This window comes from Polyodon spathula, chromosome 2 (assembly GCF_017654505.1).
Source record: "Polyodon spathula isolate WHYD16114869_AA chromosome 2, ASM1765450v1, whole genome shotgun sequence".
NCBI classification, from domain to species: Eukaryota; Metazoa; Chordata; class Actinopteri; order Acipenseriformes; family Polyodontidae; genus Polyodon; species Polyodon spathula.
In genome coordinates, this window is record NC_054535.1 from 33578145 (window position 1) to 33711918 (window position 133774).

At 39.0% G+C, this 133774-nt stretch overlaps 1 protein-coding gene across 3 annotated transcripts; it reads left to right on the top strand.

Moving 5' to 3' along the window:
* Positions 1-31949: 31949 nt before the first annotated feature.
* On the top strand, positions 31950-116500 carry LOC121295487 (cGMP-specific 3',5'-cyclic phosphodiesterase-like). 3 transcript variants are annotated; one of them, XM_041220173.1, is made up of 16 exons: positions 31950-32230; positions 85966-86554; positions 88043-88132; positions 88651-88722; positions 91389-91478; positions 92188-92325; positions 93920-93987; positions 95527-95635; positions 95748-95832; positions 97219-97394; positions 107768-107827; positions 110670-110816; positions 111641-111766; positions 112354-112448; positions 114480-114567; positions 116034-116500. In XM_041220173.1, exons 1-16 carry the CDS (start codon positions 32226-32228, stop codon positions 116136-116138), a joined length of 2043 nt encoding a protein of 680 aa, XP_041076107.1. In that variant the 5' UTR covers positions 31950-32225; the 3' UTR covers positions 116139-116500. The 3 variants fall into 3 exon arrangements, with proteins under 3 accessions (XP_041076107.1, XP_041076086.1, XP_041076096.1); XM_041220152.1 differs by lacking the exon at positions 31950-32230 and adding an exon at positions 72865-73120; XM_041220162.1 differs by lacking the exon at positions 31950-32230 and adding an exon at positions 72865-73120 and having other exon boundaries at positions 107768-107818.
* The last annotated feature ends 17274 nt before the right edge of the window (positions 116501-133774 follow it).

Genomic DNA, 133774 nt, shown 5'->3' on the forward strand with positions numbered 1-133774 from the left:
CTAAATGAAAGGAATGGAAGCAGCAGCGCTGGTGTTCTTGTTCTAAATGAAAGGAATGGAAGCAGCAGTGCTGGTGTAACTTGTTCTAAATGAAAGGAATGGAAGCAGCAGCGCTGGTGTTCTTGTTCTAAATGAAAGGAATGGAAGCAGCAGCGCTGGTGTTCTTGTTCTAAATGAAAGGAATGGAAGCAGCAGCGCTGGTGTAACTTGTTCTAAATGAAAGGAATGGAAGCAGCAGTGCTGGTGTTCTTGTTCTAAATGAAAGGAATGGAAGCAGCAGTGCTGGTGTAACTTGTTCTAAGTGAAAGGAATGGAAGCAGCAGCGCTGGTGTTCTTGTTCTAAATGAAAGGAATGGAAGCAGCAGCACTGGTGTTCTTGTTCTAAATGAAAGGAATGGAAGCAGCAGCGCTGGTGTTCTTGTTCTAAATGAAAGGAATGGAAGCAGCAGTGCTGGTGTAACTTGTTCTAAATGAAAGGAATGGAAGCAGCAGCGCTGGTGCTCTTGTTCTAAATGAAAGGAATGGAAGCAGCAGCGCTGGTGTTCTTGTTCTAAATGAAAGGAATGGAAGCAGCAGCGCTGGTGTTCTTGTTCTAAATGAAAGGAATGGAAGCAGCAGCGCTGGTGTTCTTGTTCTAAATGAAAGGAATGGAAGCAGCAGCGCTGGTGTTCTTGTTCTAAATGAAAGGAATGGAAGCAGCAGCGCTGGTGTTCTTGTTCTAAATGAAAGGAAAGGAAGCAGCAGCGCTGGTGCTCTTGTTCTAAATGAAAGGAATGGAAGCAGCAGCGCTGGTGCTCTTGTTCTAAATGAAAGGAATGGAAGCAGCAGCACTGGTGTTCTTGTTCTAAATGAAAGGAAAGGAAGCAGCAGCGCTGGTGCTCTTGTTCTAAATGAAAGGAATGGAAGCAGCAGCGCTGGTGTTCTTGTTCTAAATGAAAGGAAAGGAAGCAGCAGCGCTGCTGTTCTTGTTCTAACCTCTTGAGCTCATCAGGGTTAATGCTGCAGGTGCTTTTTGGAAAATCGTTCTGATAAGGTGGGTTGTAGCATGTTATTGGCAGCACATAGTGAGGCAGAGCTGAGAGATGAGGAATTTTATACAAGCACAAATGTAAGATGGAATGAAACACATTTTTACCAAGCCAATAATCCAAATCATCTATAGGAGGCTAGGAGAGTATTATAAAAGTTTGGTGAAGAGAGATGCTAAATCAAGGAAGTTTTTGGATTTACCAAGTAGAGTGTGACCGACGAATGGATGGACACTGTGACGAACGGCTTATAATGTTACCAATTTTTGGAATGAGAATCATAAAAACTATTTAGGGTCATATGTTTTAAGGTGTGACAATCAGAAAAAATAGATCTTCCCAATGTATTGTCATAGTTTAATAGAAGTTTTTGACATAATACGTGCCTTTAGACAAGTTGGTTCACCTTTTGTCCTTTTCCCTCCAAAACTGGAGCATACCTCACTGTAAACAAGCTGTGGTTTTATAGTCAGCCTGTACTATGCAAATAACATTTTTGGATGCTGTGTTATATGCACTTGCCAATTAAATGATTATCAATTTAAAGTCACAGCAAAATGTTGTGTAGAAAATTTTGAAAGCATTTGGGGAATAAAGAGCTACGATACATGCAATGGGACTGCATTCTGGTACAGCAGTCCGTAAGGGCACCAATAGCCCAATAGTAAATACAAATGTATTCAGGAGGGTCTAGGATTATTATATGGTGAACTGGTTTAATAGATCTTAATGATGGAAGTACGAGAGGCAGAAAATGGCTTCAGTGTATGTAACACCCAAATATTGGTCTGGTTAGTTATATAATTTACAATATAAAACAGAGGCACGTGATGAAAATCAAGTAGTTTTATTACAATCTCAAATTTAACAGAAAAAAGAGCTCTCCTGATAATGCACTCTGTATACTTGCTTTTGAGCCTTTCTATGTTATGACATCCAAGTAAGGTTCATAAATGTTACAGTGAATAACTACTAAACTGAAAGCAGAATTATCATAATACATAAAGGAACCTTTACCTTTATAAATAAGTAATGGTCGCTAAAAATAAAATGAATGCATTATATACAGAAAGGCATCCAGTATTTTATTTTATGTTATACACAATGCTGCATTATGAACGTAATTCACTTGAAATAATTAATAACACACATCGGCACTGGAGGACTGAGTGCTAATGGATTTACAAAGCAGATATTTACCAAGACAGGTTTAAAAGTTCTTGTGAACGGGCTGGCTCGAGTGGTGATGTCAGGCCAGGAAGTAGACAGACAACAGTGATTGGATATGAATGTGCTTGTGTGAGGATTTAATAACAAATAAAAGGTTTAAACAAAACAGAACACTTATACAAAACAGAAGGCATGATGGCCAAAATAAACAGACAACATAGAACATGGAAGTAAAAAAGTATCGTGCAGGTCCAAACTGGCAAGAGCAGAAACTGTTATTTCTAGCTACACTTTGCTTTACCTCCCGAATCTCGTTCCATCTTTGAACACACCAACTCCACTCAGGTTTTTATACATGTGACCGTCTCCAAATTAGCAATAAATTAATGAAACTGGAGACGGTCACATTCTACACAAGTTTAGCATGGATGGGGAATTAATAAAAATAAGGTAATGTGAATAATAGATTATATATTAGTGGTAGGTCATAGTTACAGGATGTTAAACCTCTCTTTGTTGTATGGTAGGCATAAGTCTTTGTTGTGAGTACAAGTATATACAATTTCTGCAAGGGGCTAGGTAGAAGAGTTTAATTTGACCTACCTATGTTGTATTGGTCTGTGAATTGACAATGATGCAGAGTAACCTTGTAGGAACAATTCAATAATTGATAGTTTAATGTTTAACTGGGCCGATTAGTTCTCTTACTAACAATATCTAATTGACATGTAACAAAAATTGAGGATTTACTATGAACACTCATTCACGTGCAGACACAAGGAATGTTTAATCAATAGTAGCATTTTATTAAGTACACAAATAATAAACAGAAATCAGAAAAGTCAAAAAGTAAATCTTAGTCTTTAAGCACAAACACAATTCAGAAACTCTATCTGCCTTAACCTGACTAGCAGGCAATTGAAATATGACACCGCCTGTCTCCTCACACACCAGCAGCAGCTTCAACAGCAAGCAGGCTGTGACGTAGCTAGTCACTCGCTCACACATACATGCCCACGTGCAATCACAGCCTCAAACTGAAATGATACAGACAATCTTAGAATAAATCACATTAAACTTATTAATGGTATCTAGATTAAGTATATGGCAAGTTTATTTTAAAATAAACTATTCATACAACAATATGAGGTAGATTACTTACAGTTACTTCATCAAGTTTCACTAAACGTTATTTCACACGCAAAAATGTGCACACTAAATAATTAACAGTTCAGTTCTGTTCTGTGTGATTGTGTTACAATTAATTAATTTAGTTCCATGAAAGGAAAATGCAACTGGAATTATACTCAATGGTTCCTTGAAGCTTAGACTTTTGGTCTGCTGGCTTGGAAACTCAATCTGTTGAAGTGACCAGTACAAAACCCTCCTCTATGCAACAAAGTCTTCAACCCTATATTGGATCAAACTCGGCAACAAAGCTTTCAACTGTCAATAGAATAAAAAAAACTGCAACAAAGTCTCCAGTCCTCAGTATAGGATCCACAACAGCGCCTGTCCGCTCTGTCTTAAGAAACATAAGAACATAAGAACATAAGAAAGTTTACAAACGAGAGGAGGCCATTCGGCCCATCTTGCTCGTTTGGTTGTTAGTAACTTATTGATCCCAAAATCTCATCAAGCAGCTTCTTGAAGGATCCCAGGGTGTCAGCTTCAACAACATTACTGGGGAGTTGATTCCAGACCCTCACAATTCTCTGTGTAAAAAAGTGTCTCCTATTTTCTGTTCTGAATGCCCCTTTTTCTAAACTCCATTTGTGACCCCTGGTCCTTGTTTCTTTTTTCAGGCTGAAAAAGTCCCTTGCGTCGACACTGTCAATACCTTTAAGAATTTTGAATGCTTGAATTAGGTCGCCACGTAGTCTTCTTTGTTCAAGACTGAACAGATTCAATTCTTTTAGCCTGTCTGCATATGACATGCCTTTTAAGCCCGGAATAATTCTGGTCGCTCTTCTTTGCACTCTTTCTAGAGCAGCGATATCTTTTTTATAGCGAGGTGACCAGAACTGCACACAATATTCAAGATGAGGTCTTACTAGTGCATTGTACAGTTTTAACATTACTTCCCTTGATTTAAATTCAACACTTTTCACAATGTATCCGAGTATCTTGTTAGCCTTTTTTATAGCTTCCCCACATTGCCTAGATGAAGACATTTCTGAGTCAACAAAAACTCCTAGGTCTTTTTCATAGATTCCTTCTCCAATTTCAGTATCTCCCATATGATATTTATAATGTACATTTTTATTTCCTGCGTGCAGTACCTTACACTTTTCTCTATTAAATGTCATTTGCCATGTGTCTGCCCAGTTCTGAATCTTGTCTAGATCATTTTGAATGACCTTTGCTGCTGCAACAGTGTTTGCCACTCCTCCTACTTTTGTGTCGTCTGCAAATTTAACAAGTTTGCTTACTATACCAGAATCTAAATCATTAATGTAGATTAGGAATAGCAGAGGACCTAATACTGATCCCTGTGGTACACCGCTGGTTACCACACTCCATTCTGAGGTTTTTCCTCTAATCAGTACTTTCTGTTTTCTACATGTTAACCACTCCCTAATCCATGTACATGTGTTTCCTTGAATCCCAACTGCGTTCAGTTTGAGAATTAATCTTTTGTGCGGGACTTTGTCAAAAGCTTTCTGGAAATCTAAATAAACCATGTCATATGCTTTGCAATTATCCATTATCGATGTTGCATCCTCAAAAAAATCAAGCAAGTTAGTTAGGCACAATCTCCCTTTCCTAAAACCATGTTGACTGTCTCCCAGTACCCTGTTACCATATAGGTAATTTTCCATTTTGGCTCTTATTATAGTTTCCATAAGTTTGCATATAATAGAAGTCAGGCTTACTGGTCTGTAGTTACCTGGTTCAGTTTTGTTTCCCTTTTTGTGGATCGGTATTACGTTTGCAATTTTCCAGTCTGTCGGTACCACCCCTGTGTCAAGAGACTGCTGCATGATCTTGGTTAGCGGTTTGTAAATTACTTCTTTCATTTCTTTGAGTACTACTGGGAGGATCTCATCCGGCCCAGGGGATTTGTTTATTTTAAGAGCTCCTAGTCCCTTTAACACTTCTGCCTCAGTTATGCTAAAGTTATTTAAAACTGGATAGGAACTGGATGACATGTGGGGCATGTTGTCAGTATCTTCCTTTGTAAAAACTTGTGAAAAGTAATCATTTAACATATTTGCTATTTTTTTTTCTTCCTCTACGATTTTGCCATTTGTATCTCTTAAACATTTAATCTCCTCTTTGAATGTTCTCTTGCTGTTGTAATATTGGAAAAACATTTTGGAATTGGTTTTAGCTCCCTTAGCAATGTTCATTTCTATTTCTCTCTTGGCCTTTCTAACTTCCTTTTTGACTTGCATTTGCAGTTCTGTGTACTCTTTCTGTGTACTTTCTTTTTGGTCCTTTTTTAATGCTCTGTAAAGTGCCTTTTTTCGCTGAATATTTTTTTTAATTGATCTATTAAACCATTTTGGCAATTTAGTTTTACATTTAGATTTGTCTACTTTAGGGATATAATTGTTTTGCGCCTCTAGTACTACGTTTTTGAAGAACAACCATCCTTCTTCTGTGGGTGTTTTCTCTATTTTACTCCAGTCTACTTCTGTTAGTCTCTGTTTCATGCCTTCATAGTTTGCTTTTCTAAAATTGTAAACCTTAGCTTTAGTCTTTACTTTTGGGGATTTAAAAAACACTTCAAATGAGACCATGTTGTGGTCTGAGTTTGCCAGTGGTTCTCTGACCTCTGTTTTAGTTATTCTATCTTCGTTATTTGAAAAGACTAAATCAAGGCATGCCTCCCCTCTAGTGGGTGCCTTGACAAATTGTGTTAGGAAGCAGTCATTTGTCATTTCCACCATTTCTATTTCATCCTTCGCGCTACCCACCGGGTTTTCCCATTTTATTTGGGGGAAGTTGAAATCCCCCATTAGTATGGCTTCTCCTTTGCTACACACATTTCTAATGTCATTGTATAACAGATTATTGTGCTCACCGTCTGAATCTGGCGGTCTATAGCATGCTCCTATTATTATGCCTTTTGAATTTTTGTCTGTTATTCTGACCCATATTGATTCGGTTTTATTTTCTTTGTCCAGGTTTAACACCTGGGCTTCAAGACTGTTTCTTATGTATAGCGCTACCCCTCCTCCTCTTCTGTCCTGCCTGTCTTTCCTATACAGTGTATACCCACAAATATTATATTCGTCCCCATCACTCTCAGATAACCACGTTTCTGTAACACCTATCACATCATAGTTACCTGTTAGTGCAGTAGCTTCAAGTTCTAGAATTTTGTTTCTGATACTTCTAGCATTTAGATAAATACATTTAATGGTTGTCTTACCTGAGTTGTTGTTCTTGTTTTGATGCGGTCTCCCTTCTGTTTTTTTGTTGATTTCTCCCCCCTTCCTTTCTAGTTTAAATGCTTCCGAACCTGCTCGAGGATCTTTTCTCCAAGTAGACTAGTTCCCTTGTTATTTAAATGCAGTCCATCCCGTCTATACAGATAGTCCTCGTTGTAGAATGTGGTCCAATGATCAAGATAGGTGAAGCCTTCCCGTGTGCACCACGTCTTCAACCATTGGTTTTGATTTATTATTTCCAGCTGTCCATATGGTCCTTTGCAAGGTGCGGGTAGTATACCAGAAAATACCACAGTTTTGGTTTTCTCTTTTAATTTCCTTCCTAGCTCTCTGAATTTGTTTTGCAGGGATTTTGGTCTGTCTCTTCCAATGTTGTTTGTACCGATGTGGACGACTACTACCGGGTCGTCTCCTGTTCGTTCTAGGAGCCTGTCCACGTTTTCAGTGATGTGCTTGACCGAGGCTCCCGGAAGGCAGCACACTGTTGTAGTAAGGGGGTCCAAACTGCGAACTGAACTTGCTGTGTTTCTCAATATGGAGTCCCCAACAATCATGACCTCCCTTCTTTTTACTGTCTTGTCACCACTGTCAATAGGGTCCTGGATGTTGTTCCTTTCATTCTCTTGTTGTTGGTTCTGCTCATCACAATTCTGAAGTGACTCAAATTTGTTGGTTGTTTTGATTTCTGGTGGTTGTGTTTGACGAAGTTTCTTTTTTTCCCTGCTTCTGCCTACCTGAACCCAGCTGTTCTGACCTTCTATCTCCCTGGTGGCTTTCAGTCTGTTAGGGGTGATGCAGACTTCCATGAATTGTGGGTGTGCCAGTTCCTCAAGATCTTGTTGCTGTCTCACTTCTTCCAGCTCCATTTCTAGCATGCTTACTAGTTTATGCAAATCCTGGATCGCGCGGCACTTTACGCACACTTGGTTTAGCTCCGCTGGGTTTTCTCGGATTTCCCACATCAAGCAGGTGTCACAGATTACTGGCTTGAAGACCATGTTGAGGGGTTTTTTTTTTTTTGAAGTTTAGTTTCTTCTGCAGCCGTCAACCTGCTTTCAAACTGCTTCGAAACTGCTCTGTACTTTTCCACGCTGTACTTCTCCCACTCGCTGTCGCTGGGAAGACTGCCTCGTTTAACTGCGTTGTTCTGCTGTGCTGTCGGCTCCTCCCCTCGCCCGTGTCTCAAAACGGCGCTGAATTTGAATCAGCTGCTCCGAGTTTCAGCTTGTTTGTTATCAGAAAAACACACGCGGCTGTGTTTCCCCAATGTCCTCTGTTTTCTGATTAAAGCAATTCAAGATGCAATTTCTCCTTTCTGCTTCGAAACTGCTCTGTACTTTTCCACGCTGTACTTCTCCCACTCACTGTCGCTTCCACTCGCTGTCGCTGGGAAGACTGCCTCGTTTAACTGCGTTGTTCTGCTGTGCTGTCGGCTCCTCCCCTCGCCCGTGTCTCAAAACGGCGCTGAATTTGAATCAGCTGCTCCGAGTTTCAGCTTGTTTGTTATCAGAAAAACACACGCGGCTGTGTTTCCCCAATGTCCTCTGTTTTCTGATTAAAGCAATTCAAGATGCAATTTCTCCTTTCTGCTTCGAAACTGCTCTGTACTTTTCCACGCTGTACTTCTCCCACTCGCTGTCGCTTTGCTCAATGTTTTAGCTACGCAAATAGCAGGGCACAGTTTCTTTTGGATACTGTGGTATTAGGTGTACAACAGACCCAGACTGGTTTGTCTGATGACAGTCGCTGTAAGTTTTACGGCAGACCTGCAGCCAGGCCTCAGTCTCATTCCTTGGGGTAACTCACTTGCAGCTTGCTTCTTCATCTTGGGTTCGTTTTCAGGCAGAGTCCCGTCTTGGTTCCATTTTTTAGGCCTGGAGTTGTAGCTTTGCTTAGCAGAGTGACAGCACCTTGTTTAGCATTCGATATGGAGCGCAAAATGTTCAGTTTTGCTTGGATAGTTACAGTGTTTTTACTCTATGAGTAGCCACTTTCATGATATCATTTGTGTACCTTGCCTTTTTAACTCCCGAATCTTTGAGATTTGTCCTTTGTCTGCTTCTGTTCGTCCAGCAGTTTGTTGTTGCACTTGGGACTTGTTGACATCTATACTTTATGTTTTCCTTGCACCAAACCTCTTGTGTTTGCAGTTGTGCAGTCTCTTCACTGTCCTTTCAGTCTCACCCAGTCCAGAAGCCCCCCTCCTAGCCCTGGTCATCTTCAGTTCAATATTCCTGCCAGGAACCAAGGGGCCTTTTTTCTTAAGATACATCAGTTTGCTTTTTTTCCTAAGACACTGCCGTTTTCTTTTTTCTTAAGACACAACATTTTCATTAATTAGTCCAGTTATATCATTAATACACATTCAGCTATTAATATAATAATCAGGAATGGTGTCCCACAAACTCTAATGGGTGACCTGGACTGACCCACAGCCATTGTGCTACATTGTGACTTTTGGCCAACCTCACAGCAAAGGCAAACTATTAGTTCACAATTGATTGAACGGTAGATACACTGAAGCAATATTCTGTCAGGCTTTCTGTGAAATCAAAGATGTCAGACAGATGTTTCATTAAAATGTCATCAATCTCTGTGAGTGTTTGGGAAAGGTTTCAAATAACACTCTGTTTAGTAGCTCCAGTTAAGAAAGCTTTATGTTTTTCTCATCAGTAATCAAGCTTCAATATGTGAAATGACAATAAGAACAGAAAGGCCATTCTGTAAATTGTGTGTCCAGAAAATTAGTGATGAAACACACTTATTAATTCTGAATACTACCAAATGCCTAGATTGTATTCCTAAATTTAGAATTGAAATGTCGTGATGCATCTGTTTAACACACTAATAATATCCTTTAAAGCACTACTGATCATGCTGTAGGGTTTAAAACACAACACATTACTTTCCCTAACTTTGTGCTTTGTTGAAAATATTCTTTAAGTATCTTTTTCAACATAATCACAATTTTTAGGGGGGGGTTATTAATCAGTTTTGAGTGTGATTTCCTGTCAAAATGTCTTCTGAATCCACAACATTGAAGGATTCAATCCAACCTGTTCAATGAGAACCATTTCATTGGTTTCTGACTGTCTGCCCAAAGTTCAGCATTTTGATTGGTTCATCTGTCCAACCTGCTCACTCACAGTTCACACAGGTTCAGAGGGATGGGAAGAGGTTTATGAATATGAATGACAAGCTCTGTATACTCGCGACCTAGATTCATGCAGGTCGGCTATGTGATTCCGCACTGCTTTTTGAAGCAGCAGGGTCGACATGGGTGACATAAGCAAGTGCAAAATGTTCGGACACAATTCCTCCAGAAGCAGCAACGTTCACATGACCACCCTTTCATCTGTTCAGCTTCTCGGGATTGAATCATTGGCCAAAATGTTTATTAGAGCAAATGTTTCTTCATCCCTGCTGCAATCTGCCCCATGGTGTGTCTCAATCAACAGAAATATGGCTAAACAGAAATGTTCCTTGCAGAAGTGAAACCTTCACAGAGGCATGGCTGTTTGTTACTTCGTCCACTTATGAATGCCAGTCAGGCATTCTATCTCACTTGACCTGGGTACTTGGTTTCAAATTCAAAGGGGCTAGATATTCTATCTTTGGTATCATCCCAACATATGCTTTGCCGCCCCGCCCGGTTACAGCAAAGATGTAAGATGTAAAGGGGGTGTACCTCCAACCATATGAATATTTATGTTTTTGCTCAAAATGTGCATAAGACATTGTCACACAGAACACTGTATAACCTAGGCAGTTAAATCTGCTGTTCGCCTGTTATGTTGCTTAGTGTGTACTAGAGTTCTCACTTAAGGTTTTATTACTGGTTCGTATTCCACTCTAACCCACTAAAATAATGTATTTATTTACAGTGTTTTGCCATTATGGGGCTTGTCATGCATTTTCATAAACCTGTTCCCACCACTCTGAACTTATACTGAAGTGAGCAGGTAGGACAGATGAACCAATCAAAATCCTGAACTTTGAGAAGCGTCGGGAACCAATGAAATGTTTCTGATTGAACAGGTTGGATTCTGCTGTTGTGAATTCAGAAGACATTATGTTGGGAAGACCTGATGCATAACCCATTTAAAACTAAAATAATTGCTCAATACTGAATTATGACCAGGGATATGTTTATAAAAATATCAAAGCAATCTCGACTATGTTGAAAAATATATTGCAAGAATACAACAAAAAAGAAACCTAGAGAAAGTAATCTGCTGTGTTTTAAACTTTAGACCTGGCTTCACAAGCTTCATGTGGTCATTGAGAATTTGCTAAGACACAACCTTGCAGCAGCATTGCAACTCAATTTAAACATTCCAGCAACTTTGTTAAAAGGTTGTGTGTCAGAGGGAAGTGACAGTTTTGTTTTATAACTAAATTACATTGTATTGTACACCCTCAAGTATGAAGCAAAAGTATTATTACAGTCTTTTTATATTGCCTGGTTAAGGACATGGTATGCAAAACTTTGGAAAATGAACAAGCAGAAGTACAAATTTGTAGTTAAAAAAAATTATTAGATCTACCATTGATATAACCACTGTGATCGCAGAATTTGTCAACCTTGTTTTTATTAATCGTGACTCTGGAACTTTCCATAGAAACATGAGGTGCTATTTAGTAAATATCGCCCGTGCTTGCATGCGGAGTGAAGCTCACAGATCACTCTTGCCTTTCAGAAACATATCCCTTTGATAATGGTGTGTGTCTGCTCTACTGTGTCTTTGAACTGTTACTTTCTTTGAACCAAACATTTATTATACAGGAGACTAGTTCAGAACCCCCTTTCATCCAGCTGAAACAGAAAGCCTCATCGTCTCTAACACTGTGGCAATCCCATTACCAAGGTTTCTTGTCATCATTGAAATTAAGCCATGCTCCCTTCCAAGCAAAATTTATTTTTCTAAATCTGTTTAGTATATGTAATTATTGGAGACTCTTTCAAATTAGTTCTACTTAATTTTATATATGAGACACAAAACAATTGAAATTACATATTACACATTAAACGTGAATATTTTGTAATCAGCAAAGATCAGTTTTCTATAAATGCTTTCATAACACTTGTGTGAATTGTTTTTCATTACTCACTTTACATTCTCACCAAATTAATGTTTATATTTTAAAATTGACATAAACAGTATTTATCCCTCTCTGGCTCTGGGAGCGACGGCAGCTCCTCACCCCTCTCTGGCTCTCGGAGCGACGGCAGCTCCTCACCCCTCTCTGGCTCTCGGAGCGACGGCAGCTCCTCACCCCTCTCTGGCTCTCGGGAAGGCGGCTCACTCCTCTCTGGCTCTCGGGAAGGTGGCTCACCCCTCTTTATTGGAGTGACCGGGGCATCTCCCATGTCTACCGCCAGGTAATTAACCACCATGAATGCAACCTCTGGGAAGGACGCCGGGTGGTGTTGTTCCTCCCATTGTTCCCACCTCTCCCCATCTCGACGCCACAGCATGTTGATAACTATGGGGAGATCGTGGACGAGGTCTGCCTCAGGGTGCATCAACCAGTCCCAGATCTCCTGGGACGGTGGTGAAGGTGGTGGTGCTGGAGGTAGTGGGGTGGCCCCTGATGCCCGGGGTGAACACGACACCTCTTCTTGGGCCTGGTTGTAGGGGCATCCTGCCCAGTTGTGGTCGTCCTCCTCACACCGGCCACACCAGTTTGCCGGTGACACGTCTGGGCAGGACCACCAACGATGGTCCTCCTTCCCGCACCAGGAACACCAAGGGAAGAGGCTGGCCGGGTCCTCCAGCTATGGCTGCAGCAGCTTACATTTCTTCAGCTGCTGCTGCTTTTCCTGCCTTTGCCGCTGTCTGCTCTTCTTTCCCATTTTTTTTTTTTTTTTTCAAAAAAAAAAAAAAATTATCCCAAAAATTCCCCCCCAAAAAATACTGCTCTGAGCCTCTAGGTGGCACTATCCCACTTCTGAAACCAAATGTGGCGGGCTGGTGAGTGGATAGAGGCCCAGAGAGTTCTAAAAAAATAACTATTTTATTATAAATAAACACAAAAATGAAGGGCACAAGGGCCAAAATAAAGAGATTTAAACACAAATAAAGCAAGACAAAAAGCAAAAATAACAAAAATAACAATTTCGAGGATGGGCAATGCCTTCACTGGATTCAAACAAACAAACAAACAAACAAACAAACAAACAAACAAACAAACAAACAAACAAACAAACAACACACCAACCTGCTTCCTCAGCTCCCTCTTCCCAAATAAGAAGCAGAGGCCTCCTTTTATGTCAGGTGGCTGGGCGCTGATTGATCGTTAATTAAGTTAATCATTTAATCAACTAATCAACCCCAGCCACCTGAACATAATAAACCCAGGCAGGTAGGGGAAATTAACCGCATCCCTGCCAATTTAAAAAGGGCAGAGCTTTGCTCTACCACAATCCTGCTTCAAAATATATGTTATTCTAATAGTTTTTATGTGTCATATTCAGTTGCAAACAAATTAATACATACTATATGAATGGCTTATGGATTTAATGAACTGCTGTATTAAACAAATTTCAATGCCATAAATATACTTTTCTCCAGTAGAATGTCATATGTGACCCTAAAACCCTAAAATCATTTCCCACTGATGATGGGAATGAGAATATAAAGATGGGAGCCCGGCTAACAAGATTTAAGTTTTTTGAAGGTGTTGAGCTTTTAAAGACTGTCCCCCACACCTGTGGTGGCTTTGACAGACTCACTGAGAGCAGAAACTGACCCAAGACTGTCACTGCTACTGGAAGCAGGCTGATCTTTGGGATACAAACTGAACATTTGTGAAACTGCAACAGTGTTAAAATGTTGCAATAACTGTACTGTTTTAATATAAAGCCAACAGAAATACTAAATGAATTGTTAAAACACACTGTTCAGATTTTTTTTTTTTACTGTATAATCTGTATTAGTCTTATGGGAATAGTATAGGATTCTACACTAATGTTTATTCTAGTACAACACTAGAATTTATTATTATAGAAATCATTGTAAGTCTGAGTAAAGAAGGAGCTGGGTTGGGGTCACAGGCAGAAGTTAACATTTCATTAATTCAATTAGAAAAGTTGTCTACAGTATTTTCTACTGTCTAAGTTCTTTTTAGGAAGGTAGAGACTTTAATTGGGATGATGTTTGTGAGCCAAAACTATGAAGCCTTTTAGCATTGCAAAAGAAAAAGCAACTGTTGGACAGAATTACATTTAAAATGAAAAAGAAGTGTTGCATTTATTTAAGTTTTGTTGCGATAGAAAACAGAAGTATTTGTTACAGGGAAACTGTTAAGTTTAAAAGTGAAACAATGTAATACAAAGCTGTAACCTAGCTCACTAACTTGGGCAAGTGCATAAAGCTACAAGCTTTTGTCAGTTAATTTACTACAGGGTACCCCTCAACTTTGTTTGCCTGAGTGAGGCAATACTGGGGCATTTAAAGTTGGTTTGCTGGTCAGTTGCGTTTCCTATTCAGACCCTATATATAAACAGTTTTACTAACAAAAGCATCGCATGAGCGAGGCAACTGGACACTAACAGATAGTTAATGTTCATTACATCATTATGTTATAATATTAATGAGAGCTTGAAATTGAGATGTGGACCTGAGATATACTGGTCTGAGCCATCTCTTGAATCAGGCCAAAGCATTTCATGCTGTGAATTTGGATTAATGCTTACAGTAGAGTTTCTTGTTAATTAAAACTAGCCTTGGCAGGTGAACAGGGTGTCCGAAACCTGGTTGCATGGGGGATTTTAGAAGCAGAGAGAGTGGTCAGTGGTAGTTTAAGAATTGAAAAAGCCAATATAAGACACTTACATTTAAATGTTTTCTATAGCCTGGATTTAAATGGAAATAACTGAATCTGCAATTGCAGACGTAGACGTTTGTCATGACCTCTCTAAATAGTCCTTACCCGGTATTGTTTTGTTAAAACACATCTATACATGAAATAAAGCCAGCCTATTGATGTTAAGAGGGAAATACATTTTAAACCCATGTTGGAATAATTAAACAGAGTAGATGTTATATAGTAAAAAAATCTCTATATATGTATCTCTCTCTCTCTCTCTCTCTCTCTCTCTCTCTCTCTCTCTATATATATATATATATATATATATATATATATATATATATATATGCATTTTTACTTGTATGCTGTGTTAAAAAACTCCATGGCACGGAGAAATATAACATCAGTTCAAAAGTTCACCTCACATATTTTGGAAATGAGAAAGGGGTGGACATGAGATCATATCCAATTAATTTTAAAGGAGTCACTGTCACTTTTTAAATCTATTATTCACTTAAAAGAAAATAATTGACAACAAGAATACCTAATAACAAAAATTGCACATTTTTACAGACAATCTTTTGTTCTACATTCTTCAAAAGATCTTCAAAATCCATCTGCAACTCATTCAAAAGATGAACTATATCCCAGGCTTCCTACGCCATGGACAATGGCTGTCATTTCATCCCATAATCCTTTTTCATCATCACTGTTCCACAGAATGGTCCTTTTTTTTTTTTTTATCTCACACACACTATGATCATTTAAATAAAAACTAATTTGTTTTGTTGACTGTATTGAATGAATAATCTACATATCAAATGTGCAATTCAATGATTGCTTTTCCCCATTTGATCAGCCAGAAAATAAACTAAATTAATCTTTTGAAATTGTAAATCTCCAAATGCCGATTCAATGAATAGCTGCCAGCCTGAGGAATACAGAGCTGAGAACACTGCACCACTAACTTAGCATGACAGCAGGGATTATCTGATGAGGAAAGGTCAGGAGTCCTTTAAACCACAGCCAAGGCATCATGGACAATAAGAGAAACACAAAATGACATGGAAATGTGGTTTGAGCAGTTGATTAGGAACTTTCTATTTTAGTACAGTTGTGTGCAGTGGAAGTTTATGAATTTGTTCAATAACGTAACAGCATAAAACATTTACCAAATCAGACCTTGTGGAGTTCACCTTCAGCATTTTATGACATAATGTTATCGAGAGTGTCAGTAATAGGTGACATTTTTACAGTAATTACTGGAGAGTACTCGTACTCGCATTAAAAAAAGAAAAAAAAAAAGAAAAAAAAAAACACTTGCAACTGAATGTAGGAATATATAAATGTTAAACTTTTAATCTGGGCCAATAGGTGAAACAATATAATCAACCACTTAATAGTCTAAATTGAGGTTTCCCTTTTTTAATTAAACAATTTATAACAGGGTTTGAACAAAGAACTGGATGGGAAGAGAACTTATTCTTGGATAGTCTGACACATTAATTATTTACTACAGGTATAACCACAAAATCACACTATTTCCACTAGTTTCAGAAATTACTGAAAGCTATTCTATGTTTATTTGTGTCAAGTGAAATATGTATTTATTCAGTGATAAATACATATATTTACATTGAATGTGCTAGAGAATAGTAACAAATTATTGAAAAACAGTATTGATTTTGCTATTAATGACCTTTTTACTCTATATTAATCAAATAACTAACTGGATACATCAAACCACTATGCACTAAAGAATATGTACTGTCTACTGTTCAAAAGACTTATAATTACAGTAGGATCAAATCTTTCATGTGCTGTTTAGTTAAGAGCCAAATTTGTTTAAGTGTGTCTGCTTTGAACAGCATACTATAATGAAAAAATGAAAACACTGAAAACCAATAGACTACAGATTGTACTATTTGCAAAGTTGTCTTCCAACTTAAAGGTGCAGATGTAGCTTGTTCTTCTGGGCTGTGTGGATCTACTAATGGTAAATGCCTGACTATCCTCAGCGTATAAAGTTGTACACAAGATACATTCATGTCAACCTTTTTACCATGTAATAGAAAATAAAAAAAGGACTGGAGTCTGAGTCGTGTCCAGGTTTTTTCGGTGGGGTACTGGGGCAGCAAAAGGATCTAAATTGCTTCTGTGTCGACTTTAGAAAGGTGAACTCCCACTCCAAGTTCGATGCATTCCCCATGTCGTGGATAAATGACCTGTTGGATCAGCTGGGCTGGGTTTGGTTCATATACACCCTCAATCTAGCTAAGGGTTATTGGCATATCCCATTAAACCCAATTTCACATGAGAAAACAAAGTTCTCCATGCCTCAGGGGCTTTTCCAGTTGTGCACTATGCCCTTCGGTTTGTATGGGGCACCGGTGACATTCCAGCATCTCATGGACAAAACAAGAAAAGGACAAAATGCACATGTGGGATATCAACTAAAAATTAAAGATAAAATAGTGACTGATAGTTTCATGTCAGCCGAAACTTTTCATAAATTTTTTCATTGATTCAGTGGAGGAGTTGGCCTTGAATTCTGAAGTAGATAAAACGGAAAATGTTAAACTAATTACTGAGGGGAAGACAATGTTATTCTAAGAAAGGAATCTGAGGTTGAGATGTTAAAAATTTTGAGTTTTTAAAATAGATCAAGGTCTAGAGACTTGTATGGTTTAGATGCTGTTTTTTTAAGTATAGGGATATACTGGCTAGACCTTTGATTTATTTGATTAATCTCTCCATTTCATGGGTTGTGAGCTAGGGGTGTAAGGATAGGGCAGAAGAACCAGAAGGGAGTGGTAAGTAGGACAGAGTGCCAACTAGAAAGGACCAGACCTAGGATAGAAGAGCGGGTGAGGCCCACTCTAGTAGCAGACCAGCAAAGTGGGACATGGAAGCTAGGATAGAAGGTGGTCACTGACTGAGGGCGGTGATGCTGACACAACCCAGGGGCAAAGGACCCAGCAACCAAAAACACATAAGAGGGTTATGACTTGGGGAACCGCCCCTAGGGAGGAAGACTGTCTTGGAAGACAGGGACACGAAAGGAGATAGAGAGGAAGAGGTACCAGAGTCTGAGACGTCTGTAAAGGGGCGCTCGTTAGACCCCCAATTGGCCGAGACTTCAAACTGCCTGGGACCTGACATAAGAACATAGCATAGAGGTTAGTATGGGACTCGAGCACGGAGTAGCCACGTCCCGAATTGAGGCAGAGTATGGAAAAGAGCCTTGAGTGAGGCAAGATAAGCGCAGGAGCTACGAAAGGACAGAGTGTGGCCAGGGGTCCTCTCTGACTCACATGGTGAGAACCCCCCTGAAGGTAAAGGGAGGCTGATGCCTAGCCCTGAGGTCGGGGAAATGAGACTCACTTGCCCCCCAAAGGATGGACCCCCTGCTCCTCACGAAATCTCCCACACCATGAGACGAACAAAAGACAGCACATGCCAGTGCATAAAAAACAAAAGACCAGAAGGACAAACAGGACAAAAAGGAGGATGGTTAGTAATTTAATAGGATTGACTATGTGTATACCTGCTGTTCAGTGGAGAGGAAAAAAAACCTTTGAGGCTGATTAGGGGAAAACCTCTAGTGGCCCCGACAGACAGGTAGCCCCCCCACTCCAGGCATACTAGAGATTTTAGAAGGAACAGCAACTATATCAGAGAAGGACGAATGAATGTAGGAATCCACTGCAGAGGCGGACCAGCTCCCCCACATTCGTGATCAGGCTGGGGGAGGGGCCTGCTCGGAGGCGAGGGTGGAGGCGAGTGGTGATAGGAGTGAGAGGAAGGTCTGAGGAGGGGGGTGCAGGGGTTCCTGCTGGGGTGATACCTTGAAAAGGCGGATAGGGGACTTGATACTTGATGGTTGAGTGGACCAATCGCTCTGAATTGATCCGTCTTGAGGTATGCAGCCAAGTGATGGAGTAAGCATGGAAGGAGGCTGAGATGCAGCTGATCTCCATGGGTAAATAATTGTAGGGGGAGAAGCGACTTTTCTGAAGAGTGGACATTAGCAAATGGAGAATGTATGTTGATATAGACAGACAGGAAGTTGAGGCAGGGGGGAACGCGCCTAAGAATCCCACAGAGGGTCAGGCAGAATGCTAATATGGAGAGACTGGAGGGAGATGGAGAGAATCCCTAGCATGGAAGATGAGAGCCAGGATCCAGTTTTGATTGAAGGGCTATGATTATTCGATTCTGGGCGCAGAAGGTTGAAGACACTGAACAGGCTGTAGAATATGAGCTCTTGAACAAGGGGCGAGGGCTGCAGACATGTAATGCTGAGCAGACTGAAAGAGGTTACTGAGAGTAAGATTCAGTCAAATAGCATCTGGAGAAGCTGGGGATTCTGGATGGGGGTTGTGGAAGCAGATGGGACCAGCTGACTGAACTTGGATACCGAAAGTAGAGACAGAAGGAGAGCTGGAACTGAGGGCTGAGGTGGCAGCTGGACTGAACGAACATATGATTCGGCTACTGGGGAAGCTCTGCGCTTTTGCGCCCCACATTCTAGAAACAAGGGCAAAGAGATGAGATGCTGCCTTTCTATGTGTTTGTTAATACAGGATCAATCAGCTGTTTGCTACTATCATGTCTGCTTAAAATGGAAAAGGTAAACTCACATTCAGAGATTTGGGTTTCGCAACGCCAGTTATTCTCTTAATAGTGGAACTCCTTAGCTCATAATCAATAAATATTTCCAGTCTCGTACCACATCTCAAACCAAGTATTAATGCTGCAACATTTGAGAGGATGAGCGGAGATGAATAGGATTGCTGAAGGAGTGCCCAGTATTTTGATTAGATGGGGATTAGCGTTAGCCTTGATTGTGGGGATGCTGCCACGATCTGTGTATTGGAGGAAGGCTGGAGCATTGGACGCTCTGGAGAAGTGCAGTTGCAGATTTAAACAGTAAACTAGAGCAACTTTTGCATGCTGCAGTAATGAGCAGATCTGAAGAGGGAGTGGAGATCTGCTGTAGTGAGGAGCGATTAACAGTAGAGGGCAGGATCTGCTAAACAAAGCAGAGGTCTGAGGAAGAAAACAATGGAGTGCTGTCAGTAGTGTGCAGAGGCCCAGCTATAGAGAGCAGAGATCTGCAATCAAGAACAGAGGACTACCATCGGTAGAGTGCGGTGGTCTGCTGCAGAGAGTAGGGATCTGCTGAATGCAGTAGATATTGGTTTTTCAGTGTTAAGGCAGATTTAGATGGAGCCAGAGATGGGGCTGCTTTTGGGAAAGATGAAAAAATGCAGATATCTGAGACCGTTGTAGAACCAGAGAGGATGAAGAATGTGTTGCTCCGACTGGAGGCTCACATTGAAGAATGTTGAATAAGGTGCCTTGATGAAGCTGGTAGGATTGGAGGAGCAGTGCCAGTTGAGTAAACATGAATCTGGGATGCAGGAAAGCTGGACGTTACTGTGATGGTAGATACTGAGCATCTCAAAATCAGCTCAGTAAGGTTGCTTCATGACCAGGTCCTTGAAGAGGGGAAGAATTGAAATTGGAGAGTATCAGTTGCTATAAAAGGTTGAGGAGGAGGGGGACTCCTGAGAATCCCTCAGAGTGACAACAAACTGCAAGAATGTATAGAAAAACTGGAGCGTGCGAGCTTCACAGTGATAGCAATCCAGCTTAAAGACTGTATTGACTTTGTGGTGTTATACTGCCATCTAGCGGTTATGATTGGAATTAACCATTGGCTTGAATGAAGCCGGGTAGAATATATTTGGTTATTGTGATTAAAATCCTTGTTGGTGTAGAACAGTTGCATATTCTTTTAGATTTTAATATCTTCGTTACATGTTTTAGGACAGTTAGTCATGTATATAAATACGTTAACACAGTATTTAGATGTCACAATTCGGCAAGCTGAATGATACCTTGCAGATTGTGAATATGCAGCAGCAGCAAGCCATAAGATTACAGTACTGAGGCAAGGAGCTTGCAGTGCTGGATGAAGCTGCCTGGTCACCATGGCGACTTACCACTCCCCGCAGTCACTCAGTGAGGGCGTTGCCATGGTAGCTGTTGCAGAACAGCAGTGTTGTTGGAGTATGTTGTGACCAGTCGAAAGCACAAGCCACCACACGTTGAAATGGAGTATGAAATTGACTGGATAGGTCTTTAAAACGCAGGGCAGGAACTTCTGAAGGAACAGTAAATTGTGCTGGCTCTGGGAGCGGGGGAGGGGTGCTTGATTGCAAGCGAAGTGTAAAGGAAGATTCAGCTGACAGATCTTTGTGGTGGATTTAAATAGATGAGCTATGGCAAGGGAAACGCTGATGATGGGAATGTCGGTGTCTTGTTGAAGGAGCTTTGGTGGTTTTAGTGGAGAGCCAGTCTGTCTAATAAAGACGCGGACACGTTGAGTAATGAAGCTACCGTTTGGACAGTGCTGTTGCTGGGCTGGAAGCTGGACGGAGCAGGAAAGACTAACGCTGGAGCTCCTGCAGCCGAAAGGAAAAGCTGAATGATGAGAAGAAGCACCGGAGCAGGTAGGAAAATAATTGATAATATTTTGGGAGCGCTGCGCAGAGAATTGACCTACAGTGAAAGGCAACGAAGTGTAGATTAGCGGCGAAACACGAAAAGACGGCGTCTGAGCATTTGCTACAAAAACGAAACACTAGACAGCGAAGGTGCAGGTGATCAGGGCTTAAATAGAGAATAGGTACTAATTTACAGGAAATTGGAAGCCCCCTGCTGCATGCCCCCTGAACTACGCGTTAACATTTTGAAAGGTATGTTTTCTGAAGATTGGAAACTTGCTGTAATCAATCCAATATATAAATCTGAGGACTCTCAACAGGTGATGAATTATAGACCGATTGTTATTCTTCCAACATTATCTAAAGTCTTAGAAAAGGTATTAGCTGGTTTGTTGATAGATATTTTGGAGTCTGGGAATTGTTTGCATTCGTTACAGTTTGGATTTAGACCCAAGTATTTTACTGAATCTGCAAATTGCTTTCTCCTAGAGAAGACAAAAGCAAATTTGGACAAAGGAGGTCTGGTTGGGGCTGTTTTGGGACTTAAGGAAGGCATTTGACACAGTTAACCAGCATGTTCTTCTCTCGAAATTACACAGATTCAGTTTTTCAGAACTGGCATTGAGATGGGTTGAATCCTATCTAAAGGACAGGATCCAGTGTGTTTTAGTTAACAATGTTAAATCACCTTTTAGAAAATCTGTATATTAATGACCTCCCTGAGGAGTACCCAGGTGCAGGTTTGCAGATGTATGCTGATGACACAGTTATATATGTATCTGCAAAAACTAGAACTGAGGCAGCTTCTAAATTGACAGAGCATATGAAGAATATATCCAACTGGCTTAATGTTTCATGTTTGACTCTAAATGTAAAAAAAAAAAAAAACAGTTTTTATGTGTTTCTCCCTAAGGCAATTAAGGACTAGTAATTTTGAAGTACAAATTGAATGGGAAGTGTTGCAAAGTAGTGAGTGCATGCAAGTGAGTAAATCACACAGTCAATGATTCACAGGTGCAAGGCTGTTTATTAATGATTATAATGTCCAGAGCCTTATGGCAAAACCTGTAAATAATAATAATGAAGGAAGTGGTACAGCGGCGTGTATAACTTCTGTTTTGTAAACTCCAGTCCAAAAGTCCAGTCTTTTCTCACCCACACAAAACAGAGACACAGTGCATGAATTAAGTACTCGTGTTGCAAGACAGTTCCTTACTGTAAAGTGAGTGGTGGTGTCCGGGTTGATGCTGGCCTGCGGCTGCAGCTCCGGATCATGCTAGTAATATTGAAACAAACAATACAAAACAGACAGTGTTACAAGACAAACTAACAGAACACTCACAGGTTTTCTCACAAATAATGGGACTCCTTCTAGGTTGTTGCTAAACATATTCAAAGGAAAAGATCACTTACACTACGCCCACTATTTATACCCTCGCCCATGACCCCTAGGTTAACGAGCGCATCCGCTCCTTCACTCCTCAGATGCCGCGCTGTCTCCCATCCGAGTCATTGAGCTTGGGTGCCGTAGCTCCACCTCCTTCCTAAATGACCGACTTCCACCTACCCTAAGGAATAAATTGTCGTGCCATTTAGTTAAGGGTACTCTGTTCCTTTTACATAGTGCCCTCACAGGTCGGGAGGAGATCAAACACCAAGAGTCATTCGATCTTTGTCATAGGAAGTTATTGAGAAAGTCTCAGAAGTTACATTTTTAGGAATTATTATTGATTCACATTAAATTTGATAGGCACATTAAAAAGGTTAGTAGGACAGTTACAATGAACTTTTCACATATTAGGTGTAATTTAACCACCAAAGCTGCTAAACTATAATCTTTACACATATACCATATACGTTTATGATCATTACCCATACCACACCACACCACAAGGCACAGCAAGTCACACAGTGAGTACCACATGGAGTAGATTGTTGCAAAAGCTAAATTATTTCAATATCAAAATCACGATAGATAAAAAAAAAAAAAAACACTGAAGAATGTTCTCTAAACTATCGTCCAGTATACTATATATTTTTTCCTGCTATTTCTTCATGGCTAAGCACATGGCTAATTTACATGCAACACATATTGGAAACCTGACACACTTCTATGCACTGCAGACTACAGTGATCATCTGATATTCTGGGAATTAACAGGTAATTTACACAGACAAAATATAATAACAAAAAACAAACAAACAAAAAAAAAAAACTGTGTGCTTAAGGATTCAAATGTCATTGCAAGGCAACACAGACCAGATCAGAACCTGCACACATACAGTAACGTGAAAAAGTGTTTGAACCCTGTCTGATTTTCTACATTTTTGCATATGTTTGACACTGAATGTTATCTGATCTTCAACCAAAATCTAATATTAGATAAAAGGGACCCTGAGTGAACAAATAACACATTTTTATACTTATTTATTTATTAAAGAAAGTTATGCAACAGCCAGTGCGAAAAAGTAATCGCCCCCTTAGACTCAATAACTGGTTACACTACCTTTAGCAGCAATAACTGCAACCAAACGCTTCCTGTAGTTATGGATCAGTCTCTCACAGCGCCATTGAAGAATTCTGGCCCACTGCTTCATGCAGAACTGCTTCAACTCAATGACATTTGTGAGTTTTCAAGCATAAACTGCTCGTTTCAGGTCCTGCCACATCTCAAATGGGGTTTAGGTCTGGACTTTGACTAGGCCATTCCAAAACTTTAAATTTCTTGTTCTTCAACCATTCTTATGTTGACTTGCTTGTGTGTTTCGGATCATTGTCTTGCTGCATGACTCAGCTGCGCTTCAGCATCATGGACAGATGGCTTGACATTCTCCTGTAGAATTCTCTGATACAGAGCAGAATTCATGGTTCCTTCAATGATGGCAAGTCGTCCAGATCCTGATGCAGCAAAGCATCCCCAAATCATGACTCTACCACCACCATGCTTGACCATTGTTATGAGGTTCTTACTGTGGAATGCAGTGTTTGGTTTTCGCCAGACATAACAGGGCCCATGTTGGCCAAAACTTATGACTCATCTGTCCATGGAACATTCCAGAACTCTTGAGGATCATCCAGGTGCTTTTTTGTAAACTTGTGACCAGCATTCATGTTCTTCTTAGTGAGCAGTGGTTTTCGCCTTGCTACTCTGCCATGAAACCCATTTTTGCAGTGTCTTTCTGATGGAGTCATGATCACTGACCTTAGCCGAGGCGAGAGAGGTCTGCAGATTCCTGAATGTTGTTCTAGGGTTCTTTGTGACTTCCTGGATGATTTTTTGCCTTGATCTTGGAGAGATTTTAACAGAATGGCCACTCCTAAGAAGATTCACTACTGTCCCAAACTTTCTCCATTTGGACAATATGGCTCTGACTGTGGTTTGGTGGAGCCCCAGAGCCTTAGAAATAGCTTTGTAACCCTTTCCAGACTGATAGGAATCAACAACTTTTTTCCGGAGGTCTTCAGGAATTTCTTTAGATCGTGGCACGATGTGCTTCTAGAACCTGTGTGCTGACAACTTCAATCTGATGGTAAGGGCCAAAGTTTGTCATATTTATATTGGGCAGGGCTGGCCCAAATCAGGCCTGATTGTTGACCAAAGTATTAAAACAGCTGACACTAATTATCCCTTTAATTGGGTTGAGTTAACTAGGTGGGCAATAACTTTTTCACACCTGAAGATTGCATGTTTGATTACCTTGCACACCAAAAAAATGAAAGAAGCACCAAACTTTGGTGTCATTTTTTCTCTCAGACTCCCTCTATATACTACTACAACCCACAAAAAGATCTGACCAAAACCTGAAAAATGTGCAAAAATGCAGAAAATCAGACAGGGGTCTAATACTTTTTCACGGCACTGTAGATTCAAAATAGTGTTTTTATTTTTTAAGAATTCTTCTTATTTGAATATACTGCTTTTTATCACTATTACTGTTTTCACATTAACAAATATAACAACCTGACTGCTGCACAACCACTGTACCTTCCCTCTCCAATTCATGATAGAGGAGATGGGAATTATTTCCCAGAGTCTGCTTTTTTTTTTTTATCCCAGGCTCTGCATTTAAATTTTTCATCCTCTGCACTTACAATGTCTGTCTGCTGGAAAATGAAATGTATACAGATGATATTCATGACATAATGCATTTATGCTGCATCTTGTGCAGCGCACTGTCCTGCTGGTTCTCACCATCTCTGCGGACTGTTTTCTATCTACTTTTGACCATACAGACACCGGGAATCAACAGAACACACAGTTTTAAAAAGTCTGTACAGTGACATCGCTGTTGTTGCTATGCTGAAAACTATCTTTTTTTTTTTTTTTTTTTTTTTTCCAGTTCTTAAAAGTGCTTGGAGAAACACAATCATTCCAGCTGACAAAATGGACCAGCAGTGAATCTTTTAAAAATAGTAAAGTTATAAAAATGAAGAGAAGCAACCAGAAATCTATAGTGCATTTATTTTCACTAATTCCTATTGGTTACACTATGTTTAAAATATGTGACCTCACCTTTAAATTACAGGTCTGAATTAATGAATCAATGCACGTTTGGATTTTGACTGTTAGGTTTCCCTTATATTGATTGAGGTTGACCTTTATGTAGGGGATACATGACGTGAGAATGATAGAGAAAGGTGAGTGAGACTAAGTAAGCAAAACTAAACAGCTGTACTATCCCTTTTGCTCTGTAAACATCAGTTTACCATGTTCTCTCCCAGTAAAGCCTTCTGAACCCACTTATTGTGTATCGACAATTGATACACAAGCCTTAATCAATCTTCTGAAACCCAAAGCAATTCGTTGTCAGAAGCTGCCTCAGAACAGCTCCCCACTGTTTCTTTTGGGATTGGGTCAATCAACGGTTGTTAGATAATAGAACATCAAATATCACAGTGGGTTGAACTGAAAATCAGGGCATTTTAAATGATGTACATGATTCCATTTCCAGTCATTAGAATACACTTCCTGCATTACGTACTGTACATTAAACGGTCAAGGAAGTTATGTCATTACTTGTTCTCTGTGCTTTTTTGTAAAAATAAAATACAATTAAATAATAATCTGTATTGCTGATAAGCATGCATTGTTATTGCCTTTTAGTTATTGAGAATAATAATAATAAAAAAAAGTTAAATATCAATAACTGCATCTGCATGGTGGCAGATGTTGGCACATGAGTAATGTATCGACGTGATGCATCTTTACTATAGGCTTGTCTATTTTTTTCTCACTGTAAATTTTGGCAAATAACACCCCTGCTTTACACATATATAGGACTGTGACAGGATGAAGAGTGGTGACATCAGGCCTGAATGCAGGAAGAACAACACAGAGGTAAGGTACTGCAGGGCAAATGGCGCTTGCGGCGCTGTTTATTTAAACACAAACAGAAATAAATAAAATATTAAAACAAACAGAAAACTGCTCACAGAACGAAAATAAATATTCAAACAAAAACAAATCACGGACACAAAATAATAATAAGATTCTAGGTCAGGCTGGGCAGTTGCTGTCACTCTTCCTAGAATTCCTCTCTCCTCTCTCGTTCTTGTACTCTCCTCCTTGCACCCACCCAGAGCAAGGAAAGCTTCAGGCTTATATACCATTAACTAGCTTGTAATTATTCTATTACCCTTCGGCCGCAATCTGCATGAGTTTATAAATCACACTGGCAGAGGACAAGCTGGCAAAACTTGCCTCTGCCAAAACACACACGGCTCTCGCTGTCTTTTAAGTACAATACAAAATAATACGACATTCTAGATGGCCTACCTCCATCTTTCCCTGGAATGAATTGCCAAACCATCAAGTCAGGGGCACTCTGTTCCTTTTACACAGCACCTTCATAGGTCGGCAGGGAGATTTGTAACCAAGATTCATTCTTTCTTTCTGGGATCAATAAAATCTGACAATCTACACTGTGCATACTTTGTCAACATAGTTTTGATGTGTTGTATATAATTTGTTGGCCCCTCTGGGACATTCCTCCGTTAAAGAAAATTAATGTAGTCCAAAATGTCAAATAAAGACGTATGTTACAATTTTTGATTTTGGTAAAATTCATCAGAACATTTTGGTAGTGTGCTTAAATTTGTTTTGGATGATGTGCAACCATTGAGAAATACTTGCTTCTAAACTCGCTTGCGGTGTGTATAGCTGCTGGTTCACAGCCAGCCTTCACCTTGTTGCACCAAAAAAAATGTTCATTCCATTTACGTCAGATCACGCCTATAATCAGAAATATCAGCGCGATCTGTCATCATACCAGGGATTATAGGATAGTACTGTCGTCAGTAGTGTTCTGTAATCATAGAATTAAGAATAGGGTTTTACAGGGAAATATCAGTTACAGTGGTATTATAAGACTCTTAGGGCAGGATTTTCAAAAGTTTGTAAATGATAACGCCAGTGGTAATCAAGGAATTGGTATGTAGCATTGATTTTGGCATTTTCAAGCTGTCGTTGTGCCGATTTTGTTATTAAATAATCGCCCTAATGTGATTTCCAAAATTATGTTGATTTACGAAATAATGTTAATATCTTAATGAGCTGTGCTTCTTGCGACTATTTATTTTGTTTGCATGGGAATTTAAAAGCAAATCTGTGTTAATTGCCATCAATTATCAGGAGTTAATTTGCACTTGGAAAAAGAGGGTTTTAATTAACAAAAGAATATATAACTCACCTTGAAATGGGCATTTAACAGACCGCGTCTGTGACGCTGCAAGAGAGAGAGAGAGAGAGAGAGATGTGCATATAGGACATTATACCTTGATAATTCAATATTTGTAGTAATGAAAAAATATTGCCTTTTCTACAGTTGTGGTCATGAATGAGATTTATTCACTTATCTTAAGCATTTGTAACCTTACGAAATGTTTATTGTGTTGCTAAAATGATATACCGTTATTTGCGTCCAGTTTAATGTTAATACCAAGAAATTATCAATGCAACTGTAGCCTATTTGATCTCTGCATCATATGACAGCTGACATCTACTGTAGATTTAATTAGAATTCTACAACTGAAATGTTGGTATAGAAAACAGCATATAAAAGATATCATAATACATTTTTCTTAAGTGATTGCAGATTTGCAATGCGTCCTTGGCTTTTAACAGCTGCGTCTTATCCACACAAGAATGAAGAATAGGCATCAAGGACACAGCGATGCCTAAACGTAATTTGTATTGTATTTTATGTAATTTTGTATTAAATCACAGGCACACTCACACTTGTGCAGGAACCAGAGAACCCGCTCCCTGTCACATATATATGAATATAAAATGAAGTGTTACAACAGTATATGGTATACATGTATAAGAACTAACAACTACAAACGGTACTTGAAAGTATGTATTTATAGCCTACAATCATACATACTAAAATACACACAAAAGTACCGTATTCCTTCGAATTTAAGATGCGCTTTTTTTGCTTCTCAAAAATATCCTGCGTCTTAATTCGAGTACAGTCTAGTGATGCGCGTATTAAAATCGCCAACAAAAGATGTGATTACCCGAGTACACAAACAGCAAAGTGACTGACAAGAAAATACAACAAAGGCATCTGCCCAAATACACAAGCAGCAACGTGATACTGCTGAGAAAAAAACATACCAAGCTTCGTGAGGAATACCAAGAAAAACATTTACAATTTCAGCATTTCTAATAAACAGTACCAGCTTGGACAGATCCCTATATTTTTCGACATGCCAAGCAATGTTCATTGCTGTTGTGGTTGCTCGGTTACATGTTGCCTGGCGTCGTGGAGCGTTGTGTCGTGCTTGCTGTTCCCAGGATGTGTGAGCAGTGTAAAGGAATATCCCCTAGAAAGTGTCCTGAGGGCATCAGATGATTCGAGGGCATTTGACATTTACCTTTGACTTCCATAGCTCGGCAACTCTATGAAATCAAGCCTCCTGTCCCTAATACAACCTAAACCCTAACCTTAAGCAACCCCTGCCCTAAAACCTAACCTCAAACATCAAAATATTTATTTGATGTTTTATTTTTTTCTCAAATTGAGGGTATTAAATTTGGGCATGCTCCCAAATTCCAAATAAAAATATTGTCATTTAGAGCATTGATTTGCAGAAAATAACAACTGGTCAAAATAACAAAAAAGATGCAGTGTTGTCAGACCTTGAATAATGCAAAGAAAATAAGTTCAGATTCATTTTTAAACAACACAATACTAATGTTTTAACTTAAGAAGAGTTCAGAAATCAATATTTGGTGGAATAACCCTAATTTTCAAGCACAGCTTTCATGCGTCTTGGCATGCTCTCCACCAGTCTTTCACATTGATGTTGGGTGACATTATGCCACTCCTGGCGCAAAAATTCAAGCAGCTCGGCTTTGTTTGATGGCTTGTGACCATCCATCTTCTTCTTCTTGATCATATTCCAGAGGTTTTCAATGGGGTTCAGGTCTGGAGATTGGGCTGGCCATGACAGGGTCTTGATCTGGTGGTCCTCCATCCACACCTTGATTGACCTGACTGTGTGGCATGGAGCATTGTCCTGCTGGAAAAACTAATCCTCAGAGTTGGGGAACATTGTTAGAGCAGAAGGAAGCAAGTTTTCTTCCAGGACAACCTTGTACTTGGCTTGATTCATGCGCCCTTCACAAAGACAAATCTGCCCGATTCTACCCTTGCTGAAGCACCCCCAGATGAGTCCAATTTTCAGCTTTGCCCAACACCTGGTCGTCTAATGGTTAGACGGAGACCTGGAGAGGCCTACAAGCCACAGTGTCTCACACCCACTGTGAAATGTGGTGGAGGATCGGTAATGATCTGGGGGTGCTTCAGCAAGGCTGGAATCGGGCAGCTTTGGCATGAATAAAGCCAAGTACAAGGTTGTCCTGGAAGAAAACTTGTTTCCTTCTGCTCTGACAATGTTCCCCAACTGAGGATTGTTTTTTCCAGCAGAACAATGCTCCATGCCACACAGTCAGGTCAATCAAGGCAAAAAGAATGAGGGTAAATTATAATGGGGTTTCATTTATTTTTTTAAATCCATGTGGTTAGATAATCATAAATCAGTATTTTATATGTTCTAAATAAATGTACATTCTGCATGACAAAATGCACAATTTTATTTATTTATTTTTTTAAATGTAGTTGTCTCCAATTTTTTTTACTACGGTTTTCTCCCCAATTTAGTGTTCCCAATTGTTATCTGTATCCTCAGCCCACCTCTAGCAACCACATCCGCATGGAGAGCCTTTGCTGGATGCACCACTCGGGAGCTCCAAAATGCACAATTTTAAATATATACAACATAGATATTCCCATTATTTTTTTATAGCTAGCTGGTGGGAAAGCCGTCTCCCTGTACATTAGTAGTTTCTATAATAGCGAATTATGCATTTTTCTTGATCTCGCTAACATGCATTTTGATTAACAAGTTCCCGTTATCTAGTCACTGCAACAATTAAGCTTTTTAACAAGAAATGCATGAATTAACTACCTCATTGACTCAATTTCAAAGCATTAATAGACTGATTTAATTAATACATTTCATTTGACAATCACTTGCTACTAAAGCTCTCGTTACTGTTCCAGAAGTTCGACACAATAACACTTTTTTTGAAAATTTTGCCTTTATAATCTGATCGACTCTGAGCCAGTTCAGGTCCAAGTTGTAAGTGGAAACACACTGCTGGTGTTTTTCAGAATTGTAGTAATGCTCTTTAGTAATGGTATTACAATATGTTTTCAAGCTTCTATATATAGGAACAACACAGATCATTAAAACAGAAGATAAAGATATGAAACTGGATGTCTTGCTAGACATAACTTCAAATGTTCAACCATACTTTCTGAAGTAAATTTAAAGGAAACAAAAAGTCAAGTAGTCAAACATTTTGGCTAATGCCTTCAAAAGAACTTGGTAAGTGGTAATCCTCATGGTAATCATTACATTTTTTTTTAGAAATAAAATAATCAGTATAAATACTGGACAATAATAGCCTGTTTGGAAATATGATATCACGTAATATAATTAAGTAACAACAAGCTTTAAAGTTTGATTCCAAATTTTCTTTATAGCTTTGAGAAGCACAGTAAGCTGTTGAATATACACACACATATACATATATATATATAGTTGTGAATTCTTCCTTCTGGTTGCACTCTATGACTGTATAATATAGTTTTCCACACACTACCAGGAGTGTTTAAATAACAAACACTGACAGTATTACAGTTACCCTCCATGGGTTGTATTTATTTTTTGAAATCCAATCAAATAAACAAACAAAACCTAACCCTTTCTTGGGTCCTAAACTAAACACTTATTTTTCCCTCCAAATTATACAGGAGCAGGCTAATTCTGCTTACCCTGAAACAAACTATCCATTCAGTTTTAAAGTTTTTTGTTACCTCAGCGTTTGGTCTCTTCTCTCTTTTCTCCCTTCCCCCACCCTCTCAACTTTACCAGCTTTAACTGCTAGATAATTAAACAATTAAGACCAATTGATGATCAGTCCTGGCATACGTATGCTCCCCAGGGTCTTAAAGCCTTCAAATATCTTTTCTAACATAATACCTTATTTTCAACAAAACATAACATAAATCCAAGTCTGTGATTTAACCTAAGACATTAATTCGTGAGAACCCATTTATTAACTGTAATTTTACTTTTAAACACATTACATTATTTCACAGTTTGTTTACTACCCAGTTGGTTTATGTTGTCTTCACATTTTATTATTTTAGTTTTCTTTGAAACCATCACCACAACCGTTACCCAGATGGAGTGTGCATTCATTACAGCCACGGCCTCAGAGCTGACCAATTTTGCTCCGGAATGTACACTCCATCATATATATATATATTATATATATATATATATATATATATATGTGTGGTGTGTGTGTGTGTGTGTGTGTGTGTGTGTGTGTGTGTGTGTGTGTGTGTGTATATATATATATATATATATATATATATATATATATATATTATATAGTACAAGTATAGTCATATGATACTGGCTATCTATTTAGCAGTACAGTAAAATCTGGCACAGCTGTTGGAAAATACTGGATCCCTAGATTAACAGTGATGCATGCTCTATCAAGGGAATTTCATCAAGGTCTGCACATTGTTAATTAGCGAGAATTACTTTTTCCTTCCCCCCAAGTCCCAAAAAGGATATAAATATACATCTTCAGCATTGGTTTCAAGTTACATCACAGTGAGGAAAACTATAACATAAAAAGGAAAATAAAATTCATTACTCACTGTACAGGCAACAGCTACATATCTAACACAGGACTCGATTGCCACAGGATGGGGTAAGTAACTGTTGTTACTCTACATTAAAAAGGAACATATATTTAACTACACTGCTAATATGCTTTCTTTAATCACTGTTATTTGAGTGTAAAAAAAATACTTGTGTGAGTCATTACTGAGGTGTTCACAGGTTAAGTTTTCCATTTATACTGTCGAGTTCCAAAGCAACCAGGCAATCAGGGCTTTTCATCTATAAAAACAGAAGCTATTTTGTTGTCAGAAAGGAAGCCAGAGTCTGCATTGTCATAAAGATACAGTAGAAATGATATTTTGGTTATTAATTGTATTTTATTTTACTTATAGATGCTTGGTTTGTGAAAAATGTTTCACAGATTTGGAACTAAAGTAGAACTGAAGTCTACTTGAATGCTGTGTATGCTTATTGTTATTATTAGTTGTTGTTGTCGTGTTTTGTTGTTGTTTTTCTAGCTTATTTGTAAGCACTTTCCAATAGCAAGACTTGCTCATTTTATATTATTATACAATAATGTATTCATTTATGTTAATGTATCTGCATGTGTGAAATTGTTGTAGAACTAAGGCCAATTGGTATAATAGCTCACAAAGACATAAAGCATGCTTGATCTCACTGACACTAGTTGAAAACTGAGTTAGGTAGCTTTTCAACCTCTTTTAGAGCCGTCTACAGACGAACCACACTTGTGGAGGCTATAAGTGGTGATTTTTGAATTATTGGAAAACTGAATCTACAAGTTGCTCATTCTGTATTCATATTGCCACTGCAATAGAATTTTAGATTTATTATATGGCGAGGTTGGCTGTCTCCCAATGCGCTGGAGGTTTGGTCAGTGTCAATACAGCCCATGACTTACCTTGTGTTATTGCTTACTTAATCCAGACCCTGGAGATGAATTGGTCCATGACATATTTACAAACCCATCACTGCATTGATTTTTTATATTTTCAAAGGTGGGTGCATGGAGTCAAGCAACAGATGAATTATAGTACAGAAGCAGTGCCACTGATGATTTTTGGCATGCTGGGTCAGTGTTGCTTTAACTTTGTATGGTTAAAGTATTAAAGTAATTTCCTTTGAAAAAAAAAAGAAAAACAAAAACATTTTCAATATGTTTTCTTCTTCTGCAAAGTAAATACCTTTCAGCTGTGTGAACTGAAAAAGTCCCAGGGCTTAATTGGTTGAAGGTCGCTGTGCGAGATAAACATTGCACTGACAGGATATACAATCCAGAGACCGCTTGTCTCCATTCAGCCACAGTGTCAGGGCACATACTGAAACTAGTTGCTAACAGTGCTGCTAGTCATCACATTTCTATATTTAAAATGACAGTGTTTAAATATTATGGTGGTTTAGCAAATAAGAAGCAAAACTATATATATATATATATATGGAAATAAAATGGAAATATATATTTATGGACTTTGGATTCGTAGTTTGTTTGTTTATTGCCTGTTGTATCATGCATTTTAGTTATGAACAACACTACTTGGAGGTTCTCTTTGTTATTCTGAAAATAGTCCAGCTTGTCAGTAAATAACTACTTGTCATTTATTATAGTAATTATTATTATTTTATTATTATGCATTTCTTACCCAGGGCGACTTACAGTTGTTTCAAAGTATCACATTTTAAAGTATCATATTACAGATAATGAGAGAAAATAAAAAAATACAATAAATAATTGTGTATGAGAGTGATTAAGACTAAGAGCAGTTAAAGTTAAAAATATTTGGTTATAAGAGTAAATTCCATTAAGAGCAAGTAGTAAGTACAATACATGTATAGGAATGATTTAAAATAAGAGCAATTACGAAAAACATGAATACGGTTACCTTTAAGAGTAAAATCAAGTACAAGATACAGAAAGCATAATTATGATTGAGAGCAGTAGTAGAACACAACAAAGTGTGAAGCGGTTAAGTTCAGGTATTGATACAGTTACGTGTCATATAGTCCAGTATAGTCAAGAGTTGTGAGGTTTACAGATGCTGTCTGAACAGGTGAGTCTTGAGGAAGCACCGAAAGGTAGTCAAGGAGTGAGCAGTCCTGATATCCGTGGGTAGATCGTTCCACCACTGAGGAGAAAGGGTGGAGAAGGAACTAGGAGCTCAGAGGGGGGAAAAGAGAGGAAGATCTGGGCATCATCAGCATAGAAACGCGCTGAGTGTGTAGAAGTGCTGGTCAGGATCGAGAACCAGCAGGGAAGAAGAAGCAATTTAACAGCGAGACAGTGACAGCGGGGAACCCTTGGGCAGACCCCGGAATATTGTGTAGAGCAGGCTAGTGAGCCGGTAGCGTAGGTCGGTGATCCGGGTCGTACGGGTAGCAGAGACTGGGATATCGCTGCCAAGTGCAGCACCTTTTATTTGTAGTTTTATTACTGTTTTATTTTCCCTTTTCCTTTTGCCTTCTATTTTTGAATCATTGCTTGGAGCACCTGCGTGCGCCTGCACCCTGAACTGTTTACCGTTGCTTGGTATTCCCGTGGTTCTGTTTACCATAGTTGGTAAGCAGACCACAGACAACAGCGCCCTCTGCGAGCTAAAGAAACAAAAACACCTTTGAAAATAAAACTGGGCACCTGAGTGGTGTTTTCAAGTACACCTGTTTGTCTCCTGTGTCAGTGAATTACCCACCACCCTTCCATGGTATCCTATAAGCATTTCACTGTCAGTATTTAGTGTAGCTTGAAAATATCAAATTCTCAATCACTTGAATTATGTCCCTTTTAATAGTTTTATGTTTGAAATATGTGACTTGCTTAAACATTTTTTATTAGTCTACAGTAATAAATAATCAAGAGAGAGTGTAGATGGCCTATATCTCATTGTTTATATATCAAGGCTACACCTCCTTGAATGTAATGTTGTAAAGTAAAAAATTACTTGCTATACAGATGGGCACGTAGTGAGAGCGGATTTGTTTACATCGAGGAGGAGTGTCCGCTCTGCAGGAACTGCTCCATGGAACCCCTTGACTGCAGGACAGTGATGTAAACAAAGAAAGTGTGTTTCAACGCCAATGCTCTGTGTCTGCCTCATGATCATTCAGTTAAGACCCACACATGTAACACATCACCGGTGGGTGTCACTGTCCTGCTGAGTAAAGGCAGGATAGGTACAGAGCAGTTGGCTGCCAGGATGCTCAGGCAGAACCAGCTGACGATCAGCAGCTACCAGAGGCACGAGCTGCCATCCTCGGTCAGAGGAGTGGTTATTGTCCCAAGAGCCAGTGGAGGAATTGCCAACCATGTGAAGGAGCTGACGTCCGAGAGATGACCAGATACTGTTCCACAAAGGAGGAACTTTTTCGCCCGGAAAAAAGAAACAAGGACCAGGGGTCACAAATGGAGATTGGACAAAGGGGCATTCAGAACAGAAAATAGGAGGCACTTTTTTACACAGAGAATCGTGAGGGTCTGGAATCAACTCCCCAGTAATGTTGTTGAAGCTGACACCCTGGGATCCTTCAAGAAACTGCTTAATGAGATTCTGGGATCAATAAGCTACTAACAACCAAACGAGCAAGATAGGCTGAATGGCCTCCTCTCGTTTGTAAACTTTCTTATGTTCTTATGTTCTTCTTAACTGCTGTCTGGAGAGCTAAAGAAGGAGCTACTGTCCCAACCGCCAGTGAGGAGACTGCATCCACCACAACCCCAACCAGCACCCCTGGGCAACAGTGGCGCTGAGGGTCAGAGCCCTTAACTTGTGCTCCCTGACACCGTACCTTGGTGTCTGGATCTCCCATCGCTGGGCCCGAGTCCCAGATCGCAGCATCAGCAGACACGGTTGTTAACCCAGACTCCTGTTTTGCTCCCCCTGGTGAACCAGACTTCACTGCACTGTCGCAGCTGCAGCTGCTCGGTCACCAGCCTACGCTCCAGTCGCCCTGTCCACGCCGGTCGGGTCCCCTGTTGCCATGTCTCAGTCCCTTTTGAGATGGCGGCGGAGACAACAGCAACCAACTTCCTAACCTCCCCAAAAAGAAGAGGAACCAGCTGAAGAGTATCGAACAAACTGGAGGTGCCATTCTGAGGGGGAGGATATGTGACAGGGAGCTGGTTCCTATGTGACAAGTCGCTGGTTCCTTCACAAGTGTGTGCAGCTGAGACGTGTTGCTGGGCAACCGATTAGGCTCGCCAGCACTGAGCGGATCAGGAGGTCCAGATTGTCTGGGGGACGTGCCCGGGGATGTTGTGTAGAGTTCAAAAAGCGTCTGCACCACAGTTTGAGGCTGCTACAAGCCACTGCTACAGACAGGTGCTAAGCGAGAGCATGTTTGTTTACGTCAAGGAAGAGAGCATCCGCTCTGCAGGAACTACTACATGGAACCCCTTGACTGCAGGACAGTGCCTGTGAAGACTAATCTGCCAGGTCCATCACAACAACCCAGAGGCGCTGGAAGGCAGGGACTTCAAAGACAACAACAGTAGGTCAATTTAGGGGATGTTGATCCCAACAGTATAAAGAGGTTTACCGTAGAGTAGTAGGTTCCTGGAGTGGGATGATCCTTTTAGTAGGACTAGTGCTCGTCATTTTGTGTGGAAAACTTTTATTTTTAGTTGTTTTCTTTATTAAATATGACACTATGGCTACCACTGTTGGTACCCTAGTGTCAGCATCTGTCTTGAAATTAAATCTGCACACTTATGTGGCGTGTCAACACCAATGCTCTGTGTCTGTCTCATGATTATTCAGAGACGATCCACACATGTAGCACATCACCCTGTTACAACCTGTTTAATATTTGGATGATTTTGTGAAATGTCTTTACGAATTATTTTTTTCTGTCAAATGTTAGTTACATTTGGCTTGTTAGCAACAGAATAAAAAATACACACACACACACACACACACACACACACACACACACACACACACACATATATATATATATATATATAATGTCAGACATGACAATGAGGTACAAAAAAAGGTCAATTTAAATTTTAAAACACAGTGCAGTAATAGGTTTCAAAATACTTAGACTGTTAAAACAGGTGCCTCTTTGAACTGAAATGACAGCTCACTAGCAGGATGAGATATTTTAAACAGCACTTCTCTGTATATGCTCTAAAAGCTATAATAGCCACATTAGATGATGTAGAGATTGTGATTTTGCAAACTCTCCAAATGATAAATGCCACCATAAAAGACATAAATATAAAATAAAACTTTGCAGATAATATGATGCTCCAGTCTTAAAATACATAGTTACAGGAATGTATAAGCAATCCATTTTAGCAATAACAAATCTGCAAAGTTTATGACCTCTAGATGTAACTGAAATTATTTAGAACAGTTCAAAGGAAAGCATCTAGGGGTGCATTCAAAGGTTGACATTACCTCTGATTTACTAGCATCTAGTACATTTAACTCATACTAAATGGATTTATTTTACCATAAGTAAACAAAACAAAACTGAGGGAGAAGTACAGGTCATGTTAAAGGCAGAACTAGAATAAACACATCACATGTAAGTTGATAAGAAAATGGTAAGTACCTCTTTAAAAACAAGTTTATGGTTATGTTTATAGCATCTAGGATCGATTCAACATATTTTAGAGCATTCTGGTAGAACAGATATTGGTTGAAAACTTCATAATATACACATATTTCAAATACAATACAATAATAAACTGCTGAAATCTGGTATAGATGCTAAAGGTCACATGGCCTAAACGTATCTAGATCGTTGGCGAGGTTAGATAATAAACATTCTCACATTAAGTGATTAGGTATCTATAGCATGATCTTTGACATATATGCATATTCCAAATGTATATTGTATTCTATAGTGTAAAATACAAGAAAGAAGCCAAAGATTTTTTAACAGAAGAAAGTGGTGGTAGTAGTATTGCTTGTGCAAATAAAAGGTAAGAGTGCAATGCTGATGCAGAGGATTCAAACAAAAGTGTAGATATGGGCTGTCAGCATTAAGATATGCAGTGGAAAATAATAAAGATTAACCTACAAAAATGTATTAGTAGCTGTTTCAGTTTTCTTTTCATTGTGTAGCAGATGGTATTTTTTATTTTTATTTATTTTTTTGGTCTGGAAGTACAAATATTGTGTTAAGTATAAAATGCAGATTTTGCAGATGTTCAACTCAGCCTTGTAAGTTTACAGAGTGAGTTCTACAAAAACCAAATCCTGTTCACTATGTGTGCTCCTAAGTATTTTAGTGCATGTATTCATTTGGTGTATATTCACATTTTCATATATTTGTCTACTTCTTGCAATTTTACTTTGTTTTCCTTTGTCCTGATTGCTTTACCTCAGATAATGTTAACTAAGTCAGCAATGTAGACCTGTGCATGTCTAGTATTGTCATGAGTTCAGAACCTGTACTTCAGAACAAGTTGTCAGACATTCATTAACATATACTTGATCAGACACCTAGTCTAGTGAACTTTCTTGGAAGAATCGTTTTACTACAGGATTTCGTTTTCAAGATTTAATTTTCATTCTGACCCTGTAGAAGATTCACTTCTTGTACAGCAGGTATTGGGGACTATCACAAGACTGTTATATTAATAGCTGTAAACATGTAAAGGCTTGGTTATTACCGATCAGTTGTATAACACTTATTTGCTAATACTTAATGTTTGAAACAAATTTGAGAGGAAAACAAAACATTTGAATATGCAGGTTGTGCCACAAATTGTATGTCTAGAAAAAAAGAATGACTCTTACATGATTTATATCAAAGCGTAAACATGCATTAGAAACATCTCATAAAATTGAAGCCAGTGTTTCTTTTACTAGATTTTTAATATTCTTATTCTATAAACTTTGCAAGGAAATGGAATTGATTACTTGAGATTATTAATTGAAATGTTTCTGAATAATGGGAAAATATAAACAAGCGTCTTCCATCTTCATTTTGTTAAACAACCTAATGTAAACAAGAGGGATGACATGAAACATACTTGTGTGCTTCCAAACGTTTTCCTTTTCACCAGTAGACAATACTAACGTACATGCTACATAGTGAAAGGAAGCTCCACAAAACGTGTTTATGCTCCTGCAGGTTTGTTTTTCTTTAAAGGTCAGATATAGACACAATGTAGATGTTCCTGTATGAAGGCTGTTTGCACTTTTGTTTATGAAGAACTACAACTATAAAAAAGTGAAGCCCTATTCTTTAGATTTATTAGAAAATAGAATTACAAAGTTCAAGTTGAAAGATGATTAAATAAACAATGTTTCTTAACTTTTCTATTCAAAATTGAGTTATTATTGTGGGGCACATCCCACCAGGCATGCACAGTTTATTATTACATAATGGCATTTTATCATGACTGTCCTGGAGCTACTGATTGCCGAGAATTATTTAGACATCCCACAAATGTATTTAATTTTTAAAGTGACTTGTTCAGACTACTGTAATGCAATTCTGAATTGTGTCTGCTGATAAACAATGTAGTCTATTCAAAAACAGAGACAGATTTAAGTAATGATATTAAATTATTTTCCCCTGCTCCAATACGGAGACTATGGTAAAGTGGAGACTGCCATACATCTATAAGGCTGCACTATCTGAGCTCTTTTGTGGAAGACGCTCTCTTGCGGTGTGCAGGGTTGCTAGTTAGCGGGCAGCTTCCACCCTGTTACAATGGTGCCGTGATTCAGATCTCATACACTGACTGCAGCCAATCACCAAGGATAAAGAACAGTGTAACGGGCAGAGTTTAATACTGAAGTAAATTGCTGATCAGTTGCAGTACCTGTTCAGTTTTAAACTTAAGATATTTTAGTAGGGAAATTTAAAGTTGACATTGGCTATGTTTACAGTAACTTCTGGCATCCAGAATAGAACATTCTTTTTCTAGAATTTAGATGTGATCATACCATCATCATTACTTTAATAGATTTTGGGAATGTACATTCCAAGCGTGGACCACCTGGAGGGGGTAGGCCAATGCCAGTTTTGTTGAATTGACATCATTTTACTGAGACAGTGATATACCTCCTTATCTACTATAATCCGGCTGCATCTTGTGTTAAGTAGAGAACAAAACTTCAGAACAAAGCTGGGTAAATAATGTCCATAATGTAATGGATCACAAAAAATAAAGCCTCTATCAGAAGCTACTGGCAAACGAGCCAAGAAGAAAAAATAAATGGTCCCACATGCTTACTAGCAGTGGCAGCGAACCATTAAAATTCATCTACATTAGAAATGACCTGGAGCAAAAAAAAACCCTCCTCCCTCTGCACAACTGACTGCACCGTCCTCTTTCAATAAAATTACAGCAATCACATTTTAGCAATTTTCTTAATAATCAATGTAATATTCTCAAGTAAAATGTAATTCTATTAAAAATACACATGGGGTCAATAGATACAATAAACATAGTACCTCACACACACACACACACATACAAGCAAGCAGATGCTCACCTTAACATTTATTTTTCAAACAGCAGAAGGACCCACCAATAAAAATCATTATCAAGAGTTCAAGTGTATACATTTAATTTTCTAACTGATTTATGATACTCTAGGTAAAATAACCATACCCCAGCCCCATAACACCCACAGATTGCAAAATGTATAATTTTACATATTATACATTTTACAACATGAAATCTCTGAGTTGAACTTCTCCACTTTGCCCCAGGGGCCTCCTTCAATCCTTTCTTTGTAGGGACCACCCTCTTAGTGAACTCTCCATACTCATCCATGTAGAACTTAATCTGACACCAAACATGGACTGTAGCTACTCAAGACACACGCTGTATAATCACAACAGATAACTGGTTTATATTCGTTGCTATAACACTGCTGCTGACATGAAGATTACATTCCAATGCTGTAATTACAATGAACCCTTTAATACATGCATTGGCTTGCTGCTAACCCATCTGCAATCCTCTGTTAAACATGCTATAAAAACTAAGTACTTTAAGTACAAAGTAAGACTGGAGCATGGAACTGGATGAGTGTAAAATCATATGATTTGCTAGATTCAGCTTTTCTGTTTGCGTGTTGATTTTGTACAGCTGCTAAGCCATAAAAGTAAAAGTCACTTAAGACTAACCTAAATGTATATAACACTTTAAAACAACAATGGTTAAGATTATATTTAAACTTGTTGTAAAAGATATTTACATGTACGTCGTTCCTGAGTCAATGATCCTGACTACTCCAGTAGCTGTCACTATTTGTTAGATTTTTCAGGCATATTACAAGTGGTAAAAATACTGACGGAAGCTGGGGGTAGAAAAAATGTACCTGAAAATATTGAAAACAAAGAAGAGCATGAAAATGAGACACTGCATCTAAGGCTGTAGAGTAACTGTAAACGCAATTAGTGTGACAGCAGTAATGCATTAGCAGGACCAAATCACACATTTATGGGCACAACAGCAGCAAAAATGCTTGCTATCATATCTAAGACCAGTACTGCACACCTCAGCCAAGATGTGGTTTCAGAAGTGTGCACATAAGCATTGCTGCCAGGATACCAATTACCTCTGATCATCAACTCTCAGAAACTCCTGGAGAGAAATCAAGTTCCTAGCCAGAAGGAACACAGATGCTGTATATACGAACTTCTGGTAATGGCTTTGCATTCATCCACATCTCCTGCCTGTATTCACTCTTGAGAATCATGTTTTTATTAGATTCAAATTTCCACAGGTTAGCATAATGCTTAACTAAATAGCAGATAACACCACATACAATCTGTATGAAAGCAAAACTTTAAATTTACTTGAAATGTTCCAATCTCCAGCATGTAGTTTACACTATCACTATATGATTAATAGTTTTGTTCAATTCAATATGTTATAATTATAATACAGCTTATTATAATTAGAAACACAGGCTTGATAGTTTAAACAGGTGCTCACTGCGTGAATATTTTCTTTCTTCTTTCTCCAGTACTAGTGCCAAACCTCTGGTTTATGACTCTTTCTACAAATAACACACACAATTGTCAGTATTAGCATATTATAATAGCAACTAGAGTATGGTGAAATAACCACATTTTAGCAGTCTCCATTAGAAAAAACAACTTTTTTATGTTTTCTAGCCCTAACTGCCACATTTCAGTCAAAAATCTGTCTTTTCTGACACCTACATTTGATATAAAGTGACTTACAAAATCACCACAGGCCAAAACAGTTAAAAGTAGCTAAAGTAATTAAAATAAAATGGTTATTAGTTTTTATGTTTGGATGTCTTGATATTATCTAATGGACCGTATCAGCTGGAAACACCTGTTGCCATTAATCTTACTGTTGCATTTTACAAGAGCCACTCACCATTAAGAAAAGTAAAGCTGCAAATTGAAGCAGCTTTACTGCATTTCCTAGGTTACCAACCAGTGTCACTTTGCAAACAATCATTCAAACCACTATATCTGAACGACTGGAAAGGTAACACTAAATATACTCTTGAAATCCCAGAGCTTGCTTATATATATATATATATATATATATATATATATATATATATATATATATATATATATATATATATATGTGTGTGTGTGTGTGTGTGTTGTGTGTGTGTGTGTGTGTGTGTGTGTATATATATATATATATATATATATATATATATATATATATATATATAATACAAAAAAAAAAACACAAAAACAAACCCTAAACACAAAGTAAATTTATTGCAAAACAGTACAACTATTTTGTAAATACCGTGCCACTAACATGTAAATGTTTATTTTTCCATACAGTTGTGGTTTCTCCACTGGGTGACATTAAGCGAATAAAATGAAAGGGTCCAAAGGCACTTTGTTTAAGTGTAGGGTATTCTTGGAGTCCAAGTACAGTACAGGCTCTTTAAGATCAAAAGCTGCTGTCTCTAATGCACTTTAAAAGGATGTAAGAAAGGCTAGGGGTGCAGACCTGATGCATGTGTGGGTAATATCACAGAGCACTGTGTAGGGACCTGAAAAGCTGGAACACATCGATTCAGATCCGAGAGTAGATTGTTAAAGTTGTTTATTGAACATAGAAAAGCTCTGGAGAGACAATCACACACAACCGATGGTGTAGTAAATTGCTCTATAGTTATGTCTTTAAGGGATTGCTTTATATATATTGTTAGCACCAATCATTAGTGACTATGCAGTAAGAAATATAAGTTTCAACAATCAGCATTCAGCATGCAGTTATGTTACTAAAAAGGCAATAACACTATTAGCATATTAACAGTTTGCATAAGTAACCTTGGACATTCTACACAAGGGGTTGCATTATTCAGTGCCAGCACTTCATCTATGTTTCTTTTATTTAATCATTGCAGTTTTGCACACATTCCACACTTTGTAACCCACATTAAGAAAGCATCTGCCGGAAGTTACAGAGAGGCTTTTTTTTTTGTTTTATACTGCAGTCTATATATATATATATAAATTAAACGGTTTAGTTCAGAAGGCCATATTTATTGCAAAATCAATTTCCAAGATATAAATAGATAAACACTAAGATAAAACAAACATGCTGCACTGATAATGTTGTAAGTGTTGCTGACTTATAAATATGGTGACATTGACACTGGAACCTAGCATTACTGATCAAAGCCTGGGAGTGAGAAAATCATTGTTTGAATAGTTTGGTATGCACACCCACTGTTAAATAACTTGAATTAAAGGCAGGGTAAGTTCAATAGTTTAATTCCTTGGTGATTAAAAGCCACACAGTAGGTTGTATTATAAACTTTGTTTTCAGATACATTTGCTATCAAAACAGATTTAAATAATGTATTACATTATCAAAGAAAACACTAACATGGTGGTTCTCATAGTCCAGGGGTTTTCAACCGGGGGTAAGCAGGATGAAAAAAAAAAGACAAAAATGTACTTGGAAGAAAATAATGATCTTTTTTTAATAATGTATTTATTATTTTCATAGTAACAAGACATACGGCATACATAAGCTCAACAATAGTAAGACTAAACAAAGGAAAGTGGAAAGGAGAAAAAGAAAGAAGGAAAATAGAAATAATAATTAAATGGTGGAGTCGAGGAAGAGCGTGTCAAAGTAAAAAATGAAGGGCTGCCATACTGAATAAAACGTTTGAGTAGATAAGAATATAAGAACATAAGAAAGTTTACAAACGAGAGGAGGCCATTCAGCCCATCTTGCTCATTTGGTTGTTAGTAGCTTATTGATCCCAAAATCTCATCAAGCAGCTTCTTGAAGGATCCCAGGGTATCAGCTTCATCAACATTACTGGGGAGTTGATTCCAGACCCTCACGATTCTCTGTGTAAAAAAGTGCCTCCTATTTTCTGTTCTGAATGCCCCTTTGTCCAATCTCCATTTGTGACCCCTGGTCCTTGTTTCTTTTTTCAGGCTGAAAAAGGCCCTTGGGTCGACACTGTCAATACCTTTTAGAATTTTGAATGCTTGAATTAGGTTGCCACGTAGTCTTCTTTGTTCAAGACTGAACAGATTCAATTCTTTTAGCCTGTCTGCATATGACATGCCTTTTAAGCCCGGAATAATTCTGGTCGCTCTTCTTTGCACTCTTTCTAGAGCAGCAATATCTTTTTTATAGCGAGGTGACCAGAACTGCACACAATATTCAAGATGAGGTCTTACTAGTGCATTGTACAGTTTTAACATTACTTCCCTTGATTTAAATTCAACACTTTTCACAATGTATCCGAGCATCTTGTTAGCCTTTTTTATAGCTTCCCCACATTGTCTAGATGAAGACATTTCTGAGTCAACAAAAACTCCTAGGTCTTTTTCATAGATTCCTTCTCCAATTTCAGTATCTCCCATATGATATTTATAATGTACATTTTTATTTCCTGCATGCAGTACCTTACACTTTTCTCTATTAAATGTCATTTGCCATGTGTCTGCCCAGTTCTGAATCTTGTCTAGATCATTTTGAATGACCTTTGCTGCTACAACAGTGTTTGCCACTTCTCCTACTTTTGTGTCGTCTGCAAATTTAACAAGTTTGCTTACTATACCAGAATCTAAATCATTAATGTAGATTAGGAATAGCAGAGGACCTAATACTGATCCCTGTGGTACACCACTGGTTACCACACTCCATTCTGAGGTTTTTCCTCTAATAAGTACTTTCTGTTTTCTACATGTTAATCACTCCCTAATCCATGTACATGTGTTTCCTTGAATCCCAACTGCGTTCAGTTTGAGAATTAATCTTTTGTGCGGGACTTTGTCAAAAGCTTTGACTGTCTCCCAGGACCTTGTTTCCATATAGGTAATTTTCCATTTTGGATCTTATTATAGTTTCCATAAGTTTGCATATAATAGAAGTCAGGCTTACTGGTCTGTAGTTACCTGGTTCAGTTTTGTTTCCCTTTTTGTGGATAGGTATTACGTTTGCAATTTTCCAGTCTGTCGGTACCACCCCTGTGTCAAGAGATTGCTGCATGATCTTGGTTAGCGGCTTGTAAATAACTTCTTTCATTTCTTTGAGTACTACTGGGAGGATCTCATCCGGCCCAGGGGATTTGTTTATTTTAAGAGCTCCTAGTCCCTTTAACACTTCTGCCTCAGTTATGCTAAAGTTATTTAAAACTGGATAGGAACTGGATGACATGTGGGGCATGTTGTCAGTATCTTCCTTTGTAAAAACTTGTGAAAAGTAATCATTTAATATATTTGCTATTTTTTTTTCTTCATCTACGATTTTGCCATTTGTATCTCTTAAACATTTAATCTCCTCTTTGAATGTTCGCTTGCTGTTGTAATATTGGAAAAACATTTTGGAACTGGTTTTAGCCCCCTTAGCAATGTTCATTTCTATTTCTCTCTTGGCCTTTCTAACTTCCTTTTTGACTTGCGTTTGCAGTTCTGTGTACTCTTTTTGCATACTTTCTTTTTGGTCCTTTTTTAATGCTCTGTAAAGTGCCTTTTTTCGCTGAATATTTTTTTAAATTGATCTATTAAGCCATTTTGGCAATTTAGTTTTACATTTAGATTTGTCTACTTTAGGGATGTAATTGTTTTGCGCCTCTAGTACTACATTTTTGAAGAACAACCATCCTTCTTCTGTGGGTGTTTTCTCTATTTTACTCCAATCTACTTCTGTTAGTCTCTGTTTCATACCTTCATAGTTTGCTTTTCTAAAATTGTAAACCTTAGCTTTAGTCATTACTTTTGGGGATTTAAAAAACACTTCAAATGAGACCATGTTGTGGTCTGAGTTTGCTAGTGGTTCTCTGACCTCTGTTTTAGTTATTCTGTCTTCGTTATTTGAAAAGACTAAATCAAGGCATGCCTCCCCTCTAGTCGGTGCCTTGACAAATTGTGTTAGGAAGCAGTCATTTGTCATTTCCACCATTTCTATTTCATCCTTCGTGCTACCCACCGGGTTTTCCCATTTTATATGGGGGAAGTTGAAATCCCCCATTAGTATGGCTTCTCCTTTGCTACACGCATTTCTAATGTCATTGTATAACAGATTATTGTTGCTCACTGTCTGAATCTGGCGGTCTATAGCATGCTCCTATTATTATGCCCTTTGAATTTTTGTCCGTTATTCTGACCCATATTGATTCGGTTTTATTTTCTTTGTCCAGGTTTAACACCTGGGCTTCAAGACTGTTTCTTATGTATAGCACTACCCCTCCTCCTCTTCTGTCCTGCCTGTCTTTCCTATACAGTGTATACCCACAAATATTATATTCGTCCCCATCACTCTCAGACAACCAAGTTTCTGTAACACCTATCACATCATAGTTACTTGTTAGTGCAGTAGCTTCAAGTTCTAGAATTTTGTTTCTGATACTTCTAGCATTTAGATAAATACATTTAATGGTTGTCTTACCTGAGTTGTTGTTCTTGTTTTGATGCGGTCTCCCTTCTGTTTTTTTGTTGATTTCTCCCCCCTTTCCTTTCTAGTTTAAATGCTTCTGAACCTGCTCGAGGATCTTTTCTCCAAGTAGACTGGTTCCCTTGTTATTTAAGTGCAGTCCATCCCGTCTATACAGATAGTCCTCGTTGTAGAATGTGGTCCAATGATCAAGATAGGTGAAGCCTTCCCGTGTGCATCACATCTTCAGCCATGCGTTTTGATTAATTATTTCCAGCTGTCCATATGGTCCTTTGCAAGGTGCTGGTAGTATACCAGAAAATACCACAGTTTTGGTTTTCTCTTTTAATTTCCTTCCTAGCTCTCTGAATTTGTTTTGCAGGGATTTTGGTCTGTCTCTTTCAATGCTGTTTGTACCGATGTGGACGACTACTACCGGGTCGTCTCCTGTTCATTCTAGGAGCCTATCCACGTTCTCAGTGATGGCTCCCGGAAGGCAGCACACTGTTGTAGTAAGGGGGTCCAAACTGCAAATTGAACTTGCTGTGTTTCTCAATATGGAGTCCCCAACAATCATGACCTCCCTTCTTTTTGCTGTCTGGTCACCACTGTCAGTGGGGTCCTGGATGTTGTTCCTTTCATTCTCTTGTTGTTGGTTCTGCTCATCAAAATTCTGAAGTGACTCAAATTTGTTGGTTGTTTTGATTTCTGGTGGTTGTGTTTGACGAAGTTTCTTTTTTTCCCTGCTTCTGCCTACCTGAACCCAGGTGTTCTGACCTTCTATCTCCTTGGTGGCTTTCAGTCTGTTAGGGGTGATGAAGACTTCCATGAATTGTGGGTGTGCCAGTTCCTCAAGATCCTGTTGCTGTCTCACTTCTTCCAGCTCCATTTCTAGCATACTTACTAGTTTATGCAAATCCTGGATTGCACGGCACTTTGCGCACACTTGGTTTGGCTCCGCTGGGTTCCAGCGATCCACGCATGGTATATTTTATTTTCTCCAGCTTCAGGATAGCCATGACCTGTTTTATCCATTGCATGTGGGGTGGTGGAGCAGCCATCTTCCAATTAAATAGGACACATCGTCATGCCAACAGAGACGCAAAGGCCAGAGCATCTTTTCAGAGTTTGCGATACATTAACATCCTCTGGGATGTAGGAACAATTCAATAATTGATCATTCAGAGTTTATCTGGGTTTATTAGTTCTCTTATTAATAATATTTAATTGAGGTGTGTGTGGCAAAGTGGTAATTAGCAGAGGAGGTGCAGTAATCCAACAAGAAAGTGAAATGGTTTCTGTTTTACTTGTAATCCAAATGGTCTGCTGACCCAATAGTAAATAATAGGAGGACTGGCAATACACAGCGATGTGTATTGTGCAGGGAATCATTATGTGTTGCAGTCCCGTAAACAATAATAAACAATTGTCCAGTACAAACACGCACAAGATACAAACACCATCACCACTCCAATATGCATGCTGTAGTGCTTGCTGTGAAGTACAATCTATCGGTCATATAATGTGCAGGGTTGTCCGGGTTTAGTGCTGGCCATGGGCGACAGCTCCGGATCGTGTTAGCCATCTAGTCTTAATAAACTAACAAACAGTATGTTTTAGAAAGACAGACAAAATAAAGAAAACACTCACCATAATAATCACAGTATCAGTTCTCAGCATAACCATCACAAGGAACAGATCACAGGGGCTCCCGTGGCGCATCCAGTAAAAGCGCTCCACATGGAGTGCAGGATGTGCCCTATAGTCTGGGGATCGGAGGTTTGAGTCCAGGCTATGTCACAGCCGACCGTGACCGGGAGTTCCTAGGGTGTGGGACACAATTGGCCGAGCGCTGCCCAGGTAGGGAGGGCTTAGGTCGGCAGGGGAATCCACAGCTCACCGCGCATCAGCGACCCCCGTGGCCGACAGTGCGCCTGTGGTTCTGTAGTGGAACCGCCAGATCTGTATTGTCCTCTGGCGCTATAGGTCTGGTGGCCTCGCTGTGGATATGCAGTGCAAAAAATGACATAGCAAGTAACTTGCTCACACACATACACGCCCACATGCACACACAGCCTAAATTGAAATAGTGCAGACAATCTTATAATACATCACATTAGCTTATTAATGGTATATAGATTAAAGATATGACATGTTTACTTTTAAATAAATTCTTCATACAATAATACGAGGTAGATTATAGTTACCTCATCAAGTTTCACTAAACGTTATTTCACATGCAAAGTGTGCAAACTAAATAACTAACAGTTCAATTCTATGTGAATGTCTTACAATGAATTAATTTAGTTCCATGAAAGGAAAATGCAACTGGAATTATACTCAACCGTTCCTTGAAGCTTAGACTTTTGGTCCACTGGTTTATAAACCCAATCTGTTGAAGTATCCAGTACAAAACGCTCTCCTCTCAGCAACAAAGTCTTCAATCCCAAATTGGATCAAACTAGGCAACAAAGCTTTAAATTTTCGACAGAATCAACAAACAGCTGCAACAAAGTATTCCTCGGTACAGGATCCACAACAGTGCCTGTCCACCATGTACTCTTTGCTGAATATTTTAGCTACGTAGGTAGCAGGGCACAGTTTCTTTTGGATACTGTGGTTTTAGGTGTACAGCAGACCCAGACTGGTTTGTCTGATAACAGTCGCTGTAAGTTTTATAGGAGTCCTCTAGCCGGACCTTAGTCTCGTTGCTTGTGGTAGTGACTCACTTGCAACTTGCTTCCTCTTCTTGGGTCTGTTTTTCCCGGAGTTACAGCTTTGCTTAGCAGAGTGAGAACACCTTGTTTAGCATTTGATGTGGAGCTCAAAATGTTTAGTTTTGCTTGGATACTTATAGTCTTTTCACTCCTTTTCCTATGACACAGCAGTTTCATTAATTCATCCAGTTATATCATTAACACACATTCAGGTACTAATAGCATATTCAGGGAATATGACCCACAAGGATCACTCCAAAGAGGGCTCTTAACTTAACGATGGACGCTTAACTAAGTTGGGAAAATGTTTCAAAGACCGAAGTCCAAAATTAAGCCAAATCAGGAGATGACCAGTATATGTGAAATAGATTTGCAGGAGCTTGCTTACATCTGTTGCACGTTGTGTCTAGTTCAGGATATATTTTCAGCAACTTTGCATTAATGAATGCAATGTAAAACTTTAAACTGCAGCAGTCCATGTCTTGCACAAATAGAAGAGGAGTGTACTTTGTAGAGGATACAGACACAGGTCTTTATTTTTCTTTTGTGAAACAGAAATTGTTGCCTGATCAAGAGTCAGTAGGAAACAACCATGTGTGAGAAACACAGCGGTGGAGATACCTGAGTGGAAAACGTCTTGTAAAATTTGATTAGGAAACCATTAGGACCTGGAGATTTACCACTCTGCATTGCCTTGATGGCCTGTGTAACCTCACAAGATGTTGCTCCCAAGTTTGGCGCTCCGTGTGGAGTGCAGGATGTGCCCTATAGCCTGTATGTTGCATAGTCAATGAAAATCAACAGTCCCTTGTTTCCTAGAAAAAAAGTACTATCAGAAAGTACAGTAACAGACATTCCTATGTCTACATATCCTTCTCCTTTGAAAATACCGCACAGGTGTATGAGAAAAAAAGAATACAATGATAATGATAATAATTATTATATAATAATGAAAAGGTAAATGCGTGAACATACTGATTAAGCTAGGTGAAAGGGAATATATTTTCCCCTTCTTTTTCCCTTTCCTTCTCCCCTTGCTTCAAAGTCGTAGTGCATAACAATTAGAGAAAAAAATAACAATACACGTCAAAGGCAGTCAATAAAATGATATATATACTGTGAAAAAGTATTTGCCCCCTGTCTGATTTTTAACATTTTTACATATTTTTGACGCTGAATGTTATCAGATCTTCAACCAAAATCTAATATTAGATAAAAGTGAACAAATAACACAAAATGTGGATACTTATTTCATTTATGTATTAAAGAAAGTTATGCAAAACCCAATGCCCCCATGTGAAAAAGTAATCGCCCCCTTAGACTGCAACCAAACGCTTCCTGTAGTTATTGATCAACCTCTCGCAAAGCTGTGGAGGAATTCTGGCCCACTCCTTCATGCAGAACTGCTTCAACTCAATCACATTTGTGGGTTTTCGAGCATAAATTGCTCGTTTCAGGTCCTGCCACAACATCTCAAAGGGATTTAGGTCTGGACTTTGACTAGGCCATTCCAAAACTTTATATTTCTTGTTCTTAAACCATTCTGACGTAGACTTGCTTGTGTGTTTTGGATCATTGTCTTGGAAGGCCTGACATTCTCCTATAGAATTCTCTGACACAGAGCAGAATTCATGGTTCCTTCAATGATGGCAAGTCATCCAGGTCCTGATGCAGCAAAGCATCCCCAAATCATGACACTACCACCACCATTCTTGACTGTTGGTATGAGGTTCTTACTGTGGAATGCAGTGTTTGGATTTCACCAGAGATAATGGGGCCCATGTTGGCCAAAAAGTTCCACTTTTGACTTATCTGTCCATAGAACATTGTTCCAGAACTCTTGAGTATCATCCAGGTGCTTTTTGGCAAACTTGAGACGAGGATTCATGTTCTTCTCAGTGAGCAGTGGTTTCCGCCTTGCCTGCCACGAATCCCATTTTTGCCCAGTGTCTTTCTAATGGTGGAGTCATGAACACTGACCTTAGCCGAGGCGAGAGAGGCCTGCAGATCCCTGGATGTTATTCTAGGGTTCTTTGTGACTTCCTGGACGAGAGATTTTGACAGGACGGACACTCCTGGGAAGATTCATTACTGTCCCAAACTTTCTGCATTTGGACAATATGGCTCTGACTGTGGTTTGGTGGAGCCCCAGAGCCTTAGAAATGGCTTTGTAACCCTTTCCAGACTGATAGGCATCAACAACTTTTTAATTTGTTTTTGTCTTTTTAATTAACATTTTAATTACAGCAACAGCAGCTGGTTGAATTTTTTCCGATGACTACATTCAGATTATCCTGTATATCGTTTCTTGAGCGGATACATTTCTTACTTGCAAAAGAAAAACAAAGGGAGAAAGCATAGAAAGTGCAAAGTGACAGAAAGTTATACCCTTTGAATCATAACTTTGAATCATCCCTCTGAATCATTTTTATGTTGGCTTCAATAAAAAGTTTATCATTGTTGTTATTATAGTTTTATCTTGAGGTTAATGTTTTTGATGTTGTAAACATTTTAATTGGCACACAAAACTATGTTGGGATGGGAAGTAAATGATAATGTAAACATTTACAGTGCAGACTGTTTGGAATTATTTAAAATAACTTTCCCAAACAGAAAGCGAATATGTGTTTTTCTGAAATGAATGTGCATCCAAAGGCTTATAAATCAAGGTTTTAAGAATTACCGTTTGGTATTCTGTCCTAAACCAGCAGTTTCTCAGTCCTAAACTGTTGTGACATACTATTTTCAATAAACAGGAACAAAATGTAATCTGTTACAGATTATATTGTCTATTACTGCTTTCAGTTTGTTTTAGTTTCTCAGTTTAGCTAGACATTTCTTTATTTAGAGAAGGAGGAACAGTATTTCTACTGATCTTACCCAAGACTTTTTTAGTAGAGATTATAACAAAGACTTTTAAAACGGATGATAGAGTTCTAACTGAGTTTAAATCATTTGGAAACATTGCCTCTGGCTAGTCATGATAGTTTACAGAAAGGACAGACTCAAATGTATAAAAAAATGTGCTCTGTATTAAAACAAACATACATGTAATTGCGCTCTGCTTCTAGATTAAGTATAGATTTGATATCTAGTGAATTATTAGTAAGGATACAATTTTGTCACAGCAAGACAATTCTACTGAATGATCACGGCTGCAAAGATCTGAACATAATATATTGTAAGATTGTAATGTTTGTGATAAATAAACATCTATTTAATGTGTTTTGTTTTAACGCACACACACCTTGTGTTAGAACAATATTGTATATATATATATATTATTATATATATATCTATATATATATATATATATATATATATATATATATATATATATATATATATATAATATATAATATATACTTTTAGAATGTGCTTACCTTTAAATCTTAACATGCATTCCTTTTCCCATGTAAAAAACATCTGAACACTGAAAACTTTTTAAAATTTAAAATACATTTCCTGTGTCAAAATTCGCCATTGAGGGCTTACGTATGTCACCTGCTCTAAGTTTGCACTGCCATTAATTTAAAAGACATGCAGTGCTCACTTTCTATTTTTCAGGCTGAGAATTATTTTGTCTGTGACTGTAAATCCTACTAAAATGAAGTTCATTTGGAAATCTATACAGCTGAATACTGATACCCCGTAAAGCAGCAAGATTGCTAAATTCTCAATATTCTAATATAGGTTAGAGATTAATCTTACCCGTGACAAGTAGCCAAGGGCGCTGGAATGAGGGGTGCTGAGGGTGTGACAGCACCACCTTGGCTTTGCATGTCTTCCATCATATACAGGGGTTACAGTTTTCTTCAATGGCTTTCAGCACCCCCACTCTAGAAATTGTTCCAGTGCCACCGCAAGTAGCTGTGGTGATGAGTAATGCTGTAGTAAATCAATGCAATTTCTGAAGTGACAATCCTGTCTGTGCTTTTTTTGATTATTTCTGAGCCTGAAAAGCCTGTTTGTGATGGTCAAACAAACTTCATTAACAGACGTTAAAAACTACGGCACTATTGCTTGTGTGTCTTTAAAAAGAGACAAAATTAGTCAAAATATACTCAAATTTGGTACAGGTTTTTCAATGATACTAATTGCTACGTACATACATATACGCACGCACGCATATATGTGGTTTAATTACCAACGTATATCGCAAGTAACATATTTTACTGTAAAGATTATGTATTTAGTCACATGCAGATCAATGCAATGTAAATAATTATTCAAATGCTGGGGGCGCAGTAGAATGTATAGATCAGTGCTAAATGGTACATTTCTAATAAGACAGTGGAAATCCTTTAAGCAACTAATCTACCCTATAACTGGACATTTTAGCTAGTATTAAATTTGCAGACTTGCTACCCTGATAGATTTTTTTCAATTGGCATTTATCACTTAGCACGTTCACGAAGAAAAATGTCAGTTTTGTTTTTCTACTTTTAATTTAAAAAACATTCAAATACATGTTTACTTAATGAAATGTGTTCTCTAAAACAGTATATAATTTACAGTAACTAGTTATAATATCTACTTGCAGAACAACAATGGCATTCTAAAAATTAGTTAGAATATTCATCGTTCTTATATGGCCCTTCAATTTTAAGACATCAGTAATTGAAAAGGATTTCTACTGCAGTACACTTTAACGATAAGTATTTGCTAACACTCACTTTTAAAACTTAGCTATGGTTCATTAAAATAACACAGTGGAATGATCACAGTATCATTTAGTAATTGTAGGACAGTATTGCCACATTCGAAAATTTAACAATAAAGCCGAAACTAAAACGCTTTAAATTTAAAACTTGTTAATAGACCAGCAAGCACTGGCAATTTTTTTTTTTTAATACACTGCAGAACTAATTTATTTAAGCATATTGTTTAGGGACTTTGTAACATCTGCATGGTGGAGTAGTATCTACACACATTGCCAATAACAATCTAAAGCAGATTCTCTGGCATAAACAATTTTGGCTACTACTTAATTAACCCCTTGTAAAAAAATTAAATCAAAATTTAAACAATAACACAAAACTGCTTAACATAAAAAAGAACAGTCCTACTGGTACTACAGTATCAGGCACAGTTTACACAGCCTCAGAGTTTCTTATCGCATCATACATTCCAGATTTCCTAAATCCATTGATGGAAATGTCTGATCTGCGTTTAATTTTTTTTTAAGCAAACTGGCTTCATCACTCACTGCCATTCACTTTGACATCCGACACATTCTTTCCCTTTTCCAGTGCTTGCTTCTTTAACCTGTGCTGCATACCACCAGTCTGCCAGAGGGACACACTGTATGCCGCACTCTAATTGGTGGAAGTATTATTGGCGATCTACTCCTAAGCCAAAATAAATTCCACTCCAAAATGTCCCGTTATACGGTATGTTAAAGAAAATATTAAAGAAAGGTGTTTTTTATGCTTTTCACTTAAAACAAGACATTAGGGCGTCTGAGTCTGTTTATTCCTGCCACCTGGACACAGATGTCAAATACCAGACTGTCCAGGTCAAACCTGGACAGGTGGCAACCCTAATGATAACCAAAAAGATAAAGAGTGTAGCCTTTTATTCTTTGTGTTTTAAAGACTCAGCAGCCAAGTACACCATCACTAATCAGAAAGAGCTGGCAAGCCTGATCTAGTTCAGCTTAACTCCGACAGCACAACGATAGGCAACAGCCCTACCTGCAAAGGATAAGACAGATCCAGATTGATTGCGTGGAAAAATTGTTACAAAATATGCGAAATATTGTGGCCCACTCTCTGCGACTTAAGCAATGGCGAGCCGAGCCGAGCCATGAAGAAAGATGAGTCTCCTGAAGATTATTATGATGTTCTCCAGAACATCTTCTATGCAAGACGAAGACTTAGGACAGAAGAGAATAAGAACACTCTGATGCACTTACCCACAGAAACTCAAAATGCCCTGACCACCGCTGGGCTATGGAAGCAAAAAGCACTGAGAGATTGTCCAAAAGATGTACTTTACAGATCTAAGAGCTCCACACAGAAAACAAGAGGAAATGAGGAATGTAGCACCTACTCCATCGAAAAGGAAATTGCTACCTCATTGTACCTAGAAGGAGCTGATACAAAGGGAGTTCAAGCTCAAAATATAAGGTGTCCGAGGCTCTAACGGAGCCACAAAGTTCGAGAGAATCAAAGGAAGGCTTCAATGTTGGGGAAGAGTAGTTTATGAACATGGAATTTATTAAGGACTATATGGAAGGGGAAATTATAACCAATCCCCCACACGGAACCCAAGGGTGACAGAAGAGGAGAGTAAACGGGAGGAGGAGATGAAAGAGATAAGAGAGATGATAAAACAGATCACCAACCACATGGATAGCCAACATGGCTAATCCAGCAGTGCTCCTCAAACCCTGACAATGGGGACTCCCATCAACTGACTAGGGCTGGAACCGTCCTCCATCTGTCAAGTTAACACGATTCAAGCTGAAATCCAAGAAACTGAACTAGACATGTCAACAACTGAAGACATAAACCCTACAATGAAGGCAGATGACATCAGCCACGCAAATAACTGTGAATACCATCCAGGTGACTGATAACAATCACCCAAAAGAGAACAATGGCACAAGCCTGATGATATAGGTGGGAAATCACTAAAATTCAGACACCAGAAATGGAGGAAACATCAACCATCGTCAGAACCACCCTTGAAATGGGCATGTGGTAGTGTCTTGGTACACTTACCTCAGGCGGCCGAGGAGGACACACAAGAAACTGAGGTAGGGAGACTGACGCTGTTACATCGACACAGGCGCACAGGGTTTAATTAATAAACACAAACAAAAAGTAAACAATAATGTCATGTGACGCTACCAGCAATGGTAGTGCACAGAGGATGGTACAAGATTGTACTAACACTAAAAATAAAACACAATATGACAAATTATAAATCAAAGTTGCTGTGAAAATGGCAGGCCTTGCAGCAGCCTCGATCCTAGAGATCACCATGTATTTATAATGACTCTCCGCTAAGACACACCCACCTGCCTACTGGAACAGATGATTGCTTTCAACACAGACAGGCAGCGGTTCCAAACCGAGTGAGAATAATTCAATTAATCTATTTACACAAAGCCATATTTACAACAATTAATCTCAAATACAATAAAAGTACTTCATTTTTCTATAGTGTCTTTCATAGTGGACCACCATCACAAAGCGCTTTACAAGATACAAGACTAGGGGGTGTGAACTATGCATTAGCTGCAGAGTCACTTACAACGTCTCACCCGAAAGACAGAGCACAAGGAGCCACTAGACCACACAGCCTCCTAACCACTGGACCACACATAATTCCCCATGTGCAGGGCTTCCACCCTGTCACAAGGCCACACAGAAAACTTTACACTCTGGTAAGCATAGAAGATAGCCTGCACGGCTAAGCATTTGGGAGCTGACTTAACCCTCATATCTAGCCCACTATTTGAAGAACTCCCGAACCACCAACAATTCACAGTATATAGAAACAAAACGCTATACCAACCAAAATGCTTAGTTAGACTAACGATTGCATTCGAAGGATAACACCTAATCCACCCTGCTTATCAGCCACTGTGACAAATGTGGGCTCCTGATTGAAACAGACCTGATGGATCAGCTCGATTTATCACAGTGAGGATATCATCAGCCATACATGAAGTGAACAGTAGTGAAGTGACATGGATAACTGAGGGAGGCCATCTGATTGAATTCTCTAAACCAAGACCACTGAAAACAATGGAAGAACCTGACGAGTCTCAAGAAGACTATGGTCTGTCACAACTGTTTTGTCAAGGTGAAACCCCAACAGCAAAGCTGACCTTTGAACCAGGGAAGAAGGGAGAGTCCTATAACTGAGGACAGGACCGAGATCAGCTAAAACAAGCCTGGAAAGATTTCCGCAGTGAAGGCTATAACACAGCAAAGAACTGCACAGAAAATGCCATTGAAACACTGATGTGATTCATCACAGAATTAAGGAAGGGAGACACCCATGATCGAGGTCCAAAGAAGATGAATGACAAAGACCTCACAAGAATATTTACTCTAAGCTGTGCTGCTAAAATCAACCAAGAAGAATCGAGAGAAACACATGCAGAAACTGCCAGCTTTGCCTTCAAGATTCTGTTTACCTAACCATATTAACAGTACCTGATATATTAACCCTTAGCAGTCCATTTATTCAGCACTTGTCAGGCACGCCAGGTCCAATTTATTTTCACACTCGCTGTTTAATTTTATTTTTTCAGAGTAAAACAGGTTTAAAAGGCAGTGAATCACAAAAGGACACTCAATACTGTATCTCCAGCCAAGCCCCACCCCTTGTTTGCTGTATTTTTCACATACCTCTTAATAGACGTGCATACTGATAAATCTTTTTCTGATCACTCGTTTTATCACCAAACTCCTCCATAATGCAATCCAAGTCATTATTTTATTACTATAATGTCTCAAAAAGCTCTGCAAATGTCAATGATATTCTTTGAGCGCTGGATGCAGAAGCAGCTATCTCCTTTATTTATGTCTGTGTTATCTCTGTGGTGCATGGGGCTATCAGATATGCCCTTTTATTTTCAGTTTCACTAGGCCATTGAAAAATGTTCTCAGCTTTTTCCAGAGAATAAAATGACTAAAGACCTATGCTTTACGTCTTTTTGTTGCTATCGGAAAGGGTCCAACATCGGACTGGAAAGAGAAAATTGCAATGTCGGACCTGATCCGACATAGGACCGCAAAGGGGTTAACTACACCTGATGTGTCATCTTAATCAATCACACACATATTAACACATATACTCAAACATATATCAGTAGATAATTATTATGAATTATTGTCAACATAGTATTTCAAACATGTAAGAAGAGAGGTAGTTTTGGTGTCCAGAGAGCTGATGTGGCTAATTCGCTAACAATTTAAAGGGTAAACCTTTGCTGTAATGATCTAGCACAAGAAAGGAAGTTGAGAAATGTGTAGCAGTGTAGCGTGAAAAGAAATAGGCCCCTGGCACCATAGTAATATCTGATAAGTTTTGGTGGAGCCATACTCAGAATTCCTTAGTCTTAAAGTGTCCAGAATAAGCAAGATTTAGCAGAGCCAGTATGCACCTGATTCTCAAGCTTGAATGTTCTGTGAGAATAGTTTTGGGTGCTGGGAGACATATTTTGTTCTAGTTAGTTAGTCAGAGAAAGGGCAGAGCAGACAGAACATTGTGAACTGCAACACCGCTTTCAACATCAAGCAAGAAAAGTTAGAGAAAAGGGAGCTTGCATATAACATCTTTAACCAACAGCTCCAAACATGAACGAATAAGTCAGGAAAGAAGAGAGCAATGGACAACAGCATAACCTATTAGCTCTTTGCAATATTCAATAGGAACACCCCAGAATGTGGTTAAAATTGTGAGAGTATGTAACAGCGGAAATATATGTATTTTGTGTAGTTAGTGCTCGTAAGAGCTAGGTGTTTATTTTGTGTTAGTTTATTTTGTGTTTATTAAAAAGTGCGCGTTAGCACGTTAAAAACTTCCATTTGTGTCCTGGGTCCTGCTTGTAAAGGGGCAACAAACTGTGGAGAGTTGCAAGCTTTATTACAATATATATATATATATATATATATAGGCACCTCCAAAATTATTGGCACCCTTGATAAAGATGAGCAAAAAAGGCTGTATAAAATAAACAACACAGGTAATGAGCTATCCTGTTATTTTCCAACATATGGAATATGTTGTACTTTATAAATGATTCAAGGGAATTAACCAAAATAATTAAGTGTCACAATTATTGGCACCCTTGTCTTCAGTACTTTGTGCACCCTTCCCTTGCAAGGATAATGGCATTTATTTTTTTATGAGATTGGAGAACACATTAGAAGGGATCTTAGACTATTCCTCCATACAGAATCTTTCCAGATTCTTGATATCGTTCAGTCTGCTTTTATGGACTGCCCTCTTCAATTCAACCACAGGTTTTCAATGGGATTCAAGTCCGGAGACTGAGATGGTCATTGCAATATGTTGATTTTGTGGTCCATTAACCATTTCTTTGTGGATTTTGATGTGTGCTTGGGGTCATTGTCTTGCTGGAAGATCCACTTGAGGCCAAGTTTCAGCCTCCTGGTAGAGGCAACCAGGTTTTTGACTAAAATGTCCTGGAACTTGGTAGAGTTTATGATGTTGTTGACCTTAACAAGAGCCCCAGGACCAGCGGAAACAAAACAGCCCCATAACATCAAAGATCCAGCACCATATTTTACAGTAGGTATGAGGTTCCTTCTTTCGATGCCAAACCCACTGCTGGTGTTTGTGGCCAAAGAGCTCTATTATCGTCTCATCTGACCGTAGCACCCAGTTCCAATCCAAGTGCCAATGCTGTTTAGCAAACTCCAGGCCCTTACAGTTGTTGGTTACTCTCAATAAAGACTTTTTTATGGCAGCACTTCCAAATAGGCTATTGGCATGCAGGTAGCATCTAATTGTAGATTTGGAGACTTGGTGACCCCAAGAGGCAATCAAGTTCTGTAATTATCCAACTGTGGCCCATGGATTCTTCTTTGCCTCTCGAACCATCTTCCTCACTGCGCGTGGGGACAAGATGCACTTATGTCCTCTACCAGGCAGATTTACCACTGTTCCACTGGTTTTGAACTTCTTAATTATTGCCCTAATAGTGGTAAGTGGTATATTTAGGTTTTTACATATTTTTTGTACCCATGGCCTGATTTATGAAGGTCAACAACCATTTGTCTCTTTTCATTTGTGAGTTATTTGCCTTCCCCCATGGTGATGGATGACAAATGGATGTTTAGATGCATGTTACCTCATTTTTATACCCCAGTGAAACAGGAAGGCATGGAAGGCCACAATACAGTTCCTTAAGACTGAAATGTACTTAATAAAGTAGAATGTTAATGCAGATTTTACTTTTGTTTGATTTTATTTCTAAGAATCTTTAGGGGTGCCAATAATTTTGACACCTATCTTTTTGAGAAAAAAATTATTACTTGTTAAAATAAACGTTTTCTCTGAGCAATTGTATTAGAGTAAAATAATATAGTTTTCCCATATTTTTGAGCATAAAATATAGCTCATTACCTGTGTTGTTTATTTTATACAGCCTTTTATACTCATCTTTATCAAGGGTGCCAATAATTTTGGAGGTGCCTGTGTGTGTGTGTGTGTGTGTGTGTGTGTGTGTGTGTGTGTGTGTGTGTGTTGTGTTACCTTATTGTATTAATTCTGTTTTTGGTTGACATAATGTATAATGGTACATAGATTGTTATTTTTATGTCCACTTTAAATTTAATATTTACACAGAAAATAACAGATGGATATTTATATATACTTCACATTGTTGTCTGTCCTGGTAGTTTCATGAGATATAAACAATGCCACAGAAATAGGACCACATCTGCTTAAATACAAAAGGTCAGTAAGTCAGTAATTTCACACAGGGACATTCAAGTTTTCCTTTGGGAATGTACAACTGTAATAAACACTTATTTTTTCTTTCTTTTTGCTGATATGAGGTCAGTAAGTGACCCTTCAAAGCACAGCACTTCAGGAGATGTATTTGCACAGCCATTCCTCAGTCATGGTTTATTTTCCTGAGCTCTCTTTGAGATCAAGCTTTCCTCCAGCATGATTCTCTGACGCGCAGTGAGTATACTCTTGGCAGACTCTCATGAGGATGACATTAGGGCCAATCTTTTTTTTTTAAATATGACTTTGTTTTGGCTTTTGAAACTTTAAAAAATGTAGCTACAGTAAACTTCACTGTCTGTTGAAAGCTGCTGCTAAAACATGGACTGGACTATCACCCAGTGTTGCCAATAGTCCTACAAATATACAGGGAAATTAGTAAATTAATATTGTAATCAGAAAAAAAACAGCAACCATATAAACACTATTGTGTTTCACTTGGAATGTCTTAGCTATCCCCCTGGGGGTTACAGTTTGTAGTCATAGCGACATCACTATGAATATATAAGCAACATGTAATTATTGTAGTTTAGTTTAAAAAAAATTACAGGAACATATGTCTGTGTAAATAGTTTGAAACAACAACTGAGAGCTTAGCCACGGTTAAGCGTTTACACACAAGACACAGAGTAATGTTAATCAAGTCATCCTATGGCACATGCAGTGGAAAGGTGTTATAAGGAGAGAGGAATGGTGTGTAGTGACATAGTTTGGTTCAGCTTATGTTACCATGTATTATTTTTCATTAGTCTTTAGCAGATGCTTTTATCCAAATTGAGTTACAGAAACTAAGGGGTGAACTGCTGCTGCACAGTCACTTTCAATAGGACCTCACTTTTACGTCTCATCTGAAAGACTGAGCACAAGGAGGCTAAGTAACTTGCATAAGGTCACACACATAGAGTCAGTGGCTGAACTGGGATTTGAACTATTTGATCAAACCTTTCTCTTTAACCACTGGACCATCAAGCCTCCAGCAAAGAAAACATAACTACATTACACTACAGTGATCTTTTGGATAAGGATGCTCTACCAGCAAGCAACTGGTTCCATATCAATAATGTCAATCATCTGCCTTAGCCAACCTAAAGCACTGACTGAAATGTTGTGTCGCCACTGTGGGGTAGATTAGAATGATGCATCAGGCTCTGATCTCCAGCCCTTCAGTGCTCTTCTCTGAACTTATTTAGACAGCAAACAGACCTACTTTAATTACAATTCTTTTAAAATTTCCTTTTGTTTTGTTTTTTTTAAGAACGGCAAAAAAGCATAAAATAAACAGCAAGCAGTATCATTACCCCCACCCCCTCTTCTCACCTCACCCTGACAGTTGCTTAATGCACATCCATCAAATAGGTCCCAGTAAAAAAGAAGAATCCTGTATACTCCCTAATTCGGTATGGTACAACATCCAAATTCTTGCACAAAGTGTGTCTCTACTTCACTGCTCCAAAATGTAAGCATGTCTGTGCATTTCAGTGTGCAGGCTTGATTTTTATGCAGGTGGTTAATGTGGGTATGCTCATAGTAGGCCTATGGACCTGCATGCAGGCTGGATTTGAGAACACTTATGTCAGTATGCTAGGCTAAGACACCACAGCATTGACCAGTGCAGTCTATTCGTGTAATTAAGTTAATCCATTCGCATGTACTGTATGTTACGTCTGCAGTGAATGTATTATAACATTGGGTGTTTGTGTAATTTGGTTATATGTCAGTAATAACAGCTAAAGACCTACTGACTACCTCATTAGCTTAACTATCTTTTTTGACTATTACACGGTTTATATTTAAATGAGGCAGGCTCTGTTACTGCAATTTCATTTATGAAAGAAAGGAAATGGCCTGTAAAGAATATTATATTTGAATGATATATTAGCATATTTTAAACTAGCTATACTACTAAAAATTCAGGATGTAACATTAGACCTCATACCATATGGTTGATATTTCTACCAGTCATCACCACCAAGTGTTCATACCAGTGAGACCCCTGCTGAAAAAAAACTTGGGATTGATCAAAAACCTTAACCTGGACCACTAGAGTTTGTTTTGGTGGGGGGGGGGGGGGGGCAGCTACCACAACTGTAGCTAGTCATGAAAAGAAAATACTGTCTGCTTTTGCTTTAAGTGGAGAAGAAATAAAACAAAATAAAACAAATAAATAGTCTGAGTATACCACACACTAAAAAAATGACATATAACAGTACATACATGTTTATATGTGATCTGGTTTAACATGTACACTATTCAAAATTAATACATCTACACATATTTCTTTGTAAATACTGAGAATTAGTTTAATACTTTTTTTTATTGATTTTTAGTTTTAATAAAATATTCATTTAGTGTGTGAATGTGATTATTATTGGTCAAAATTATTAAAACAAAGAAATACAAAACCAGTGTGTGGCGCCTCCCACCACTTTGACTTAAATTATGGTGAAATAAAGAGAGACAGACATACCATCAATTTCCATTTGTTCTGTTATTTCTTACCATATGGTTTTCATTTTATTGTCTTTATCACCACTGACACTGGCATCATAAAGAACATTATATTTTTTCGACTTTAATAATTTTATTCGCATTGATGTCCATTTCTCCTTTATTTCCATGGTAAATTCTGCATGAACGAGACAGTTGCAGTCTGACAGCCTCTCCTTCGACTCTGCCCGAGTAATGGAGGAGAGCAGGTTGGGGTGGGGAGCTTGACAGTTTGAGTGCAAGTTGTGAGAATGAGTGGTGAATGAAAGCACGAGACAAAGTGAAAATGACCTTAAGTAGCGACCTAAAAAGCTGCAAGAACCGACATGAGTCGGTGTGAGAGAGGGAACCAGACAGTCAGAGAATAGAGGGTTTATTGTTTTGTCGTGGTCTTAGCCCAAAGAGTCTGAGTGTACCACAGAAAATTAAAAAGCGGATATTCCATTTGCACCTGCAATCCCTGAGTCTGTCCATTTAGTTTGCTTCAAATAAAAGCAAAGGAGACCCCATGCTGCCACTATATATATATATATATATATATATATATATATATATATATATATATACACACAACACACACACACACACACACACACACACACACACACACACAGAATGTACAAAACATTAGGAACACCTTCCTAATATTGAGTTGCACCCACATTTGTCCTCAAAACAGCCTCAATTCGGACTCTACAAGGTGTCGAAAGCGTTCCACAGGGATGCTGGCCTATGTTGACTCCAATGCTTCCCACAGTTGTGTCAAGTTGGCTGGTAGTGGATCTCTACTCCGAATAGCTCGTTCCATCTCATCCCACAGATGCTCAATTGAATTGAGATCTGGTGACTGGGCAGGCCACTGCAGTAAGCTGAATTCACTGTCATGTTTGTGGAACCATTCCTGGACAATCCTAGCCTTGTGGCATGGGGCATTAGCCTGCTGAAAAAAAATCCATTAGTAGATGGATACCCTGCTGCTTAACTAAATAAGTAAAAGCAAACCAATAGACAAGTGTATGTTAATAAATTATAATAACAAAATAACAGACAAACCGTTAATGAAACTAAAGCAAAACAACACGGTCAAAAAGCTTAAATCACTATGTACAGTACTATGAAATTAGCTGGTGGTGTGTTTCGGGCTATCGCAATGGCAGAGTCAAAAATAATGGGCGTTACTTAGGGTTACGTTATAAACTAACTGTAAAACTAAATTAACACAGAACCCTCACACGTTACAGAATGCAGCAGGAATATACAAGGCATGCACATTATTTAACAGAATGGTGAAGCAACTCACCTGAACGGGAAACACCAAATTGCTTGGCTACTTCAGTTTTTTTTCAAGAGCTCGAACAATGTCCAACTTTGTTTAGCAAGCGAAACAGCACTGCATTTTTCTGTTTGTTTACATGCCATTTTGTAACGATGAGGTGCACGCGTGGAAACCAGAATACAAAACAATTCAATGATATGATGTCTGACCTGGAAAAATGTAATAAACCAATCCGTGTCCCTCAAGACACTCTGACAACTCACCTTTTTTACAAAACAGTACTGTATCAGTTTTGAACGGGTCGCTATCGGTGCTAAGAATGTGTTCCCCTTCAATTCGAAAATAACCATCAAGGTATGGGATATTGCCATCGGGCAGTAGGATTGGCTGAACTTTATAGCAAAGCTGCCGATAGGCCTCCGCGTGAGCTGACGAGTAAGCCCGCCCCCCCTGGGAGCTTACAGTATGCAATGTGCGGAGACTCTGGTCCTCTTTTGCCTTCAGCCTTTGTTGGACTCTGAGCACGTAAGTTCTCTCTGTAAAATTTACTTTCACTGATTGTACTTGACAGCCTTGAGCTTGAGAAGCTGGCTACCGCCCCTTCTCTGAGTTTATTTCAGTGTTTGCTCCTTTGAGCGCTATATAAATATATATTAATTATATATTAATTATATATATTTTTCTCTTTTCTTTCACGCTTTGCTTCAGCATCGCATTCTTTCCACGTTGGCCCTCCGTCTTCCTTATTCTTTCATATTTTTTGCTATATATATATTTTTATTATATATTTTTTGGGTGTTTTGCATGCCTATTCTCCCTAACAGGTTTTGAATAGAGTTTAGAGGACACGTTGCGTGTCTGTAAGGCCACGCAATTTGCAGCCTCGGTCTCGCTTCTCGCCAGACCCGGAGTTTAGCCTGCTACTTGCAGCCACTCTTAAACTACCACCCGCGGATTGTGTCCATCTCACCGTGTGGTCGCTGTCTTCGGTAGCTACGCTACTACTATCTGCACTCAGTACGGCTGCAGTTCCTCAAAAAAAAAACTTGGATTTTCCCATACAAATACATAAAGAAGACTACCGCCAACGACAACTTTCATTGCCCCTTACTAACAGGTAAGTATAGCACAGCTCAACTGTCTTTTAAGACCAAAACACTGTACTAGCACTTAGCGTCTCCGCTCTGCGGGTCAGCTGATGCTTCAGCGTCTAGTGCATAGCGTCTTTATGCTCAGTACACGTGCTTCAGCGTTTTTAGTCTCAGCGCCTCGGCGCTTCGGAGCAGCGCTTCGGCACTCTGTGCTTAGTGCCTCGGCACTTGGGGCTTGGTGCACGCACCTCGACGCTTTGGCGCTCGACACTCGGTGCATCGACGCTCGGTGCATGCACCTCGACGCTCGGCACTTCGATGCTCAGCGCTTCGACGCTCAGCGAACGCACCTCGACACTTCGACGCTCGAAGCACACACCTCGACGCTCGATGCTCCTGCGATCGACGCTCGGCGCACGCATCTCGACACTCGACGCTCCCGCGATCGACAGTTGGTGCATAAACACCTCGATGCTCGGCGCTTCGACGCTCGGCGCACACACCTTGATGCTCGACGCTCCCGCGCTCGATGCTCAGTGCATTAATACCTTGACGCTCGGTGCACGCACCTCGACGCTCGGCGCGTCGATACTCGGCAAGCGCACCTCGACGCTCAATGCTCCCGTGCTCGATGTTAGGTGCATTAACACCTCGACGCTCGGTGCAAGCACCTCGACGCTCGGCGCCTCTACACTCTGCGTGTGCAGTACACGCACCTCGACGCTCGACGCTTCGCCGTTCGATGCTTGGTGCACCAACGCCTCGCCACTCGGTACACGTCCCTAGGCACTTGCCGCATTGATCAAAACACTACAACGCATCCGCCATTAAGATGTCTGGGTTTCATCGTTGCGTCACCTGCCAGGCTAAATTGCCGGCGAGCAACCCACATGAGGACTGTGTGGCATGCCTGGGACCAGAGCACGCCACGTCTGCCTAGGTAGTCAGATCATTTTGTTCGCTGTGTGCCAATTTTCAACAGCACACTCTTCGCCAGAGGGTGAGGAAAACAGTGGGGAGCCACTCCCCTTCCTCTGGGTCGTCCTGCACGGTGTCTGCGCCTCCGTCATCTACATCGCCTGTGAAATTACAACTATTGAGGAGCCCCTCCCAGCTCACAGCTGGTCAGAGATCCCCAGAGCATAGACGTACTCAGAAACACTCCCGTAGCCCGCCTATCCAACACAGAGGCCCTTCCCCTCGCAAGGAGTGCCCTCGCCAGTCACGGTCTCGCTCCATTTCACCCCGTCATAGGGGACGTTCTCGTTCCCCTCGCCAGGACAGACGCCACAGGGACAGGTCAGACATGGCTGAGCTCACGTCCAAGATGTCCCAGTTTATGGAGGTAATGATGGGTCAGCAATCACTCCTCATGTCGTTGACTAATAGGGCACCACAGACCACTGATGCTCCGGCCGAGCCGACAGCCATCCAACCGGCTCTGCCCGCCCCAGTCGCCCAACAACCCCAAGGGGTTTGAGACGAAGATGCCATCTCCCGGGATGCATCAGAAAGTGAGCCTCTCGTTGAGGAGGATAGTTTGGAGGCTGAACTAATCTCTCACAACTCAGAGCAGGACACTGAGTTGGAGGTGTTGGACACCAATGACCCCTTGTGGTCACTGGTGGAGCGAACAACTCGCCTCTTAGGAATTGAGTGGCCAGCTGTGGAACTACCTCGAAGGTTACTGTTTGAGTCGCCGTCTGTGCGGTCTCCACAGCCCAGGACGCTCCCAGCCTTCCCGGACTTTATTAAGGAGGTGCAATCCACCGAGGGGGCCCCAGCCTCTTCGTCAGCAACATCGCGGAAAGCTTCCACGTTTGCCATGCAGGGAGCGAGCGAGGCGGGACTGGCGTCTTTTCCACCAGTCGATGTCGCCTTTGCGGCCCTGGTCAAGACACCAACGCTCTCGGGCCTAACTAAGGACGCTGCATGTCCTAACCACAGTGCAGGATCATGGAGGTTAATTTAAAAAAGGGCTATGCAGCAGCTACAGAGGCAGTCAGACTGTCCAATGTGGCCAGCCTCCTGTCAGTCTACCAGGCGTCGCTGGTGAAAGACCTCCCTGTGCACCTTTCGGCATCTGTGAGGGCGGAATTGGCATTGATCGCCCAATTTCTTGTTAAAATAGCCTGGCTAAATGCTCGGGCCCAGGGCAGGAGTACTGCGTCCCTAGTGGTCGCCAGAAGGCAGCTCTGGCTCTTGCAGGCGAGAGTCCAAGAGCCTGACAAGGCCCCGTTGCTAGACATGCTCTGCTAAAGCCCGGGAGGCATCTCAACAGATGGCAAAGATGTGGCCGCATAAGCCCTTCCAGCCAAAGCGCCAACAGGAGCATCAGTGGCGAAAAACACTATTTTAGATCTGCGAGTACTGAACAGATACCTACGGCGGTTATCGTTCAGGATGCTTACGCACAGGCACATCATCCAGTCAGTCCGATATGGCAATTGGTTTACCACCGTGGACCTGACAGATGCGTACTTTCACGTTCCCATCTGCCCGGGTCACAGGAAGTATCTGCGTTTCGCATTCCAGAGCAGGGTGTACGAGTTTTGTGTCCTCCCATTCGGTCTGTCACTAGCTCCTCGAACCTTTTCCAAATGTATGGATGCCATTTTAGCTCCTTTGCGGACTCAAGGTATCCGACTGCTGAACTATCTGGACGACTGGCTCATCTGCGTGCAGTCGAGGGAGCAGCTGGCACAGCACACAGTGATGGTTACGGACCATCTGCAGCGGCTGGGTCTGAAGGTCAATTCAGAGAAGAGCCACCTCGTGCCAAGCCAACAGACCGAATACGTGGGTCTGCATCTGGACTCAGTGTCCATGGAAGCGACCTTGTCGACACAAAGAGTTGCCTCGCTGGAACGGTGTCTCTCCCTGTTCAGGTTGAGAGAAACAATCAGCATAGAGCTGTGTCAGCGCATGCTGGGGTTGATGGCTGCTGCCTCACAAGCCCTTCCTTTGGGCTAATTACACCAGAGACCTCTACAAGCCTGGTTCAATGCCTTCGCGTTACATCCGCGGAGAGACAAACACTGCAGGTTGCCAGTATCCCAAACCTGCTGGGAAGCACTACGCTGGTGGAAAGTTCTGTCAAACATCCGCCAGGGCGTTAGCTTGGGTCCCATTTTCCGGAGGGAAGTGGGTACGACTGATGCTTCCAACCAAGGTTGGGGAGCAGTCTGGAACGGCTCAGGGACCCACGGAGTGTGGTCAGGACCCTGGAGGTCAGCCCACATCAATGCTCTGGAACTCAAAGCAGTGGACCTCGCCCTTCGGCACTTCTTGCCAGTGCTCCTAGACAGGCCGACAACCACTAGGGCAGCTTACGGTCCCCCCGCCTTCACCGAATGGTAACACGGCTGTTGCTATGGGCACAGCCATGTTTGACCTCTCTGCGCATGATTCACCTACTGGGCAGAGCCAATTACACAGCGGACCTCCTATCCAGAGGAGGCCCTTTGGCAGGGGAATGGCATCTCCACCCTCAGGTGGTAGAACGCATCTGGGAATGGTTCGGCATAGTGCAAGTAGATCTCTTCGCTTCGTGAGAGAACACGCACTGCCCCCTATGGTTCTCGGTGAGGGACCCCGACATGCCCCTAGGAGTTGATGCACTGGCTCATGAATGGCCGCCAGTCCTATATGCGTTTTCACCGATTCCGATGCTCCCCGCCCTCTTAGAGAAGGTCAGGGTAGAGCAAGAGACAGTGATTCTGATCGCTTCTCGGTGGCCTCTGAGAATTTGGTTTCCGAGCGTGGTGCAGTTACTGCACGGTCAACCGCGGGAGCTTCCCCTGCGAGCAGACCTATTGTCCCAGGCCGAAGGACGGCTTTGGCACCCGAACCCCAAGCTCATGCAGCTATGGGCTTGGACCCTGAGCGGGAGCGCCTGTCAGCCTTAGGGCTTTCGACAGCGGTAATTTCGACCATCCAGAGTGCTAGGGCGCCCTCTACTAGGTCGCAGTATGCGTACAAGTGGCAGCTGTTCCAGGATTGGGGTCTGGCGGGGGGCCATGACCCAATCTCTTGTCCTATGGCAGTGATATTACAGTTTCTAAAGAAACTGTTAGATGAGGGAAGTCTCCCTCTACACTTAAAGTGTATTTAGCCGCCATATCAGCTTGCCATGTACGAATTGACGGATTATCACCAGGTTGCCATTTTCTGGCATCTCAGTTCCTTAAAGGCGCAAGACGCTTGCAACCTCCAAGAACGACCAACTTACCGTCACGGAGCCTTGACATGGTGCTAGAAGCCCTTACCAAGGCACAGTTCGAGCCTCTCCACACAGTGGATATGAAGCTCATGTCTATAAAAACTGCGTTTTTGCTGTCAGTAGTGTCAGCAAAACGCGTCAGCGAGTTACATGCACTGTCAGTGCATCCTTCATGTATCCGCTTCGCAGGAGACGGTTCTAAGGTCTCCATGCGCCCAAATCCAGCCTTTTTACCAAAGGTTATATCTCTGTTCCACATGAACCAGCCGGTCGAGTTGATGGCGTTCCATCCTCCTCCCTTTTCCTCTGCAGAGGAACAACAGTTACACATGCTCTGCCCTGTGCGGGCATTGAGGTGTTATATTGACTGTACAATGACCATGAGGCAAACAGAACAACTGTTCATATGCCATGGTTCTAAGACCTTGGGTCAGCCGTTGTCAAAACAACGCCTTTCTCACTGGATAGTGGATGCTATTAAATTAGCCTATGAGTCTGCAGGCCTTCCATCGCCAGGGCAGTTGAAGGCGCATTCCACTAGGGGTATGGCAACGTCCTGGGCCCTCTTTAGAGGGGTGTCAGTGTCTGATATTTGCGCGGCAGCCAGTTGGGCTACACCGCATACCTCCCTCGTGGCGGCTTAGGTACACTGTTCCCATACCTTGATGGTTATTTTCGAATTGAAAGGGAACGATAGGTTGCGGATGCAACCCCGGTTCCCTGAAAGAGAAAATAACCATCAAGCCGCGAGGTCGTTCCAGAAGCCTTCACGGCCTGAAGAGCAAAAGAGGAAGATAGTCTCCGCGCACTGCGTATTGTAAGCTCCCAGGGGGGTGGGCTTACACGTCAGCTCGCACGGAGGCCTATCAGCAGCTTTGCTATAAAGCTCAACCAATCCTACTGCCTGACAGCAATATCCCATACCTTGATGGTTATTTTCTCTTTCAGGGAACCGGGGTTGCATCCGTAACTTATCGTTCTTTTAAGCGAAGCGGCAGTTGCTTTAGCCGGAGCATTTATAATGGTAAAAATCTGTTTCACCACAACGGTGTTCTCTTAGGAGGTGTTCCTGTATGCAGAGACTACTGTGTTGTGTGACAGGCAGGATTTTTCAATCTAGCTGTAGTTATTTATTTTAAAGCAAAATAAACTTTTTTGTATAGGCTACTGTGTCACTATAAAACCAAATCTTTAAGAATTAAACATGAAATTAAACACCTACAATAAACAAATAATAGACATATTGGTGTTTATTTTGAAAACACAATTAAACTATAGTATACACACTGATTTATAGTTTAAACACTTACATTATTTTTCTCCCAATATTCTTGTTTAGAAATGGGTTATAGGTAATAATGAACACACAAAAACACAAAAAAGAAAGAAAGAAAGAAAGAAAGAAAGAAAGAAAGAAAGAAAGAAAGAAAGAAAGAAAGAAGCATACTGGGGGAATACAGTAACAAATAAAAACAATTATGTTTGACATTTAACATAATTAATTGTAGGCTATTTTTATGTAATTGCGTGGTTCTGTCTTGCTGTGTAATTTGTCATTCAAACGAAAATTTAAACATGAGAAAAATAACCGGAGCTTGACGTTCCAGTTCTTTTTTTGTGCGGTGGAAAAGAAACGTGTGATAACATAAAGGATACATTTCTAAACCGAAAGTATAATGTCATAAACTGTGACATAAATTAAATTTGTGGTGGTTACAGTTCTTTTTCAGTTAATCGTGTGCACATAAGTTATATACAATTATTATTATTATTATTATTATTATTATTATTATTATTATTATTATTATTATTATTATTATTTCCATGTATATCATGTATTATGCATTTCTCTAGTTGAACTATTATGGATTTTCTTGTATTTATTGCATCTTGTAAAGCGCTTTGTGATGATGTTCCACTATGAAAGGAGCTATATAAAAGAGATCGATTGATTGATTGATTATTTATTATTATTATTATTATTATTATTATTATTATTATTATTTCCACTGTATATCATGTATTATGCATTTCTCTATTTGAAGTATTATGGATTTTCTTGTATTTATTGCATCTTGTAAAGCGCTTTGTGATGATGTTCCACTATGAAAGGAGCTATATAAAAGAGATCGATTGATTGATTGATTGATTATTATTATTATTATTATTATTATTATTATTATTATTATTATTATTATTATTATTATAAAAACGTAGCCTACATTACCCCTGGTCTCTCACTCGCGTCCAGCACCTGTCTTAATTAATTAATTTATTTTACTTTTTTTTAAGTTGACATCGATGTTTCGGACAACCTGTCTGCCTCCAGACATGTCCACGATGTAAACATATACATTTCACACGGGCTGTTGGTGCTATGGCAACAGCTGCCTGCTTTTGAAGATGGATTTTTAATCACTTAACTTACAGTCTATTAAATATATAAATACATCCCAACTGTTATGTCTGAATAGAAAATGTTTTCTGTTTTCCATACAGACATGTGTGAAATGTATCCTGACTTGCCTGTTTTCCTAAATTAGATCGAATTTATTTATAGAGCTCCATGTTTTCCTTTTCGCCATGTATGTTGAAGCTGTCACTACAGCTCGTGGTGCTGCAGTGCAGGAGTTAACTCGGGGCTGCACTACAGCATAAACGATGCAGACTAGAGTTAACACACGCATGGTTCTTCGGTCATTTCTACTAGCAAAAATACTTGGAAAGATTTCGTCTCATCATGGACAGTTTTAACCCTTCGGAAAACGAACGCATGGAGGCTTGGCTGGATGATCACTTGAACTTTGCTCATTCCTACTTTGTAAGGAAAGCTACAAGGTAAGGTTGTGGACAGTAGAAAAGATACAAAAGCTCAATCAATTTATGTACAGTATGTTTTGTTGTCACAGTTAACACACACGGGGCAATGTTGTTCCTAAGTACGAGCCATGAAACAGTGTAATGCAAGACGTAGCTACTTTCTGCTTCTAATATGAGTCTATACGGAGGAAGATGGAATAATTGCATGCATAGATCAATTGATTATATCATTACAGTGCAGTTTTATTTTTTAAAATAGATCACCCTACTGGTATGCATTATGTATGCAAGAAGATAGTTTAAATAACTATTATTCACCTGTTTTCTGAACACAAGACGTTTAGTTGTCAGTTGCAAATATCAGATACATACACAGTAGCCTATAGTACACGGATACACATAATTAATTTTCCTTGATGTAACGTATTAATAATTTGTCCAGTGAAGTACATGAAGAAAATAAGTATATTTGCGTTTATACCCATAGTGTCTACGTTGTAGGAATTTTAATACGATGTAAAAACTATTTGCAGTTAGTTAGTCGTTAAAATTATGTATTTCTGTTAGTTTAGTTTGTTTAAAATATAAAAGTAAATATCCTTCATCATCTTCGATAGTTCTCATCGACCAGTGACTTCTTAAAAAGAGTAATGCATATCACTGAATTAGGTACAGTTCAGGCTATTATTTTAAAATGCTCAGTTCTGTATTTACCAGTACAGGCTACATTGCATATGCAAGTGGACTTAACGATTTTGTTTACTGATATCGCATCTCCCATTTTCTTTGAACTGAGTTGTTTAATGCGACACTTTAATAATTAAGTGACTGGACTGGGAACAATTACCAACTCGTCTGCTTTAATTCTGATGAACGATGGATTATTCAGGAAACTAAAAGTATGCGTTAAATTGTTTGTACAGTATTTTACACATGCTTTTTTTAAAAAAAAAAAAATTTCATAGTTTCTAGTTTGGTCACGTTATACTGTTCAACCACTATTATAGAATGAATGTAGATATACCACACTGACTCGTTGCATTTTAAAAAGCAATTGAACTGTGAGCATTATAAAAATTTTACTCTAGTACTGTACTGTAAAAAGAAAATATGAAAAAAGTGTTTAAAAGACTAAATGTATTTGGATACCCCTGTCTTCAAAATGCTAGATCTTTCGGATAGTTTTTTTAAGCTGCAGTATGCCACACTCCTACAGTTTCACATTAAAGTTCTTACATTAGTTAGTTTTGCATTTGACACAATCTACATCGTAAATCAGTCTGGGTTTACTGTCCAGTTTTGTTCCTTCAAAACAATGTTAACTATTTCTATAATAACAGAAAGCAAATATAATTAAAAATGTTGTTAGTATTTTACTTGGAATGCATGTTGTGGACATGAGGTAACAATATAAAATAATTTCAAAACTTTTTTAAAACTGATTTTTGCTTATTATTATTATTATTATTATTATTATTATTATTTATTATTATTATTATTATTATTACGGTTAACCAACGTTTCATATACACTTTTGATAAATGTTGGAAAAATTTTTTTATAAAAGTTTCAGTCAAAAAAAAAGGATTTCTTATTGGGTTTACATTTCCAAAGGTAAAATAAATACAAACAATCCAATAAATATACCAAATTACCACTAAAAAAAAGTAAATAATAAAACATAAAATAAACATTTAAAAAAAAAAAATGTGAATAGCTCTGCTACCAGAGCTAAAAACTTTATACCTAACAAGATGATATTTCTTTCAGTATTTTCACTGTATGTAATTGTGTTTGCCCCCCTTAATTCTTTTAAGGCCCCCCTCACTTGTCTCTTAATCGATGTCCCGGAGGGGGGTGGCTCCTTTACTTTTCACAGGGGATGCTAGAAATCTGTTTACTTTGTATATCACGTTAAAAGTTGATTAATTTGTCTTACCTGGCCTTTTTGCATTTAACATGTTTTGGTCAGATGACAATAGAAGGAAAATAATGATTTGCTATGATCTGAAATAAATACACCCAATATTTAACCCGCTGAGACACAGTAACCTACATTTTTGAGATACTGTAATTCTATTCCAACCTAGCATGGTACAAAAGTCTATATAAAAAAAAAAAAAAGTCTAAGGGTTTTCAGGTGGTCACTTATTGAAACCAGTGTGACGTTAGAGACCCTCCTAGTCAATCCACTAATAAACACTGGATCCTCTGAAAAGAGACTTCAGTCGCTTTTGCATTGAACCCGCGAATGCGAGTGATGCAGCCTTACAAAGCTGGTGTCATCTTCTCTTTCAGGGAACTGTGGTTGCATCCATAACTGTTCCCTTTCAATTCGAAGATGACCACCAAAACAATACTTTTGGGGAAAGAATACCAAAGCCGTAGCGAGTGAGAATGAGCGGACAGCACATGAGGGACGTCTCACTACCACCATCTAATGTTGGTGGTGCGAGCCTGCAACCTCAAGGACCCTTGTGCCTAGTGGAGGCATAGAGGGATCTACCACATTAAGTTGGTAGAATCTGGTGAATGTATGCGGAGTAGCCCAGCTAGCTGCACTACAAATATCAGTCAACGAGGCATCTTGAAAGAGGGCCCATGACGTAGCCACACCTCTTGTAGAGTGCGTGGCCACCCTCCCAGGTAGGGGTAGGCCGGCATTAGCATACGCAGTCGAAACCATATCCACAATCCAGTGGGACAGTCGCAGCTTAGAGACGGCTTGACCTCGGATCCTTTCACCATAACAGATGATCAGCTAATCAGACTGACGCAGCGCACTCGTTCTATCCACATAACCTCTCAATGGTGTTGTTCCTACAAACGGGTGGGTCTGCAGCCGCAAGCCTTCAGGGCACTTGGAGGCTATCTGGGGCGGTTTTGTTGGAACTGTCTCCCTGAGCACTGATGTGCAGGGGCCCCATGTCCGTTGTTTCTCTGTGGCGCCGTGGGAATTGGAACAGTCCAAGTTACCCTAGTAACTGCCGGACGCCATCACCTCCTGGGAAGGGAGCATTGCAGCCACCTGTCAAGATGCCTCTCACTCTCTGTGATAGCGTTGTAGTCTCCTCTACAGCTGGTCCAAAAGTATGGCCAGGGGAGATATGCGCATCCAGTAAGGCGGACTTGGCTGTATCCGGGACTCACGCCTGAGACAGCCACAGCTGTCTGCGTGCACGCCACCACCAAGCCTACCAGGTTTCTGTCTAGGGCTTTCCCTTGGAAGCCAGCGATCTGTAATAAAGTGCCTGAGGTTGCGCGTAGCTCTGTAGCTAGCAGCTCGAGAAGGGTTACAGATTGCAGATTCTTTAGGTGGGCTTCCGGGGAGGGGGAGGCTCGCACTAGGGCTTATGGTGGAGTCCATCGATGGAGACTATGCTAACTCTACCACCTCTGCACCTTCCGTGGATGCAAGTGTGGCTAAGCTCTGGACACACTGGGCGCTGAGGCCGGGTGGTGCCAGGAGGATTTGACCTCCTTCAGAAAGTCCGGGAACACTGGAAAAGGCAGGGGGGTTGACGCCTGCGCTGGTCTGACTACAGACCTGCACTGTTCGGACAGCGCCTTCCAGGGAACGGCTTTCTCTATAAATGCCCGAATCAAGCTGTAAAAGGCGGGGGGGTTGACACCTGCTCTGGTCTGAATACAGACCTGCACTGTTCGGACAGTGCCTTCCAGGGAACCTGGAGGAAGTCAGAGGCTTTCTCTATAAGTGCCTGAATCAAGCTTGAGGGTCCTGGAACCTCAGGCTCTGAGGCAAGCTCTGAGCTTTGGACCAATTCTTGGGTCACGTCTTGTTCTTGTGACTCTTCCCATAGGAAGGACTCATCATCCCAAGAAGCCGCGATAGAAATCACGTCCTATTCTTCCTTGCTCATCACCACATCCTGCTGTGAAACGCCTGGAGCGACCTCCGAAGAAGCTATTTATTACCTTGGGGGGCGGGACTCAGGACGTCACTCCACGGATGGGCCTATCGGCAGCTTTGATATAAAATGCTCAGTAAATACCTGACAAGCAGGCATATCCCAAAAATATTGTTTTGGTGGTCATCTTCGAATTGAAAGGGAAGCATAGCTTCCTATCAATTTTCTGTCCAATTCTAAATCTCTCACGTCACTTATTTATTCTGTTTCCTGCTTAGTCCACTATAGGGCACCCCTAGTGAATAACAAACGCAGTGGTTTCAGCTGTAATCCACAATACATTAACGGATAACATTAATACATTAACGGATTGAAACCACATCGCCTGAAAGGGTTGTGATGTACAAGAGATGTTGCATTCTTAGCTTATTTTAATAAATTAAGTATGACAAGTCCAGTAGTTACCAAATAACGTTTCCACTGTTGATGTTATACACTGTAAATAATCACAAAGACTAATTTGAGATAAAAGTTTAGCTGAATTTTCAGAAGACCACCCTTTATTAAAGCTAAGCTCAATTATTCTAGCAGTGTGAAAGTAACAGCATCCTATGGTAGCTATGACGAATGAATATAATAGTGTTCCTGTAACTGGTTTTTAAGGATCTCCCCGCTCAACAGGATTAGTTTTTTTCTATGTTTTTTTGGTCTTTTTCTTTGTACATCATGAGTTGGTTCTCAAGACAAAGATCAGTAATACAAGCAAGATAATTAATATATTACCTTAAGTCAATGATAATTAGTAATAAAATATTTAAGAATGTAACATTATATTAATATTAATTTATTATGAGCTTAAAGTAATGCGTCCAAAATACAGGAATCATAATCCTCAAACTACCTTTCTAAGCAACTTTCTTATAATTACAATCTTCAGTGGCAATTGTTTCTCTTTTCGACATATTTGCAAACTTGGAGGGCAGATGGCTTTTATTCATGCATTTTTATCAGCTTGTTGCATTGTTGCCAACCTTAAAGACCTACGTTGTTTTAGAATTGAAAAGATGCATGACGTTTGTAGTATAATATCTCTTTTTCTTCAATTTAATAAAGCTAAATATTTTACCTTCAGTATTTATTTCCTTGAAGGAAAGAAAACACCAGCATGAATAAATTAAACAAACATTACAAATACGTTGATTTTCTAATTTAGTGATTTACATTGTGAATACTGTATGCTTGCGAAGTCTAAAAGGAAAACATTGATTGGCTGTGCTAAAAGTCACTTAGGACTCACATTTTAGGGCCCCCCTACTTTTTGTCCCATAATTTGAGCACTGGTTAACATGCATTTAAATTAACTGAAAACCATGGTGGAGGTAGTTAGCAAGACTTACATTTCATTGATACCCCATGATGCTAAAGAAACTTTGTTTAAATTAGTCTTCAATTAGTAGAGGAAATTACATTTTAGACTTGAATGCATTTTCGTGACATTTTAAATTATTATTTTAAATTATTTTAAATTGATACCCAATTGTTAAAAAAAAAAAAGTTTGTGAAGACAAAACACTTATGTCCTTGAAGTCACAATGCTTGTTTCCACCATTAGCAATACATGTAGCAGTGTTCAATGTTCTCTAATGCAAGCTCTGATTAAAATAAATGGAGCAGAAATTATAAGAATTAGAAAAGTCCCCAGCTGGAAAACAAAAATAAAAAGTTGCTTTTAACAGGAATGTGAATGAAACATTTGATGGATTGCTGTGGGGAGTGCCTGTGTAACTAGTTGTTTACCTCTGCTTCAAGCTGTGCAGCACCAGAAACAGCTATCTCATCTTGACAGCCAGGTGGTTTTCGTATCCCGGTGCTTTTGCACTGGAAAGTGTTCAGAGCCAAATATAGTAAAAATGTTGACATATAGAAGGGTGGTCTTGAAAGACTAAATCAAGCCAGAGGTTCTTGAAATGACAGAAACACAATTTAGTTAGTGTTCCTGTAGCTTTGTATATGAGTTTTAACAAGTAAAAAAGGGTCTTATTATATAGTTGTGTTCATTTTTCTTTTAAAATGCAGTCATCTGTAGGTTATACTTATCTGAACATTAGCATTAATAGCTAATAGGTATATATGTGTATAACATACAGTATATAAGCCTGTATTTTTGGATCTTTCAGGAAGTAGTATTAACATAGATATCTTGTTTTTTCTTTGTTGGGCAGCCAAAAATGCTTACCACACAGCAATTTATTTTCTTATTCATACTTTATTTGCATTTCTAATATTTCGGTTTGGTCTCAGGTGGCTTCTGTAACAGGTTGAACTCTGTTAGCACAGTTCTGGGCAACATTATGAGCTCTTTCAGGTTGGACAGAGATGTTAACTTTTATTTATTGTCTATGGGACCGTTTCCCAAAAGCAACTTTAACCTAACCAACGTCGTCAAACCATCCTAAGTGCAACGTTTACAAGCTGCAGTGTTTCCCGAACATCATCGTCACTGCAGTCGCTCTTCAACGACTACTTGAGTTCACAAGTGATCAGGTGTGATCTTGGCATGTTCGTGGAGGTTGTAATGCACATGTTCGTGGAGGTTGTAATGCAAGGGCTGCTATTCTGAGGATAGTTGCTTTGAATAGACAGCAACACCAGACACCCTCATAGTCGGCTCATTGCAATGCAGTTCATGTAAATGAAATTCTGCCATTTTTTGTGAGCCTCTTTGCCTCACGGAGGACCAGTGTTTAACGCTTTAATTGCAGTTCCTGTTTTGTTTAATTCGTTACGCTATTTTTTAGTTTACAGAGTAATATGTCCTTGTTTATTTCTACCTCATTTGGTATTGTTTCTTTTTTTCACTTCTTTTGCCTGCGTTTTCAAGCAGTGGTGTATTCCTCACTTGATTTACAAGAAGAATATGATTTATATTTAGGCTACTCCATAAATTACTTTCAAAAGTGTTTCCAACAAAGCCCCGAAGAAGCTATTCAAAGCCTAACGATGCACATGAACATCACGAACAAGCTGTACTTTCACGTGGGGTTTTGGGAATGATCGTGAACTGCAAGTCTCGTCTGTTATCGGGAAACGAGCCCCAGATCCTGTAACATCTTCTCACAGCCATACAGTTGGGATAAGGCTTGGAGACTTGGAGACTGTAGTTTTTGAGTAGACTATACAAAAACTAGACATACAGTGAAAGTGATTCAGAGGATTATAGATAAGGAAATGTATTTCTGTCTCAGTAGAAGATAGTTCTTCAAATTGTCCCAAGAATTTGACACATTTTGACCTATGTAAAACTAACCAAATTGGCACTGCCTACACCCTCCAACTCTTGGAATTTGTGTTTCTAAAATCTAGAAAAGTATAGCATGATGATATAATGATAACACAAAATGTATTAAAAAAAAAAAAGTTTCATTCCAAAAGTTGTTGTAAACATAGCCAATGTTAAGTAAGTAAAAAACGTAATCACTCAAACATTGAGGATTTATTACGACTTCTTTTTTTATCATTTACACAGGAAAGTACCCACTGAAGCTGAGCCTCATTTACAAAGCGGTCCTAACACAAAAAACAAACAAGTCAGACAGAAACACATATTTGGGGGTACTGAGTGGCTCACCTGGTAGAAGCGCAGCTGCGTGGTGTGCAGGGTGACTCATACAGTGCAGGTTCACATCCTGGCTGTATGAAGTAGGCTGGTCTTTGCTGGAGACTCCAAAGTTAGTGTCGCATTGGCACTCCTGTGGGTTAGGGAGGCAAAACCGTCAGGTGTACAGTGAACCCTGCTGGCCAGGCGCGCAGTGAGTTCAAAGGCAGACACTTGCAGAGCTGGCCTTTTTCCTCTAGAGTTCGGTAGCTTGCTGACATGCACTCTCAAGTTCAGGAGTGAAAATGGAAGCTGGCTTGGTCATGGGATTAGAGGATGCCCACTGAACCTTCGGGTCTCCTGAGCCATGTGGGAAATTGCTGTGGTGAGGGGAAAAGCGCTTTTGCACATACCAAATTGGGAGAAAATTACTGGGGAAATAATAATTGGAAACACTAAATGAAAAAATAAAAAGATGTATTAAAAAGTCTTTTCATCCAAAACCAGCAGTATTTATTTATTTATTTATTTGTTTGTTCTATGTACTGTTGGTGTGCATATAATGTGCTTTAAAAAAATTTAAAAAAATCTTAAGACTATTGGCCAGCGTTTTTAGCCAAATCGATTGTTGCTTCACTTCATTTATATAAAAATTCCAACGTAATCGATGCCTGTGAATGTAGTGCATATACATTTAAACAGTTACATGGAGTGTTCTATAATGTACTGTACAGTATCTAGTATAACTAATGTTTTGTATGACTAAAATAAAAATGATACATTTAATTTAACTATTAACTGTCTCTATCATACTCCACGTGGCGAACTTGATAACTGCACTGATTTTGGACTATAACCTTTTTCTTAAAGTATGCTTCTTCCAGGATTATGAGGAGCCTCTGTATGTGCCTACACTGAAATATAATATCATTTTCAGGACTTAATGGGCTGTTTCTGAGACCACATGACAATGCCTAGCAACCAGAAATATTAGCATATGTTTTCTAGTCATGCAGAGGTTTCTGTATTTGTTCCACTCTTTAAAAATGAAATTGCTCCTGAATTGAGGTGTTGTGGCTTGCCGTCTTGGTTACTCAGGGGGTTAGATTTCTTTGAAATCAGCACTAGTTAACTAGCTCTCACATGAGTTCTTATAATGATTGCTTCAGCATGAAAGAGTGATATGTTGATGTGTTTCACACCTGTGCCTTGTGGTTTACATTGGAGGTGCTGAATAGCTTTGTTTGTTTAGTTCTCACTCCCATCCCCCTTTTGCCTTAGTCTGCTAATCACTTAAAATATAGCTTAGATGTACCTTAAGTAAACTCTACTCACAAATAGGTTATACATACAAAAATGTATTTAAAATGTTCTGATCACTGTAGTTTGTGTCATCATAATAAACAACATAGAACCACAATATAGGGAGCCCAGAGGGACTCATCTAGTACGACCGTGTCATGGGCAGGGTGAGTCATACAATCAGGGGAGAGCCGGTTGCATGCTAAGTTGTTGATCGTGGCTGGTGAGTGTTGCATTGGCTCAGATACAAACACGGAAAGGTAAAATCACAAAGGGCCGCTTCACCTCACTGTGCTGTAGTGATCTCTATGGGACATCATTATGCCCTCCAGGGACCAGTAGCTCTCTGAAATCCACTTTTGAGATTGTGGGTGTAAAGAGACGTTTGGCTTGGCGATAGAATTAGAAAATTCTAAATTGGGATGTCAAATGGGGGTAAAATAATTGGGCATACAAAATGACATAAAAAGTTTTCTCAATTCTGATTTGAAGGTTGTGCTGTAGTTTCTGTTCCACCCAAAAAAACAAGCTGGTCAGATTACTAAGTCATTTAAATGTCAATGTAATGCTGCAGGCCTGTTCTGAATATGTATGTTTATAAAGACAGAAATGTATTATTCCTAGACTAAAGGAACTATATACTGTAAACAAGCCTACATTAAAAAGATGCTGTAGATGACCCTGTAATATGGTCAAACCTGTCTGAAAGGTAGAGGAGAAGCTTGTCCCTTTAAAATGCCTCTGCGTGTAGCACTGTTGTCCAGATGTTAAAGGACGTGCTACAGTATGTTTTTTTAAGTAAAGTACCACTTTTCAGAAATAATAGTGACACATTCAGAAGTTAAAGTCTTTAACTCAAAATACAACATACAATATTAATATTTGAATGCGTTATTTGTTCAGGGTTGCATTTTTGTATGTAAAGGTTTGTGCCAAATGTTCTTTACAATGTTGCAATTTCCTAACAAAAGGTCTGTGTTAGAAGCATTGCTCATTAACATGGTTCAAGGCCTGAATCACTTATGTGTGGTAAGTTAGAGTGTGTAGTGGGAGCAAGCCCCCAAACCCCTACCTAAAATGACCTAATGCTGTTCACAGCCTGAGTCTTCTAAACTATTCTACAGAATTATTGAAATTTGTATAAACTGGATGCGCTAAACTGCAGTTTACAAGTCATTCCACTAGCGGTTTAGAATTGGAATATGAATAAACTGGGTTCACTAAACTGCGGAGTGCCAAGGGAATTTATTATTCCTTATTATTAGGCTGATGTAAAGTTCTTTTTAATCAACATTATTGCTTTGACTCGCAACAAAATTAAAGCCATTTGAACATGTTAAAATAACAGCTATGGTGGTATGAACTGAGCCGTATGGTGGCGCTGTAGTCTGCAATGACAGTGAAAGAGTTTGAAGAGCACAGAGGCTATAGATATCAGCAGGACTTTTAATGCACGCACACAACGAGGGATGAAATTCATTTTATTTTGCGGCTATGGCCTTGCTATTAATATTATTCTTTGTAATGTTTAACCAGTTCTTATTACTCTTAGAAGCAATAATCTGTGTACTGTATGAACATTATAAATAGCAGTGTATACATTTGTCTTGTAGTTTCTGATTTCTAAGTCATGAGCCCGAAGTGGTTTGCATTGGTTGCATTTGACTGAGCCAGCAGAAATAGTACAATTGCTCACCTAAATTGAATGAATTTGAACAGATCCAAGAGCAGGCAAAGTAGTGTACTATCCGCTACTGTATAATAAAGATACTTTGTATACAAGCTGAATTTTAATTAAACAATGCAGAGCTTTCAATGAAAGTTTTTGGCTCGTGGATAGGTCACTTCTCCCACTATAGCACGTTGTCTGTGCTGCAGTACAGATTATCACTTTGTGATACTTTGTAGGCTTGGAATGTTATGCATTGTGACACTTTAAATAATATTTTAAAATAAACAATTACATTATTTCAGGCGCATGACTCTAAATACAGGCCTGTGAACTACTATAGTTACCAGGGCTTTCCAAAACCTTTTCTCATTGAGGGTCCGTGGACTCTTAACTTAAAAAAAAAAAAAAACCGACAGCCCCAGAGGAAATTTTGGGTGTCCCAATGAAGTTCAGAGTGGTACTCAAATCTTTTTTTTTCTTCATGTATTACAGTGTTGACAGTTCTTTAACAACAAAAAAACAAAAACTAAAAGCCACAAACAGAGTGCTTTTTCTGTCTGAAAGAACAAAGAACAAGAAAGCTTAGTATAGCCATATAATCCACAAAGGCAAATACTATAAAGATGAAAGAACAACCAACCATTCCACCCTACCAGGAATCCCCCACTGCTTGTACAGCAAATCAGACCAAATGCTCCAGAACCTGGAGGCTTTTAAATTCATAAATCGTAACACATTCTTTGGTCTCACTTAAAAGACTGCTTATATTTTTCTACTGTTCCCCGAACTAACTAACTTGCTTATTCAAAGCATGCTCTGCTCTCTGTGCTGTAACACTAAACTCTATGAAATTGGGAAATGGAGTCTGTATTGCAATGAGCCGACTATGAGGGTGTCTGTGGTGTTTTTTTTTTTTTTTTGTTTTTTTTTTACATATTTTTACAAACTGCTAGTAGTAGGGAGATTTTAATTTTCTCTATCAATCTAGCTGTGGTAATCTGGGGAAAAAAAAAAAAAAACTAAAGATACCCAACATTAGAACTACCATTAATTGTAAGCTTGTATTTACATCTTAACAGGATAACTGATGAAGAATGTCATTATAAAATACAGGCCACAAGTAACATAATTATTTGCAGAGTTGTGATATTGTATGTGTGGGTGTGGCATTCTCACTGTCTGTGTGTTGTGTACCTTAAAATAAGCTATGGTAACAATTGTGGTGTCTCAGGATAAAATAATATGAACATATATATATATATATATATATATATATATATATATATATCTATATATTATATAAGAGAGAGAGAGAGAGAGAGAGAGAGAGAGAGAGAGAGAGAGAGAGAGAGAGAGAGAGAGAGAGAGAGAGAGAGAATTTCTCTACTGATAATTGATAGTTGCCCGGGTAGAAGATTATTAATAATAATAAGTAATAATATAATTATAATATATACATAATAATAATAATAATAATAATAATAATAATAATAATAATAATAATAATAATGCCTGTATTCAGAGCCGGTGTCGGGGGAGGGGGGTGCAAGGGATGCAAACGCACCTGAGCCCACCCTTGAGTCCACTTGAATAAATAAGCATATAAATATATAGGTGCCGTCAAATATACTGGGATTAGAAAAATAAACCGTACCTAGGTAGTATTGGCAAACTGTCAATCAAAACACAGATTTGCAAATCATAGTTAACAGATTGTCTATCTGTAGGCAAGATGCAATATGTCATTGTTAATGTCATGTGATTGCTCTGCTGGCTGATGTGATACAAGCCAACGGATGGTAAAAAAAATCAGTAGTTAAAAAAATGACATGCTTTTGTGATATTTATTTGTTTAGTGTGTTTATAGAATTGTTTTTGCTTATTAGTTGTATTGCATGCATTTGTATTATGAGCATACTAACTTTTGTACTTGGTAACATTAATTTAAAAATCCAATTGATGCTTATGATTATTATTTTTTGTGTTTAATTTGAAACTATTAATATGTTTCACAATTTACTGAATACAATTGATTAATCTTGTTACATAATTGATTTATCAAAATGTTTGGATATACTGTTACTTGATTGATTTCTGTCTTGTTCACAGTCATCTTAAAATAACGTTAGAATATGTTTTGTTGGGAAATAAAAAAAAAAACGGGTCATTTTGACTGATTTAAATTTTGCAGCTAATGTACTGTATATTTATTTTCAATAGTTTTTCTTTAGGTTGTGCTGCATGTTTTTTTGTTTTTCTTTTTTTTTGTGTGTGTGGGGGGAGGGGGGGGGGGGGGGGTGGGGGGGGTCCCCGTCAGGTACTTCACAGTCTTGCAGTAACGCTTAGCTCTGGCACGACCTACAATTCTAATTTTGTATTACAGCTTCACAGGGTGTGTGTGTATTGCTTGTTCTTTATTTTGCAGGGATATGGTAAATGCATGGTTTGCTGAGAGAGTTCATTCCATCCCAGCCCACAAAGAAGGAACCAAACTGCCAGCAGAACCCAAGCCCATCCACCAAACAGCCCGGCCAGAGAATACCACACCAGGGACCCCCACCAGAAAAATCTCAGCTTCAGAGTTTGACAGGCCACTGAGGCCTATTGTTGTCAAGGACTCTGAGGGTGCCTTGACTTTCGTTTGTGATTCAGAAAAGGTACAGATGCCTTTGAAACCACAAAAACTTGAGGCAGGAGAAGGACAGGTGAGCAATCAGTGCACGAGGCTCCTGGAACTGGTGAAGGACATTTCCACCCACTTGGATGTTACAGCACTCTGCCACAAAATCTTCCTTCACATAAATGAACTCATAGATGCTGACCGCTACTCGCTCTTCTTGGTCTGTGAAGACAGCTCCAATGAGAAATTCCTCATCAGCAGGCTGTTTGATGTGGCAGAGGGCTCAACGCTAGAAGAAGCGTCAAACAACTGCATACGGCTGGAGTGGAACAAGGGCATTGTGGGCCATGTGGCAGCTACTGGACGGCCATTAAATATAAGAAATGCCTATGAGGTACACCCAACACTATATTTATGGGGTGGTAGTAAAGAACACTTTGCAATTGCACTGTGAAAAAATCACTGTAGAACAATTAAACTTGGAGGAACCAATTAATGGCCAATAGAGTTCTAGACCCATCACCACAAGCACCCGGTAGTGCATTTTCATAGCATAAACAATAGGCGATAAGATGATAGATGGCATCAAACAAATTTTTCTTCCACACAGAGCATCAGTGGTCCATTGAACATGTTATGGTTTCATAATCTTCACTATTAATCTTGAATTTGGTCCTCAGCAACACCATGTTTGTTTGTACTCCTGCACCGTAACCTATTTGAGGGCTTGTTTAACTTTTGTTCAGAACTTGCACATGTATGCACTTTAAACGAACATTGCTAACTCTTCCACATTTGGCCATTTCTCAATGAAAGGGTATTTAAGGATATCATTTTTTACTAACAAGTTACACATAACTCAAATGTGTACGATTACAGCTCTTAGCCAGTTAAACTGGATCTTAGGTTCTGACATGAAATCCGAGTAGCTAGTTTTGAAGGAACCAGTTTTCTGTCTTTATTAAATATGGTTACCTTATTCCAGTTCTGTTTTGCTAATCCATGAACTGGAAATATAACTTTAGTGTCGCTATAGCAACTTCAGTAGGGCAGTAAAAAAAAAAAGCCACACAAACACACATTGTAGTAGTTTTTATAGCAGAGGTGTTTTTATGAGCATCTCTCATTATGCTGATATGATTGCAGTGCCATTTATAAAAGACTTATCAGATCTGCTGTCAATTAACAGTAGACTGTAAGCTGTTTTTGATGGAAATTAACATGCTGGTGCTTACCTTCTCTGGATTCTGCAGAGGTCACTTTCTTTGAACCTATTAAGGATTGCAGGATTTGTGTAGCTTTTTTGTGTCTGTTAGAGATGGGACTCATGCTTTCAAACTCATTTAACCCATGACCTTTCATTGCTGTCACATAGTACCGGTTTTCAAAGATGGCTCGGGGGCCAAATTTTAAATGAAGTCTAGGGATCGGGAATTAAAAAGCCAAGATCTTTATTTTTGTTTTCTTTTGATGTGTTTTAGCCATAGAAGATTAATTGAATTTATTTCAAGCTAGAGTTTAAAGCAGATAAACTGAAGACTTGGAGACACAGAACAGTTGAAAAAGCACTAAAGCACTACACTACAGCTATGATTGAAAACTGAAACTTAATCTTGAGAAAATAGAAACCAATATTTGCATGGCACCCACAAGAAAAAGCACTAGTTAATTAAGGCAATTTGTATATGCCTATAAGCACAACAGATGAATGTTTTTTTGTTCAGCTGCTAACTTTTTTAAGCTGAAATTTGAAACTAAATTGTTAAATGTTCCTAAAAATAGAACAATGATAAATGGTGTGTCTTTTGATACACATCTGTATACATAGCAAATAGAGTTTTAAATGTTTTTGTATGTATTTGTAATGCCATTCATCTTCCAGGATCCTAGATTCAATGCCGGAGTCGACCAAATTACAGGTTACAAGACCCAAAGTATTCTGTGCATGCCGATAAAGAACCACAAGGAAGAGGTAATTCAATTAATTTCCTAATAATGGACCCTGTTCACAGAAATCATTACAGAAGCCAACATCAGGCAAGAACAGTTTTATGAATATCAAACTACATTCATTTTATCAGAAAAACATCTTTAAATAGCTAATGATGTGTTTTTATAAAAAAAATATAATATGTTGAAATATTATTATAATACATATGTATTATGTTTTTCATTTAAATAACAACTTATAGTGGAATCCCTAAACTGAAGTGTTATTTTAGATGCAGCTAAAAACTGTGTAGGGTTAGTATGGAAACATTGGCTTGCTCTTTATTTCAGTATAATACTGTATTAAAATCCAGTGCATTTGCTCAATGGAATTCTGGTTTGGTATGCAATGTTTTAAATAAGAAAAAGATGACCTGCCACTGTATGTAATGAGTTTACACAACCATAGCTTATGCTCAAAGTAGTTAAGCTCTTTTGTATAAATTATTATCTTGACTTCAGCCTACGCTTTTAGATTTTCTTTTTTCTTATTTTCATCAGGTCGTGGGTGTTGCTCAGGCAATAAACAAGAAATGTGGAAATAATGGCACATTTACAGAACAAGATGAAAAGGTGAAACATAGTTCTTTTTCCACTGGTTTCAAGTTGAAATGAATAAGGAATCCTTGTTTGCTAGAGAAAAAACAATCCACAGTGAGAACTCCTGTGCAGATAGCTTCCAGCATAATTATAAAGTAAAAAAAAAAAAAACACTTTTTAAAATGTAAACTGGTAATTTATCTTTGTAGTAAATATATATATATATATATATATATATATATATATATATATATATATATATATATATACAGTGCCATGAAAAAATATTTGCCGCATCTGATTTTCTGCATTTTTGCATATTTCTGACACTGAATGTTATCAGATCTTCAACCAAAATCTAATATTAGATAAAGGGACCCTGAGTGAACAAATAACACAAAATTTTGGTACTTATTTCATTTATTTATTAAAGAAAGTTATGCAACATCCAATGCCCCCATGTGAAAAAGTAATTGCCCCCTTAGACTCAATAACTGGTTATGCCACCTTTAGCAGCAATAACTGCAACCAAACGCTTCCTGTAGTTATTGATCAGTCTCTCACAGCGTCCTTGTGGAATTTTGGCCCACTCCTTCATGCAGAACTGCTTCAACTCAATGACATTTGTGGGTGTTCGAGTATAAACTGCTTGTTTTAGGTCCTGCCACAACATCTCAATGGGGTTTATAGGCAAAACCATAGCAATGTATAGAATAGCCAGAACCACTCAGCTTTACTTTGAGATCCTTTTGCCCAAACTGCACGTGATAACATCTCATATAAAAATAAGATGACTATACACAACATATTCATCACATCTATCCTTTCCTACCTCTTCCAATAACAAATGACCATTGTCATCATGCTCTGTCCTTTTGAAGGTATTGTCTCCACATATTTCTGAAGCATCTCCTAGCAATCATATGGAGCTTTACTGATATAAGTAAAAGTCTTGTGGTTTCAAAAGTCAGAACCCCCCATTTTGTACCACTGGTGCTTCTTTCATTTATTTGGTGTACAAGGTAATCAAATATGCAATCTTTAGGTGTGAAAGTTATTGCCCCCCTAGTTAACTAAATCCCATTAAAGGGATAATTAGGGTCAGCTGTTTGAATACTTTGGTTAACAAGCAGGCCTGATTTGGGCCAGCCCTGCCTAATATAAATCTGACTAACTTTGGCCCTTACCATCAGAGTGAAGTTGTCAGCACACAGGTTCTAGAGGCACATCGTGCCACGATCAAAAGAAATTCCTGAAGACCTCTGGAAAAAAAAGTTGTTGATGCCTATCCGTCTGAAAAGGGTTACAAAGCTATTTCTAAGGCTCTGGGGCTCCACCAAACCACAGTCAGAGCCATATTGTCCAAATGCAGAAAGTTTGGGATAGCCCAATGATATATCGGTTCAGCACACAAAATAAAAACAAATGGTCTGGTGGGGAAAACTGCATAAATCCAAAACAGATACGATCTTTGAACATGATATATTGGCCTATTTACTGGAAAAGCAGAAATGTTCTACGAACACCAGATTGTCAGAACTGAGCTATGTACAGTATAAACAGAATCTAATTTTGGAAAATAGTGCTGAAAAACAGCGGGTCTATTGTGAAAGTCCAGTATTATGAACATAGACCAGATTGCTTGAACGTTAGCTTTTAAATCATAATGAAATATTAGATATTAGCAATGCTAGATAAAATGGATGGTATTGTATCTTGAAAAGAAGTATCAGTAAACCTGCACCAGACAATGTGCAGGGATTTAGATGAAGGCTGTTTTAGTAATGTCTCCCCATCCTGAAACTTAAAATAATTCCATTCTAGTGATTTTTTTTTTTTTTTCCTGTTAAAAGTTGACATATTTTTGATAAAGTACATCAGTCAAAACACTATATTGGTAACAGCCAAGGTAAATGCATCTGCTAGATGGGATATTCTGTGACTTATAACTACATTTTAAATTCCTCACTGGATAGAAATCAGACTTTGTATATTTAGAGAACAACACTAAAATATATTATTAGAAGCTAATGCTTCTGGTACCTGAAAGCTCTAATGAGAAAATTAAAAATAGCATGTTTTTTTGTTTATTTGTTTTTTTTTAACTGCTGCTTTTTACCAAAGTGGAAGGTACTTTGTGAAACTGGTCTCGTTTGAATGTATGACTGGAAACCCTGGTTTTCTAATCAGCATATTTTTTACCTAGGAAGATTGAATGATCTTCATTTGATAACCTTATACTAATGGCAAAATACTGTAATATGGGTAGATCACAGCATTACCACTAATATCAACACAGTGGATTTGGGACATATATTGCACAGGAGTTCTGATGCACTTGTGCTTCCTATATAAATGTTTACATGGAACATTTTCATGATCATTTTTGCATTTTCCCCATTATTTCCCCATGTTTATGTTGTTTATTTAATATAGTTTACCACGGTTACCCATACTGTACCACGCTGTCACTGTGGTGTATTACACTGTGTAATAGATTACTGTGTGTATGTGTTAGTTCATACAATTGGTAAAACTTAAGAATATTAACACTGTAGTACTATTCTATCAACTTAGTGAATATTAACACTGTAGTACTATTCTATCAACTTAGTGAATATTAACACCTACAAGTTATAACAAAATGTCAAAACACCATTCTGTCAAATCTAATCACTCTTTGTTATCTACTTTTCCAGGACTTTTCAGCCTATCTGGCGTTTTGTGGAATTGTTCTTCACAATGCCCAGCTGTATGAGACTTCACGGCTTGAAAACAGACGCAATCAGGTATTATCTGTGGGGTAAAAGGGAAGCTGCATCCTTTTAATGTAGGCTGTACAGTATGCCATTTGGAAATGACATCTATTCCAGATCCATGTAGAGTGTGCATCTCTGTTTGACACATAAGTAAAACCCATCACCTTTGATGAGCTTGCTATTAGGATAAAAACAGTTGAGATTAAAGCTAATGGTAGGTGTTGTCACATAAACTTGAAATGATGCATCAAAAACTTGACAAACCTGAAAATTCACTATAAACGAAGCAAAACAACGTTTTGCACTGCACAGCATTTCAATTAGATGCGACCATGAAGACCCTTATATAAAATTTCACTACAGTAAAGTATGGTAAAAGCCAATGTGTAGTAACACCATGGTAGCGAAAAGTAATTTAAGAATGAAAAAAGCATCGTAAACTTCCAAATACATGTAACTGCAAATTCATGGTAAACTCCATTAGGGAAAAAAGTAAGTATAAGAGGGGTTCATGAAGCAAAGGACCAGACTCAAGGAATGTTAAGTGAAAAAGACGGTTACTATGGAAACAGGAAGGGAGATATAACGTAGAAAGAACTAAAAGACTATTTGGTAGAAAAATTTATGTCCTGCTACTAATGTTAACTAATGTTATATATGAAGTATTAATAATGTGTTTGAACTGTTTGTCTGTCAGTGCTGTTACATTCTTTCCTTTTCCCTGTCGTCCCTGCACTAGGTGTTGCTTGACTTAGCCAGCCTCATTTTTGAAGAGCAGCAGTGCCTTGAAGTGATACTGAAAAAGATTGCAGCTACAATACTGTCCTTCATGCAAGCTCAGAGGTGTACCATTTTCATAGCAGACGGAGACATTTCAGTAAGTCTTACATTCTAAAAGCTGAAGGTTAGACACCTTTATCAAGCTGTATCCACACCACACACGGCTTGGAAGCGATCCAAAAGACTGGAAATAAATACATGACCCCGCCCGTGCATTCCTATTGGCCATATCAGAGGTCTTGTTTTAGTAAAAGGTTACCACCCAGACCCCTGGCATCTCCATTATAAAACAAAGGTTGGACTTGTAAAAGTATAATATTATTTATTATTATTATTATTATTATTATTATTATTATTATTATTATTATTATTATTATGTGCCCGTCACCACTTATCTTGTATTACTTATGCTGTTCTGCAAATCTATTTTTCTACTTTATTATAAATGCTATTGAAGACTGTGACGCATCAGATCATGGTTGAGTGTTTAAGCCATCTCTGACTCAATATACTTATGAATAATTATATTATCTATGCATTCAGACAGACACTACTTATCTTGTATTACTACTGATGCTGTTCTGCAAATCTATTTTTCTACTTTATTATAAATGCTATTGAAGACTGTGACGCATCAGATCATGGTTGAGTGTTTAAGCCATCTCTGACTCAATATACTTATGAATAATTATATTATCTATGCATTCAGACAGACATTCTATCAGTAATCTAAAAGCACTGTATCTCAGAATATGACATGAAGCATTGTTTGACGAGTGTCAAGGGTGTTAGCCTTGCTAATACTGATGTAGTGACTCAAAATGATTCGCTCACATCGCTCGCTGCTGGTGTGACAACAATAGAAACACATCGCTCGCTGCTGGTGTGAATACTCCCATCCGACTAGTGACGACACAAATGATTCCGACTCTCAAAATGATTCGCTCACATCGCTCGCTGCTGGTGTGAATACTCCCATCCGACTGTAGTGACTTCAAAATGATTCGCTCACATCGCTCGCTGCTGGTGTGAATACTCCCATCCGACTGTAGTGACTTCAAAATGATTCGCTCACATCGCTCGCTGCTGGTGTGAATACTCCCATCCGACTGTAGTGACTTCAAAATGATTCGCTCACATCGCTCGCTGCTGGTGTGAATACTCCCATCCGACTGTAGTGACTTCAAAATGATTCGCTCACATCGCTCGCTGCTGGTGTGAATACTCCCATCCGACTGTAGTGACTTCAAAATGATTCGCTCACATCGCTCGCTGCTGGTGTGAATACTCCCATCCGACTGTAGTGACTTCAAAATGATTCGCTCACATCGCTCGCTGCTGGTGTGAATACTCCCATCCGACTGTAGTGACTTCAAAATTATTCGCTCACATCGCTCAGGTTGCTTGCGTCCAGTGTGGCTATGGCTTTATCTTTACATGTTCTCGAAAATATAATCTTTGCAATAGCAGTAATATTTCTTCTAATTCAGTTCTGCGAAAGTATCAATAGTTCTATTACATGTCTGTCTAATGGTAAACTGACACAAGGTAGCACAAAATGTGCAGGTTGAATACACTGGGTAACAAAGAGTAACAACATAGAGGTGGTGTTCAACTTCTTTTTTAATAACATACTTTCCCCTCTAACTGTTCTTATTGAAATTAAATGACCAGACTAAATTGCATTTCAGAACTCATTTTCCAGTGTCTTTCACATGGAATACGAGGAGCTTGGTGAATCTGCAAAAGTTCCAAAAAGGTAAAATAAAAAAAATAAAACCTTAATTATTTTGCAATCATTGCACACATTTACCTCATTAAAGACTTCCTTTTCAGTTGCTATTGATCACACCACCCCCCAAGTAGGATAACGAAAGTGCAGGATAAAACCTGTAGATGAAATGCATTGTTGTGGTCTGGGTACCAGAAGGATATGAAGATGGGTAAGGGAAGCCTGAAACAGATAAATAAACTCTTTGTTCTAGAAAGTCCCTGAAAGTCCAGATAACGAGTGTTCTTACAGGACCCAGCACTAAGGTAGTGAGGTCACTGTTTTCACACCCACTTACTGAAACCTGTTGCAGAGTCACCTAGGTTAACTTGTTTACAGTAAAAGGTCACTTGTTTTAAACACGATAGAATATAAAACAGGGTGTAAAAATTATTTCATTAGTAAAATGTTTATTGGGAATACAACCAATAGCTTGTGTAGTAGTAACATATTAGTTAGATTTCTATTTAAAAGGAGTTCTAAACTACAATTCCATAAAAATTTAAAAAAGGTGTCACCTTTCCTACTAATCAAAACACACAGTTTAGGCTGTACATTTACATTTAAAAGATTCAAGTTTAAGCATTTATAAACTATTATACAGGGATAGCACAACTAAACCACCTTGCTCATTTAGTGTCTGAAATAAGTCTACATAGTTTTGCTAAAAAGGGAACTCAATGTATCATCGCTAAAAAATGTCTAAAAATCAGGAGTCCATATATGAGAAAGAACAGATTGTGTTGAACAGGAGTAGACTGGTGAACTTAGTATTGTTTTGCTGCCAGAAAAATAAATGATTCTTTATTTTAATTATATAAAAATGAGATTTGGGATGCTCGCCCAGTATCTTTCTGTTTTGCAGGCCATAAAACATATCTTTCCAGGGCTTGTACTGTATATATTTTCTGCTCAGATTTGAAGCCTTTTTTGGCTGTTGCTTCAGTTGAGTCAGCCATAATGCATTGCTTACAGAGACTATAACACCTTTCTTGTATCTTAATGACTACCTCCAGTGTATTTGTTTTGCAAATCAGATGTTAATATGTAGTATTCTTTTGTTTTTTAATAGTTCAACTTTCAATATAATTTCCAATTATCTAATGAGAAATGTATCATGTTTTATGTAGTTTATTGTCAAAATCTCTTTTTTTTTTCTCTGTGGGTTAATGTAATGTGCAGCTGAAACATGGAAGTACACTGTTAATATATGAAATAGTTTCTCCCCAGTCTATCCGGGTAGCTCTTATACTCTGCGCAGTGGGACTGAAATGTCAATGTACCCTAAATCCGAGCCTAAAAAACACCCAGACAAAAATAAATGAATAAATGATCAGACCCTGCCTACTTTTATTCTTTTGTAGTTAGATATATTTAAATGTTTTGTTTTGGTCAATCTCTGTGATATGTTTTCTGTTTTTTTTATTTTTTATTCAAACTTTGTGGTTTCCCTCACATCCCTATGTAAATAGATAATGGTGAATAATTACAAAATGAAATTCAGCTGTTTTTATGTTACTATACTAGGGACTGTGATGTAAGCAAAATGAACTACATGTACGCACAATATGTGAAAAATTCCATGGGTCCCCTTAATATTGGAGACATCACTAAAGACGAGAGGTTTCCCGGGACGGTAAGTAAACACTGAAGAATCAATTGCCTTGTATTGTTGTTGTTGTTTTTAAAGACACTAAGACTCTTAACAGATTCCTGTAGTTTTAACCCTCTTGTTATTTACTTGATAGAACGAAAATGAAGAAAATTCGAACAAGCAAGTAAAAAGTTTGCTCTGCACCCCAATAAAAAATGGGAAGAAGGATAAAGTTATAGGTATTTCATCCTTTTATTCCAATATTTTGGTGTTGAACTGCATGCGAATCTTCTTTTATGTCCTTGTTACACTTTGCCTTTCTTTGTGACTCTTTGTTTGTGATCTGTTTCTCACTGGCAAGGCACCATTGCGTGGGGTTTGTGGTGAGGCATGCGGGTGTAGTTTGAATCTTTGGGCTGCCGATCTTGGCTGGGGATCCACAGGGACAACTGCATTGCGCTCCCATGGGGTTAGGGAGGAAATTCAGTTTGGTATAGTTCACCTCTTCCCTTATTAGTTAGCTGACTGATAAATCCAAAGAGAGACTTCTGAGTCTGGGTTTCAGTTTCCTGGTAACAGCTGTTGCTTCAATGAAAAAAGCAATTGATTTAACAGCAGGGATGGAGGTAAACTGCTCATTGTCAGTCCTCCTTGGGCCTGATTCTCGAAAGGTGAGCAAGCACTTATTCTCAAGAAAATCTCTCATGAAGGAGTGTCAGGAGAGTGCTGGAGTTTCAGGAAGGCATCGCAATTAAAAATCTGTATGCAGATTTTTGTGATGAGAGAGAGCACTAAGAGGAGACTGTATACTCCAAGATGGCTACAGAGATGATTCTGAAATAATAGAAAAGTGCAAACTTTGTAGAGAATGTATTCTTGAGCTGCATGAATTCTCCTTCGTGGTAATATTCACAGACATTGGAGCATTTTGCATGAAAAAAAAACAGTATAATGTGAATTTTAATTTCAGCTTCCCATCCACACATGTGAATATTTTTTTATCTGATGCCCACAAACATATTGTTGTTTTATGACTGTATCCTTTTTATATTACATATTTTAAGGTTGTTTTATATTTTTACTACTGAATATTTATGGAATTGACTAAAAGCTCAAAGCCAAGAATGCTTGATATTTATACAAGTATCACTTGTGTGTGTCTGAGGGATACATTAAGTGCATTATTAGAAATTAGATAGAAAATGGTTTTGTTTCTGTCAGAACACGATTTATTTGAATTGCTTTACCTTTCTTCCAGTTAAATATATAAATTGACAAATAGGAAATCTACAAAGGACAACATTTGTTCTTTATTAAGAACATATTCATAGACACTTCCGTCATTATTACCTACTGCAATAAGTGTATTCATAGATAACCAATTGTCAAACATTTGTGAAACCTATAAACATACTATTGTTTGATTCTTGGATTTAATAAATCAATACCAATGCCATTCGAGTAATAATGGTAGAATCTCCATGTATTCTTGCTTCAGTGTTGTAACAGATAAAGGTTTAGAAATACTGTGTTGCTTTGCTTTGCTTTTTTAACAGCTCTATAAAATGTTCTTTTTGTTGTGGTGCTCTGCTCAATTTCACAGAAAAGGCTGATTCTTTCTGCAGGTGTTTGTCAGCTTGTGAACAAAATGGATGAAGTCACTGGGAAAATCAAAGCATTTAATAGAAATGATGAACAGTTCTTAGAGGCCTTTGTTATATTCTGTGGGCTGGGGATCCAGAACACCCAGATGTATGAAACGGTGGAGAGAGCGATGGCCAAACAAGTTGTGACACTTGAGGTGAGTGGATCTGTTTACTTTCTGACAAGACGGTCAATGGATGTCATAAAATAACTCTTCAAAAACCTTGAAGCCTCATTAATATATTTGGCACGCTTACACAATTATGATGAGCTCAATATCCTGTTGAATGTGATTAAACTCATGCATGGATGATGCTCATTATAACAATTTCTCTAAAGTATAAAAATCAAGGACATGGTGACCTACAATACTCATTACTGAGCTGTGGCTTGTGATTCCTTGGACAAATAAAGGTCTGCATTCTTTGCATTTGTGTTACACTTATTCAGCAAAGTTTGAATATAGATTACATATCCTTAAATGTGTTTATTATACATCAAGCGATAGCTTGATAACCAGTCATTGTGTGGTGATGAAACATGGTACAGACATTCTTTACCCCTAGTCCTTGAGGTTTTCAGAATATATTACTAGTTATTTCTACTTTCTGACATTTGAAACGGATTTCACTGAAAGGTATTGACTTTTGTCTCTGTTGTGGTAATGTGTATGAAGATGTTGCAGCATTGATAAATTTATTAGAGAGGAATACAATAATTTGAGATTACAGAAAATTGCTGCTTTCTTCAAATAAGTACAGTATACCCTCACTCTAACAAGCCCTTTTGGGGTCCAAACATTTTGTTCATTATTTTGAGGGGTCCATTATAGCAAAAGGACAATCAAAATGAACAATAAACTGTTGGAGTAAGTTAATGAGATGAGATTGTGAGTACAAGTAGAATTACATGTACCTGCTCGTCTCATGTATGCAGTATTCTGCTTTGCTATATCCTGTTCACTAAAGAATTAAAACACAGTACAGAAAGCACAAATGTCAAATTGAAGCTGAACATTTATTCAAAATTAATCTAACGTGAATTGTTTCAAAGTGCACCAAATCTTAATCCAATATGGAAGAATCCCGCACTGAGCTTTTATTCCAGATCATCTTGGCATGAAAAGTTTGAGATGAAAACTTAATCAGATCCTCTTTTTTTTTTTTTATCAATTTTGCTTTGCTGCAGGTTGCTTATCAAGCCCAAAAAAGTGTTTTTTGACAAACTATATTCACAACGGAGATATGCCTCCGTTATTCCTTTTTTCAAACAATCAATATAGTTTCCAGCTTTGTTGCAACATAAAATTATTTTCATTTTGGAGACATAGTTGTGGAGGTGGCATCCAGTGCTTACAGATGGGGATGTTGACAGTGTGTTTGTTTTTTTATTCGGGGTCCAGGAGCCAGGATTTTTTATAGCCGAAGGTTTGCTATAATGAAGGGCATTATGGTGAGGGTGTACTTTATCTTCTTTAGTGTTTTATTCCTCTCAAAGGAATAAGTTTGCCTTTGCATTTGCAATTTAAACAGGCCCAGTGAGTTTTATTGATGGGTAAGTGTGATAGCAGACTTAAATTGAACAAAGCAGATATAAGCATTTATGTTTCAGCATTTTGCACCAATTCTACCCTGTTTGCTAAAATGTACTATAGTGCATCAAAATGAGCTGGGTTTTCCTTTTTCACCATTTTAGCCTTATCAATCTCCGTTTTATTTTATCTTATAAAACCTTGGGCCAGATTGAAACACATACATTTGCAGAGGATTATTGACATTATTTATTAATGTACTGCAGAGTTGTGTCTATATTAACCTATGCAGAATGAGTCCCATCAGTCATATGCACTAATTTGGAGGAATATTTATAACATTGTTTTTGACATAGCAGGTTGGCATGTAAGTGTAAAGTCTTACAATAGTTGATCCAATGCACAGAGATTAAGAGTTGCATAACTTTGTGTCCGGAATACATCGTTATAAATTCAGTTATGTGCTAATCCGATACATCATTTGGAAAGCTGAAGTATTTAGATTTCAAAAACGTGGATATTATTGAATAGTTTTACAAAACAGCAGTAACATCTAACCAGGATCCCTTCATTTGCCATCTGTACTTCATACATTGCCTTCTATGTGACAGATGAGGTATGGCATACAATGTTATAAATGTAGTTTTCTAATCCAATACATCATTTGAAAGGCTGAGGTCTAGATTTCTACTATGGATATTATTTGTATACGACACCATTACAAAAGATCATTAACGTCTATCAGAGAGTAATCCTTAGTTTGCTGACATGACTTGACAAGGAAAAGCTATAGTGCAGTTGTAGTCCTGTTTTAATGTTTTGTTTAGTTTTCTGTCAGTTTCTTTATATCATGTTTGTGTTCTTGTGACCAAGGGTTGTTAATTCCAAAGATAATGTAGTTGGTACAGAGACCCTGAGAAGTTTACGTTTTCTCTGCCCTTTCCTATATTCTTACTGCCATCCATAGCTGTTATTCATTGTCTTTAGTCAGACAGTTTTAACTGCGGTTTTGGGTGAATTGAGTATTTTATTAATGTTTTTTTTCCTTTATTTAACTAGGTAGTCACATTGAGATTAAAACCTCTTTTACGAGTGAGACCTAGCGAAGCAGCAAGTCAATTAGACAACAAGAACAAATACCCAATAAAGTATAATTAAGATACAGGCAAAACACATTTAAAACACTAATCTAAATACACAAAAGTAGTCAACTATCTAAAACAATTACAACTCTCAGTCACGAAATCATGCAGTTTACTCTTAAATTGCAGTAAAGATATCTGGGTCTGCAGCTTTAGTTTGGACTGGAACTCATTCCAGGACCATGGGCCATAATAAGCAAAGGATCCTTTACCAGCCTCAATATGGACATTTGGGATGTAGGTGGTGGGTTAATATTTCTGAACGTTCACTCCAGCCAACACTGGACCACCGTGGTTTAAACATGAGACCTCCAGTAATATTGTTTTATAAATTGAAAACCCTGATCTCCCGCTGTCCCCTGTACTCTGCTCGGCCTCAAGCTGTCACAGTCAGAGTGCTGGATGACGACAGCACTCCATGGCAGCTGACAGGCACCGGTGCTCACGCAGACAGAGGGTCGACTTGTGTTGTTTATGGAGCAGTCTGAACTGTGAAGAAAAAATGAAGTTACAAGAACAGACTTTCCTTCTGAGACAGTGTCACACACTGGGCTCAGTAATGTTTTGCCTGTTGAATATGAAGGTTATTTAACGGTTAGTGGTGGGTATAAAGACTGTCCGTTATTAACAATGCCTCCAGACACATGCTGTTATAATATAGCCAGCCCAAACATGTTTCACGTGTCTCCTCTGTATGTAATGGACTGATTCTTTTGGCTTATCATAAAAATAACTCCTAAAAACAGAGCCCATGTTTCCCAAATGTTCTGCAAGTTTTTTTTCCTCATGGGAAAGTGATCTTGAAACATTTTGATCATGGATAACCAAATTGAGAATTATTGTAATTTTGACAACATCTCCCTCTAAATCCTGCCCAACATGTTTCTGTCTCATATTAGTCCCGTTAGACCAGCGGGTTTTAAACTTTTCCAGCAGGGACCACCAGGTGCATCAGTAAGTTTGTGCAATCTAAAATGGCTATTGTAAAACCTACCGCATTACAACCAGGTTTGTTGTATATGTATTCACTTTCTTGTTGCCTCATTCTGCTCAATGGTTAATCTGTGCAGCTGATGACTGCAATGAACTCAACGTGTTTATATTTGTAATATTGTGTTATGTATGGAATTGGTGACTGCACCTTTAATTGTGTACAGTTGTAATATGGTAAATATCATGCTGCAGCTCTCATGCTAAGTTGTATGTAAAAGACAGCTCGTTTACATACCGTTTATTTTTCAGTAAAAGCAAGTTTAAATTGCAGGGAGTTCATTCTGCTATATTTAAGATATTAAATAGCCTGCGGCAAGCACACTGTCATATTTTCATTAGCACAATCTGAGAGCTAAATTTAGTAAATGGCGTTTGTTTTATTTTTGTTTATTGCAATCAAGTAAGTTTCAGTACACAGTACGCTTCCTAATTACAGTCCCAAGCATTTCTGTGTGTTCTGCTTTCACATTTTGTAAAATGGTCAGTTTGAGAAATAAACTTTTTTTTTTTCATTGCAACAGCTGACCCTGCTTTAGTACAAAACTCACAATACATACTGTTTTACATAATGGTAACATACTCTTAAATTACTGTGCCTGCTTCTTTGGATGAAGCGATATTATAAGCTCATCATCTAATTGGGGAATCTTGTGCAATTAAATCATACTTAAACTCCCGACGGTAAACAGTGTAACTAAATTTATTATATCTGGGATGCAAGATGCAACAGATGAAAAAAATCAATTTGTGTTAACTCAAAACTTTATTTAGGCACTCTACGAACGACTGGCGAAAGATAACGTTGGTTTATTAGAGTTCACAAAGATAACTTTTTTTTCAGCTTGATACAGTAACATTTTCACTTCCTTGTTTGTTTAATTCTTGCACATTTTGCTACATTATAGCCCTTCATTAATTAGTTTCAGTTTCTGGGGTGTTTTGTTTATGGCACGTGTGCAATACACAAACCTGAAGTGCATTTTTTTCCTGTTCTTGTTCTGCATTTCTTAAACACAACTGTTCATTTTAAGTTACGCCTTTACACAACAGCACTCACACATCTGGTCACCGTTGCAAGACAATGTTGTTCCTGTATTCTGCTGTTGTTGTATTCGATTAAATTGTTATCGTCCTTCTCGCACTTCGGTTTGTTAAAACATGCAATATGCATTTTTATTGATTGATTTATTTATGTATTTATTTATTTTATTCAGACCAACATCATATTGTATTCATAAATATTGACACTTGATTTTAAAGGGAGAGGCAACATTAAAACCTAAATCAAATCAATATTTAGTGTGACCACCCTTTGCCTTCAAAACACATCAATTCTTCTAGGTACACTTGCACACAGTTTTTGAAGGAACACGGCAGGTAGGTTGGCCCAAACATCTTCTGTGAATTTAGGCAGCCTCAGTTGCTTTCCTCTCTTCATATAATCCCAGACAGACTTGATGATGTTGAGATCAGGGCTCTGTGGGGGCCATACCATCACTTCCAGGACTCCTTGATCTTCTTTACGCTGAAGATAGTTCTTAATGACTTTCGCTGTATGTTTGGGGTCGTTGTCATGCTGCAGAATAAATTTGGGGCCAATCAGATGCCTCCCTGATGGTATTGCATGATGGATAAGTATCTGCCTGTACTTCTCAGCATTGAGGAGACCATTAATTCTAACCAATTCCACAACTCCATTTGCAGAAATGCAGCCCCAAACTTGCAAGGAACCTCCACCATGCTTCACTGTTGCCTGCAGACATTAATTAGTGTACCTCTCTCCAGCCCTTCGGCGAACAAACTGCCTTCTGCTACAGCCAAATATTTCAAATTTTGACTCATCAGTCCAGAGCGCCTGCTGCCGTTTTTCTGGACTCTAGTTCCTGTATTTTCGTGCATAGTTGAGTCGCTTGGCCTTGTTTCCACGTCGGAGATATGGCTTTTTGGCCGCAAGTCTTCCATGAAGGCCACTTCTGACCAGACTTCTACGGACAGTAGATGGGTGTACCAGGGTCCCACTGTTTTCTGCCAATTCTGAGCTGATGGCACTGCTGGACATCTTCTGATTGCGCAGGGAATTAAGCATGATGTGTCTTTCATCTGCTGCAGTAAGTTTCCTTGGCCGACCACTGCGTCTACGGTCCTCAATGTTGCCTGTTTCTTTGTGCTTCTTCAAAAGAGCTTGGTCAGCACATCTGGAAACCCCTGACTGCCTTGAAATTTCTGCCTGGGAGAGATCTTGCTGATCCAGTATAACTACCTTGTATCTTGTTGCTGTGCTCAGTCTTGCCATGGTGTATGACTTTTGACAGTAAACTATCTTCAGCAACCTCACCTTGTTAGCTGAGTTTGGCTGTTCCTCACCCAGTTTTATTCCTCCTACACAGTTGTTTCTGTTTCAGTTAATGATTGTGTTTCAACCTACATAGTGAATTGATGATCATTAGCACCTGTTTGGTATAACTGTTTAATCATACACCTGACCATATGCCTACAAAATCCCTGACTTTCTGCAAGTGTACTTAGAAGAATTGATGCTGTTTTGAAGGCAAAGGGTGGTCACAACAAATATGGATTTGATTTAGATTTTTCTTCTGTTCACTCACTTTGCATTTAGTTAATTGATAAATATAATCTATTAACATGTCTATTTTTGAAAGCATTCTTACTTTACAGAATTTTTTCACACCTGTCTAAAACTTTTGCACAGTACTGTATGTACACAGGTCATTATGATAGAAGTACAATGATGTTTTCATTAGGTGATGAAAACTATTATTTTCATCTACTGGGGATTAAATCCCCTGCAAAGGGGGTATAGTGGAGGTGGTCATATGTCTGTACTTTGTCACACTTCATACAAATCTGGAGATTTGCTTATCCAATTAGCATGAAACTTGGTATTCACACTATTTAGCTTAAGTTATTAAGAATACTAGAATAAAAGAATACTAGATTATGGGATATATACACACACACACACACACACACACACACACACACACACACACACACACACACACACACACACACGCACACACAGTGGCTTGCAAAAGTATTCAGACCCCTGACCAATTCTCTCATATTACTGAATTACAAATGGTACATTGAAATTTCATTCTGTTTGATATTTTATTTTCAAACACTGAAACTCAGAATCAATTATTGTAAGGTGACATTGGTTATTCAACCCCTGTGCTGTGGAAGCTCCCAGTTTGCACCGATGAAAGAAATTGCCCAAACGAGGACACAATTACCTTACTATTGGCCTCCCCCTGTGAACCATTAAAGTTGCTGTCACATTTTCTGGATAAAAACCCCACTGTTGAAGGATCATTGGTAAGGCTGTGAATCTGAAGGAAAATGAATACCAAAGAGCATTCTACAGAAGTTAGAGATAAAGTAATACAAATGCATAGATTAGGGAAAGGGTACAAAATAATATCCAGGTGTTTGGATATCCCAGTGAACACAGTTGGATCAATAATCAGGAAGTGGAAGCTGCATCACACCACCCAGGCACTGCCAAGAAAAGGCCGTCCCTCAAAACTCAACGCTCAATCAAGGAGACTTGTGAGAGAAGCCACAGAGAGGCCAACAATCACTTTGAAGGAGCTACAGAGTTCAGTGGCTGGGAGTGGAGTAATGGTGCACCAGTCAACCGTATCAAGAGCTCTGCATAACACTGGCTTGTATGGGAGGGTGGCAAGAAAGAAGCCGTTACTCAAAAAGTACCATCTGAAAGCACGTCTGGAGTTTGCCAAAAAGCATGAGAGTGACCCAGCTGCGATGTGGGAAAAGGTTTTGTGGTCAGATGAGACCAAGATAGAGCTTTTTGGCAAAAACTCAAAGCGCTATGTGTGGCGCAACCCTAACACTGCCCATGCCTCAAGACACACCATCCCTACAGTGAAGTATGGTGGTGGCAGCATCATGCTGTGGGGATGCTTCTCATCAGCAGGGACTGGACATCTTGTTACAACTAAAGGGAGAATGGATGGAGCAAAATACAGGAAAATACTGCAAGAGAATCTGCTTCAGTGTGCTAAAAAACTAAAGCTTGGGAGGAAATTCACTTTTCAGCAGGACAATTATCCCAAGCACAAGGCCACAGAATCATTGGAGTGGCTCAAGAACAAAAAGGTGAATGTCCTACAGTGACCCAGTCAAAGTCCTGATCTCAATCCCATTGAGAATCTGTGGCACTGTTTGAAAATTGCGGTCCACAAGCATCGTCCAACCAACCTGATCAACCTGTAGCAAATCTGCCAAGAAGAATGGGCCAAAATCACTCCGACACTGTGTGCAAAGCTAGTACATACTTACCCCAAAAGACTTAAAGCTGTTATTGCAGCGAAAGGTGGCTCTACCAAATCCTAATGTGTGGGGGTTGAATACTTATGCAAGCAAGATATTTCAGTTTTTTATTTTTCTTAAAAATATTTCCCAACATAAAACCAATGTCACCTTACAATAATTGATTTTGAATTTAAGTGTTTTAAAATAAAATATTGAACAGAACGAAACTTCAATGTACTATTTATAATTCAGTAATATGAGAGAATTGGTCAGGGGTCTGAATACTTTTGCAAGCCACTGTATATATATATAATATATATATATATATATATATATATATATATATATATATATATATATAAACTATACAGTACCGAGAAAAGGTTTGTGAACCCTAATGATAATTATGGAAATTCCATAGTTTTACCATGATAGCTGTCCTGAGTTTTTTCTTAAATATACAATAGGGTTTATGTTAACAAATTCCATGTCTTTTGAAACAAAATGATGTATGAATTAGAGAAACAATGAGCAATTCAGATTCAAGGTATGTGGAATAGTAAGTGAACCCCTGGTTTTATCAGCTCAATTAAGAGGATAATTAGAATCAGGTGTTTAAATAATTAGGTAGATCTTCAGGGGTGAGTTTGGGAGGCCCCACCCTATATAAAGATCAGAAACTTTGTGAGTTTGGCCTTCACCGTACAGGTGTGTAGAAACACCTCATGCCACAATCAAAAGAAATCTCTAAGGACCTCAGAAAAACAGTTATTGATGCTCATCAGTCTAGAAAGGGTTACAAAACCATTTCTAAGAATTTGGGGCTCCACCAATCCACGGTTGGACAGATAGTCTACAAATTGAGAAGGTTCAAGACCACAGTCACTCTACCCAGGAGCGGTCATCCTACCAAAATCTCTCCCAGAACAAACCGGAAAATCATCAAGGAAGTCACAAAGAACCCCAGAGTAACATTCAAGGATCTGCAGGTCACTCTCGTCTTGGCTAATGTATGTGTTTACGAGTCAACTATCAGAAAAAGACTGAACAAGAATGTCGTTCATGGAAGGATAGCCAGGAGGAAACCACTGCTCTCTAAGAAGAACATTGCTGCTTATCTGAAGTTCACCAAAGAGCACAAAGATGATCCACAAGACTTCTGGAACAATGTTCTCTAGATGGACGAGTCAAAGGTAGAACTTTTTGGCCTCAATGAGAACGGTTATGTTTGGCGAAAACCAAACACTGTTTTGAAAAAAAGAACCTCATCCCAACCGTCAAGCATGGCGGTGGGAGTGTGATGGCTTGGGGCTGCTTTGCTGCCTCAGGGCCTGGATGTCTTGCCGTTATTGACACAACCATGAATTCTGCATTGTATCAGAAGATTCTAGTAGAGAATGTCAGGCCATTTGTCAGTGAGCTGAAGTTGAACCGATAGTGGGTCATGCAACAAGGCAATGATCCTAAACATACAAGCAGATCTACAAAAGAATGGCTGCAGAAGAAGAAATTCCACATTTTAGAATGGCCTAGTCAAAGTCCGGACCTAAACCCCATCGAAATGTTGTGGCAGGACCTGAAGTGAGCTGTCCATGCAAGGAAGCCCTCAAATGTCACAGAGTTGGAACAGTTCTTTTAGGTGGAATGGGCCAGAATTCCTCAAAACCGATATGAGAAACTGAGCAACAATTACAGGAAACGCTTAGTTGAAGTCATTTCTTCTCAAGGGGGTGCTACCAGTTACTGAATCTAAAGGTTCACATACTTTTTCACACATGGATATTGAATGTTGAATCATTTGTGGATAAATAAATGTTGAAAAAGTATCATGTTTTTGTGTCATTTGATTAATCAGGTATTTATTATTAGGACTTAGATTAAGATCTAATAACATTTTAGGTTTGAAATATGTGAAATTCCTAAGGGGTTCACAAACTTTCTCAGAACTGTATGTATATATATATATATATATATATATATATATATATATATATATATATATATATATATATATATATATATATATAGCCAGATGTCTCTGTTCATCCATCTGTCTCTATGTCACACTTACATTTTTTCATATATTCTGATTAAACAGTTAAATGCTAATTCTCGATCTATAGTATTCTGTATATGTTGTTGATATACGCTGGGCTCATCAACTTACAAAATGAAATGCTAGTTTAAATACAGAATAAACACCAAATAAAGATTAGTGATTTAAAAAAGTGATTTCCCCATGCTTTGGAAATGTTCCTCAGTGTTAAAAGGGGTAGGTAAAAACCCTCCTCTCAGCAGACGTGGCGAGTGAAATGAGAATATATTTTCAAATTCGCTCACTGACTTCGTATCACAGCTGGTGTTACTGTTCCTATGGATATCAATATATTCTGAATTTTTTTGCTCACTTTCATTGCTTGGTGTGAGGAGGGCTAAAGCAGTAAGGTGCAAAATTACCCTGTCAATTTACAACAGTACACTTTTTTGAGGCCACTTATGTGTATTTGTTTTTTTGTAGAACACTGCTGCATCTACTTTATTGACTTTTTGTCTGTTATATTGCAGGTTCTCTCATATCATGCCTCAGCTTCCGAGGAGGAAACCAGGGAGCTGCAGGTAACAACGGTAAAATCAGCTTTATTAACTTTACTAGCATAGATAATCATAACTCATATCTGCCTACATGTTATAAATATTTGCTCATTTTATTCCACAGGTTTAGATGCATTGTGTACAGTGTAGCATTGATGGCTTAGCAATGGTTGGAAAAATAGCTATAAGATAATAAGAGGGGAAAACATTTATCCTCAATGAGAGTTCCACAACTCATTTTATTGTATCTCCCAAGTAAGGTTTTACTTTGATCAGTAGCTATTAGAACACAGACAGATAAGCTGTGAAATATAAATATAATATATACTATATGTGAAAGAAGTTTGGTAAGTGTAATGTCCATTGTCATAATTCAGAGACTAATCAGTATAATGGGTATAACAAAAACACTTTTTAAAAATATTTCAAGGACTAGGATTTCTGTAATAGCAATAGTCTCACACTCTTCAGTAAGAATAGGCAAACATTGTCCCCTAAAAAAACAGACACCTAACCTTACACAACAAAATCTATTCCAAGTTCTGTTTTCTAAAATAGAATGCAAGTTGTTTGCCAGTGTGAGTGTTAGATGTGGTTCCTGGCACTGTCTCCAGTGCAATTGATCACATTTAGCAGGAAACTTTCAAACATGTAGTTGTTGAAAAATATGGTAAATGACTCAAACCATACATATATGCACATATTAATATTCTTACTAACTTGCATACAAACACAAGGACAGTCATGCATCACCATTACAGAGTTGTTTTGATTTCAGGATCGCATTATGAGTCATAACGTGGGTGTGTAATAATGAAGCCCTTTGTCTCTTATGTAACATAACTTCTCTCACAGCTTAGACTTCTTGTAACTAAGCAGTGAAAGGACATGTAACAAGAAGGACAGTGCAGGCAATTAACCCTGCTACCAAAGCACAGCATGTCTTTCTAGTTTCGAGATGCATTGTTAATGTACAACTTTCAAAATTGTTGAAATGTTGCATGCTTTGGAAGTCTGCTAAGAGTTAGTACTCTATGTGCTGTCACATAAATCCACATGAAGGCTGTTTTGACTGATTGCATATGTATATAGTATGTGTAAGGTCTGGTGAATGTATCTCAAAGCCTGGAGCTCACAAACTTCAATGGATGTCATAGATATGTGGTTCTTGTGTTGCCTTATTATATGCCAATCTTTTGAAATTAGTTTAAATCCTGTATAGGCTATCTAGTGCCAAAAAACACTGATTTTGATTAAACTGTGTTGGGATTTTTTTTTTTTTTGGATGTACCGATAGGTTATGGTGACCCACTTTTAGACAAGCTATTGAGGGGTTGTGAATCTTTGTCCATGTTCGTGGACCTGTGCATCATCATTTCTTCAGATATTACATTTCATATCATACCATGGTAACCAACTTTTTTATGTTGCTGACTCTTGTAATGTGTTATTTGTATCTGTGGTGAGGGGTATGTAATGATTTCATACTGGAAACAAAATGTGTAGGTGTGAATTAAAACTACTCAGCAGGGGTGACCATAGCAACCATGGAGGACTAATATACACAATTTCAGCAGTCCGGTTAATTCTTGTGTGAACAAAGGCGTCCAGGTAATTCCTACTGTTATGTTCTATAAATGACCATGAATGGCCATAAAATGACAGACCCTGTAAATTCCCTTTGGTAGCAGCAGTGCATTGTGAAGCAGATGGCAGACCCCGCTCCTCCTTCTTTGGTTATGGCATCATTTGTTTTCATTTTCCTTTTAGTTCAGGGCATTAGAAGTCTCCTTGGAGACAAAAACAACAAAATGAGTACATGCTTTTTCTCTGTGTGGTTATAGATGGGCAGTGTGGTAGAGAATAGTGTGATGGTACATTACTCTGTCACACACACACACACACACACACACACACACACACACACACACACACATATATACATATATATATATATATATATATATATATATATATATATATATATACACACACACACACACACACACACACACACACACATATATATATATATATATATATATATATATACACACACACACACACACACACACACACACACACACACACACACACACACATATTCAGAACTCTGTGCTGCATTAGTTGCCATTAAACCTCTGCACACCATCTGTCTCTTTGACCTGTCTGTGCTGAGAATGAGTCTAGGGAATAGACTGCTGGTCATATGTGTTGCTAGGATGGGTGAGCAAAACAAAATCATTTTTGTCAGTTAAGGGGCAGATTTCACATGTGAGACTTTTTCACTTTTGTGAGAGATTGGGTTGAGAGGAGACTAACTGAGACTCAGAGTTCCAAACAAGAAGACACACTTCCACTATGCACACTCCTGCATTACATAAAGTATGAAAGCTGTCTGCCCCTGCACAGTATGTCACTCAGTCAGCCAAAAGGCATGTTTCGGTTTCTGCTTGAAGAAGTAGATGGCATCTTCAGTCTCTGGTATAGCAAAATAGAAAGTGGACCCCTTATAACAAATTCAATTTGTGTTTTTTTTTTTTTTTTTTTAATTAAAATTAGAAAGCCTTTGAAAGCACTTTTCTTTTTTTCATTAGTCACACAGTAAGACAGCATTGCACCAATTTTAGACTTGCAGATTAGCATTTCCCTACATCCCACATAGCTGAAAACTACACTGAGACTGACCACATAATATAATAAAATAAAAGGCACAATTTTCAGATGCAAAGCAGTTGCACAGACTGAAGCACAAGGCTGTACAAGGAGGGGTTCACACAAGTAAACTGTTATCTGAATAATGTATGTATAGATTTAAACCGAATTTGCTTTTAGCTAAACCGTCCCCAAGCTAACTGTTGTTTTTTCTTCAAAGGCTGCCAAGGTGCCCTCAGCACAGTCCCTCAAGCTGCTTGACTTCAGCTTCAGCGACTTTGAGCTGTCAGATATGGAAACAACCCTGGCCACAATCCGGATGTTTATGGACCTCAACCTTATGCAAAACTTCCAGATGAAGTATGAGGTACGAGCAACTCCAGCTTAAACTAAAGAACACATTAACCCTGCCAAAGTAAACCCCTAATAAAGCCACTGTATTACATCATATTTTTTGAGGTTGATGTCTGATTAAAAACTTAGAGACATTCTCCACTCAAAAGGTTTGGGGTTATGATGAAACTGAATTAATCTGTGGTCTCATCTGAACTTTAGCTGAGCCTTTGAAAGTATATTAAAAATGTAATGACAACCACAAAGGAGATAGTATTTAGTTACTAAATCATTCTGCTTTGAGAATATGAGTTACCAGAACTCTGAGTAACTTAATAAACTGTAAGAGAAACTGGTCATTCAGACCCGTTAATTAAGAAATGTGTGTGATCCCGACTGAATTATCTGTTGTCCCTGGTAACGTGTTCTTATATAATAACCCTATTTTATACTTACTTAACCTAATATAAAGTGACTTGAAGAGGTAGTGTAATTGTTTACCAAAGATCACAACTGCTGCTAAGACTCATCAACACACATCTTTTCATCATCCTCACTTTCTATTGTAAATCTGTCATCAGTACATTCAAATAATCTGCTGTGGGGCGTACTTGTTATGATACAGACACTTTTAATGTGCAACTTACATCTTTGGCAGGGGATATTTATATTATTGGCATGCCTTGCATTTCGTGCTTTTGCTTGTGTGTACAAGTATCGCAAAGTTATAAAACTATAAATTGAAACCGTAAAAATGACAACATGTTCTGTATTGTTTGAGTCACATTCTTCAGGTGTCATTTGCGTATTGTGGTGTACCATGGGAATAATGGAGTATGTTTTCATCTGTCCTGGCAGGGTCTTTGTCAGTGGGTTCTCAGTGTGAAAAAGAATTACCGGAAGAATATTGCTTATCACAATTGGAGACATGCATTCAACACGTCACAGTGTATGTTTGCTGTTCTTAAATCTGGAAGGATTCAGGTATGTTTTATATGTTTTTTAAAGCATGATTCACTATTGTTTCTCCAAAAAGAATACAAAAAGCTGTGTTCCTAAGTTGTCTGGATTTTGTAGCACAGCCTTCCCACCCTGGATTTGATTATAGTTTTAACTGTGAATGTGACGCTTACTGTCAGAACCATAGCAGAACATAGTTAACAGTGGAAACAATTCTCTTTCTCTTTGGTATTACTTCTTGCATATATTTGATTGTTTACAAATGTTTTTACAGTATCTAGAACAAGCTGTCATGTGTCCCTTCCCCTCGTGACCCGGTTCAGTTCACAGTTTAATTCAATTACGTGGGTCTAGCCTTGCCACTGCAGTGCTGTAGGGCACAACATTAAACAAGATCAGGACTGATACAAAAACATGCAGAGTGAAGTGCGTTAAACAGGCTAGTACTGTTAGGCATTCTCACCACTGGTGATGTATAGACCATTCTGATTTACAGACCATAATTTCATTATGCACAAGTGGAAATTTGGAAAAACAAATCTCATGTAATTTATCATGTTGTATATTTCTGCTAGTATTTTTAGCATCTTTTCTTCCTTTTTCATATTTAGAATAAGCTAAATGATCTGGAGATGTTAGCCTTGATGATAGCAACATTATGCCATGACCTAGATCACAGAGGAGTAAACAACTCCTACATACAAAGGTAATGTAGAATCAACACCCTTATGAATTTGCCATAAGTGGGTTTTTCTAGCCACTCTGATCTCAATTGGTGAATGCCAGCTTGTATTTATCACACTACTGCACTGTGTAATTCAAATATATTGTGGGTTAAGAGAAAAATGTCATTGGAATTCATATTGTAATGTAATTTCCATACGATAAAAATCACGCCATCCAAAGAAATTACTGAATGAAATTATTATATTAATATTACCATTGACATATTATTTATGTGCAAATCATAATACAGTGCTGTGGAGTTAAGGTGCTAAGGATAAATACATATCTAATTCTAAAGACAGATTTTATGTTTCTTTCTTAAATATGTCTCCAGTTAAAAGATTTCTTGCAATGAGTTGTGAGAGGCATGAAGCATGTTAGAAATGAGGACAGTTGTAGAAGATAGTGTTACAATTCAGCTCAGTTATACTGGACTGAATTCCAGATGCCTTTCATTAATTAATAATGAACACTTCTTATCACCGCATGATAAAGAAATAGTGTTTGCACTTTAAAGTAATACTTTATACATGGGCCACTTTATCGGGACTTGGGCCACCATTTGTCCTGATCCCATCCTTGACCATGTGACCACAAGGCGCTGGGAGGTGTCTCAAGGGACGTTAATCCATTCAGTCATAATATTTAACACAACTGGTGCTGAGAGGTAGGCAGAGGATTGTGACGAAGAATGTGTCATACAAGTTTATCCCAAACACGCTCCTTTGTATTGAGATAGGTGGTGGTCGTAGAATGTGCCTGGTCTCTCTTATGCTCCTCAAATTATTTGTGTATAATTCTTGCTCGTGGATGGGTGCATTATTGTCTTGAAAGTAGTCATCACGTGCAGCATTGTCAGGGGGACTTGATCCTCAACAGTGCTGAAGTAAACTACATTTGTTCAGCCTTCTAGAGTAATCAAGGGACCCAGGGTATACCAGTAGAACATGCATCACATAGGGAAATGCCAAATCAAATCAGGTACAGGTCATCCTAATAAAGTCTACAGGCAGTAAATATTGCAATATTTAAGAGGTAGTTTTTTATTACTATTATTAAGGAAGCAAGGGCAATGACACGCTCATAACACAGCTGTTATCAAATTAAAAGTGAATTTGATTGCAGACATCAGAAAATCTCACATTTAATACAATATGTCTGGAATTAATTAAAAGTTTATTGTTAGACGTCTCTAAATTTGATATGCTTTCCTATCTCAGTTGAACAGCAATATAAAAGAAGTCTGATCATTAAGATGTTCCGGACAAGAATGAACAATAAATTAAATTAATAAAAGTCAACAAGAGGAATACATGCTTATTTCAGATGAGCTCCCTTATAAATTACAACTGAAAAGTCGTGTATTTCTGTTATAATTCACAATGCTTTAACTGAAGCAAGTAATGAGAATTATTCTGAGTGGTATATTTGTTTTGTCAAATTGTTTTTTAAAATGTAAAGCAAACACACACAAGTAGAGTACAAGAGTTCTTAAGTAAGTCAACAATTTAATGAATATCAAACTGTACTTTATTCATTTTATGAAAGAAAACAAAAAACATTCAAAAGGATAATGAACAGGGCAATGTTAATACACTACAAAATATATGTTAAAATTGAGACCTAGTCACAACTTTAAGAACTGTTTAGAAATGTTTTTAGGACAGTTTTTTTTTTTTTGTTTGTTTGTTTTGTTTTGTTGTTTTTTTTTTACGATTATACTAAACCCTTTTTTTAAAACTTTTTGAGAGGTAGTTCTCGTTCTTCAGAGTGTGTTTCTTAAAAGACAGTCCTTGAATACTAACTTATGAATAAAAGCCCTATCCTTCAGCTTTTCAACAGTTTTTTTTTTTTAATAAATATCAGTAAGCAATGACATTTTGTTTTATACTTTTCTATTCATTTTTGAATGACTCTTAATTGTAAAAGTAAAATATTTTACTTTTACAATTAAGGTGTTGTGAAATACCCCATATTGTAACATATGTATGTATTGAATGTATTCAAACAGGAGTGATCACCCTCTTGCTCAGCTCTACTGTCACTCCACAATGGAGCATCACCACTTTGACCAGTGCCTGATGATACTCAACAGTCCTGTAAGTCTCAATTATACTGAGTCCATATTGTATTAATGTTAAACTAATAAAGGCGGGGGGGGGGGGCAGTCATACTGTAGCAACAATGAAGTTAGAACTGTACAAATACAGGTATGAAATTGTACTTCAACATCTGAGGATTCTTCATCAGTGCCCATGTCACACCATTTAAGGAGACCACGTTGTGAATTCACACCTCCAAAAAACACCTGGTTACAGTCAGTCTCTGCAGGCGTCACTTTTTCAGTGGTAATACATATTTATTTTGAAACAGGTAGAAATAATTTCAAGTAACATGTGTCACATGTGCAAATTACACCCCATTCACTCCTAAATATATCCTAAATAAAATAAAAATGCTTAGTCAGTGTTCGTCATTGAGGTCGGCAGTTCTGTGGTTAAATGTGTTTTGGTTTGGGAGCACAGGGATCAGGTGCTTCAAAATAGAACAGCTGGTGGTACTCAAGACAAGCTGAAGTTATTGACAAGGACTGCATTTGAGTGGTAGGAGGTTTTCTGACCCCCTTATGAGGCTCAGGTTACTCTAAGCATTTATTTCAATATCATTACATATTAAATGTTATGTAGTGTAAGGGGGTTACATGCAGTATACAGGTTTTCACAAAGTACTATAACCATTAAAGCCTGTTTTTAAATTCATCTTTAGAAGTTATGTAATCTTTATAAAAAAGATCCTCCAGAAATCTAGATGTTTATAAAAAATATACAGAAAAAATATGTAATGTATACAAACCTGTAGAAACGGGTGACCTACATATACGGTACATCTATGGGAAAATGCCACAAAATCTAGTAGTTTTTCTAAAGTAATCTATTTTTATAAAGAAAAAACTTCTGTATAGTGTTTTTGCCACTACTATAGAGTGCTATGGTATGTTTATGAGTGGCTTCAAAGATAGCCATTGAACTGAGTTAAGGTATAAACGGCCTGATTTATGAAGGTATTTACACCAAAATGCAATTGACATCTTTTTTTTTTTTTTGGGAAAGGAAAAGAAAACTGTTAAATGTTATAAGGTGCTAATGAAAATCTTATATAAACACCTGGGTCCTCAAAATAACCGTCAGCGTTGTTTGCTACTAGTTTAAGAGATTAACAGTTGCAGTTTTCTTTCACAAAAAAAAAAAAAAAATTTGTTGTATTTTGTTGTGAAAACTTTAATAAAGCTGCTCCAGCATGCAGTATCGGTTTACTTTTGTTACAATCACAGCAGGTCTGAAATTGTCAGCACAGATTTCTCAATTTATCGTTCTTGCACTGATAGCTCAGTTATAGCATACCAATTTACTTTTATCTCCAAGCTTTTTCAAGGACAATACAGAGTTTGTTTTTTTAGTATGTCATTTTAGATTACACAAGAGTTATCTATGTGGCTATACGTGTGTTAACTTGTCTGTTATTGTCTCTAAAACTAACCCTCCCCCACCACCCCTTGTTCTTTTAGGGAAACCAGATTTTGAGTGGCCTTTCCTTAGAAGAGTACAGAACCACACTGAAGATGATTGAGAGAGCTATTCTTGCCACAGACCTAGCCCTCTACATGAAGTGAGTAACAAGTGACATGTGCAGGTGGTTTGAACAGTAGGTTGCTGGGAATGTTCCTGAAATAAGAAGGGATGCAATTTTATCTATTTGGCAGCTGGGCACATTTGGAAAACATTCTTTAATTTTGTTGCAACTAATGCACATAAAACCTGAGCCCACGTCGTTCTCCAGTATAGTATAGTAACTAATAGACATGGCAAACATTAGTTTCTGGATTAGTTACAGTATAAACAAGATTTCCATATATTTGTTTAGATTTGTTATTCATTGCATTTACCTTTCTGACTGCAGAAGCTATTGTATACCATAGGCCAGCAGCTCTCAAAGTTTTTGGGTCACGCCCCCCTTCCTCTTGTCTGTGGTACTTGACACCCCCACCCCCCTCCCAACACACACACGTACATATACTGGTAAAAAAAAAAAAAAAAAAGTCCAACATGCCAGTGGCATCTCTGTATGTCACTGCTGTTTTCTTTTTTTTGTTGTTTTGGTTTTATTTTTTAGCACGAACCAGCCAAACTTAACACTGCATGTTTCCAAAACAGTTTTGCATTTATACTTTTAATTCCAAAAAAAATAAATGTTTACTTAATTACCGATCTAGAGAGTCAAAATTTCGCTAAGACGGTGTGTATTGTATCACCTTGCTAGTGTCCTGATGGTACGTCATTGAAATCCCGTATAAACGGTGCCACACTTTAGAAATGTTATTGCTTTTACGGCAAATAAACGAAGTTTTCGTCCCGTTGCCCCCTTCTTAGAGAGGTTTTGTTGTTGGGCTGCTCTCTTGTGTGTGTATTAGAACTGTGGTGTTGGGTGTTTGATGGTGTGTGTCACCTTTATCTAAGCTTCGTTTATTTTCGTAAACAGCAACTACCACGATCTTTAGTGTATCAGGAGGTCTGAGTTGACGTTATGACCGGCGCCTACCCCTCGCCCAGAGCTGACGACCATTGACACTCGCCCGGTGCTACAATCACATCGTATCTTAAAACTGAGAGATAGCAAATGCTGACCATAAAAGTTTACTGGTTCTTAAAATTAAGGACCATATAAGAGCGATAAATGCTGTAACTGATTGGAAGGCCTTCTTTGTTGTTCTCCAAGCTGCTGCAGTGGCATACAGAATGGGAGAGGGGAGGGACTCAACAAACAGCGCTACACAGACTGGGGACTATCGATCAACAATAAAACACATAAGGGGACACACACAAAATATATAACAACAAAAACAGGATCTCATCTCACAAAAGATAAAAAGAAGAAAGGCAAACGTTTGGGATAAACACAAAACTGCAGTTAGATTGTGGAGGGGGCGTGCTAAAAAATAAACCAAAACACAAAAAAAAAACAGCTGCATACAGAGATGCCCTGGCATGTTGACTGGTGTAGTAATATATCAGAATATATTAGAATATAGTGGACGATAGTACGGGTGTGTGGGTGTTGGTTGGAGGGGTCGTACCACAGACAAGAGGAAGGGGCGACCCAACATCACACACTGTGAGAGCTTCTGGCCTAGGGTACAAGACAATAGAAAGGTCTAGCAGTCAGAAATGGAAATGCAATGAATACAAAGCGAACAAATAGGGAAGCGGGGTGATAACAGGTATGAAGAACTAATCCAAACAGCATCTTGTTGCCGGGTCTAGGTAGGTTACGAAACTAACTGGAGAACAACGGAGGGCATCGGATGGGTTAGGCCTATAGAGATGCAACACACGAAAGTTAAAGAGGTTTTCACCATGTAGCCCACTGCCAAACAGAGAATTGGCAAAATCACATACGTAGTGCAGGACATGCCCACACAACCGACTGTTCAAACCACCTTGCAAAGCAAAGGCACTGATTGTATACTACACATTCATGTAAAGAGAACATAAAAAATAGGTCGGTGGCAGGGGAATAAAAAGAAAAAAACAAAAACAACTGAGCTCGCAATCCTCTTCAGGTGTGGGGTTCTGGACGCTAAATCTAAGGGAAACTGGACACACACAGCAAACGAAAAAACAAAGCGGTCCCTAAAAGACAAGGGGAAATACAGGGGCTGGGGGGGTTTTTAGGAGACAATAACAGACAGTTAACACACGTATAGCCACAATATAACTCTTGTGTCAGCTCAATACAGACGAAAAAACAATCTGTTTGTCCGACAAGCGGGGAGATAAAAGGAAGTGTATGCTATACTGAGCTACCAGTGCAAGAACGATAAAGGAAAATCTGTGCGGACAAGTGCAGGACCTGCGGGGATTGGAACAAAGTAACCGAGATGCAGGCGGGAACCAAATGAACAATGAAGAAGTACAATATCCTCTCTCAGGGGTGGGCACAACCAACTCACACAACCGCAGTCTGATAAGTTCTATGTGGTGGTGTTTGGGGGGAAAACTGCGACTGGTAAACCACAATGTACACATAAAAAGCCAACACACAGCATCCGTATGTGGAGGAGACCCAGGGTAGAAATGTATAAGAGAACGGAAACTATATACACAATGAAGGCCCGGACTAAGCAGTACAGTAACGGGCCGGGGCCGTGCCCCAAAAAAAAAGGTCTGCAGTATGAGGGAAACCGGTCAGAAAGCAGCGAGTTGAGTCCGGATCGGCAAAGGGAGCGGGGACCCGCAGACATACCAAAAGAAAAAAGAAAACCGCGAGAGCGGGGCCAAACCTATAACACGGGTGGGCTGGAGAAAAGAGGGACGGGGTGGGTGAGAAAAACGACTAGAATGTGGGGGGCTGGGCCCAGAGAGGACCCGGGAGAGTCAAAGCACACCTGGGCGACAGGGGGGGAGAACGGCCAGAGGTAGGGGACGGAGGAAAGTGGGAGAAACTCGAAGGGCGGAGAAGCGGGGAGCAAGATACAGAACGGCGAAAGACTAGGTAAAAACAGCGTGTCGGGGTAAGACGGGAACCAGATAGGGAACCTGTGAGACGCGGGTAAAACCCCGGACGCCGGCCGCTAAGACAATGTAAGGGCAGGAGAGGTCTGAGAAGGCAGAAGGCGACCGTAGGAGCCGGGCCAAAAGTAGGGTCCAAAGCATCCGCCCGAAAAGAGAAAAAACCGAACGGGCAACAAAAGGAACCGGGGTCCGTGGCATAACGCAGCTTGGCTGAGGGTACCACCACGGGGCGAGGAAGGGAAGCCCACGGGAGCCCTGAGCCCAACCAAAACACACATGGAACCACAGGGCCGGCCAGACTAATCCAGACGCACCGGAGACAGGCAGTGGTGATTGGGTATCGAGGGGAAAGCGTAAGGGAGGAAGGGGATGAGCAGGGGGGGGCACCTGGGACAACGAGGGCGGGAAGTATCGACCAAGGGTCAAAGAAAGAGTCGGTGAGGACCAGGACGAAGTGGAGGAAAAAAAAAGGACGCCTGCAGCGGACGAGAACCAAGGGGGATGGTTTGGGAGGAGTCACACGGGGCGCCGGAAGGGGGGACATGGCACTGAAGAAGCCATCAAAAGGTAAGACAAGGCGAGACCTAATTGGGACAAAGTTCTACTGCCATTGGGGGGTTGCGACCATATGGACGGGGCCCCCAACCCCCCCCCGCCGGGAAGTTAGTTGAACAGGAAAGACTAACAATGGGACCAGTAGAATTGGACTCACCGGCTGCAGGTAGGAGCAGCGCACAAGGGGGCAAGCGATGGTGAAGGACGCCAGTGGGGATGGACGGGAAGGCGAACAAAGAACAGGAGGCACCGGTGTAAGACATGCAAGAACTACGATGTGACAAAGTGGGGAGGCACAACACCGTATGGAAAAGAACCAAAGGGACGGGGCAAGGACAGGCAGCCAAAATGAAGAGAAAGTCGAAACAAAGGGCAATTGCGGACGAGATGTATGAAAACAAAAACGGGGAAAAAAGCAAGAGCAGAGGCGGGGGATGGCGAAGTAGGGCAGCTGGGCGTGGAAAAACACACGCGGGAACGAAGAACTACCGCGCAAGTTTAAAAAAAAAGGGGGTAGGAGCTCGACCACAACAAAACAAGACAAACAACAAAAAAAAAAAAACGGGCCGAAAAAACAGCTAACCAGTTCGTCAAAGGGGGTGACGAAGGGCGCAAGTTGAACATAGCTGGGGAGTATTAACATGGGCCGGGGGCATTAGCCGGGGGAATGATTGCAGAAAACTCACTCAGAAGATGATGCGGGCAGAAAATGAAGACGGTCAGCGGGGGGTGGAGAGGTCAAGGAAATGTTTGCCGAACGGGAAGAACTCCGGGTCCGCGCTGGGGGGCATTGGGCGGGGACGGTAAAAACAGGGGGACAGAACAAATAACCTCAATAATGCGCAGGACAGCGGCAGGTCAACAGGGTGATTAGCACACAAAGACCGACGGGGCGAGGTGGGTAAGCGGAGAAGGGGAGAAGCGCGTCGGAACTAGACACCAAGGGATGAGAGGGCCGGGGAAGCTCGGGGATTGGGAGCTTGATTAGGTGATCATAACGAAAGATCTGATATAATGGGCAGGCGGGCCGGACGCGGAAATAGAGCAGAACTTGCTTGGGAGATTGCTGTCGGGCGCAAACTGAGATAGGGAAAGCAAGCCACATGGAGAGACGGCTACAAGAAACGGGGAAGGAAGTCCAGACTAGTGTGGACATGGAGAAGGTATGCGGAAGGCGATGGCAATCAAATTCAACTTGTGAATAGATGAGATAACACGAGGGGGGGGAAAACAAAAAATAAGAGATAAAAAGAAAGAAAAAGAGGCCGGGGTGTCATTGCCCGAGCGAAAAGGACGGGAGACCCGAAGAAAAGAAGGGAACACAAAGCCGGCGACCGCAGGAAGCACCAACATAGCGAAGATAAGGAGCACACAAACACAGAAGAGGGGGGAGGGGGGGAAAAGGGCGGGGGAAAGAGCACAAAGGTAAGAAGCCAAGGCACGGAGATGCTGGCTTCCGAAGAAATATAAAGAAAAAACGACCGCGTAAATAGGCAAGATGGAAGAGCCGGTAGACGTTAGGAGGATGCGGGACGGAGTTGTGTGGGCAGGTCCGTGATGCAGGGGCGACGGGGAAGACGCCGGGGCCCGGGACTATACCCAAGAGAGCTGGTGCAACAACTGATAGGGTTTACTTCAGCCTGGTGAGGATCAATCCCCCTGACAATGCGGGCACGTGATGGCTACTTTCAAGACAATAATGCACCCATCCACGAGCAAGAATTATACACAAATAATTTGAGGAGCATAAGAGAGACCAGGCACATTCTACGACCACCACCTATCTCAATACAAAGGAGCGTGTTTGGGATAAACTTGTATGACACATTCTTCGTCACAATCCTCTGCCTACCTCTCAGCACCAGTTGTGTTAAATATTATGACTGAATGGATTAACGTCCCTTGAGACACCTCCCAGCGCCTTGTGGTCACATGGTCAAGGATGGGATCAGGACAAATGGTGGCCCAAGTCCCGATAAAGTGGCCCATGTATAAAGTATTACTTTAAAGTGCAAACACTATTTCTTTATCATGCGGTGATAAGAAGTGTTCATTATTAATTAATGAAAGGCATCTGGAATTCAGTCCAGTATAACTGAGCTGAATTGTAACACTATCTTCTACAACTGTCCTCATTTCTAACATGCTTCATGCCTCTCACAACTCATTGCAAGAAATCTTTTAACTGGAGACATATTTAAGAAAGAAACATAAAATCTGTCTTTAGAATTAGATATGTATTTATCCTTAGCACCTTAACTCCACAGCACTGTATTATGATTTGCACATAAATAATATGTCAATGGTAATATTAATATAATAATTTCATTCAGTAATTTCTTTGGATGGCGTGATTTTTATCGTATGGAAATTACATTACAATATGAATTCCAATGACATTTTTCTCTTAACCCACAATATATTTGAATTACACAGTGCAGTAGTGTGATAAATACAAGCTGGCATTCACCAATTGAGATCAGAGTGGCTAGAAAAACCCACTTATGGCAAATTCATAAGGGTGTTGATTCTACATTACCTTTGTATGTAGGAGTTGTTTACTCCTCTGTGATCTAGGTCATGGCATAATGTTGCTATCATCAAGGCTAACATCTCCAGATCATTTAGCTTATTCTAAATATGAAAAAGGAAGAAAAGATGCTAAAAATACTAGCAGAAATATACAACATGATAAATTACATGAGATTTGTTTTTCCAAATTTCCACTTGTGCATAATGAAATTATGGTCTGTAAATCAGAATGGTCTATACATCACCAGTGGTGAGAATGCCTAACAGTACTAGCCTGTTTAACGCACTTCACTCTGCATGTTTTTGTATCAGTCCTGATCTTGTTTAATGTTGTGCCCTACAGCACTGCAGTGGCAAGGCTAGACCCACGTAATTGAATTAAACTGTGAACTGAACCGGGTCACGCGGGGAAGGGACACATGACAGCTTGTTCTAGATACTGTAAAAACATTTGTAAACAATCAAATATATGCAAGAAGTAATACCAAAGAGAAAGAGAATTGTTTCCACGTTACTGATAGTGTTTTTTTTTTTTTTGTTTTGTTTGGTTTTTTTTTTTTTTAAAAATTTGGTGTTTTAATTTTTTTTGTATTTTTTTTTTTTTTTTTTTCAATTTTTTTTTTGTTTTTTTTTTTTTGATTATCTGGGGGGTAGCTTGTGACTTTTTCTTTTCTTGATTTTATGTTTCTTTATTTTATTATTTTTCAATTTCATTTTGGGCGATAATTTGTTATTTTCTATGTTCATTTTTTGTTATTTTTGGGAGCTTTGGCTTTGGGGGTTGTTTTTTTTTAGGGTCCTGGTTAAATAATATTTTGGATTTTAGGTCTAGTTCTTTATTTTTTTTTTTTTTGTCTCTGGTTTCTGTCATGGTTACCTAATTTGTGTTGATTATTTTTATTTTTTGTTATTTTTTCTTTTTATGTTTTATGGTGGTTACGATTTTCGTATCATAACTCGTTTTTTATGAGAGCTGTGGTAATCTTTTGTTTTTGGAGAAGGTTTTTTTATTTTTTTATTTAGTCTAAACTTTGTTTTTGTTTTTATTTTTTTTGTTGGTTTGTTTTGTTGTTACTTTTTTTCTGGGGTGCATGGTTCTGCCCTAAGCTCCCATTCACATTTAACACTATAATCCCAATCCACGGGGGACGGCGGTGCGACCAAATCCAGACAACTTAGGGACCAGCGGTTTGGATGCTTTTGGGAGAAACATAGTAAGCATGCTTTAAAAACAGATAAACAGACCTGAACCTTCCCAGATTAAGAACACAAACATACACTGGACTGTTGAAGTGGCTGTCTCCAATGTGGATAAACAAATAATATACTTCCGGTAATTCTTTTGCACAGCTGACGACCCCCTGCAAAGACCCTGCCGGACAGGAAAACATACTCCATTATTCCCTGGTACAGCAAAGACACAATAAAACCACGCAAATGGACACCTGAAGATGTGACCTCAAACCATAAGAACAGTTTGTCATATCTTATACGGTTTCATTTATAGTTTTTATAACCTTTGCGATACTTGTACACACAAGCGAAACACAAAATGCAAGTCATGCCAATAATTAAAAATACCACCTGGCGCACCAAAGATGTAAGTTGCACATTAAAAGTGTCTGTATCATAACAAGTACGCCCCACAGCAGATTATTTGAATGTACTGATGACAGATTTACAATAGAAAGTGAGGATGATGAAAAGATGTGTGTTGATGAGTCTTAGCAGCAGTTGTGATCTTTGGTAAACAATTACACTACCTCTTCAAGTCACTTTATATTAGGTTAAGTAAGTATAAAATAGGGTTATTATATAAGAACACGTTACCAGGGACAACAGATAATTCAGTCGGGATCACACACATTTCTTAATTAACGGGTCTGAATGACCAGTTTCTCTTACAGTTTATTAAGTTACTCAGAGTTCTGGTAACTCATATTCTCAAAGCAGAATGATTTAGTAACTAAATACTATCTCCTTTGTGGTTGTCATTACATTTTTAATATACTTTCAAAGGCTCAGCTAAAGTTCAGATGAGACCACAGATTAATTCAGTTTCATCATAACCCCAAACCTTTTGAGTGGAGAATGTCTCTAAGTTTTTAATCAGACATCAACCTCAAAAAATATGATGTAATACAGTGGCTTTATTAGGGGTTTACTTTGGCAGGGTTAATGTGTTCTTTAGTTTAAGCTGGAGTTGCTCGTACCTCATACTTCATCTGGAAGTTTTGCATAAGGTTGAGGTCCATAAACATCCGGATTGTGGCCAGGGTTGTTTCCATATCTGACAGCTCAAAGTCGCTGAAGCTGAAGTCAAGCAGCTTGAGGGACTGTGCTGAGGGCACCTTGGCAGCCTTTGAAGAAAAAACAACAGTTAGCTTGGGGACGGTTTAGCTAAAAGCAAATTCGGTTTAAATCTATACATACATTATTCAGATAACAGTTTACTTGTGTGAACCCCTCCTTGTACAGCCTTGTGCTTCAGTCTGTGCAACTGCTTTGCATCTGAAAATTGTGCCTTTTATTTTATTATATTATGTGGTCAGTCTCAGTGTAGTTTTCAGCTATGTGGGATGTAGGGAAATGCTAATCTGCAAGTCTAAAATTGGTGCAATGCTGTCTTACTGTGTGACTAATGAAAAAAAGAAAAGTGCTTTCAAAGGCTTTCTAATTTTAATTAAAAAAAAAAACACAAATTGAATTTGTTATAAGGGGTCCACTTTCTATTTTGCTATACCAGAGACTGAAGATGCCATCTACTTCTTCAAGCAGAAACCGAAACATGCCTTTTGGCTGACTGAGTGACATACTGTGCAGGGGCAGACAGCTTTCATACTTTATGTAATGCAGGAGTGTGCATAGTGGAAGTGTGTCTTCTTGTTTGGAACTCTGAGTCTCAGTTAGTCTCCTCTCAACCCAATCTCTCACAAAAGTGAAAAAGTCTCACATGTGAAATCTGCCCCTTAACTGACAAAAATGATTTTGTTTTGCTCACCCATCCTAGCAACACATATGACCAGCAGTCTATTCCCTAGACTCATTCTCAGCACAGACAGGTCAAAGAGACAGATGGTGTGCAGAGGTTTAATGGCAACTAATGCAGCACAGAGTTCTGAATATTGTGTGGTGTGTGGTGTGTGTGTGTTGTGTGTTGTGTGTATATATATATTCTATATAATAGGTGGTGTGTGTGTGTGTGTGTGTGTGGTGGTGTATATATATATATATATATATTATATATAGAGATATAATTATAGATATTTATATATAAGATATGTGTGTGTGTGCGTGATAAAGTGTTTGTGTTTGACAGAGTACTGGTACGCATCACAACTATTCTCTACCACACTGCCCATGACTAAAAAAAAAAGCTGAAATCCCACAACCGAGTAAAAAGCATGTACTCTTGACTCACGTGTTTTTTGTCGGGTCCAGGGGAGACTTCTAATGGCCCTTGAACAAAAGGGAAATGAAAACAAATGATGCCATAAAATCCCGCAACGAAGGAGGCGTGGGTCTGCATCTGCTTTCACATTGCGACTAGATCGTGCTGGGACAAGGAATTTACCAGGACATCTGGTCAGTTATTATGGCCAGGAGTCATGGCGAATTAATAGACAAAACTGAGGATTACTGGACGCCGTTGTCACACAAGAATTAACCTGGTAGGGCAGGCTGAAATTGTGTATATAGTCCTCCGTGTTGCTCTGGTCACCCGCTGCTGAAGATAGTTTTATTCACCCCTCCACATTTTGTTTCCGAGTATGAAATCTTACCATACCCCTCCCACAGATCACAATACACATACACGAGGGTCAGCAACATAAAAATGGTTACCATGGTATATATGTAAATGTAATATCTGCCGTGAGGGAATTGTATTATAGCACAAGGTCCAGCGAACATGGAGCAAAAGGATTCACAACAAGTGCCCTCATAGCTTGGCTAGAAAGTGGGGTCAGCCATACCTAATCGGTACATCCCAAAAAAAAAAAAAAAAAGCCCAACAAACAGTTTAATCAAAATCAGTGTTTTTTGGCACTAGATAGCCTATACAGGATTTAAACTAATTTCAAAAGATTGGCATATAATAAGGCAACACAAGAACCACATATCTATGACATCCATTGAAGTTTGTGAGCTCCAGGCTTTGAGATACATTCACCAGACCTTACACATACTATATACATATGCAATCAGTCAAAACAGCCTTCATGTGGATTTATGTGACAGCACATAGAGTACTAACTCTTAGCAGACTTCCAAAGCATGCAACATTTCAACAATTTTGAAAGTTGTACATTAACAATGCATCTCGAAACTAGAAAGACATGCTGTGCTTTGGTAGCAGGGTTAATTGCCTGCACTGTCCTTCTTGTTACATGTCCTTTCACTGCTTAGTTACAAGAAGTCTAAGCTGTGAGAGAAGTTATGTTACATAAGAGACAAAGGGCTTCATTATTACACACCCACGTTATGACTCATAATGCGATCCTGAAATCAAAACAACTCTGTAATGGTGATGCATGACTGTCCTTGTGTTTGTATGCAAGTTAGTAAGAATATTAATATGTGCATATATGTATGGTTTGAGTCATTTACCATATTTTTCAACAACTACATGTTTGAAAGTTTCCTGCTAAATGTGATCAATTGCACTGGAGACAGTGCCAGGAACCACATCTAACACTCACACTGGCAAACAACTTGCATTCTATTTTAGAAAACAGAACTTGGAATAGATTTTGTTGTGTAAGGTTAGGTGTCTGTTTTTTTAGGGGACAATGTTTGCCTATTCTTACTGAAGAGTGTGAGACTATTGCTATTACAGAAATCCTAGTCCTTGAAATATTTTTAAAAAGTGTTTTTGTTATACCCATTATACTGATTAGTCTCTGAATTATGACAATGGACATTACACTTACCAAACTTCTTTCACATATAGTATATATTATATTTATATTTCACAGCTTATCTGTCTGTGTTCTAATAGCTACTGATCAAAGTAAAACCTTACTTGGGAGATACAATAAAATGAGTTGTGGAACTCTCATTGAGGATAAATGTTTTCCCCTCTTATTATCTTATAGCTATTTTTCCAACCATTGCTAAGCCATCAATGCTACACTGTACACAATGCATCTAAACCTGTGGAATAAAATGAGCAAATATTTATAACATGTAGGCAGATATGAGTTATGATTATCTATGCTAGTAAAGTTAATAAAGCTGATTTTACCGTTGTTACCTGCAGCTCCCTGGTTTCCTCCTCGGAAGCTGAGGCATGATATGAGAGAACCTGCAATATAACAGACAAAAAGTCAATAAAGTAGATGCAGCAGTGTTCTACAAAAAAACAAATACACATAAGTGGCCTCAAAAAAGTGTACTGTTGTAAATTGACAGGGTCATTTTGCACCTTACTGCTTTAGCCCTCCTCACACCAAGCAATGAAAGTGAGCAAAAAAATTCAGAATATATTGATATCCATAGGAACAGTAACACCAGCTGTGATACGAAGTCAGTGAGCGAATTTGAAAATATATTCTCATTTCACTCGCCACGTCTGCTGAGAGGAGGGTTTTTACCTACCCCTTTTAACACTGAGGAACATTTCCAAAGCATGGGGAAATCACTTTTTTAAATCACTAATCTTTATTTGGTGTTTATTCTGTATTTAAACTAGCATTTCATTTTGTAAGTTGAAGGATGTGGGGCGCGCATGAGACCGGAAAAGCGACATCAAACACACAATATAGCACAATAAATTACGGTAAGAATCGAGAGATTGCAGTTATAACTGTGTAATACAAAGTAGACAAAGGAACAGGGATTTCAAATATGAAGGGGAAAGAGAACCCGGAGTTAAATTCATAATATAGTCTCGATCACAATTAGTGTGCACCTCAAGTCCGGCTAAAACTATGAGCAACGAGTTACTGCATGCCGCATGGCACGGGGGAAGGTGGGGAGGGCGATCAATGTAGGCAGCACCCCGACACCGAGCATACTAAGATAGTGAGGCACGAAACGATCAAAAAACCTAGGACCCAGCAAGCTACCGCTCCATCCAAGGCGCTTGCGGTCCTACAAAGGACTTCGCTCTGTACTGGATGCTGTACTGGGCGTGTGTTCATGGCGTGATCACAGATTGGAACTATCAACATAGACCTCGTGTCTTAATATATTGTTAGCCTATATATAAATTATACGTTGACAGTTCGAGAAAGTGTGTGTGTGACCCCCTTCAGGAATTGTTCACCCATATTTCATAACCTAAATGTATTGTAAATCTACTCTGAAGTCCTAATCACATGAAAATACCTATTATCAGATGAACACAAAAACAGGATAACTTGGTTTTTTCAACACTTTAATTTAGATACCACAAAATAAAAAGTAGTCAACATTTAAGATCCATAGGTAGTGAAAGTAATAGAGTGAACCTTTAGCTTATCGTAAAACTGTGGGTTAGCTAACTCACCTTAGAAAGAAATGACTTCCAACTACCAGTTCAACGTTAGCGTGCTCACTGCTACAGTTTCTCAGCGGGGTTCCTTTGAGGATCTGGCAATTCTCAGCCTAAAGCGGGCACTGTTCCAAGCTCTGGTTACATTGGAGGCGATATCCTGATGCATGAGCAAGACCACAAAGTTCAAGTCACACAGGACACAAAGGACAACATTTTCGGATGGTTTATGTAGTCACCACAACCTCTGACTGAGACCGATTCTAAAAATGTGAATAGATCTTCTTCTGCAGCCTTCGTTTGTATATCTGCTTGTATGTTTAGATCATTGGCCTTGCTGGCATGACCCATATCGGTTCACCTCAGCTCCTGACAATGGCCTGACTTCTCTACTAGAATCTTCTTCTGAACAAGGTGCAGAATTCATGGTTTTTTCAATAACGACAGACCTCCAGCGCCTGGAGCAGCAAAGCGGATTCCACCAAAGTCCATCAACCGCCCATGCTTGACGGTTGGGATGTGGTTCTTCTGTTCGAACGCAGTGCTTGGTTTTCGCCAAACTTAACGTTTCTCATTGAGGCCAAAAAGTCTACCTTTGACTCGTCCATCTAGAGAACATTGTTCCAGAAGTCTTATAGATCATCTGTTGTTCATCTATTGTGACTTCAATAAGCATCAATGTTCCTTCTTAGGATAGGCGTGGACTTCCTCCTGGCTATGCCCTTCCGTTCCATGAACGAGCATTCTTGTTCGAGAAGAATCTTTTGCTGATAGTTGTACGTCGTCTGCTACACACATACATTAGCCAAGGCCAGAGTGACCATCAGGATCCTTTATGTTCTCTGGTTTCTTTGTGACTTTCCTGATGATTTGCCGGTGTGTTCTGGGAGAGATTTGGTAGTATACCGAGCGCCGGGGTAGAGTGACTGTGTCTTGTGAACCTTCTCATTTGTAGACTAATCTTGCCAAGACCGTGGATTGGTGGGAGCCCCCACATTCTTAGAAATTGTTTTGTACCCTTTCTATAAGACCTGATGACATCAATACTGTTTTTTTCCTGAGGCTTACAAGTCTTTTGATTGGGGCATGAGTGTTTCACACACCTGTACGGTGAAGGCCCAACTCACAAAGTGTTGCTGATCTTCTATATAAGGGTGGGCTGCCGTCCAAACTCACACCCATGAAGATCTACCTAAGTATTAAGACACCTGAATTCGAATTATCCTCTTAATTGTAAGGCGATAAAACCAGGGGGTCACTTACTATTCCACATAACTTGATCTGAATTCTCATTGTTTCTCTCATTCAACATCATTGTTTTCAAAAACTATGGCGTTGTTAACATAAACCCTATTTGTATATTTTAAGAAAAAAATCAGGCCAGCTATCAATGGTAAAAACTATGGCATTTCCATAATTCTCATTAGGGTTCACAAACCTTTTCTCTGACATACTGTGTATATTGGGTATATTTGCTATATATATAGAGGAGCAGGTGGGCTCTCGCAATAGAGGTATATCCAGGGGAAACCGCACAGGCCTACCCGAACATTCTCTTCGATAGTACGAATTTAACATAGGTGACTTCATTAGGTGACAAGTATTCGCGCATCGACCGACTCCGCTTAACGCAAGTTTATAAAATAAAATTTTGTGGGAATTTAAGTTTAGTGACTAACATCCCAGGTGAAATGGTTTTATTGTTGGGAAAATATTTTAAGAAAAATAAATACAAAACTGAAATATCTTGCTTGCATAAGTATTCAACCCACACACACTAATATTTGGTAGAGCCACCTTTCACAGCAATAACAGCTTTAAGTCTTTTGGGGAAGGTATGTACCAGCTTTGCACCCCGTGTCGGAGTGATTTTGGCCCATTCTACTTGGCAGATTTGCTCAAGGTTGTTCAGGTTGTTTGGACGCACCGAAACACCTTGGTAGTCGTCAAAGGTTTGCGCCACGGTGTCTAAGAGTACCCTACCTTATAGTCCTGAAACTGACCAGTGACATTCCTGAAGTGCGAAAAACAAGAACTCCGTGGGTGCCCCCACCGGTTATAGACACCGAAACACGATCTACCTCTTAACATGTAGACGATCTTCGCAACGATTTGGCCGCTCCCAATCGTGTTTTTTAGGCACACACAAGGAAGTCAGATTCTCGGGGGTTGCAGTATTTTCACATAGATTTTAATTGCTCTCCTCGCGCTCTCGGCCTTTTCACGTTTAACAAGATGTCGCTGTCCCTGCTGACTGAGAACTCCCCACAAGCATGATTCTGTCGCCACCAACCATACTTACGTAGTGTATAGGGTGGGTAGTCTTGAGCATGGCATGAATTAGGGTTGCGCGCACATGGGGGGGGGGACAAACAAAATAAAGAACATAGCAGCTTTGAGTTGTTTGCCAAAAAGCTCTATCTTGGTCCATCTAGACCAAAACGCTTTTCCACCCATCCACGCTTGGGTCACTCTCAAGAGGGGGCTTTTTGTACAAACTCCAGAACAAATGCGGTTTCAGATGTACTTTTTGGGTAACAGCTCTATAATATAAAAGAAGGACTTCAAATGGGGGACAAGGTACCTGTAAGGAATCGGGGCCAACCAAGTGTTAGTGGGGTGATGTTAGGGCAAAAATAAGTCTCGCAGAACTATGCTTACACTGGTGCAGCATTACTCCACTCCCAGCCACTGAACTCTGTAAATCCTTCAAAGTGACCTGTGTACACTATGGAGTCTTCACCCAGACACCGTGGGAGCAGTGTTCAGGAGTGTAATCTAACCTGCGCACTAACTAAAAAACTCCCTGCCGTAAAAGGAACCGCTTCGGACCCACCAACACTACGCGAAGCGTGGCACTTTTGCCCTACATATCGGCAGGCCGCTTTAGTAGTATACCTGACCCCACCGTGTGAGACATACCCAGTTGTCGACCCTCTCCTTTCTATCCAAACACTTTTTTATTATTTTGTACCCTTTCCCTAATCATGCATTTGTATTACTTTATCTCGAACTTCTGATGTCCCCCACCAGCACGCCACCATAACGAAATGGAAGTTAAGTGTCGGAATGGTTCATCGGAAGGACCCCACAATGGTCTTTTTACACGTCGTTGCAATTACCAGGTCACGAGGCCCATAGGAAGGTAATTGTGTCATCGTTGGGGCAATTTCTTTCATCGCGGGGTGCGAAACTGGGAGCTTCCTGTAACAGCACAGGGGTTGAATAACCCGTTTCCCATGACAATAATGGATTCTGAGTTTCAGTGTTTTAAAAATAAAATATCAAACAGAACTAATTTTTAATGTACCATTTGTAATTCAGTAATATGAGAGATGTGGTCAGGGGTCTGAATACGTCTTATTTGGACGAGACCACTGTGGTGCGTGTGTGTGTGTGTATATGTGGTGTTGTGTGTGTGTGGTGTGTGTGTGGTGTGTGTGTGGTCTGTGTTAGGATCATACAGCCATAATCTAGTATTCTGTTATGCTATTGATGCTAAAATAACTTAAGCAAATCTGTGCATACCAAGTTCAGCTAATTGATAATCAAAAAAATCTCCAATATCGGATGAAGTTGGTCATACAGACTAGACCACGGCTCCACATATGATGGAGGCGAAAATCGTCCTTAAATTACGGGGTAATCTTACTTTTTTATCAAAGTGTGGATTTACTTTTGTAGTAACATGTCATAGATAGTATTAGTCTTGTTGTCCAACCCCCATGTAATGTGTCCTCGCTCTATTATCCCACCGTTTCCAAATTGTATACACCACTTATTTCATGACATTTCATTCTAGACTGAAGTATTTTCTTTCTGGACATGTTAATAGTTTTTATTTATCAATTAACTAAATGCAAAGGGAGTGAATGGAAGAAGAATCTAAATCAAATCCATATTTGTTGTGACCACCCTTTGCCTTCAAAAAAGCATCAATTCTTCTAAGTACACTTGCAGAAAGTCAGGGATTTTGTAGGCATATAGTCAGGTGTATTATTAAACAATTATACCAAACAGGTGCTAATGATCATCAATTCAATATGTATGTTGAAACACAATCATTAACAGAAACACTCTTTATCGATTACATTTCACTTAGTTTTTTGTGTTGTACCCAACTCCTGGTCCGGTTTGGCGTAGATTGTTCCACTCCAACGACTCTCTGTGTTCACTCAAACGACAGTTTGTAAGGTTGCTGAAGACAGTTTAATGTCAAAAGTCATAAACCATGGCAAGACCGAGCACAGCAACAAGACACAAAGTAGTTATACTACATCAGCAAGGTCTCCCAGGCAGAAATTTCAAGGCAGACGGTGGTTTCCAGATGTGCTGTCCAAGCTATTTTGAGGAAGCACAAAGAAACGGGCAACGTTGAGCACCGTAGACTCAGTGGTCGGCCAAGGAAACTTAATGCAGCAGATGAAAAACACATCAAACTGTCGGCGTACCTTCTGGGAGTAAGATTAGGAGGGACGCGTAGTCTTCTAAAGGTCGTCACGGTTAGTCGAGTATTAACCCGTATTTTGTCCCATGGGACATGTTTTGTTAGGGTAGTGACAGGCACGTTTTCTGTAGTAATGGTTGTCTTTTCTGTATACATCGAGTCTTTATAGTACCTTCTGAACGCCGGTGTTTTCGGTATAGCAGGCTGCACCTTTTGTTCGGTTATCGTGATGTTTCTTGATACGTCGCCGGTTGGCGGCGTATTTGATAGGTATTTTTTTTATTTAGGTCTGTTTGTTCTTCCCTTCCTTGACGTGTCGGAGACTGCTTGACTACTCAGTTTTAAACTTTTAATCATCAACGCCATCGCTTCCGTCATTTCTAACCTATCCCACCCAAAGCGCGCTTACCCGACTTCCCCACAGTGTGTCGATTTTATACTACAGATGTCGTGTGTCGTTGTCACTTCGTATCACACCCCCCACTCCCACCCACGATCTGTTCTTCCCCCCAGTGTGTTCAAACCTCGAATTTCCTTTCCCTTTTTTTTTTTCTCCTCCCCCCGCTACTTATTTTATTTTGTCAAGACCGTTTAAACATTTTCCAACCGACCTTCTAACGAACCTATCGTTTAAGACTAAGCAATGTGGCACGTGACTGTTCCGACTCATCTTCTTAGTTCTTTTCTCAGATACCTATCCATCATGCAATACCATCAGGGAGCATCTG

What these genes read in the sequence shown, in the direction of transcription:
- LOC121295487 (XM_041220152.1), top strand. Translation starts at nt 73,023, where the DNA reads ATGGACAGTTTTAACCCTTCGGAAAACGAACGCATGGAGGCTTGGCTG. An exon ending in GAAGAAGGATAAAGTTATAG is followed by an intron (nt 95,833 to 97,218) that starts GTATTTCATCCT and finishes TTCTTTCTGCAG; the next exon opens with GTGTTTGTCAGCTTGTGAAC. An exon ending in ACTTCCAGATGAAGTATGAG is followed by an intron (nt 110,817 to 111,640) that starts GTACGAGCAACT and finishes CTGTCCTGGCAG; the next exon opens with GGTCTTTGTCAGTGGGTTCT.